This window comes from Oncorhynchus mykiss, chromosome 5 (genome assembly GCF_013265735.2).
Source record: "Oncorhynchus mykiss isolate Arlee chromosome 5, USDA_OmykA_1.1, whole genome shotgun sequence".
Classification (NCBI taxonomy): Eukaryota; Metazoa; Chordata; class Actinopteri; order Salmoniformes; family Salmonidae; genus Oncorhynchus; species Oncorhynchus mykiss.
Genome location: NC_048569.1, coordinates 42,180,619 through 42,324,797, shown reverse-complemented (window position 1 = coordinate 42,324,797; position 144,179 = coordinate 42,180,619). Strand labels below are relative to the sequence as shown.

General features: G+C 43.5%; 5 protein-coding genes and 1 pseudogene across 8 annotated transcripts in view; 3 read left to right on the top strand and 3 right to left on the bottom strand.

Annotated features, from left to right (window-relative positions):
* Positions 1 to 16,085, top strand: part of LOC110522948 (LIM/homeobox protein Lhx5) — a 17,858-nt gene extending 1,773 nt beyond the window's left edge. Inside the window, exons 2-5 of the mRNA XM_021601383.2 lie at positions 2,038 to 2,261; positions 3,991 to 4,268; positions 12,688 to 12,853; positions 14,506 to 16,085. Coding sequence (XP_021457058.2) covers positions 2,038 to 2,261; positions 3,991 to 4,268; positions 12,688 to 12,853; positions 14,506 to 14,852 — 1,015 coding nt within the window. The 3' untranslated portion in view covers positions 14,853 to 16,085. The remainder of the gene's footprint in view (positions 1 to 2,037; positions 2,262 to 3,990; positions 4,269 to 12,687; positions 12,854 to 14,505) is intronic.
* Positions 16,086 to 33,745: 17,660 nt separating this feature from the next.
* On the top strand, positions 33,746 to 48,779 carry LOC110523870 (E3 ubiquitin-protein ligase TRIM23). The gene is given in 12 exon segments (XM_021602970.2): positions 33,746 to 33,786; positions 33,788 to 33,854; positions 37,827 to 37,989; positions 42,195 to 42,316; positions 42,455 to 42,733; positions 44,627 to 44,809; positions 45,070 to 45,285; positions 45,857 to 45,991; positions 46,097 to 46,226; positions 46,336 to 46,446; positions 47,319 to 47,443; positions 47,589 to 48,779. Coding segments are annotated over 12 exon segments (1,737 nt in total). The 5' UTR covers positions 33,746 to 33,760; the 3' UTR covers positions 47,769 to 48,779.
* A 171-nt stretch (positions 48,780 to 48,950) lies between these two features.
* On the bottom strand, positions 48,951 to 52,464 carry LOC110522947 (annotated as a pseudogene).
* A 6,612-nt stretch (positions 52,465 to 59,076) lies between these two features.
* On the bottom strand, positions 59,077 to 67,035 carry srek1ip1 (SREK1-interacting protein 1). 2 transcript variants are annotated; one of them, XM_021602968.2, is made up of 5 exons: positions 66,692 to 67,035; positions 65,120 to 65,167; positions 64,764 to 64,922; positions 59,927 to 59,999; positions 59,077 to 59,829 (listed from the first exon to the last, which is right to left on the bottom strand). In XM_021602968.2, the coding sequence occupies exons 1-5, from the start codon at positions 66,702 to 66,704 to the stop codon at positions 59,655 to 59,657; spliced, it is 468 nt and encodes a 155-aa protein (XP_021458643.1). In that variant the 5' UTR covers positions 66,705 to 67,035; the 3' UTR covers positions 59,077 to 59,654. The 2 variants fall into 2 exon arrangements, with proteins under 2 accessions (XP_021458643.1, XP_036833478.1); XM_036977583.1 differs by lacking the exon at positions 66,692 to 67,035 and adding an exon at positions 65,511 to 65,843.
* On the top strand, positions 67,036 to 115,767 carry cwc27 (CWC27 spliceosome associated cyclophilin). 2 transcript variants are annotated; one of them, XM_021602965.2, is made up of 14 exons: positions 67,037 to 67,506; positions 67,653 to 67,749; positions 67,952 to 68,064; positions 68,256 to 68,399; positions 68,498 to 68,596; positions 68,728 to 68,831; positions 68,954 to 69,023; positions 69,134 to 69,213; positions 69,334 to 69,370; positions 69,510 to 69,685; positions 84,868 to 84,974; positions 100,341 to 100,450; positions 100,806 to 100,918; positions 114,247 to 115,767. In XM_021602965.2, exons 1-14 carry the CDS (start codon positions 67,465 to 67,467, stop codon positions 114,407 to 114,409), a joined length of 1,455 nt encoding a protein of 484 aa, XP_021458640.2. In that variant the 5' UTR covers positions 67,037 to 67,464; the 3' UTR covers positions 114,410 to 115,767. The 2 variants fall into 2 exon arrangements, with proteins under 2 accessions (XP_036833477.1, XP_021458640.2); XM_036977582.1 differs by lacking the exon at positions 100,806 to 100,918 and having other exon boundaries at positions 67,036 to 67,506.
* Positions 115,768 to 136,436: 20,669 nt separating this feature from the next.
* LOC110522946 (A disintegrin and metalloproteinase with thrombospondin motifs 6) overlaps positions 136,437 to 144,179 on the bottom strand; it is a 145,915-nt gene continuing 138,172 nt past the window's right edge. For both annotated transcript variants that reach the window (XM_036977579.1, XM_036977580.1), the window contains exons 24-25: positions 140,717 to 140,873; positions 136,437 to 139,449 (exon numbers count right to left, since the gene is read on the bottom strand). In XM_036977579.1, the coding sequence (XP_036833474.1) occupies positions 139,340 to 139,449; positions 140,717 to 140,873 (267 nt within the window). In that variant the 3' untranslated portion in view covers positions 136,437 to 139,339. The remainder of the gene's footprint in view (positions 139,450 to 140,716; positions 140,874 to 144,179) is intronic.

Here is a 144,179-nt window from a genome sequence, read left to right as displayed (position 1 = left end):
ATAATTCACCTATAGGCGAGATAGCCTATCAGTTATTTGAATTGTTTTAGAATGTCACTTCAAATTATAACATTTCAAGCCTTGCAGAAATAATATTGTAACCACATTGGTTTCGCAACCAAAATCCTATCATTATTAGGCCTATATAAATGTATATAATTTCAGAGTTATAAGTTCATTCTAGAGCTCTGAATATCACACATATATTTAGCATTTTGACAGAACTATTTAATCATAGCCTGAGATGTCCACGTTATCACTCTTTGCCCGCTTGAGTTTTACAAGAAGAGGGTGTTTTTTTAGAGACACCGGGTGTGTTTTCTGACAATATGAATCATAACCTCAATTCCTAATATTTATTATGACAAATAATATCACTTTTATTTATAAATCAATATTATTGGTGGGGTTGAATATTATGTCGGCTTGAATATTCACTTCTCTTATTAATCCTTTCATGCACATGGAGGGAGGCAATTGAAATCTATTTATAATATACATTTTCTTGTCACCTGTACTCTCTGTTTCCACTATTGTTTGGTCCAATAGATTTTAAAACTTAACCATTAGGCCTACGCCAGCCGCTCAGTTCTTCAAAGTGGTAATTCAGTGATAAGTGTAGGCCCTTGTTTGTGTACGCGCACTCTCATAGCATCATACCAATTAGTTATGTGTCAGCTTTTTTTCCCCCTCCTGTACAAATTGTTTAATGACATGTGAGGCCCAGTAGTTAAGCCTTTGTGAAGGCAATGTTGGCCTCAAACGGCCTTGACCATCATATTAGCCGGCTTCCATCCGTGGATTTAAATGGCCGAACAATTAGCCAGGCGAAACAGTAATCACCCTAATGTAGCCATTTGTTGTGTAAGTAGTGCTGTGTCCTCGCCGAACCGTGCATGTGAAAGGGTACAGTGGAGCGATACTATAGCAAATGGCTGGGGAGAGAGACAGAGAAAAATAAAGAAAGAGAGGGATTCTGATAAAAATAAAGGGGGCTTGCCTCGACCGCTCGCCCCCGTCCTCCACCCCCCCCCCCCCCCCCCCCCCACACACACACCCCCCTCAAACACACACTACCTCCAATAATCGTATTATAATTGAAATATTTTCAGTTCCTGTATTTTTTTTTTTCGTCCTGAGGCGACGCCATGTTGATGAGAGAGATTACCAAATCACCATGAGAGGCGCGTGATGAGGTTTCTGGCTCGTGATGAGGTGGATTAGGCCTATTTATTTCACATCGGAGAGGGAAACACTAAAGTACAATGCATGGTGGGAGAAACACATACTAAGGCTTCCCATTCACCCATCACTGTATGTGGCACACCTTTTCTTCCAGTGAAACACTTCATTTTCAACTGATTTACCTTGTCGATTTATCCCCGGAAACGATGAGACGTTGAGTTAGGCTGTTATATACTCGCCTGTCTATCCATATAATACGAGTATATCCACCATGCTTTTTTTGCACGTGAAGAGGGTGAATGTGGATTAACGGGAGATTTCACGCTAAAATGTTCCTAGTCCGTTTAATCCTCGGATATCTCTGTAGTCACAATGTGACGACTGTCACTAATACGTTCTGCGTGGGTTTATTGTTAAAAACAAGAATTATGGTATTTCTCAGTCTAGCGCAGGTGCTACATTTTAGGCTATATTATGTATCAAGAGTAGTCTGTTAGATTTTAACGAAAAGGATTTCGAAATAGCCTACCCTTTCTTCAAACATGGCAAATATGTAATACAATGAAACAAATGTATAAAATAAAAACAATAAATTATAACTACTATAAAATACCTTTAGTCATTGTTGTAAGTGTTTTGTCATTGCGATTTCGTAATTTCCTTGGAACAAACACTTCAAATCAGGTTACGCGCCAAACCTTCTGCATTGCCCACAGTTGCAAAATTCGCTATAGGTCTACGTGCATAATAGAACAGTTAAATGTCCATCTCAAATGCATATTTTTTTATATGTATTTCTGTGTCGTGGGGATTTCACATCAACCCCTCTCTCCTCTCTCCCTTTCTTTTCAGGAGGTTTGGGACGAAGTGCGCGGGCTGCCTCCAAGGCATCTCTCCCAGCGATCTTGTGCGCAAGGCGCGCAGCAAGGTGTTCCATCTCAACTGCTTCACGTGCATGGTGTGCAACAAGCAGCTGTCCACGGGCGAGGAGCTCTATGTCATCGACGAAAATAAGTTTGTGTGCAAAGAAGACTACCTAAGCTCAGGGGCTATCAAGGAAGTCAATTTGAATTCAGGTAGCCTAATTATAGCTAAGGGTTTCAAAAGTGCGTCCACAGTAGGCATTCTACTGTAGACATTCTAGACGGTCTACTAATGTTCGTCTTGTTCTTGGAAAAAAAATTCTCCACGGTTGGCTGAAAATAATGGACCTTTCTTTCTTAGTAGCCTATGCCTATTCCCCCCCCCCCCCCCCCCCCCCCCCAAAAAAAAAAACAAATATATATATATATATATATATATATATATATATATATAAGTGGTTTATTATTGTCTGCATTTTTATTTGAAAGCAACGAGCATCATTTAATGCGGGTTGTTTTTTTGGAAGACTGTTTTGGCCACCTACGTTAACTGATTAATTTGCCTGTATTTATTTACTGATCGTTTCAACGTGGGGTCCCATCCCATACACTGGGGAATGGTGGAGAATTAAGGCTATTTGTGCATGATGAGAAACGCCTTAAACTACAGCTGGGTTGTATTTGTTGGATTTCTAAAATAGGGTAGGCCTATACCACATATTCACATATGATTTTGCGAACTAAAATGCATGAATTCGAAAACCTATTGTGTTACTATGCCTTTTAATTTGGTTTTATCCAGAGCCATAACCTAGGCCTATATCACGTCCTGCAATAGGCCTCCGTCAGGTAATTCAAAACCATGGACATGGTGCTTGTCTGCGTGTTAGTTCTGGCTCTGCATGCGTTGGAGTATCGTCTGCGTCCAATCTGAAGTAGCCTAGTCTTATAGATGTAGATGCATTTGGGGATTCTATTCTATATTCTAGTTTACTTTCCCATTTTAGCTGCAGTATCGTAGGCCTACATGGTCCAACATTTGTAGCCTATGGATAATTCGGCTGCAAGTCACTTCCTCGCCTAATAAATAAATATCTCTAAAATGTCGTTATTCAACATTCAACTTGATATTGTTAAGATATTAGGCCTACACTTTGGGGTGTTTGGAACTAAAATGTGTACGTCAACAACTTTCAGAAAAGCTTGTGTTTATGGGGTTCTCGGGCTCCCATCACTGCCGTTCGATTTTGTCTTTAGATCAGCAAGGTGAGGAATAACATTTGTATCCTGGAAAGACGTGACATTGAATTTGACCCCTCGTTTGGTGTCTGTAGCTGCAAATGTGAACATACTGACATTCTCGCGGCCGCAATGGGCCGTGTATAGGGCATGTGTAGCCTAGCGTTTGATGATGTTCCCCAACAAAGCATCTCCGCCTCGCTGAATGCATCTGACCAGAGCTCAGTCTTATCAACGCTATAAATTCCTGTCAGATGAATGGCTCAAACAGCCCTCCCCTCGGACAATGACGTGCTGTTATCGTGCGACGCAGCGGGTCCTTGGGGATCAGCCTAGCTCCCTTTTTTTTGTTTCACATTACATGCATAATTTCTCTTTCATTATCTCGATCGCTTAGGTCACATGCGGGCAGTGTCGAGTTGGTTACACCTGTTTTATTTGTGAAGATTTAAACTGGTAAATCCATGTATTTGGTCTGTTTCATATTGGTTACATTGGCAAAGTGTAGACTATTTTATTTATATATATAAATATATATATATATATTTAAGAAACTGAAACGGCTTCCATATTTGTATTTTGTGAGGCGTCATTGTTCCACATATTCTAGTTTATTTGTGATTAGACAGGCTACAGCAATAATCTAGTAGTAGGCCCCATGACACCTTTGATTGAAACCTTTCCATTCTCTCCCGTCCCCCAGTGTCATCATGCACAGACAGAAGTTTATCGCCGGACCTCCAGGATCCGATACAGGACGATACAAAAGAGACGGACAATTCCATGTCCTCGGATAAGGACATGAACAATAACGAGAATGAGGAGCAGAATTCGGGCACGAAGCGGCGAGGCCCGCGGACCACCATCAAAGCCAAGCAACTGGAGACGCTGAAGGCTGCCTTCGTGGCCACGCCGAAACCCACACGACACATTCGGGAACAGTTGGCCCAGGAGACGGGACTCAACATGCGGGTTATACAGGTAGGAGAGCAGGCTAACTTGAGCATATTCATTGCTGGTTGATGCAGAGCCTGGTTTTTATTTGGACAAGTTAGAATTCCTATTATAAATAGAACATAACTTTATCAAATAGGATAGGATAGAATAGAATAGAAGCTGGGTTGATAATGTTGAGTTTTCAGGTCAAATTGAGAAATAACGTTCTGTGGTTTTTCTCTTTGCTTGTTTGATGAGCACTGTTGTGTTTTGGTAGGCTACATGGTGTGCCTGCTGTCTTCACCATTCGTGATAAATTAGTTAGAATATATCGAGATTTAATTAAAAACGTACTTGACAAAGTGAGAGTGAAAAGAATGTCGCAACACAATGTAGTTTATTAACAGTCCGGACCCTAAACGTTATTTGAATGAAGTAGACCTATCTTTGGAGGGAAAACGTCTTTGGTAAAAATAAATATGCGAAAAATAACAAGACACGTTCAAGTGAAATGCATAAATCTATCAAATCAGCTCGAGAGTTAATGGACCTCCCTCCCCGGGAAATGGAAATTAGTGTAGAAAGTACCTTGCGTATTTGTTTGTGATATTTTTTGTAATATTTTGCTGCACTATCAACTGATCAATTAATATAATTAAGGTTACTATTTCTTAAGATTGAGTTGTGGTTTTCTTTATCTCTTATCAATTTAAGATTTTGAATAATCAGACATTAAATTGGCAATTTGACCAGTCTATTTATCGTCTATTGTAGCCTATTTAGACTCCCGTTTGATAGGTTTAGTTTTTTAATTAAAGCAAAAGATAAATTATGATTTGAATCAATTTGAATTAAAGATGGAAGACATTCGTTTCTTAATATGACATATTGTATTTGCTGTTGATTTCTCATTTATTATTGAAGCAAGTATAGTACCCGGCTTGCCTGCACAGTATGTGCATGTTTAAATATGTAGCATATCTGTAGCCATAGGCCTTCACATTTTAGAAATATAATGCACTGTTAATGCTTTTAACAGCCAATAATTGATCAATAGTGTCATTACAAAAAAAAGCCCACAGCACTGCACAAAAATACTGTAAACAGGTATGTTAACAGGTGCACATGCCAACCAAGACAATTTAGAGGTTTAAATGAGCAGTTCTGGTCAGTCAAGGAAGTATGAGGATTTTTCACTTCTTGAATTGACAAATTAAAACTGAATTGACCTCAAACCCTGTTAGGGAGATCTGATGGGCCTGTGACAACATGTGAGATCATAGTCATTGCTAATGAGAGTGTAATAACATTACTGTTTGCCATCTTGAAGTGGAATATGCTGCCAACCACATTCAGATCTCTAGCCTTTATGTCATAACCACACACATGCACACACACAAACACACGGTGTCTGGGTTTAGACTGTGTTAGGGTGATTAGCACCATCACTGCCAGCTGAGATGTGGCTTTTTGTGTGCTTACAGTAATTACCACTGATTTCACTGATTTACATGCTGTATATTGTACACCCCCCTCGCTCCTCTGTCCTCACTCATTTACTGCCAGACAATCTCTCCTCTCCTCTCAGACCAGGCCTTGTAGCATCTTCTCAGTTTCATGTCTCCACAACACTGAATCGATCCCATTTGTCTCTGATTAGCAACAACATAATGCACTGTGGTATACTGTACAGTGCATTCGGAAAGTATTCCGACCCCTTGACTATTTCCACATTTTGTTACGTTTACAACCTTATTCTAAAATGTATTAAATTGTTTTCTCTCCCCTTATCAATCTACACACAATAATACCCCATAATGACAAAGCAAAAACAGGTTTGGATTTTTTTGCAGATGTATAAAAAATAAAAAATGGAAATATTACATATACATAAGTATTCAGATCATTTAGTAAGTACTTTGTTGAAGCACCTTTGGCAGCAATTACAGCCTAGAGTCTTCTTGGGTATGACAATACAAGCTTGGCATACCTGTATTTGGAGAGTTTCTCTCATTCCTCTCTGTAGATCCTCTCAAGCACTGTCAGTTTGGATGGGGAGCGTAGCTGCACAGCTATTTTCAGAGCTCTGGCTGGGTCACTCAAGCACATTCAGAGACTTGTCCCGAAGCCATTCCTATGTTGTCTTGGCTGTGTGCTTAGGGTCACTGTCCTGTTGGAAGGTGAACCTTCGCCCCAGTCTGAGGTCCTGAGAGCTCTGGAGCAGGTTTTCATCAAGGATATCTTTGTACTTTGCTCCATTCATCTTTGCCTCGATCCTGACTAGTCTCCCAGTCCCTGCCTCTGAAAAAAATCCCCACGGCATGATGCTGCCACCACTATGCTTCACCGTATGGATGGTACCAGGTTTCCTCCTCAGGCCAAAGAGTTCAATCTTGGTTTCCTCAGACCAGAGAATCTTGTTTCTCATGGTCTGAGAGTCTTTAGGTGCCTACTGGCAAACTCCAAGTGGGCTGTCATGTGCCTTTTACTGAGTCACTCTACCATAAAGGCCTGATTGGTGGAGTGCTGTAGAGCTGGTTGTCCTTCTGGAAGGTTCTCCCGTCTCCACAGAGGAACCCTTCCACAGAGGAACTTCTCCCTGACCAAGGCCCTTCTCCACCGATTACTCAGCTCTAGGAAGAGTCTTGGTGAATCCAAACTTTTTCCATTTAAGAATTTTTTATTTTTATTTTACCTTTATTTAACCAGGCAAGTCAGTTAAGAACAAATTCTTATTTTCAATGACGGCCTGGGAACAGTGGGTTAACTGCCTGTTCAGGGGCAGAACGACAGATTTGTACCTTGTCAGCTCGGGGGTTTGAACTCGCAACCTTCCGGTTACTAGTCCAACGCTCTAACCACTAGGCTACTTTGTTCTTGGGGACCTTCAATGCTGCAGAAATGTTTTGGTACCCTTCCCCAGATCTGTGCCTAGACACAATCCCGTCTCGGGGCTCTTTGAACAATTCCTTCGATCTTATGGCTTGGTATTTGCTCTGAAATGCATTGCCAACTGTGGGACCTTATACATTTTCGCTTTGTTATTATGGGGAATAGTGTGTAGATATCTGAGGAAATGTTTGTATTTCATCCATTTTAGAATAAGGCTGTAACGTAACAAAATGTGGAAAAAGTCAAGGGGTCTGAATACTTTCCGAAGGCACTGTATATAGAACCAAGATGGTGGACAGTTTCATCACCCCCCCCCCCCCCCCCCCCCACATTTAAAAAAAAAGCAAGGAGCAAAGTATACCGTACTTCAAACTTTCCAAAAAAGTGTTTGAAATTCTGCCAATTCTGGATATTGTTGTTAATTTAAATGTAGTGATAGCTGACACTTCTGTCTATAAAAATACACGTTTCACATTTTGCTAATATTAATAAGATAAATATTCTTTAAGGCTCAAGGCAAAATTAAAAAAAAAAAATTGTTATAAAACTGCGGGGGGTCCCTGTGATACTTCTCTACGCCACAGACAACCGCAAGTCAACCTTTGCTCTCAGAATCAAATTATTACATCAGTTCTCAATGCGGATGAAGACAAGCTTTGACACACTGCCTGTCACCAAGCTATCCATGCATGGAGTATGTCCTTTCTGATGCGATGGACATCCAGTTGAGCTTCAGTTAGTTTTCAGACATGATTCACTCGGTTTTATTTCGTTCAAATTTGATCAAATCATTTTTATTTCGCTTCAGTTGTACTTTTCGTGTTAGAGACAGAGACTAGCCTATGTGTGGGAGGTTAGGAGCCATTTTATGTCTTGAGGACTAAAGCTTGTGTTATTTTGGGATGTTGCTTCTTGCCACTGGGGAGCAGTAATACATACGGTGAGGGGTCAGGTCATAAATTTGCTTATGTTTTAAATGACAAATTAATCTTAATGTGACTTGGATTAAAAAATATAATTATTGGTTGTCTGACTCAGATTCAGACATTTCTGCCGCACCGTTCAATGCTATGGCCATCTCTGGTTGTTGTGGGTCAAGGGTATTCCCTTGCCTGTTCTGTAATAACTTGATAGTCTTGACTATGTTCGCCCCATTGACAGTTACGACGAGTAGGATCTTCTCCTCTGGTATGTCCCATGCTCCCAATGTCCTGTCCCACCTCCCTGGTGTGTGGATGCTAAATCCGACGGAGCTTGAGCAACGCATGCCGTGCCTTCTTGAAGGAGGGGTGATAGAAGCAGGTTGATATGTACAAAAGCAAAGCAGTCGATCCTCTCTTTATCGGTCCGTCCTACACACAGGGTTATTTTCTATGCCTCTTTCAGAATCTCCTTCACTTTCTGGGTTGCTGTGTCCATTTGCAAAGCAATCAAGACATTTACTCCAGCAGCGCCGGGAGTTCTAAATTTGGGATCAAGTGTTTGGTTGAACTTTCTGAAGGCTGGCTCATCGTACAGTCTCATGGACACGCCCGACGGGATCAATAAACTAACCAGTGCTTCTTTCTTCTTCTTTTTTGTTTTTTACTCATTTGAATTAGGTTGCCATGTTTCTGCTCTTTTCATTCCAACTACTAAAGTTGATTGTCCTAACGTTGCAATTTGCGTGCAGCTACTAAGAGCTGGTGGCTGTCTCGCGTTGTCTTCATCCTGAAATGGTTTGTATATGGTTGTACACCGCACAACAATATAAATGCAACATGCAACAATTTCAATGATTTTACTGAGCTACAGTTCATATAAGGCAATCAGTCAATTTAAATATGTTCATTGGGGCCTAATCTATGGATTTCACATGACTGGGAATACAAATACGCATCTGTTGGTCACCGATAGCTTAAAAAAAAGTAGGGGTGTGGATCAGAAAACCAGTCAGTATCTGGTGTGACCAAATTGGTTGTGTCCTGTGAAATGTTGTCCCACTCCTCTTCAATGGCTGTGCAAAGTTGCTGGACATTGGAGGGAACTGGAACACAGTGTCGTACACGTCGATCCAGAGCATCCCAAACATGCTCCATGGGTGACATGTCTGGTGAGTATGCAGGCCATGGAAGAACTGGGACATTTTCAGCTTCCAGGAATTGTGTACAGATCCTTGCGACATGGGACCGGCCATTATCATGCTGAAACGTGAGGTGATGGCGGTTGATGAATGGATCTCACCATGGTATCTCTGTAACTGTGCATTTTAGAGGGGCCTTTTATTGTCCCCAGCACAAGGTGCACCTGTGTAATGATCATCCTGTTTAATCAGCTTCTCGATATGCCACACTTGTCAGGTGGATGGATTATCTTGGCAAAGGAGAAATGCTTGCTAACAGGGATGTAAACAAATTTGTGCACAAAATTTGAGAGAAATAAGCTTTTTGTGTGTATGGAAAATTTCTGTGATCTTTTATTTATTTCAGCTCATGAAACATGGGAACAGCTACATGTTGCATTTATATTTTTGTTCAGTGTATCTCTGTTCCACACACGCTGCTGACACACAATACACTTACTTTTGTCCTTTCCAGCAATGTACTCAAGACAATCCCATACAGGGCTTTGCCTTCTGCTGTCGCCAATGTTCACTCACACACCTGCCCTCTTATTTCTTCCCTGTTAGCTATTGATAGCTAGTGATAGTGATGCACAAGCGAGTCTATTTGAAACTGGCATCTCCTGGCATCATTAACCCACCAGCTTCAGAAGCATGAAAACCCCATTAGAAAAAAAGCTTGAAAACCCCATTACATTTTTTAGCCCGAAGTTTAGAATTTAAAAAACTAAAACTTAACGTAATTTGACATTTTTTATTTTAGTTAGTTTTGCAATCAAAGATAATAGTTTCAGTGTAGTTGAAGTTTTTAAAATGTTTGTTTTAGTTTCAGTTTTAGTTTACTATAAATAACCTTGAGGAGTACCTCATCACCTCATATCTTCCACCATCCTCTGACATTCTGCAAGAAACGCAGTCACACACATCCAACACCGCACATAGTTGCTGCTGAGTACCTATATCCATGTCCCAGCATCCTCCGCAGCTGTGGAGCAGCTTTTCATCATTGCAGGGCATATCTTCAGACCAGATCGCTGCTCCATGTCTGACGAGCATTTTGAAACCCTGATGTTTTATTATTGAATGTAACATGGCATCTTGTCATCCTTCATGAGACACCAGTGTAAAGCTTAGAAAAGCTTGGATTAAAAAGTGAAATGATATGTTTGTTAATTCAAATCAAACTAGGAAGTACCTTCAAAACTTTTTTCAAATACGCCCAAACAATATATACATATTGTTTTGAAAATACTGTCTTTCAAATACTTCCAAGGATATGTATATGTAGTACTGGTGATTACATGCTAATGCTTAACAAATGGTATTTTTTTAAAATACATTCCAATATTCAACTACTTTTTTTCTTCTTCAAGTAAAGGTGTTCTAAATACTTGTTGTGAAATGTATTGAAATACCTGAAACAGTATTTGAACCCAGGTCTGGTGTGCGCGCGCGCGTGTGTGTAGTCATCCCTAAGCAACACTCTCTCGAGGGGGGAGCGAAAGCATTTCCATAAAAATGGAACCTTACAGTTAGACTATTGTTCTCAATAGGCAGGTGTCGTCTTTGCTAGGAAAAGCATGGAGAGGAATACCTAAGTGGTTTTAGGTGTTTTTCTCTGTGTTTTTTTCCTGTTGGTTAATCTCCGACACAGTGGGAATTGTGCCTCTGGTGTAGCCTAGCTGGTGTTAACATGTGTTATTATGCAGTGCCGACGCAGAGACAACGAGCAATGTGTTATGTTTTTAGAATGCAAAAGTAAGTCCTCCATATGTTGAAATACCTCCTCTTCGCCTTTGTTCCTGTACAAAGGCAGTTTATTTGACTCCGAGGAGGAGCGACGACTGTGTTTAACTTCTCTGCTCTCTCAGCTGTGTTGTTGTGTTGAGGCCTGCCGGGGCACATGGGAAATAGTGACCTATTGAAATGAATGTGTTGCTCTGTGCGTGTTCCTTTGTGTCGCTGACTGATTCATTGATTTTATTGGATCATTTCAAAACATGCCGACGACCATATCACTGGTTACAAAACAGCTCCAGTGTGATTTCTGTTTCTTGGACACCACTGGGTGTTTGTTGGTGGCTATGGTGTCTTTCTCTAACGCCCGAGTCCTGGTTGAAAGTGAACCTCCACTCTGCCTCTCACATACAGCCATAGTCCTCAAAGTGGAGAGGCTGAATATCTTATTTCAATGTGTCTGGGTTGGACGTTGAGGTAGAGACCGTGTCCATCCACGTTTGTTAGTTTACCCTCACTGCCTCCACCCCACATTATCCATATTCCTTATTATCTAAGCGGAGCCCTTTAATTCTATGAAGTTATTTCTACAGGCGATGTGCCTAAGAAGAGCTCTTTTCTATACCGGTCTCAAGACAGCAAAATAATAATAATTAAAATTTTAAAAAAAAAAATATATATATATATATATATATATATATATTTTTTTTTTTTTTGAGATTAGCAAATTTATCAGGGACCGACCCGTCAGAATATCAGAACACAACTCCTACTCCTACAGTGCGATACAAAAAGCTGACACGCAGTTTTACTATGACTTCTGCGGTGCATGGCCGAACTAATCAAGTTCGGTGCTCTGGAAAACATTTTAAAGGCCTCCTCGTCATCAAAGTGAACATTTTGCCGTTTTAAAGCCAATTTCCTGCTATTCTACACATTTTGCCTCCGGGCAGAGAGAAAATTCTGTAGTTTTAAATCTTAAATTACAGTGCATTATGTTCAAAATAAACATTTTGAGGAGTACAAGAAGAATTGAGTTGATTTAAAAAAAATAATTGATGTTGTGCAGTCCCTGTGAAATGCGTTTGGAACATCCAAGGGCTAAGAACACACATTGTGAATGATTAACATTACATTGTATTGCACTCTCTAAACTTTTCCCACAGATCCCTTGTCCAAAATTCATTTAATCTGTTGTTGCTAGCAGTACTCATTACACTACAGAATTCAAACTCCTATATGAGCATAACAAGCCTAGTTAAATAGCACTCCCAAGTCTGTGAAATGGACAAAGTAAAAATGGACAAAAACTATTAAGGTCTGAAATGAAGGTGGATTTAATTTGAGGGTGATTTGATTTAGATGATGATTAGGAGTGGGACCTTGTCATTTCAACTACCTTGTAGTTTTCCCATTTGCTTTTTGTGTTGTAACACCTAATGTGAAATGGATAATGAATACATCTGGCGATCGTTACTGTCCATTGTAGACAAGTAATGGACTAGAAATGAAGCTAGATTAGATATGACTTTGATTGCGACACTCGGTGTGCCTGTGTAAAAATGCAGTATAAACAACTGTTGTTGTTTTTTTTCTGTCCGTGAAAAGGAAATCTTAAACCTATTAAAATAGTTTCACTTACTTTGATCTGATAACAATATTAGATGCTTCTCTGGGTCATAGGTCCTTATAGATGGGATGTGGCCTGATAACTCACTATCTCTTTCTCTATAGGTGTGGTTCCAGAACCGTCGATCTAAGGAGAGAAGGATGAAGCAGTTGAGTGCTTTGGGGGCCCGGCGGCATGCCTTCTTCAGAGGGCCCCGGAGGATGAGGCCCCTGGGAGGACGACTGGAGGACCCAGACATACTGGGGCCTGGGGCCTATGGATACTACACAGGTAAGACACACTCACGGTTTGATTATATAGTGGTAAAATACACTCGCCGTCAATTCCCTTACGTCAGATAGCATGATGACTCGGTCATCATGCTGTCGCTAAAGCTCACCTGTCGCTAAAGCTCACAAGTGATCTCTGGTGAAGATTTTAGTGACATGGTTTTCGTCAGGTATGCCATTTGCTGGCCTTTTGTGCTGCCCAGCTCTGTCTAAACTGCAGGGGGACAAGGGTGTTGACTGCTCCTCAAGTGGCCTACTGGAACAACATAGACAATTCTGAAATATAGAAAAGTCAAATGTTGAAATCAAGACATAGATCATTCCGGAATGGGCTGAAAGTGAACAACCACAGAATTCTAAAAACAAAAGCCAGTTTGCCAGTTGATCATCCCAGCAGTACAAAGCTGAAGAGAGATGTTGCTGAGGAATCAGTCATATACTGGACCATAGCAGCCTCCATCCACAGTAATTAAAAGGGAGCCGTGAAGGATAGAACGAACGGGCAGGGAGGGAAGGAGGGGAGAGGAGGACAAAACCTTAATCTCTTGCTTCTAGCTCCCTCCGTTCTCAGCATGCCTCTTTTCACACCCTTTTGTGCCTCGGTGGAGCCGGGGAGCTCTACTGTATTAGCAGGACTACTCCTTCCATCCTTCTGTTCCTCTACTACTGCTGCTGCTTAGAGAGGAGGCTGTGTGTGTGTGTGTGTGTGTGTGTGTGTGTCTCTCTCTGCCCCTCCTTGTCCCTTCCCCCGGCCGCCCCAGGAGCAGGTTGATTCTCAAGGTCTGTCGTAGCTAGCAGGGTTCTGTTTGTGCGACTCAATAATTAGCTTGTTTATTGTTTTTTTTTTTTGTTTTTTTGAATTAGATTGGATTTCATTGCATTGAAAGTGGATTTCTCCTTCCCCTCATTAGCACAATTTGTAACATGAGGTTGGCGTGCTGCTGATTTAGTTATGTCGAGGGGAAACGTTTCTTTGTCAAGTTAGGAACAAAGCCTGATGAAATGCTGATTGTCTGACTACATTTAACTGATCTTGAAACAACGTGTGGGTTTTCCAGATTGTTGATTTAGGTTGGATTAGTAAGAATAGTTGTTTAACATCAAACTGTACACTAAACAAGACATTACTGAATTTGTGTTTGCTTAGTTATTTTTGCTCTTTCCCTCTGTGGTACTGAAACAAGAGCCCACTCACACTTAAAGCTAAAGTGTATGGTGTATAACTGAAATGCAGAGTAGAAAGTGTGATTTTCATCTCCTTTTTAATAGTTGAGGCGCTTTGAAAAATAAAAGAAGAAAAATCCTCAAACTAACTCACAAAAGGATGAGTGTCAGGACTAAAAAAAGGAGTTCCCGTGTGAATTTTAGAAGTTTAGCTGTGTTTTGCTCTTTCACTTTTCAGCTATAACAGGGAACTAAAACCATTCTCCTCCCCTCCAGGAAATGTTACTTAAGCTACTCAAGATCTTGAATCTTTATGCAGGTCCGCTTTTTAAAAGTGTGTGAAGTTCCATTTTTGAATGTATATTCATATGTATATTCATATGTATTTGAATAGATTGTTTTGTCTGTGTGCTGCACAATGAATTAGATTATTTGCTTTCTATTTGAATAATCGTATCTCCCCCCCCCCCCCCCCCCCCCCCCACACAGAGTACCAGGGCGACTACTACGGAGGAGGGGGAAACTATGACTTCTTCCCCCACGGCCCTCCCTCCTCTCAGGCTCAGTCTCCAGCAGAATCCCCCTATATCCATGGAGGTGCCATGGAGGGCTCTGTGTCAGCCCACCACCCCTCTGATGACCAGAGGTTCACGGACATGATCTCCCGCGCAGACACCCCCAGCCCCGAGCCCGGCCTGCCCAGCTCCCTGCAGCCCGTCCCTGGGGAGGTGTATGGAGGGGGGCCCAGCCCACCCTTCTCCCTGGCTAGTAACTCTAGCTACAGCGCCCCCATGTCCCACCCCGGACAGGAGATGGGAGAGACCACCGTCTGGTAGACTAGAGGGGGGGACGTCTAGATCTGGGATCAGGGTTTGGGGGGTGGGGTGGGTGTGAACTTCCCAGTCAATTCAGGAGATGAATTTGAAGACGTTATGAATGAGTTATTATGAATTGAAAAGTGCCGTTTATGTATTTGTTCATTGGGATTTTGAATTGGCTTGCTGAATTGATGGAATGCCCCCCCCCCCTCCCCCCTCGACTCTGATCCTTCACATACGTGAAGGACTGAGGATCCAGGATGGGGCGGCTTTGCTGGAAAAATATGAACTTTGTGGTACTATTCGCCGCCCCATTCAGCCCTGGATTGTAGTAGAAATACACCCCCACCCACCTCTGGGAACCATGAACTGGGATTGAAAAGAAGAAAAACATGCTTAGGCGGTTCCTCTCGCCCCCGTATCTTCCCCTCTCACTCCGAGAAGCAGTGGAGGTATCCATTGCTGGAGACTAAGGACACGTGATATTGAAGAGAGAGATCCAGAAAGAATACAAGCCAAAAGGGACGTTTGATGTATTTTATTTTTGGGTTTCAGAACTGTCTTGTTTTTTTCATTCTACTGTTTCTTAAAAAGGCACAATGTTGTAGGCCTAACTGGCCGGGTTCCTCTTTCTGCGTAATGTTTGACTCGTTCTCCTATTGTAATATTGCTTCCAATACAATGCTCAAACACAGACAAATACAATTTTCAGTGTTTTAACTGTTGCTACGCACAACCTCCTTTGCTTTTAGCTCCACTGCCACTAGAATAGAGCAAAGCCGATATCGTCTCGACTGCAGAGATGAGAACAGTCGAGCTCGGTGGGAAGTCAGGGGATTCGTTGGTGGCAGCCATGAAACATTCTGTTATTAGATAAAGAAATGCTCATTGACAACATTCATGGTGACCCTCCGATAGACTCTGAGCCACTGTACTTGCAGATCTAAAAGCCTCATAGTGATATACATTGCTCCTTCTGGAATTTCTACCCAACGCACACGGCACATTTTCACCCACACGTTGGTCATCATTTTGACCGTCAGTTCTAGTGATGTGTACTCGATAGATGGTCTTGCTGTTCTCGTACATGGTTATTCAGAACACACCCATACACAAGCCACTCATACATATACACACACAAACCTCTCTAAATCAAGGCCCCCTTTATATCTCTCACTCCCACCCAGGCACCCCTTGTCAGTCCCTCTCTCCTCCTCTACTTTTCCTGGCCTTCCCTTTGTTACTGTCCCTTTAAAAAAAAAGGGGGAAAAGCATGTTTTAATGGAAATTATTTTCAAAAGAACATTGATGCCATAATGGAGAATGTCCTTCAGCAGCTGAGGTCTCCTTCTTCAATAGGCAGAAAACAAAAGGAGGGGCCAGACAACATCTGTGACTTGCTACGGTGTCTGTCTGCTTGGCAGCCTGGCAACCATCGCCACCTAGTGGCCAGATAGGAACACTGTGTGTGTGTAAGAGATCCTTAGCACTTGGTTTCAGGCACACATGCAGCCAAAATGAAGGACAACAACTTTGCCAAAAATGACAAGTACACTATCTGGGCAAATGATGGAGCAAATACCACACACACACACACACACACACACACACACACACACACACACACACACACACACACACACACACACACACACACACACACACACACACACACACACACACAGAGAGAGAGTAGGGATATCAACAAATGAAGTTATTTTCTAGCTGTTTCTATACAGTAGGTGAGCCTAGTTGGCAATGCAAGGCTAAGTATGTGGAGGATAGATCCTAATACAATGCCGTTATATTTCAGGAATACCTTTCACAACCTGTGTTTTAAAGATGAAATGCTAAAGGTTTGTATGCAGGGCCATGATGTTTGCCACTTCAGTATCTACCTGAATACTGTGCTTCTGTCTAGGTCTCTCACTGAAGAACATGCCCTTGTAGGAGTAGGAGTTTTAACACTGTAAAGACTTCACGGTCATACCACGCTATTCCAACATGGCCTTTGGTACAAACAGAGAAACAAAGTCAAGGTCAGTTCATTCCATTCAGGCATGACAGTCGGATGTATTCGCCTATTATTATTTCCTGAATTCAGCTCTGTACCCATCCAGCTACCTACTTAGCTTTGCAGAGGCACCGTTAAGGACTTCCAACAACGTAGCGCATACCATATGTTCCCTACGATGTTATCACCCCAATCCTGCTATTGAAGTCATATTTTAGTCGCCCTCTCCCTTTGGACTTTGTGTGGGACGAAAAACAAGGAGGGAGCTATGGGGGTTTTGTTCCAATGTAAATACCACTGATAATAAAACACATCGTCTCTTGCGCCATGTTCTCTCTTGCTTTATCAAACCTCTGTTTGATACAAGGAATGGAGTCGCCCAAGTATTACTCACTGACCCGAGGGGATTTGATTCTGTTTGGCCCATGGATTCTACCAATCCCATTGAAGTAATAGTCGCCCCACCTTTGCCTTATTACTAACACCTATCCAATCCTTTCGGATCCACACAATTGCATAGGGGGTAGGGAGTAGTGTGTGGACGGGGGCCTGAGTCTTACCAGATTTATCAACAACCAAATTATCTTCCACCTGCTCACGGTACAATTTGTTCCTAAAGGTACAGGTCTTGTAGGATCGGTGCACCCTCCCCAAATCGTCATCTGATCTATTAGGGGGAAAACAACAAACCTGGCCTAAGTCAGCATCTAGAGGGTATTCCATCCCACTCTTAATGGGCTCCATCCTTATCCCCCCCCCCCCTTCCTCTCTTCCACATCTTTATCCCCTCCTCCGGCTTCATCCCTCTCTCCATGGGCCCAGGTGGACAGGGTGGCCCAGGTCTGCAGTAATTTTCCCCCTGACTGGTTTTAATGTAAGGGGTAATGTGAGAGGAGACAGGCTCCGCACACACACATATACACACACAACTCCCCCCTGTGGGAGTCTGGGGCAAGCCGCGATCCACACACACACACACACACACACACACACACACACACACACACACACACACACACACACACACACACACACACACACACACCACAGCAGTGAACGTGGTCCTCACCCTCTGCTGGTACATTACCAGCATCCCTCCATTCTCTTTATTTATTCCTCCTTCACTCCTCTGTTTTCTCCCCTGAGCCTCTCCTCTCCTCTGCCTAGAACACAGGCCTGTATCACTCCATCTCTCAGAAAGTGAGGGAGAGAGAGAGAGAGCAGAGGGGGGTGGGGTCATGTGAGAGAACTAGAGAGGAGAGAGGGGGGATGGAGAGAAAAGAGATGGATAGAGGGTGCATAGGAGCCAATAGGAAGCAGCTGATTATATAGGAGCACAAACACAAACATTGTTGTATATAAACACACACACACACACCGGGGGCATAGAGGCTGACCTGCTGCACAGAAACAAACACCTCAAATAACCTTCACCTTTTTTTCACCCAAACATCAATTGTTTACCATGAACACACACACACACACACACACACACACACACACACACACACACACACACACACACCAAAGCCCATTAACACAGTACTTCATTTGTAATAGATTTCCTTGCTCTGCTGTTTTGGGAGAGAGCAGAGGAGGTGGCCTGGTGGAACTGCTATAAATCACCTGCTTGTTCCCTTCCTCCACCCAACTTTCCCCCCCACCCCTCCCCCTTCAGCCCCCATCAGCACAGCTACACTGGGGTTCCGTGTCCCTAACCCCCCTCTCCCATCAGTATACACACACGCCGGCGGATGTACCCTTCTCTTACTCCCCTCTCTCATCTCTGCCGCCTGGAATGGGGAAATCCAATTACCCTATGAAGAGAGACACATCATTAATTACACACACAATTTATATATACACACACGCAATAAGAATGTGTCTCACTGAAACACAAATATGTGTAAACAAACAAACCAACACTACTTCCTCATACACAGACAACAAAATGTAGATTCAAAGCAACGGTAAGTGTCAAGTCTGACGGTGTATCTAGCACCATTGTTGACCTGTCCAGCACTTTCAGGAGACTGATCGTGAAGTCACAAAGATGCAGAATGTTCCGATAGAAATATATTGTGTGGAATGATTGTCATGTAAAAATAGGCAACCGTGTTGGCTACCGCATCTGCAATGTTCTGAACGTTTTATCTCATTGAATACGTCATAGATCTACATAATATGCTTAGAGGGGGGGGGGGGGGGCTAGCTAGCGGTCCATTTGAGATGGGGTGTAAGCAGGGACGGACATTAAGCTAGACCGCAGCTGGTACTTTTCAGAATGGGCTAGTAGAAAATGTGTTTAGCTAAAGTTTGGCTTTGACAATATCGCATGGCAAAGAATACCAGCCGGGCTAGTAGATATTGCGGTCTACTAGCCCTGCTAGCCACTGCCCAAAATCTTTCCATTCCATCCCTGGGTGTAGTGGGCTGTATGATTGGGCAGTGACTGTAGTGTGCCTTCAGTTCCCCCTGGAGGACACAGAAAAAATAACAACCTAGAGACATCTCAGTAAACGCTCGAGTCTCTCCCCGAGAGAGAGAAGATAACACACTGGCTTCAATTGTCACACCACGCCAGCCGTGAAGGACAATAAGGTCATAAGGTCACCGCATATCTTACAGTCTTAACTCAATAACAGGCTGTGTTCTGCGGCATTGAACAGACACATGAAACCGACAATGTTGAACTGGCCTTTCCACAGTCAAATAGTCGATGAACAGTTTGCATACTGCCCCATTGAAAGGCTGGTTATGGCAAACAACTCCATCACCTCAGACACCCATAACAATTTGTACACTGCCCTGACCCATTTAGATAAGAGGAATACCAGCTCAGTCGTTCAACACCATTGTCCCCTCTAAGCTCATCACCGAGCTAGGGACCCTGGGACTGAACTCTTCCCTCTGCAACTGGATCCTGGACTTCCTGACGGGCCGATCCCAGGTGGTGAGGGTAGGCAACATCCCCTCCGCCACGCAGACCTTGAACATGGTGGCCTCACAGAGGTGTGTGCTTAGTCCCCTCCTTTACTCCCTGTTCACCCACGACTGCGTGGCCATGCACGACTCCAACACCATCATCAAGTTTGCTGACGACACAACGGTGGTAGGCCTGGTCACCGGCGACGATGAGCGAGGGAGGTCAGTGACTTGGCAGTATGGTGCCAGGACAACAACCTCTCCCTCAATGTCAGTAAGACCATGGAGCTGATCGTGGACTACAGAAAATGGTGGGGAGGGGGGGGCGAGCACGCCCCCATTAACATCGGTGAGGCAGAAGTGGAGCAGGTAGATAGCTTCAAGTTCCTCTGTGTCCAAATCACCAAGGACTTAAAATTGTCCACACGCGCGACAGCGCCTCCTGGCCCTCCGGAGGTTGAAATGATTTGGCATGAGCCCTGAAATCATCAAAAAGTTTTACTGCTGCACCATTGAGAGCATCTTGACTGGCTGCATCACCGCTTGGTACGGCGACTGCACCGCCCTCGATCCCATGGCGCTAAAGAGGGGGGCGCAGACAGTCCAGTACATCACTGGGGCCGAGCTCCTTGCCATCCAGGGCCTCTATATCAGGCGGTGTGAAGGGAAAGCCTGGAAAATTGTAAAAGACTCCAGCCACCCAAGCCATAGACTGCGATCTCTGCAACCTCTGCTGTCCGCACTGTACCGGAGCTACAAGTCTGGCACCAACAAGCTCCTGAACAGCATCTATCCCCAAGCCATAAGAGCGCTAAATAGCTACACAAACTATCTGCATTATCACACACACACACACACACTCATACTGACTAAACACACATACCATATACGCTGCTGCTACTCTGTTTATCATATATCCTGATGCCTAGTCACCTGACCACTATACAGATCTACCTCCATCCCTCCAGTAAGCCTACACATTGTATATATGGTATTGGAACTGACCCTGTATATGGCTAGCTTACTTACTTTCTTTCTTTCCCTCCCATGTTCTTCTCATTTCTACTTCTCGTTTGTTTTTGTTTCGACTTGACTTTAAACAGAAGAAGAATAATGATAGTACTACTGATATTGATTACTGCATTGTTGGGAAAGAGCAAGCAAGAAAGGCACTTCACTGTACTTGTGCACGTGACTAAAACTGTAGGGTGCTGTATTCTGCCTCTTCACAGCTGAAGCATCACCGTAGACAGAACAGGAATGAACTCGCTCAAAGCCCCCCCCCCCTCCACACCAATGTACTTTACTCACGATCTCCGAGGAACACACATACTGTAATGAGACAGTATTTTGTTCACACCGCAGTGTGTTGATTTCAATATGGTGGACAGAGAAAATAACCCGCAACAGCTTGTCGAGCTCTCAAGTGTTTCTGTGACAATATTTTGGAACAAGAGTCTGCAGCCTAGGCTCCTTCACTCACTCTCTCCTCATGGGCATCAGGCAGAATAAACAGCCGACTACACTGAGTGTACAAAACATTTGGAACATCTTCCTAATATTGAGTTGCACCCCCTTTTGCCCTCAGAACAGCCTCAATTCTTCAGGGGGATGGGACTCTACAAGGTGTCGAAAGCGTTCCACAGGGATGCTGGCCCATGTTGACGCCAATGCTTCCCACAGTTTTGTCAAGTTGGCTGGGTGTCCTTTGGGTGGTGGACCATTCTTGATACACACGGAAAGCTGTTGAGTGTGAAAAACCCTGCAGCGTTGCAGTTCATCCCACACTCAAACCAGTGTGCCTGGCACCTACTACCAAACCCCGTTCAAAGACAGTTCGCTCAAAGGCACATCTTGTCTTACCCATTCACCCTCTGAATGGCACACATACACAATCCGTCTTAATTGTTACTTTTTAAAAAATCACTCTTTAACATGCCCCCCCCCCCCCCCCCCCTCATCTACACTGATTAAAGTGGATTTAACAGGTTACATCAATAAGGGATCATAGCTTTCACCTGGATTCACCTGGTCAGTCAGTCTATGTCATGGAAAGAGCAGGTGTTCCTAATGTTTTGTACACTCAGTGTATATTGTGTTGGATTTCAACATGATGGACCAGAGAGGCAACCGAATTGGCTGTACTCTAGTAACTCTCTCCAAGAACAAAACAATAGGAAACATACAAAGGACACAGTATTGTGTTGGATTTCAGCATGGTGGACATAAACGACCAAAACACACACACAGCTTTTATGGACGTCCCAAAAGAGAGTGCAAACATTTTTGGTTCCACAAGTGCTGTGATGGTGAGCACTTCAGACCACTCCTTGTTGCTGTGTTCATGGTATAAAAAAAACATTTCAAAACACATCAATACTATACATTAGTATTAGCAGATGACAGCCCTGGTTTATACCCTGTCTAAAGTACGAGCGCATGGTACTGTTCTAGGATCCGTTTCTGGTGACCCAAAACCTAAACTCAACCCTTATACTCAAACATATCCCAACTGACTCTGGACCAGTTCTAACAGGCAATTCTTCCAGCCTTTTGGCAGGTCGAAAATCAGCACCTCTTGGTGACCAAGAGGTAAGCATTAGTGGTCACACGGATTATGAATCAGAATCTCAATACTGTGGTTTAAACAAGGTACCTCCTCTCCTCATTTGCACTGATGTGGAAGCATAGTAGAGGTGAACAGGCAGTGGCTCGGGTGGTTGTTGTCCTTGATGATCTTTATGGCCTTCCTGTGACATCGGGGGGTGTAGGTGTCCTGGAGGGCAGGTAGTTTGCCCCCGCTATCATCCAGAAGGCGAGGTCAATACAGGTGCATCAAAGCTGGGACCGAGAGACTGAAGAACAGCTTCTATCTCAAGGCCATCAGACTGTTAAACAGCCACCACTAACATTGAGTGGCTGCTGCCAACACACTGACTCAGCTCCAGCCACTTTAAAAATGGGAATTGATGGGAAATTATGTAAAATATATCACTAGCCACTTTAAACAATGCTACTTAATATAATGTTTACATACCCTACATTATTCATCTCATATGTATATACTGTACTCTATATCATCTACTGCATCTTTATGTAATACATGTATCACTAGCCACTAAACTATGCCACTTTGTTTACATACCCTTCATTACTCATCTCATATGTATATACTGTACTCGATACCATCTACTGCATCTTGCCTATGCCGTTCTGTACCATCACTCATTCATATATCTTTATGTACATATTCTTTATCCCTTTACACTTGTGTGTACAAGGTAGTAGTTTTGGAATTGTTAGTTAGATTACTCGTTGGTTATTACTACATTGTCGGAACTAGAAGCACAATAATTTTGCTACACTCGCATTGACATCTGCTAACCATGTGTATGTGACAAATACATTTGATTTGATTTGATTTTGATTTGAGGTGAAAGCCACATGGCAGACTAGGTACATACTTTCCCTCTTATAGTCATTCACCTTTATTCAACTAAGGAGGAGAGGAGATGAATTAGCCACCAAGGAAAGAAGATGAGTTGAGGAAGCATCTTAAGACTTGTCAGGTGGCCCCTCAGTCCTTAGTCCCCTGTGGGTCTAGTTAGTGGTAGTTGGGGTGATCTGTGAGGAGGAACTGCTGCTTTCTGCCTCCTGGTGGCGCTGGGCTGGAATGACACCCTCTGGCTGGAACCCTCTCTGCTCTTCTCTGTGTCTGCTTTTCTACGCACTGCACATACAGAGAAGGGTGAGAGGGATGGCAGGCAGTGTGTGTGTGTGTGTGTGTGTTTTTTATTTCACCTTTATTTAACAGGTAGGCAAGTTGAGAACAAGTTCTCATTTACAATTGCGACCTGGCCAAGATAAAGCAAAGCAGTTCGGCACATACAACGACACAGAGTTACACATGGAATAAAACAAACATACAGTAAATCATACAGTATAAACAAGTCTATATACGATGTGAGCAAATGAGGTGAGATAAGGGAGGTAAAGGCAAAAAAAAGGCCATGGTGGCGAAGTAAATACATAATAGCAAGTAAAACACTGGAATGGTAGATTTGTAATGGAATAATGCGCAAAGTAGAAATACAAATAATGGGGTGCAAAGGAGCAAAATAAATAAATAAATTAAATACAGTTGGGAAAGAGGTAGTTGTTTGGGCTAAATTATAGGTGGGCTATGTACAGGTGCAGTAATCTGTGAGCTGCTCTGAAAGCTGGTGCTTAAAGCTAGTGAGGGAGATAAGTGTTTCCAGTTTCAGAGATTTTTGTAGTTCGTTCCAGTCATTTGCAGCAAAGAACTGGAAGGAGAGGCGGAGAGCAGAGAGACCAGAGAGATATACCTGATGGAGCGCGTGCTACAGGTGGGTGATGCTATGGTGACCAGCGAGCTGAGATAAGAGGGGACTTTACCTAGCAGGGTCTTGTAGATGACATGGAGCCAGTGGGTTTGGTGACGAGTATGAAGCGAGGGCCGGCCAACGAGAGCGTATAGGTCGCAATGGTGGGTAGTATATATGGGGCTTTGGTGACGAAAAAACTGATGGCACTGTGATCACCTGCATCCAATTTGTTGTGTAGGGTATTGGAGGCTATTTTGTAAATGACATCGCCGAAGTCAAGGATCGGTAGGGTGGTCAGTTTTACAAGGGTATGTTTGGCAGCATGAGTGAAGGATGCTTTGTTGCGAAATAGGAAGCCAATTCTAGATTTAACTTTGGATTGGAGATGTTTGATGTGGGTCTGGAAGGAGAGTTTACAGTCTAACCAGACACCTAGGTATTTGTAGTTGTCCACATATTCTAAGTCAGAGCCTCCAGAGTAGTGATGTTGGACAGGCGGGCAGGTGCAGGCAGCGATCGGTGTGTGTCATGCAAGCCAAAAAGTCAGTGTTTGGGGCAGGATAAGAACATGCAGATGAGCATGTTCCGATGAGGGACCAATGAGACACTTATGAGAGCATGACTGACAGCAAGGAAGATGGAACACAGTATTCAGTTCCCCTACAGGGTAAATCCCTTCCCCTCAACTAGGGCTGGGCCACATGACCTAAAACTCACATCTCAATTTTTTTTAACTTATGGGCGATTCACAATACACATCTCGATTATTTTGCAGTTTTCTCGAAATAAGCTTTATTGCGCAATTAAAAAGGTCAATACACAGCATTTCAAAAAGTCAGGAATAATCTAATGAATTCAGGGTTTATACAATTATACCTAAGCTAGATACAAGCCTTCCACAACCATAAGACCCACTAATAATTTACAAAAATATAAAAAAATACAGAGTTACAGTTCATATAAAGAAATTAGTCAATTTAAATAAATTCATTAGGCCCTAATCTATGGATTTCACATGACTGGGCAGGGGCGGATCCATGGGTGGGCCTAGGAGGGCATAGGCCCACCCACTGGGGAGCCAGGCCCAGCCAATTGGAATGAGTTTTTCCCCACAAAAGGGCTTCATTACAGACAGAAATACTCCTCAGCATCTTGTCTTGTTGAATCAACTAGTAGAAGTCTGTAGAACTTTAGGTTGGGATGTTGAGTTGCAATGAGGACGCTGGCATCCAACGTTTGCATTTGACTGGCTTTGAGTTGAAATTACATTCCCCTCAGTTGTCTGTCTCTCTCTTTTCCTACCTTATCAGACAATGTTTTAGTACATTTTTCTCTGTTCGGAGCTCCACCCATGCTAAATATTTCATATAGTGTCAATACAATCCCTACTCGGCCCTTTTTCATCGTCTTCCTGAGAGGAACTTCCACAAGGGATTGTGTTATCAGAGAAGAAGGAGAGGAGAGATGAAAGGAAGCTCCAACCTCTCTGTGTATGTCTGTGTGTGTGTCTCGGAGGGGTTTGGATAATGCAACAAAAAAAAAACGAATCACTGTCTCCATGGAGATTGACCTTCTAATTGCCAGTTCATCTTCTACTAAAAAAGGGACCGGCTGGAATATAACATCACAAACATATACTTCATAACAAAAAGAAGACCAGCATGCACTTTAAGAAGATATAATTATATCCTGAACAAAACATCAACACATAAGATGTAGTACAAACGCTGAGGCTTTCCGGAAGCGGTATTGCTTGCGATCCCCACCAACTGATATAGCATCCATTTCCTGTGAGCAGGCAGAACAATGGAGGAGATCGCTTCCACAAAACGTGTCTATTTCAAACTGCCCGTACGTCCACTCGAGGAATGCCTTCTGGAATGTGTCGCCACATATCCTTCCACTCTGATAATATGCAAGACATACAGGGGTATGGTGCAATGTTTATATTGGGGACAAATATTAACGACTAATTCATTCAAATTATCATTTGATTAGTATATACACACTTACCCTGCCAAAGTGCATTGTTCTTCCATGAAGCATTCCCACAAAGGCTTGACGGGAGCATCCCGGGGCCAACACCTTCATGTCTTCAAAGGACTTGAAGAGGTCCACTGTGAAGATGGTCTGGTGAGTCACGGTGGCTGGCCAGTAGCCACTCTTTACAAGTACGTCCAGCCCCACTATCCAATGTCTCAGACACCCGGAGCAGTTCAGAGCAGGTAGGGACAGGTTGTAGCAGCCTGAGGAGTAATTATTAGGAAGTAATTAATTACATTATTTAAAAACATGTGAATATTTATTCCAATCACGATGTCCTGCTTGCCACTCGTCACTGTCAGGGCGCGGGAGAGGGGCAACCACATAGCTGTGGCACTGCCATGGGCAAAAAACTACAAACCAAAATGTGACAAGAATCACAACTAAATTGTTAAATATATTGGACTGTAACTACTGATGCATTGAAAATTGTGCAGCATGACTAAAAAGTGGATATTGCAGGAGGGGCTATCAGATTTGATTTGAAACACCTAAACAATAAACACACACCTTTCTCCTGGAAGGTAAGGGACCCCTCATCATCCTGATGAATTACGGAGGTTGGGGACAAGGGGCGATAAAACCCTTCAAACAGAGACTCCCTGTTGTGCAAAACCTTGGTGCTATGGGTGGCTATGTCACATGTGGTACAGAGGAGATGCCTGGGCAGGCAATCTTAGCACCACACAACCGCATCCTCCCTGTTCCAATACTGACACTGGCCCATCACAGTACCTTCAGCAGAGAACATGCTGTCCACCATCACCATTGCCACGTTTGTGCACACAAGGCCTGCCTCTCTACCCAAGTCACTTTTGTAGCTCCTGTAGCTCCTGTAGGTCCTGTAGGTCCTGTAGCTCCTGTAGGTCCTCTAGCTCCTGTAGCTCCTGTAGGTCCTGTAGCTCCTGTAGGTCCTGTAGCTCCTGTAGGTCCTGTAGGTCCTGCATCAGGGAGTCTTAAAAAAAAATTAATGTCATACAAAATGTCATACAGCTATTTTTAAGTTTGGCATGGAATTTGTTTCGCATTCTGTACCTGTATCTTGTGGGGATAGGTGCAGGAGCATGGTTACTGCAGGAGGATGGGTACAGGTAATGGAAACTATTAAATCCAATTGTGTTTTCTGTATATAATGTAACCTAAAGGCATTAGTATAACTGTGTTTTTTGGGAGTAGAAACCAGAATCCAGATATACAGATATACGGTGCATTCGGAAACAATTCAGACCCATTCCCTTGTTCCACATTTTGTTATGTTACCGCCTAATTTTAAAATGGATTAAATGCACCTTTCCCCTCATCAACCTACACACAATATCCCGTAATGACAAAGCGAAAACAGGTTTTTCAACATTTTTGCAAATGTATTAAAAATAAAAAACAGAAATACCTTATTTACATAAGTATTCAGAACCTTTGCTATGAGACTCGAAATTGAGATCAGGTGCATCCTGCTTCCATTGATCATCTTGACATGTTTCTGCAACCTGATTGGAGTCCACCTGTGGTAAATTCAATTCATTGGAGCTATAAGTCTCTATAAGGCCCCACAGTTGACAGTGCATGTCAGACCAAAAACCAAGCCATGAGATCAAAGGAATTGTCCGTGGAGCTCCTGTGTCGAGGCACAGATCTGGGTAAGGGTACCAAATAATTTCTGCAGCATTGAAGGTCCCCAAGAACACAGTGGCCTCATACTTAAAATGAAGAAGTTTGGAACCACCAAGACTCATCCTAGAGCTGGCCATCCAGCCAAACTGAGCCATCGGGGGAGAAGGGCCTTGGTCAGGGAGGTGACCAAGAACCCGATGGTCATTCTGACAGAGCTCCAGAGTTCTTCCAGAATGACAACCATCTCTCCAGCACTCCCCCAATCAGGCCTTTATGGTAGAGTGGCCAGAAGGAAGCCACTCCTCAGCCCGCTTCGAGTTTGCTAAAAGACACCTAAATGACTTTCAGACCATGATAAATAAGATTCTCTGGTCTGATGAAACCAAGATTGAAGTCTTTGACCTGAATGCCGAACGTCACGGCTGGAAGAAACCTGGCACCATCTCTACGGTGAAGCATGGTGGTGGCAGCATCATACTGTGGGGATGTTTTTCAGCGGCAGGGACTGGGAGACTAGTCAGGATCGAGGGAAACATGAACGGAGAAAAGTACAGAGAGATCCCTGATGAAAACCTGCTCCAGAGCTCTCAGGACTTCAGACTGGGGTGAAGGTTCACCTTTCAACAGGACAATGACCATAAGCATACAGCCAAGACAACGCAGGAGTGGCTTTGAGACAAGGCTCTGAATGTCCTTGAGTGCCCCAGCCAGAGCCCAGACTTGAACCCAATCTAATATTTCTGGAGAGACCTAACAATAGCTGTGCAGCGACATTACCCATCCAACCTGACAGAGCTTCTCCAGCAGAGAAGAGCTGAGGAAACTCCCCAAATGCAGGTGTGCCAAGCTTGTAGCGTCATGCCCAAGAAGACTCATAACTGTAATTGCTGCCAATGGTGCTTCAACAAATTACTGAGTAAAGGGTCTGAATACTTATGTAAATGTGATATGTTTTTAATTTTCATAAATTTGCTAAAATTTCTACAAACCTGTTTTTGCTTTGTCATTATGGGGTATTATGTGTAGATTGATGAGGGGAAAAATTATTGAATCAATTTTAGAATAAGGCTGTAATGTAACGTGGAAAAAGTCAAGGGGTTTGGATACATTCCGAATGCCCTGTATGTCATAAAATGATGATATACTGTAGGTCATTATATTAGATATGTCATTAAATGACATGTACATAACTATGTGGTTTTAATGTACATTAGCAGTGGTTCTTCTTAATTTGGGAGTAATATAACACTTTGAATCTATTGTCAATACATACCTAAGAGTTCATGCCTGCAAGACAGAGGCTTAGGTTACATTCAATCGGTCTGAGGATTTGAACGTTTTATAGCACCACTTTGTACTTAATCCCACATTGAAATGAAAGCCAGTGAGACAGCTAAAAACTGCATTTAGTACTAGTTAGAAATGTCCTAACAAGGTAGTCATGCTGCCTGACAGTTGAACGATGCTAGCCTTGATGAGGCCCTTACTCTCTTGGGGTTGTTGTGTGTAGTGTGATTTCCTTTGGGTCAAACGACCTGGCTTCAAGCCTACCCCAGGTTAACACCCCCTCCTACCATTTGCTACTCTGATGCGCAGTAGTAGGAGAGTGCGTGAGGGTCAAAAGCACGTCCTGTTAAGGCGTGAGGGATTTGTGATAGAGAAGCACAGGTTGTGTTTTCTGAATCGAGGGAGTAGTGTAACGATCCTAGCATTGATAAATCTGTTAAGAAATCCCCCAAGGGAGATCTCACTCTGGACATCACCCTTGGGGTACATTGTGGATGACTGATTTTCATTACTGTGGGGACTGCGTTATGTTGTGCAAAAGCAAAGCCTCCACAGTTAACACTCAAACGTTTTTGTTATCGATCTGCTTTAATTCATTAAATCACAGGTGAGTAATGCTGGCATTACTTTTTATGGAGTGGATTTGAATATTCACATGTACACAATTGGTATACAGACAGCAAAAAGAGAATTACAGTTCCACATGTGCAGACACCAGCGTAGCTAGCTTATTTATGGCCTGTATCGTCCCATAGAAATATGATTCATATTTCTATGGGTCACATACAGACAATAAATGAACTAACTACACCATCGAAGATCTAATTAAAATGCTAAATAGTTTCTTCTGTTTATTATATGTTATGTATTATATGCAGAGTCATTTCTTATTTTAAGTTGGGTGAGGTATCAACACAACCACTGACCACTGTATACTTAGTATACCACTGTATACTAAGAACAAACACAACACGGTCAGTTACCGTACCCTGCAAATCATTATCTGAAGAAACTCAAAAAATACAATAGCATTAACTGTAGTTTTTGTGTTGAGCAAACAGAAACAGTTTTACATGTATTTTGGCATTGTCTACATGGAAAGCAAATGTGGCAAGATATTTATAGTTTTATAATTGTTAATATTCTTGATGACTTTTGTTTATTATGTGAGAATATGCTGCTAGGTTTCCTTAACTATAATAAGGACAACTGTAATAAGGACAAAGAAAACACATTTTACCTCTTAAATCTAATTGTGCTAATGGAAAAATGTAACATTCATAAATGTAAATTCACTAATAACAAAAACACTCTCCTTGTTTTCTATAAGGAGTTTGAGCTGTACATTAAGACCATACTACATTCTTCCAATAAGAAACCTGTTAAAACAAGGCCTTTGTATAATCTGTCATTTGTTGTACCCCCTAGCACATGTTATGATTGTCTGTTTATGTCAATTCCGGTACTACGGAATCATGGGAGATTAAGTTTCACAGTCCGTCACTCATGAAATGAATAGCTCAATAATTCATTAAAAAAATATGTTCATGTGCTTCCACGACTGATATTGTGTTTTTACATAATTAATAACAGCGAGTAGCTAGCTAAAAAGGCCCAATGTTCACTGGCTCATGGCGGGAACCAAAAAGCATACATCCTCCACATACAACACCCGTTCTGCCAGCCACAATCTGTTAAAGGTCCCCAAGCGCGCACATCCCTGGGTCGCTCTTCTTTTCACTTCTGGAACTGGAACTAGCTGCAAAAAAAACCCACTCAAATTGGACAGTTTTATCTCCAACTCTTCATTCAAAGACTCAATCATGGACATTCTTACTGACAGTTGTGGCTGCTTCACGTGATGTATTGTTGTCTCTACCTTGCCGTTGTGCTGTTGTCTGTGCCCAATACTGTTTGTACCATGTTTTGTGATGCTGCCATGTTGTGATGCTACCATGTTGTTGTCATGTGGTGTTGCTACCATGCTGTGTTGTCATGGTGTGTGTTTTGTCCTATATATACAGTATATACACAGTGGCAACTTCAGCATTTAATCCTGGTGGGGCAAAATTTAAAAAAAGGTGGGTGCAAGCCAGCAAAGCCACAACACAACACTAAACAATACATTAATTGCACTATACCACTGCTACACCTGGCTATCAGCAGAGCCTTGTCTGGCAGCAAAACAGTTCATTCAGCCTCTTTTACTGCCTTTTTTAAAAACATAGCTGATATGGCTGACTTGCTTAAACAAATGTGGTTTCTACTGACAAGTGAGACGTGCAAACTATGGCACAAAGGGACGACAAGAGGGTAAGAGTGAGCTAGAATGGACGTAGTCAATATCATTATTTGTTCAGCACTTTTGAAATGTACAGCGACAGAATTCAAATCATGGGCCGTTCTTACAGTGTACACCAAGTCAGAACCGCAGGATAAATAAAGGGGGCATATAAGCAGCCAATGAAAGAAAGCTCTTACAATATTCAAAGATTACGTTTCTCAAAAACAAGTTAGAGCCTACATGTGCACCAGCAAGTCAGAACAGTATGTGAAATTAAGAGGTGAATATAGGCTAAAGTATTAGGGTGAGGTACATGGGCTACTAACAGCTTACTACACAACATACACTTAGTATTACTTTCTTAGCTACAGTGTACATATCTCCCTGGCATATTACATCATTTATATAGCAGCATACAAGACATGTTTGGACTCAACTTGTTGCGCTGTACTCACTTGAACAGGAAGGTGGCGTGTTTTGTCATCAAATGTTGTCATCAAAGTCTGGCATTCTCTGGATTTATTGTGCTTTCAAGACAACTGGGAACTCGGAAAAAAATACGGTTGAATCATGATGACATCAGTGATCTTCAGGGCGTAGCTCTAGAAAGAGACCAGAGTTCCCGATTTACAATTCCGAATTAGATAAAAGTTCAAAACGTGTTTTCCCAGTCGTAGCTCGTTTTTCCCAGAGGACTCAGATGTCTTGAACTCACTAGTCAGATTCTGCAGTTACGAGTTAATAGTTGTTTTGAGCACGGCACAAATCACCCTTCATTGACCGCATAGCCAATGTTGAATGTTAATCATTTTAAAATAGGAAAAGAGACCCTTAATCTTAGACTTGGGACCACACAGCCACTCCACTGAATAGCAGGCTAAAAATGTACTTGCGATGCTTGCAGTTAGCCACTGATTCCTTACAAACCACTCATTGTTGAATTTGCGATTTCCAACTTGTTGTGTAATGTTTATGTCTAATGGCCGATGTGCACGATACGTTTTATCTATAATTTCTCTTTATTATTCATCTTCATATGACAAGGATTAAAAAGGATTTGCCAGTAGATTGTCGACTTGATTCATGATGATTGATGACTGCTAGCTAAGATTTTGAAAGTATGATATTGACATGATCAGTCCAATCAAAGCTACTGTAGACATAACGTGATTTGACGTCATTTTATCTGTGGCCAATGACCTTGAGCCTTCTTTGATAGGCACTTCTAATGTAACTCTATGGCAGCACCCAAGGGGCTAGAATTTTAGAGCTCTACCCTTAGACTTGGCAGTGACGTAGTGTCCCCATGAGTGACAGAACACTGAGCCAATCACTGCACAATGCTCCGTATTTTCTGCTGGCTTGCCCCACCACCACAGAAAGAGCTAGGTTGAAACACCTGCATTTTGGAGCTGCCTTACTCAAGAAAACAAAAAGGAGACCATGTTTGGCTTTATGATATGTTTACATTTTTAACATTGTTTGCAGACTGATATGTGACACGTATTATAATGGCAAAATAACATGGAAAGCAGGCAACCCCCCCCCCCCCCCCCCTCACAAAAAAAATAAATAAAACGTTTTTTATTTTTTTATCCCCGACCGCCTTTTGGTAGGCGGTCATTGTAAATAAGAAGTTGTTCTTAATTGACTTGCCTAGTTAAATGTAAAAAATAAAAAATACAAGATACTGTTGTCCAGAGCAAATAAATATCAGGTCCTGTCTACAAGATAAACCAATATACATAACTGACTGAAATAAAATAAGAGATTAGAGTTATGCGGGCCGAAATACAGAATTTTCCCCAGAAAATCCTAAAAATGACTTACCTCGCGTTCTCACCGTAAAATAGCTAATAGCTAAAATAAACAGTTATGTTTATTTGTACTAATAACGCAAACTCGGTGCGCATCAAGTTTAAAGATATTGAGAAGTGGCGTGGCATCAGAGGTCTCTGGTGTTATGGTTGTGAGCGCAATGCATCATGAGTTTGTGCTATTAGTACATAAAAACATTGTGCTTATTTGTACATATAGTACATAGTTAATGAGAGACTGGGTTACGACAGTACAGGCAAAGACAGTAACAGCATGAAATTGTTGTACAGGTTTAGAAACTGTGAATTTAGTGTTGCAGAAAGAACGCAAGAGGGCGCTACGTTCACAACCCGTGGAACTGACGGAAAAAGCTGACGGACTCTTCCATGTCCATATTAGGGGTGATAAATAATCGCCAGTTTCATTATTGATTTTAAAAATGTAAATAACCAAACCTATTAGTTTTTTCATATCGACACAAAACACCAAAGTTACATTTCATAAATACAACTTCTCAAATTTAGTTGGCGGTCTACAGATATTCCACACAGACATTTTCGGATTCACACTGACACCGTGGGAATGGTTTAGTCATCGGATGGCGGTTGCTATGGGTGTGAACAAACGGGACAGCAGCAACGATGGACGTCTGTGTTCGGCACGGCAGAGGGGCCACAGGCAACACGGTGAAGGTTGGTTGAATACTCACACGTCTGAAGAAGCATATGAACAATGTTTGTGGGCGATATTGCCGGTCGAATCCGGCGGTTTATTCAAACGGCCAGCAAGGGCGCTCAATTCTGCCTTCTTGGCTTCGTATGCTTCTGCGGCCGGGGCGTCACTGCAGTGTCAAACGATCGGCCTGCAGTTTTTGTGTCTGCGTAGACATGAAATCCACCAAACCCAGATTGTGATTCTGTCTGCAATTAAGTGCCCCGATCCCAGCTTTTTGTAAACCATGCAATTGCATCCGTTAACTTCACCTGTCACTTGGATGCATATATTAGCATAGCTGTATGTTAACATTAACTGTAACTGGCTTGATACTGCATAATTTATTCAGTTCTTGAACCCAAATCAAATCAAACTTTATTTGCAACATGCGCCGAGTAGAACAAGTGTAGACTTTACCGTGAATTGCTTACTTACAAGCCCTTAACAAACAGTGCAGTTCAAGAAGAAGAAGGTTAAATGTAGGGGTAAAATGTGTTTTATATTGGATATTCAGGTCACGCTCCTCAATAACTATCAAACCAAGCCTGCCATGACTATGAAGATGGTATTTTCTGAATCGGGTGGACGGAGAAAAATCCAAGCCTTTTTGTGTATTTCATAAGATTTCAATCTTCAATAGCTATTACCATTGATGTACAATGAACACAAATGCAACATGCAACAATTTCTATGATTTTACTGAGTTACTTCATATAAGGAAATCAGTCAATTGAAATAAATTAATTAGCGCCTAATCTATTGATTTCACATGACAGGGAAAACGGATGCAAACAAAAAAAATGTAGTAGGGGTGTGGATCAGAAAACCAGTCAGTATCTGGTGTGACCACCATTTGTCTCATGTAGCTTGAGACATCTCCTTTGCATAGATATTGTAAATAAGAATTAGTTCTTAACTGACTTGACTAGTTAAATAAATACAAATAAGTGTTGATCAGGCTGATTGTGGCCTGTGGAACATTGTCCCACTCCTCTTCAATAGCTGTGCAAAGTTGCTGGATATTGGTGCGAACTGGAACACACTGTTGTACACACAGATCCAGAGCATCCCAAACATGCTCAATGGGTGACATGTCTGAGAATGCAGGCCATCGAAGAACTGGGACATTTTCAGCTTCCAGGAATTGTTTACAGATCCTTGCGACATGGGCCATGCATTATCATGCTGAAACATGAGGGGATTACAGTGGATGAATGGCACAACAATGGGCTTCAGGATCTCATCACGGTATCTGTGCATTCAAATTGCCATTGATAAATGCATTTGTGTTCGTTGTCCCTAGCTTATGCCTGCCCATACCATAACAACCCCCCCCCCCAACGTTGACATCAGCAAACTGTTCGTCCGCACGACGCCATACACGCTGTCTGCCATCTGCCCAGTACAGGTGAAACCAGGATTCATCTGTGAAGAGCACACTTCTCCAGCGTGCCAGTGGCCATCGAAGGTGAGCATATGCCCACTGAAGATGGTTACAACGCCAAACTGCAGTCAGATCAATAGCCTGGTGCGGATACCGAGCACGCAGATGAGCTTCCGAGACAGTTTCTGACAGTTTGTGCAGAAATTATTCGGTTGTACAAACCCACAGTTTCATCTGTCTGGGTGGCAGGTCGCAGACCATCCCGTAGATGAAGAAGCTGAATGTGGAGGTCCTGGGCTGGCGTGGTTACACATGGTCTGCGGTTGTTAGGATGGTTGGGCATACTGCCAAATTCTCTAAAATGACATGGTAGGTGGCTTATGGTAGAGAAATTAACATTAAATTATCTGGCAACAGCTCTGGTGGACATTCCTGCAGTCGTCATGCCAATTGCACACTCCCTAAACTTGAGACATCTGTGGCGTTGTTCAACACAACACCACAGATGGCCTTTTATTGTCCCCAGCACAAGGTGCACCTGTCTAATGATCAAGCTGTTTAATCAGCTTCTTGATATGCCACACCTGTCAGGGGGATGGATTATCTTGTCAAAGGAGAAATGCTCACTAACAAATTTGTGCACAAAGTTTCAGAAAAATACACTTTCTGCGTATGACATTCTGGGATTATTTGGTGGAGGATGGACAAAATCCACTGGTTAAAAAACATAGGTTGTTTAATTTTATTGCTTTCAATCTTAAAAGTATGCCATGGCAATTATAGTGGCAGGAGGTGGACATTAATGTTGTAACTTTTAATGGGTTACAGAGTTAATGTTTACAGGTAAGTCATTGAGCTGTATCTAAATATATTTTCTTCAGTTATTTACATATGTAATTGTATTAGAGATTGAGAGAACTACATACAGTTGAAGTCAGAAGTATGCATACACCTTAGCCAAATACATTTAAACTCAGTTTTTCACAATTCCTGACATTTAATCCTAGTGTAAATTTCCAGTTTTAGGTCAGTTAGGATCACCACTTTATTTTAAGAATGTGAAATGGCCATTTGTGATGGCCACTCCAATACCTTGACTTTGTTGTACTTAAGACATTTTGCCACAACTTTGGAAGTATGCTTGGGGTCATTGTCCATTTGGAAGACCCATTTGCGACCAAGCTTTCTGACTGACAGATGTCTTGATGTTGCTTCAATATATCCACAATTTTCCGTCCTCATGATGCCATCTATTTTGTGAGGTGCACCAGTCCCTCCTGCACAAAGCACCCCCACAACATGATGCTGCCACCCCCATGCTTCACGGTTGGGATGGTGGTCTTCGGCTTGCAAGCCTCCCCCTTTTCCTCCAAACATAACGATGGTCATTATGGCCAAACAGTTCTCTTTTTGTTTCAACAGACCAGAGGACATTTCTCCAAAAAGTACGATCTTTGTCCCCATGTGCAGTTGCAAACTGTAGTCTGGCTTTTTTTTATGGCAGTTTTGGCATCTTCCTTGCTGAGCGGTCTTTCAGGTTATTGTCGATACAGGACTCGTTTTACTGTGGATATAGATACTTTTGTAACTGGTTTGCGCCAGCATTTTCACAATGCCCTTTGCTGTTGTTCTGGGATTGATTTGCACTTTTCGCACCAAAGTACATTCATCTTTAGGAGACGGAAAGCGTCATACCGCTTCCTGAGCGGCATTTTGAAATTTCTCTCAAGGATGAACCAGACTTGTGGAGGTCTACAATTTTTTTTCTGAGGCCTTGGCTGATTTCTTTTGAATTTCCCATGTTATCAAGTGAAGAGGCACTGAGTTTGAAGGTAGGCCTTGAAATACATCCACAGGTACACCTCCAATTGACTCAAATTATGTCAATTAGCTTAACAGAAGCTTCTAAATCCGTGACATAATTTTCTGGAATGTTCCATGCTGTTTAAGGGCACAGTCAACTTGGTGTATGTAAACTTCTGACCCACTGGAATTGTGATTAAAGTGAAATAATCTGTATGTAAACCATTTTTGGAATAATTACTTGTGTCATGCACAAAGCTCCTAACCGACTTTCCAAAACTATAGTTTGTTAACAAGAAATTTGTGGAGTGGTTGAAAAACAAGTTTTAATGACTCCAACCTAAGTGTATGTAAACTTCCGACTTCAACTGTACATATTTCTATTGTATTGGATTACGCTATTGACTGCAAAATCTAGAATGTCTTTACGACAGTAGGAAGAGGGGAGAACGCACCAGTTCTGTACAAGTGACAAGGGATTATCCTGACCTTTGTTAGCAACTTTCTTTTATTGTTTTGTAGAATCTAAAGTTGTTAAATGTAACGTGAACAAGTAGTATTACTATAATAATCTTTCATTTCAAACCCGACGTCCCGAGTCATTACTTTGAAGATAATTATAGAATAACTAAGGCATATTCCTAATCTCAGGCCATGGACAAATAAATACATTTTGAGATGATATGCAATGAAGAGTGATGCATCCAAGTGTGTGGGTGTCTGGCTAAACCTGTCTTTGTTTTGTTGTTGTTATGGTTCCCAGGTGTTGGAGTGTGGTGTGTGTGAGGATGTCTTCTCTCTCCAAGGGGACAAGGTCCCCCGGCTGCTGCTCTGCGGTCACACGGTCTGCCATGACTGTCTGACCCGGCTGCCCCTGCATGGTAGAGCCGTCCGCTGCCCCTTTGACAGACAGGTCACTGAACTGGGTGAGTTCTGTAGGGTTTGGTTTCTATACAGGCCTATTGTTTTCCTGTGTATGTGTTAGAGCAGTGGTTCCCAAACTTTTTATAGTCCCGTACCCCTTCAAACATTCCACCTCCAGCTGTGTAACCCCTCTAGCACCAGGGTCAGCGCACTCTCAAACATTGTTTTTTGCCATTGTAAGCCTGCCACATACACACTATACGATACATTTATTAAACATAAGAATGAGTGTGAATTTTTGTCACAACCTGGCTTGTGGGAAGTGACAAAGAGCTCTTATAGGACCAGAGCACAAATAATAATAAATCATTTTGCTCTTTATTTAACCATCTTACATATAAAACCTTATTTGTTCATCGAAAATTGTGAATAACTAACCACAGGTTATTGAGAAGTGTGTGCTTGAAGGGATGCACAACTCTGCAATGGTGGGTTGTATTGGAGAGAGTCTGTCTTAAATAATTTTTCACACACAGTCTGTGCCTGTATTTAGTTTTCATGCTAGTGAGGGCTGAGAATCCACTCTCACATAGGTACATGGTTGCAAAGGGCATCAGTGTCTTAACAGTGCGATTTGCCAAGGCAGGATACCCTGAGCGCAGCCCAATCCAGAAATCTGGCAGTAGCTTCTGATTTAAATAACATTTTCACAGAATCGCTTGTTGCTATTTTGATGAGGCTCTTGTTCAGATATCGGTAAGTGGACTGGAGGCAGGGCATGAAAGGGATAACGAATCCAGATGTTTATGTCATGTGTTTCGGGAAAGTACCAGCGTAATTGCTCACCCAACTCACTCAGGTGCTTCGCTATACCACATTTGACATTGTCCGTAAGCTTGAGTTCATTTGCGCACAAAAAAAAGTCATACAATGATGGAAAGACCTCTGTCTGCATTAACAAGGACAACACACAGAAGAGCTCCAACTTCTTAATCATAGCCTCAATTTTGTCCCCCATATTGAATATAGTTACGGAGTCCCTGTAATGTTAGATTCAAATCATTCAGGCGAGAAAAAACATCACCCATATAGGCCAGTCGTGTGAGAAACTTGGCATCATGCAAGCAGTCAGACAAGTGAAAGTTATGGTCAGTAAAGAACTTTAAGCTCGTCTCTCAATAAAAAAATGTGTCAATACTTTGCCTATTGATAACCAGCGCACTTCTGTATGTTGTAAAAGCGTTACGCTGCCCACATCATTGCATAGTGCAATGATACACACAAGCTCAGGGGCCTTGCTTTAACCTCTCTCTAGGGTATGTGGGACGCTAGCGTCCCACCTGGCCAACATCTAGTGAGATTGCAGAGCGCCAAATTCATATACAGAAATACTCATTATAAAAATTCAGAAAATATACAACTATTTTACATAGGTTTTAAGATGAACTTCTTGTTAATCCAACCACGGTGTCAGATTTAAAAAATGCTTTACGGCGAAAGCATACCTTACAATTATTTGAGAACATAGCCCAGCAGACAAATCATTACAAACAGTAACCAGCCAAGTAGAAGTTACACAAGTAATTGTATCTCTATTTCTGAATCACTTACCTTTGATGATCTTCATATGTTTGCACTCAGAAGACATTCATTTATTCAATAAATGTTTATTTTGTTCAATAAAGTCTCTCTTTATATGCGAAAACCTCAGTTTTGTTTGCGCGTTTTCTTCAGTAATCCACAGGCTCAAACGCAGTCACAACAGGCAGACAAAGAATCCAAATTGTATTCGTTAAGTTCATAGAAACATGTCAAACGATGTTTATATTCAATCCTCAGGTTGTTTTTAGCCTAAATAATCGATAATATTTAAACCGGACAATAACGTTGTCAATATAAATAGGAAAACAAGAAAGGCACTCTCTCGGTCGCGCGCATGGAAAAAGCTCTGTGACACGGCAGGGTCCACTCATTCAGACTGCTCTTACTCCCTAATTTTTCAGAATACAAGCCTGAAACTATTTCTGAAGGCTGACATCTAGTGGAAGGCATAGGAACTGCAATTTGAGTCCTAAGTCAATGGATACTATAATGGCATTGGATAGATAACTACAAAAAATATATATTCCTACTTCCTGAATGGATTTTTCTCTGGTTTTTGCCTGCCAAAGCAGTTCTGTTATACTCACAGACATTATTTTAACAGTTTTGGAAACTTGAGGGTTTTCTGTCCAAATCTACTAATTATATGCATATCCTATCTTCTGGGCCTGCGTAGAAGGCAGTTTAATTTGGGCATGCTTTTCATCCAAAATTTAAAATGCTGCCCCCTACCCTAGCGAAGTTAACAAAGTTAACCATTTTCACTGTAGTGTCCAAAACGTCTTTCAAGCTGTCAGGCATTCCCTTGGCAGCAAGAGCCTCTCGGTGGATGCTGCAGTGTACCCAAGTGGCGTCGGGAGAAACTGCTTGCACGCGCTTTACCAAAATCAAATGAAATCAGCCAAGACCTCAGGAAAAAAAAATTGTAGACCTCCACAAGTCTGGTTCGTCCTTGGGAGCAATTTCCAAACGCCTTAAGGTACCACATTCATCTGTACAAACAATAGTACGTAAGTATAAACACCATGGGACCACACAGTCGTCATACCGCTCAGGATGAAGAAACGTTCTGTCTCCTAGAGATACACGTACTTTGGTGCGAAAAGTGCAAATCATTCCCAGAACAGCAGTAAAGGACCTTGTGAAGATGCTGGAGGAAACTGGTACAAAAGTATCTATATCCACAGTAAAACGAGTCCTATATGGACATAACCTGAAAGGCTCAGCAAGGAAGAAGCCACTGCTCCAAAACAGCCATAAAAAAGCCAGACTACGGTTTGCAACTGCACATGGGGTAAAGATCGTACTTTTGGGAGAAATGCCCTCTGGTCTGAAGAAACAAAAATAGAACTGTTTGGCCATAATGACCATCGTTATGTTTGGAGGAAAAGGGGGAGGCTTGCAAGCCGAAGACCACCATCCCAACCGTGAAGCATGGGGGTGGCAGCATCATGTTGTGGGGGTGCTTTGCTGCAGGAGGGACTGGTGCCATCTATTTTGTGAAGTGCATCATGAGGACGGAAAATTGTGGATGTATTGAAGCAACATCTCAAGACGTCAGTCAGGAAGCTTGGTCGCAAATGGGTCTTTCAAATGGACAATGACCCCAAGCATACTTCCAAAAATGGCTTAAGTACAACAAAGTCAAGGTATTGGAGTAGCCATCACAAAGCCCTGACCTCAATCCTATAGAAAATTTGTGGGCAGAACTGAAAAAGCATGTGTGAGCAAGGAGGCCTACAAACCTGACTCAGTTACACCAGCTCTGTCAGGAGAAATGGGACAAAATGCACCCAAATCAATGGGAAGCTTGTGGAAGGCTACCCAAAACATTTGACCCAAGTTAAACAATTTAAAGGCAATGCTACCAAATACGAATTGAGTGTATGTAAACTTCTGACCCACTGGGAATGTGATGAAAGAATTAAAAGCTGAAATAAATCATTCACTCTACTACTATTCTGACATTTCACGTTCTTAAAATAAAGTGGTGATCCTAACTGACCTAAGACAGGGAATTTTTATTAGGATTAAATTAGTTAAAACTGAGTTGAAATGTATTTGGCTAAGGTGTATGTAAACTTCCGACTTCAACTGTATATATTTTTTTTAATGTGAATCACATTTTTAACCCCCCGACGGCGTTGTGCGTGCCCCAGTTTGGGAATACCTGTGTTAGAGGAAGTGGAGCGTGTGTAATTTGGCTGTAATGGATCGATTCGGCCTTCTCTCCTGCTCCAATTTCACTCCGGTACTGCTCAGCCACGAGCTCTGGGCGTTCTCTGCCCAGCATTTTTCATTTCACCACTATTCCCCTAATAAGGCCTATTCTGTTGTTTTTATTTAGCCTACCCCACCACTAATGCACAGAGATGTTATGAGTCAACAAAGAAATAGGTCACACAGCCTGTGTAATTGATAGCAAGACAACTAATCAGCTCATGTGGCACGTTTTGGTTTCTAAATAGGCTATTGTTAAACAAAAAGGGGAGTCTTAGTCTGAGCTACATTTTTTTTGCAGAGCAGGGGAATGGGCGTTGAACCACGGGGCGGTGCACAAAGACCGCTCCACGAGCGATGAGTGGGATTTCCAATGGCTCACGTACTCTGGTCTGTGTGACGGTGATGTGACATCCATCTCTCTCTCTCTCTCTCTCTCTCTCAGGTGACTCTGGTGTGTGGGGTCTGAAGAAGAACTTTGCTCTGCTGGAACTTCTGGAGAGGCTGCAGAATGGAGCGTCCAACCAGTTGGGCGTGGCAGAGGATTCCCTCAAAGGCATGGGAGAGGTAGGCAGTAGTTACCCCTGCCCTTGGTTCCCATCCTTCATCTGCAATTATCTGAAAACACATTTCATCATCCAGCCAAACATACATTTCATGTGTTGTCATTAAGTAAGTATCCTATGTTCTTCCCTTTCCTTCCAGAGTGTAATCCGCTGTGACGAGGATGAGAGCCACACGGCATCTATGTACTGCACGGTGTGTGCCACCCACTTGTGTGCCAACTGCTCCCAGCTCACCCACTCCACCCGCACCCTGGCCAAGCACCGGCGGGTACCCCTGGCAGACAAGCCCCACGAGAAGACTCTGTGCCCGCAGCATCAGGTCCACGCTATCGAGTTTGTCTGTCAGGAGGAGATCTGCCAGCCTGGGCCGCTCATGTGCTGCGTGTGCAAAGAGTACGGCAAGCACCAGGGACACAAGGTAGGAGGATGAGTCCGCTTGGAGAAGATCAGTATTGACTGACTTACTTTCCTAGCAACGAGACCCACTAGAGACAACAATATGTTTTTATTAGAACCCGACCGATATGGAATTTTTTGATCCAATACAATTCCGATTTTAGAGTGGCAATATTCACAGATGACCAATAAAACCTTTTTTTGTATTGATTGTGCTAAAAACAGCCCTACAAAGAACATTAATGTAAGCACCAAATACAATTTAAGAGCACCAGAAAGATTGTTTTTTTTATAGAAAAACTGTTACTCTAGCGAATGGGAGGATAAACTGCAAGGATTCCAGCAAACAAAATGCCTAGACTCTGAAGACTGAGCTGCCTCATGTTAGCCAGCTGGAACACCGCATTGGACACATTTTCAATGTATTGGTATTTTGTTGTCATTTGAAAAGAAAAACATCAATCACAAAATGTGGTGCTGGCACTCGCCCTGCGCGTTGCCTCAGTAAACGGTCCTTGCTAGCTGGGATCCTTGGGACGTCGCCATTCCATTGAAGTTGACATTTTAAAATGGCAAGGTTCAGGGTTATGGGAGGGGTTAAGGTCAGTGTTTAGCCTAGGGATGTCCCAAGGTTCCCAGGTAGCACTGATCCTCAGTGAATGACATCAAGTACTCTCACCCAGCTAGTTGGCTGGCTAGATGGGGGTGGCAAGTTGTTCGATCGGATTCAAGGATTCTAGGGCTCTGGCTGGGCCACTCAAGGACATTCAGAGACTTGTTCCGAAGCCACTCCTGCGTTGCCGTGGCTGTGTGCTTATGGTCGTTGTCCTGTTGGAAGGTGAACCTTCGCTCCAGTCTGTGGTCCTGAGCGTTCTGGAGCAGATTCTCGTCAAGGATCTCTCTGTACTTTGCTCCAGTCGTCTTTCCCTCGATCCTGACTAGTGTCCCTCCCTGCTACCACCATGCTTCACCGTAGTGATGGTGCAAGGTTTCCTTCAGACGTGACGCTTGGCATCCATCGGGTTCTTGGTCACCTCCCTGACCAAGGCCCGTCTCCACCGATTGCTCAGTTTGGCCGGACGGCCAGCTCTAGGAAGAGTCTTGGTGGTTCCAAACGTCTTCCATTTAAGAATGTTGGAGGCCATTGTGTTCTTGGGGACCTTCAATGCTGCAGAAATGTTTTGGTACCCTTACTCTACACTTAGATCTTGGGGCGGCAGGGTAGGCTAGTGGTTAGAGCGTTGGACTAGTAACCGGAAGTTTGCAAGTTCAAATCCCCGAGCTCCAAAGGTACAAATCTGTCGTTCTGCCCGTTAACCCACTGTTCCTAGGCCGTCATTGAAAGAATTTGTTCTTAACTGACTTGCCTAGTTAAATAAAGGTAAAATAAAAAAAATCTGTGCCTAGACACAATCATGTTTCGGAGCTCTTTGATAATTCCTTCGACCTCATTGCTTAGTTTTTGCTCTTACATGCACTGTCACCTGTGGAACCTTTATATAGACAGGTGTGTGTCTTTCCAAATCACATCAAATCAATTGAATTTACCACAGGTGGACTCCAAGTTGTTGAAATATCTCAAGGATGAAAAGGAAGAGCGAGACTCACAACTCTGTAGTGGAGTAGTGTTGTTTCTTCTCCAGGACAATTTGGCCGGCTACAGTTTTTTATTTATCGGCTTTTCATTTTTTTTTTGCCGTGTTGAGGATCAGGAGGTGCTATTGCCCACTTTCACCACATGGGGTCGGCCCGTCAGTAACTCTAGGACCCAGTTGCACAGGAAGGGGTTCAGACCCAGGGCCCTGAGCTTAGTGAAGAGCTTGGTGGGTACTATGGTGTTGAGGCAGGAAGGTTGAGGCTGTTCAACTGCTATGATTTGATTAATTTCTTCTTACTGATTGCTTCCTTCCTGTAGCATGTGGTTCTGGAGGCAGAAGCCAATCAGATCCGTGCATCCATCCTGGACATGGCCCACTGTATCCGGACGTTCACAGAGGAGGTGTCGGAGTATTCCAGGAAGCTGGTTGGGATCGTACAGCAGATTGAGGGAGGGGAACAGACCGTGGATGACGGCATCGGCATGGCACACACTGAACATGTAAGAACAGCTGGCAGTGGATGATTTTTTTGCATTCTACACAACAGAATAACTTAGTTGTCAAAGAGGATAGCTAGGCAATTGAGGTACAATCAATGTAAAGCTGTTACTGTGTTTACCAATTTACAATGGCTACATAAGTCCTCAAATGTTTGTTTTCTTCCAAAAAGTCATGAAATAGCTTACGTTTAATCCTAGTGTATCTTTCCTCATGCTGTGTGTATTCCTGATGGACTCAGTCGTCTGTGGGTGTTCCCCAGGTCCCAGGCACGGCAGAGAGCGCCCGGTCCTGCGTACGGGCCTACTTCGCCGACCTCCACGAGACACTGTGCAGACAGGAGGAGATGGCGCTCAGCGTAGTGGACGCCCACGTCAGAGAGAGACTCATCTGGCTCCGGCAGCAGCAGGAGGACATGGCCATCCTGCTTTCTCAGGTCTCCACTGCCTGCCTGCACTGTGAGAGAACTCTGCAGCAGGTAGGAGCCAAAATGGGGCCACCAATGGGGGATAGCATCTAGAGCACACCGTAGGAACGTAATCTCTGCTTGCACCGGAAGGTGCCGTCGTTTTCAATAAGCAGCTTTGCACCGCTATGTTCTTCCTGGGGTCTTCTGTGTGCGTGTTCAATTGGACAGTCCCTCCTGGATTCTACGTTAGCAAATGTTTGTTTTTTTTCAAAATCAACAATGCCCAAAATCAACAATATTATCAGAGGGCTTGCAAGTTTCACTAATCACTGCACTATTTCAGCATAAAACAGTCAATTCATCTCAATATTATTGGACAAACTGACTCATCCCCGCAGCATAAAAAGAGGGCTCGCATTCTCAACCAATCACTGCACATTTACCACATAATTTGGTTCAATCAAGCCACACGTCAAGCCACTTTCCCTCGTCAGCGCATTTGTGAAAAATTTAACAAAATCATTGCATATTGCCATATAAAATGTCAGAATTGTCACAGCAAGATCAAGCATTTTTGCCCGCAAGTATCACAAAACATCCCAGTAATCATGACTGATGTCTTTCCTGTCTCTCTCGGTAGGATGACTGCAGGGTGGTTCTGGCCAAGCAGGAGATCAACAGACTGTTGGAGACTCTGCAGAAACAGCAGCAGCAGTTCACTGAGCTGGCCGACCACATCCAGCTAGACGCTGGTATCCCCGTCACCTTCACCAAGGTACAGCACTCTGCTCTACTCTATAGGAATTCAAGACTTGGCACACTCTCCATTGAAAGATAATTAGTTTCCTCCTTTAGACGACATGGTTTTTCTCTGTTCCAGGACAACCGGGTCCACATTGGTCCAAAGATGGAGATCCGGGTGGTGACCCTGGGACTGGATAGTGCAGGGAAAACCACCATCCTCTTCAAGCTGAAACAGGACGAGTTTATGCAGCCCATCCCTACCATAGGTAAACCCACAACAGTCGTTGTCATGTAGGCACGTGTCAAATCATGCATTTTTACATGACATTTACCTGAATTGTATTGACACTAGCCATTCCTTCTTGTCATCTCTAGGTTTTAATGTGGAGACAGTGGAGTATAAGAATCTCAAGTTCACCATCTGGGATGTTGGTGGGAAACATAAGCTACGACCTCTCTGGAAGCACTATTACCTGAACACACAAGGTACACTACAATGTCAAAAGTATGTGGACAAGGAAAAGGGCCTTCCCTAAACTGTTACCACAAAGTTGGAAGCACAGAATCGTCTAGAATGTCATTGTATACTGTAGCGTTGAGATTTCCTGTCACTGGAAGTAAGGGGCCTAGCCCAAACCATGAGAAACAGCCCCAGACCATTATTCCTCCTCCTCCAAACTTTACAGTTGGCACTGTGCATTGGGACAGGTGGCGTTCTCCTGGCATTCGCCAAAACCAGATTAGTCTGTCGGACTGCCAGATCGTGAAGCGTGATTGATCACTCTAGAGAACGCATTTCCACTGCTCCAGAGTTCAATGGCGGCGAGCTTTACACCACTCCAGCCGCTTGGTATTGCGGATGGTGCTCTACGGCTTGTGGCTGCTCGGCCATGGAAACTCATTTCATGAAGCTACCGATGAACAGTTCTTGTCTGACGTTGACTGACTTGTTGGAAAGGTGGCATCCTATGACGGTGCCACGTTGAAAGTCACTGAGCTTATCAGTACGGGCCATTCTACTGCCATTGTTTGTCTATGGAGATTGCATGGCTGCGTGCTCGATTTTATACACTTATCAGCAACTGGTGTGGCTGAAATAGCCCAATCCACTAATTTGAAAGGGTGTCCACATACTTTTGTATAAATAGTGTATCTGTCTATCCTATTTATTTCATATTACCTGCTTCCCTTACTGTATCAATAAATATGACAAATGTACTGCTTTTGAAGAGAGAGAATTTGAAAATCCAGTATGTTATACAGAACTTTTTCAGTATATTCGTTTTTTACTCGTCCAGGAAACCTGGAAACAGGTTATGAATGAATAGGGCCCTGACTTTCTCAGTTTCTCTCTCCAGCGGTGGTGTTTGTGATTGACAGCTGTCACAGAGACAGGCTGATGGAGGCCCACAGTGAGCTGGCTAAACTGCTGACCGAGAAAGAGCTGAGAGACGCCCTACTGCTCATCTTCGCCAACAAACAGGTACACACGCAGCCCTCTGGTCCAAGAAACAAGTACACACACACACACACACACACACACACACACACACACACACACACACACACACACACACACACACACACAAAGATGATTAAGTCATTGATTCCTCTATCCTCATCTGCAGGATGTCCCCGGGGCTGAGTCAGTGGAGGAGATGACGGAGCTTCTGAGCCTTCACAAGCTGTGCTGTGGGAGGAGCTGGCACATCCAAGGCTGTGACGCCCGCAGCGGCACAGGGCTCTACGAGGGCCTGGACTGGCTGTCCCGACAGCTGGTGGCTGCAGGCGTACTAGACGTGGCCTAAACCTCCCCTGATGACTGACTTCTGTTACTCAGTCTCACCCCTTATCCTCTTCCCCTTAGAACTACCCCATAACCCATTGATACCCTAGAGAACAGTTTCACCAAATACCTACCTAAACTTCTTACCTGATGCTTACCCGATCTTCAGTACCAATGCACTTGACTGATGATTTTATGTAATGCAGCATACGGTCTGAAAATGACACAAGCAGTGAAGGTTTGGATTCAGCTATTATTTACTTTGGTTGAGAAGTGTCTGTTCCGTTAAATAATGCAGTTTACTGAAATCTGTATCAATCCATTTTGAGTTGATTGAAACAGACTTTGCCGAGATATTGTATCTCTGGTGAAACATCTGAGCGAAATATTTGCCTCTTGTTTTGTGGAGTGTTTTGTTGTTGTGAAGAATGCATTGGTGCATGTGGGTTGTGTTCAGGACGGTGCAACGTTGCACTCGTTGCAGATAAATGTTAAGCGCTGACATGATTCCTTCATTAATTGACAGGATGATTTTCACACAATATTTATCTGAATGTACCATAATGTTGTGCCCTACTGAATGGGACCCTGGCTTCGTTTGAAACCAAATGAAAAATAATATCTGCTGTCGACTATAGGACTCCAGGTTGAGTTCTGTAATAACATTTGTTTGATTTTCTGTTTTAGCAATCTGCATTTTTAGTAACATACTACATTACCCACCTGTAGTAACGCTCTTTCAACGCCTCTTGTTGTATCGCGGAACCATCCTTTGGTTAGAATTAACTTTCCTTATTGCTATAGTGTTTACTACTTCTTGTATGTGTAAAAAAAAAAAAAGGCACATGTGAAGAAGCCTTTCCCTCTACTCAACGGATCTCTTGATTTGCGAAATCTTCCATTTCTGATGTGATTTTGAAACGTTTAGAAGCACAGTGCACAGCCGCACATTTGTTACTCGGACTTTATGTTTTTTTGTAAATTATTCATAATGTGACGCTATTAAATAAAAACAAACTGATGAATGTCTGAATATGGTCTGACCCATCCAGAGAAGTTGTAGGTAGATATCTATCTATCTGGACATTCTGTAATGTTCCCCTGAATGGTCCCAAATAAGACCCTGCTTTATTCATTTCACAGAAAAGAAAAGATGACACATGGAATGAGAGACGGCAAGATGCATTCTTAAATAATCCAAGACTTTTACTTTTACTTTGTAAAAAATAGGACTGTGAGACGGAAACCTGATTACTTGATGAGGCTGTTAATGTCTTCGTATGGTTTGTCTGTTTTAGGGTTGACTTTGATGTTGTGAACGAGCCAGTAATGTGAGATATGGACTGAGTGAGTTAGTGGTCTGTCTGTAGACAAGTCTGCATAGGAGTAGTTGAGTTGTGAATATACAGTATATTGAATGACCTCCATTCCCTTGGCACCCTCGCCAAACCCTGCGCTTGTTGTCCAACCAGGGCGAGAAAGACAAGTAGGGAGAGCCATTAACTTAGGTCTAGATTTATTTGTACATAATGCCGAAATATATATTGGTAAAATGCTTGATTAAAACAGACAAAATACATTCCTTCAGAGTAAAATATCAGACTTCAGTAGCAAATTCATACCAACTCACAGACACACGCAGAGTGAGCCCTTAGTTACCGCGGGAACGACAGTGACCCTTTGGTTCCGGGGCCTCCATTGGCCATACTGAGGGTGTAGGGCCGGTCGTGTCTCAGTGTGGCATGGAACTCATCCTCAAACTCCCCTTCCCAGATACTTTCTCCTCCCATGCCTTGTCCCTGTAAGATCCCCTGTCTGGATCATGAAGCCCTGGGTCGAGAGGAAAGACAACACAGTCCATCACATCCTGTGATTAAGTTCCTACTATAAGTCCAAACAATGAGCAATGATTACATGTCTTACCTTGGCATGCGGTGGAATATGTGGCCATTGAAATAACTGTTCCTGCTGTGAACACAAAAGTTCTCCACCGTTTTAGGACACCTGAGATACATAAAATAGTCCATAAACATAAGTGAAGTTGTCCAATCAAATGCAAAACTGTAGGTTCTGAGGAAAGTTAACAGACAGAGCCTTTGGCATTGCAAATGGAAAGGAAGCACTGCGGGAAGTACTTTAAAACGAGAGGATGACCTGCACGACAGGGAAGAGTTTGACGTGGATGTCTCCCATTATGGTGTGGATGATGGCGCTGTCCGACACCCTCTTGGGCCCCTCGACCTGGGTAGCAGCCATCACCTCCTCAGACGGCTTTTCGTTGAACACGTCTCTGTCTGACTCGGCACACTTAGTGTCCTCTGGATCTCCTCTTGGAGAACTACCAAGAGAAATGAAGTTGTAGTAACAGAAATGATAGAATTCAGGTCAAAATATGTCAAAGAATGTAACTACAAGAGAGCAACAGTAATATACCGTTTCTCTTTTACAGGGGCTACAATTGCCCTTCCAGGACAAAAAAAAAGTTGACTGAATTTTCACCATGTAGAAGCGGTTCTTCTTGAAGGCAGTGCAGAAGATTGTGGGGTCTGGCATTGTGCTCTGCAGGGCCGGGTTGTCTGATGCTTTCATCTCAATGGTGGGAGCTGTGTTGCACGCAACCCCCTGGAACAGGCTGAGCTTCACCACACGGCTGTCCTCTAACTTCCCCAGGATACACACACACCTGACCACACACAGGTGACAAATACATTTAGATTCAGTCCAGCCTTAAAAACAACTGATTCAACTAATCAATTTATCATCAAGAGCTTGATAAATTGACTTAGGGTTTTTAGTGCAGGGCTGGTACAAAGGCCTGCTCACTCTGTAGCTCTCCAAGGCTGACAACCACTGTGTTTAGAGGGTATTACTGTGAAGCGCATTTTGACCATTCAAACGCTACCTGTTGGTCTCCACATTGATGACCTTGATGCCCAGCATGGTTCCGTAGAGGACGAAGTGACCCGTCTCGTCAAAGATGATGCTGGTGAGCCTAATCTCGTCCACCTTCTCCAGTTCCCTCTCTACCGACATCCGCTGACCAAACTCCATGTCTGGTAGCTGCTGCTTCATCTGCTGCAGCTCTGTGGGCATCTAAAAGGACCAGGTCGGAGAAATTACCACAGTTCAGATAAATGCACTGGGAAATGTGGGAAACAGTGAATTGGCTACCAATTTGTCAGTATCTTGTGACTTAAAATGACAAATCTCCTGATTATAAGATATAGCACAGTTTATTAATAGCAATGTGAAATAAAGTAAAGGCCCAATTGTGAAATTTAGGAACTTACCGATAACGACTCATCAAACACCCTCATCGGTTTCCCCGTCAGACCTTCCCCGGTGTAGACCTTACAGTGAAATGCTTACTTACAGGCTCTAACCAATAGTGTGAAAAAAAGGTGTGTGTGTGTGTAGGTAGGAAAATAAATAAAACAACAGTAAAAAGACATTTGAAAATAAGAGTAGCAAGGCTATATACAGACACCGGTTAGTCAGGCTTATAGAGGTAGTATGTACATGTAGGTATGGTTTAAGTGACAATGCAAATATCATGAACAGAGAGTAGCAGTAGCATAAAAAGAGCAGGTGGTGTGGGACACAATGCAGATAGCCCGGTTAGCCAATGTGCGGGAGCACTGGTTGGTCGGGCCAATTGAGGTAGTATGTACATGAATGTATAGTTAAAGTGACTATGCATATATGATAAACAGAGAGTAGCAGCAGCGTAAAAGAGGGGTTGGGGGGGCACACAATGCAAATAGTCCGGGTTAGACTTGGCACTCCGGTACCGCTTGCCATGTGGTAGTAGAGAGAACAGTCTATGGCTGGGGTGCTCCTTTCCCTGTAGTCCACAATCATTTCCTTAGTCTTGGTTACGTTGAGGGGCAGATGTGTTGCTACCTACCCTCACCACCTGGGGGCGGCCCGTCAGGAAGTCCAGGATCCAGTTGCAGAGGGAGGTGTTTAGTCCCAGGTTCCTTAGCTTAGTGATGAGCTTTGAGGGTACTATGTTGTTGAACGCTGAGCTATAGTCAATGAACCACATTCTCACATAGCTGTTCCTTTTGTCCAGGTGGGAAAGGGCAATGTGGAGTGTGATTGAGATTGTGTCATCTGTGGATCTGTTGGGACGGTATGCGAACTGGAGTGGGTCTATGGTATCCGGGAGCCTTTCAAAGCAATTCATGGCTACCGACGTGAGTGCTACGGGGCGGTAAATCATTTAGGCAGGTTACCTCCTCTTTCTTGGGCACAGGGACTATTGTGGTCTGCTTGAAACATGTAGATATTACAGACTCGGTCAGGGAGAAGTTGAAAATGTCTGTGAAGACACTTGCCAGGTGGTACGGTACGAGCATGCTTTGAGTACACGTCCTGGTAATCCATCTGGCCCCGCAGGAGGTCAGAGACCTGGCAGTGTGGTGCCAGGACAACAACCTCTCCCTCAATATCAGCAAGACAAAGGAGCTAATCGTGGTCTACAGAAAAAGGTGAGCCGAACAGGCCCCCATTAACATCGACGTGGCTGTACATCGACGTGTGGAGCGGGTCGATAGTTTCAAGTTCCTTGGTGTCCACATCACCAACAAACTATCATGGTCCAAACACACCAAGACAGTTGTGAAGAGGGCAGAACAACACATTTTCCCCCTCAGGAGACTGAAAATATTTGTCATGGGTACCCAGATCCTCAAATAGTTATACAGCTGCACCATCTAGAGCATCCTGACCAGTTGCATCACTGCCTTGTATGGTAACTGCTTGGCATCTGACCATAAGGCACTACAGAGGGTCGTGCGTACGGCTCAGTATATCACTGGGGCCAAGCTTCCTGCCATCCAGGACCTATATACTAGGCGGTGTCAGAAGAAAGACCAAAAAAAATTCAGACTCCAGTAACAGACTGTTTTCTATGCTACCGCACGGCAAGCGGTAGGACCAAAAGGCTCCTTAATAGCGTCTACCCCCAAGCCATAAGACTGTTAACCAAATGGCCACAGGATTATTTACATTTCATGGAAAAGTTGTATTCGGGCGCATTTGACAAATAAAATTTGATTTGATTTTGAAATCATGCCCCCTTTTGTCAAGTTCCGCATGCAAATCGCCCCTCCGCTTCCCTTCATTGAATGGGGCTCCGTTGTCTCATCGTCACCAACCAATGCGTTCAAAGGATCACGGCCGTTTGAGACTGAAAAACCCTATACGTTTTGACCATGCAATGCATGCTTCTAGAAGGATGCACAGCCAACAACTCTGGTTTGCATGCCCTGCCGAAGGACCCCATCACGTGGAATAGGTCGTTGGAGTTCATTGGTCCCCAGTGGTGGTGATCTTATCGGTAGTGAGATCATTATCGTCCCTAGCATAACTACAAACTCGCTAGGGAGATACCAACTGGCTAGGGAGATACCAACTAGCTAGGGAGATACCAATTTGCGAGTAACGGCGTCACCGGCCTCAATCTAATCCAATCTGGAGCCAGTCAGTCAATCTGTAAAGCATATAATAAGATTCCAAATTAAATTAGATACGTTATTTCTCAAACGATGTTTATAATTGAAAGATGACAATCGTTGACCCTGTTTTTCTGTTTAACAAAGTACACCGTTGGGTGCCAGACTGATCCCCTTGGTCATGAATGGATGCCGGGACCTACCAGAAGGAGCAAAGGTGGGTATCATAACATGTCCAGCAATGTGATTGCAAGGGTTTAGCGACCTCCAAAAATCATTTCATTCACTATTTACCTGCTATTTTCACAACTTGTCAGGCAAGACCTCAAGAAGAAAAGTGTCATGCGACACAAGTACCCTTGTGACACTCTGTTGTTGCCAGTCTCCCTCGACTCCTAAGAAATGGACACGTCATCATGAGGCCTCTGATAATGACCCGAGTTGTTGCCTTGATGACACAGACGGCTTCATCAACAACAGGTAATGCGCGTTATGTGAAAATCCCCCTTTCAAAGGCCCTTCCGGTCAACACCATCTCATCACCATCTCATGCTGCAGTTGTTCGAGAGATGTTCGGTCTGCAGCCTAGGGGCCCTCATCCGCATCAATGCTCACTGTGAGCATTCCTATGAATGGAACAGTCATCCACATGTTGGCAAGTATCCAGCCAGCAACCTTCATCCGTCAGCAGCAACAGCTTTCGCAGGCTCATCATTTTTTACAAATACAGAAAGTAACCCACGTCATTACTTTGACACATTTGATAACCCACTTGTGAAACATAATTTATGTAAACTGACCTTATTTGTTGATTAATTTCCACTTAGATGCAAATAACGTCATGGGTATAACCTAGCCTGGTGGAACCAGCCTGATCGCTGTGTTCACCATTTCTATTTCACTTCACATTTGATGATATCGGAAGTGAAATAGAAAGGCAATCAGGTTGGTTCCACCAGGCTATTCATAACCACAATTGATAATATGATCAGTGCTCTGTGTGTGTTTTTGTGTGTGACCGACTAGTATCTTTGACGAGGGGCCAGGAGCTGATCTATGCTGCTATACCCATCAATGGGGCTCTGGCAAAGACCTTACCTCCAGCCTCACCTCTTGCTTGCTCACCAACGGTCATCGATGGGGAGAACAGAATTATATAGGTTTAGTCTGACTTTTTCAAACCTCAACAAAGTACCTGTTTGTGTCAGATATTATCTAATCCAATTGCCAATGGTATTAGAACTGCGACTGTGTTCACAGAAACATGTATGGAGCCAGCACATGGAGACTTGCAAGATGATGTGATGAAGTCCAGACTGACAGATGGCTTGATACTGATGTCTCTAAATGGAGAGAGACCTGCCATTTGGCATTAAACGTTTATTGTATCGTCTTTTTGCATTATTGAATTGAATGGTATCAGTCAATATGGGGAGGGGAAAACCATGTGTATTCTGCACCAGCATCACGGAACTCCTCCCCCAAGCCAACTCAGGTTTGGCTTCTGTCATGGCCGCTAGCATTTCTTGAAGAGCAACCCAAAAAAACTGGGCCAAGTTATCGGGTGCAGTTCCTCTTTAAGGTTAGGGTTTAACTCTCAGAACCCCTTCTCCGTATGTAGGGTTTTCAGTGCTTACATTCGCCCACTGATGGCGCCATGCAAACTACAATTCCCACGCTGTGTTTTAACGTTTAGAAACGGCAACAATCATCGCTTTCAAACCGTTTTTTGAAAAATACGCTGATATATACTGAACAAAAATATGAGAGAGGACTGTAATTTTCATCATAGGTACACTTCAACTATGACAGACAAAATGAGAAAAAAAAATCCAGAAAATTACATTGTAGGATTTTTTATGAATTTATTTGCATATTATGGTGGAAAATAAGTATTTGGTCAATAACAAAAGTTTCTCAATACTTTGTTATATACCCTTTGTTGGCAATGACAGAGGTCAAACGTTTTCTGTAAGTCTTCACAACGTTTTCACAAACTTTTGCTAGTATTTTGGCCCATTCCTCCATGCAGATCTCCTCTAGAGCAGTGATGTTTTGGGGCTGTTGCTGGGCAACACTGACTTTCAACTCCCTCCAAAGAGTTGAGATCTGGAGACTGGCTAGGCCACTCCAGGACCTTGAAATGCTTCTTACGAAGCCACTCCTTCGTTGCCCGGGCGGTGTGTTTGGGATCATTGTCATGCTGAAAGACCCAGCCACGTTTCATCTTCAATGCCCTTGCTGATGAAAGGAGGTTTTCACTCAAAATCTCACGATACATGGCCCCATTCATTCTTTCCTTTCCACGGATCAGTCGTCCTGGTCCCTTTGCAGAAAAACAGCCCCAAAGCATGATGTTTCCACCCCCATGCTTCACAGTAGGTATGGTGTTCTTTGGATGCAACTCAGCATTCTTTGTCCTCCAAACATGACGAGTTGAGTTTTTACCAAAAAGTTATATTTTGGTTTCATCTGACCATATGACATTCTCCCAATCTTCTTCTGGATCATCCAAATGCTCTCTAGCAAACTTCAGACGGGCCTGGACATGTACTGGCTTAAGCAGGGGGACACGTCTGGCACTGCAGGATTTGAGTCCCTGGCAGCGTAGTGTGTTACTGGTGGTAGGCTTTGTTACTTTGGTCCCAGCTCTCTGCAGGTCATTCACTAGGTCCCCCCGTGTGGTTCTGGGTTTTTTGCTCACCGTTCTTGTGATCATTTTGACCCCACGGGGTGAGATCTTGCGTGGAGCCCAAGATCGAGGGAGATTATCAGTGGTCTTGTATGTCTTCCATTTCCTAATAATTGCTCCCGCAGTTGATTTCTTCAAACCAAGCTGCTTACCTATTGCAGATTCAGTCTTCCCAGCCTGGTGCAGGTCTACAATTTTGTTTCTGGTGTCCTTTGACAGCTCTTTGGTCTTGGCCATAGTGGAGTTTGGAGTGTGACTGTTTGAGGTTGTGGACAGGTGTCTTTTATACTGATAACTAGTTCAAACAGGTGCCATTAATACAGGTAACGAGTGGAGGACAGAGGAGCCTCTTAAAGAAGTTGTTACAGGTCTGTGAGAGCCAGAAATCTTGCTTGTTTGTAGGTGACCAAATACTTATTTTCCACCATAATTTGCAAATAAATTCATAAAAAATCCTACAATGTGATTTTCTGGATTTTTTTCCTAATTTTGTCTGTCATAGTTGAAGTGTACCTATGATGAAAATTACAGGCCTCTCTCATCTTTTTAAGTGGGAGAACTTGCACAATTGGTGGCTGACTAAATACTTTTTTGCCCCACTGTATATATACACACATACATACACACACACATATATATACACATATATACAGTGCCTTGCGAAAGTATTCGGCCCCCTTGAACTTTGCGACCTTTTGCCACATTTCAGGCTTCAAACATAAAGATATAAAACTGTATTTTTTTGTGAAGAATCAACAACAAGTGGGACATAATCAAGAAGTGGAACGACATTTATTGGATATTTCAAACTTTTTTAACAAATCAAAAACTTAAAAATTGAGCGTGCAAAATTATTCAGCCCCTTTACTTTCAGTGCAGCAAACTCTCTCCAGAAGTTCAGTGAGGATCTCTGAATGATCCAATGTTGACCTAAATGACTAATGATGATAAATACAATCCACCTGTGTGTAATCAAGTCTCCGTATAAATGCACCTGCACTGTGATAGTCTCAGAGGTCCGTTAAAAGCGCAGAGAGCATCATGAAGAACAAGGAACACACCAGGCAGGTCCGAGATACTGTTGTGAAGAAGTTTAAAGCCGGATTTGGATACAAAAAGATTTCCCAAGCTTTAAACATCCCAAGGAGCACTGTGCAAGCGATAATATTGAAATGGAAGGAGTATCAGACCACTGCAAATCTACCAAGACCTGGCTGTCCCTCTAAACTTTCAGCTCATACAAGGAGAAGACTGATCAGAGATGCAGCCAAGAGGCCCATGATCACTCTGGATGAACTGCAGAGATCTACAGCTGAGGTGGGAGACTCTGTCCATAGGACAACAATCAGTCATATATTGCACAAATCTGGCCTTTATGGAAGAGTGGCAAGAAGAAAGCCATTTCTTAAAGATATCCATAAAAAGTGTTATTTAAAGTTTGCCACAAGCCACCTGGGAGACACACCAAACATGTGGAAGAAGGTGCTCTGGTCAGATGAAACCAAAAGTGAACTTTTTGGCAACAATGCAAGATGTTATGTTTGGCGTAAATGCAACACAGCTCATCACCCTGAACACACCATCCCCACTGTCAAACATGGTGGTGGCAGCATCATGGTTTGGGCCTGCTTTTCTTCAGCAGGGACAGGGAAGATGGTTAAAATTGATGGGAAGATGGATGGAGCCAAATACAGGACCATTCTGGAAGAAAACCTGATGGAGTCTGCAAACGACCTGAGACTGGGACGGAGATTTGTCTTCCAACAAGACAATGATCCAAAACATAAAGCAAAATCTACAATGGAATGGTTCAAAAATAAACATATCCAGGTGTTAGAATGGCCAAGTCAAAGTCCAGACCTGAATCCAATCGAGAATCTGTGGAAAGAACTGAAAACTGCTGTTCACAAATGCTCTCTATCCAACCTCACTGAGCTCGAGCTGTTTTGCAAGGAGGAATGGGAAAAAATTTCAGTCTCTCGATGTGTAAAACTGATAGAGACATACCCCAAGCGACTTACAGCTGTAATCGCAGCAAAAGGTGGCGCTACAAAGTATTAACTTAAGGGGGCTGAATAATTTTGCACGCCCAATTTTTCAGTTTTTGATTTGTTAAAAAAAGTTTGAAATATCCAATAAATGTCGTTCCACTTCATGATTGTGTCCTACTTGTTGATTCTTCACAAAAAAAAACAGTTTTATATATTTATGTTTGAAGCCTGAAATGTGGCAAAAGGTCGCAAAGTTCAAGGGGGCCGAATACTTTCGCAAGGCACTGTATATAAATATGCACACTAATGTTCAAAAGTTTGGGGTCACTTAGAAATGTCCTTGTTTTTGAAAGAAAAGCAATATTTTTGTCCATTAAAATAACATCAAATTGATCAGAAATTGTGTAGACATTGTTAATGTGGTAAATGACTATTGCAGCTGGAAATGGCTGTTTTTTAATGGAATATCTACATAGGCGTACAGAGGCCCATTATCAGCAACCATCACTCCTGTGTTCCAATGGCACGTTGTGTTAGCTAATCCAAGTTTATCATTTTAAAAGGCTAATTGATCATCAGAAAACCCTTTTGCAATTGTTAGTACAGCTGAAAACTTATTCTGATTAAAGAAGCAATAAAACTGGCCTTCTTTAGACTAGTTGAGTATCTGAAGCATCAGCATTTGTGGGTTCAATTACAGGCACAAAATGGCCAGAAACAAAGACCTTTCTTCTGAAACGTGTCACTCTATTCTTGTTCTTAGAAATGAAGGATATTCCATGCAAGAAATTACTGAGAAATCGCCAAGAAACTGAAGACCTCGTACAAAGCTGTGTACTACTCCCTTCACAGAACAGCGCAAACTGGCTCTAACCAGAATAGAAAGAGTGGGAGGCCCCTGTGCACAACTGAGCAAGAGGACAAGTACATTAGTGTCTAGTTTGAGAAACAGATTCCTCACAAGTCCTCATCTGGCAGTTTCATTAAATAGTACCCGCAAAACACCAGGGGTACTGTGTGTAGGATGGGGGTACACTTCTGCACGTCTTGCCTCCAAAAGCCATTTCATGAATATCAGAAGATTGAAAACAAGTAAATTCCTCAATGTCTCTGCATTTCTCAAAGAGCAAAATATATTTTCCCATCATATAATAATCACTTTCACTTCAAAGAGCTCAGACACAGAAATGTAATATGATTGTTTTATTACAGTTTTCTACTAAATGAATGACATCAAATCTGGAAGCATTACCACCTTAATACCTTCCTAAAAATGGAAAATACAGAAATGACTTGCTTACTACATCTGCCTATCCCATTCTGGTAACTTGAAAGATCAACACTTGGAAAATAAAAAGTTCAGATGGTTCACTAATAAAATGGTCAAATCTAGACGCTATCAATCTACATAATACCTTTTAAAAACAAATTCCATCCAAACGTTTCAGTGTTCACCAAAGTCAAACCAGTGACACTAAATCTGGGTCCATTGTTTCATTTGTAGCAGAGGCTATATTGACCAGCCTTACAGATGGTCCTTGATTCTGTGACACACAAGGGCCAGATATACTCAGTGTCTGCACCTATTACTTTCCACAGGACATAAAACATCAAAGAAAAGAAAATAAAAGTTGAAGAAAAAGGAATAATATCTTAAAGTTTAAGTGGATCTAAATACAATCGTATGTCTTTAGCTCGATCGATTCCTCCGTAAAATGACGAGTAGCAAACACTTCAGTAAATCTGTCCCTAAACGTTCCATCTTTTCAATCAGTGTCAGAGGACCCGCTGGAGCTGTCAGACGAGGAAGGTTCACCTTTCTTCTTCTGCTTCTTCTTGTGACGTTCCTTCTTTTCTTTCTTTTCCTTTTTGCCTTTTTTCTTGTGGCTTTTGTGTTTCTTTCTCTTCTTGCTCTCCTCTTCGTCACTCGATGAATAAGACCTACGGGAGATTGTGCCATCCACAGTGATTAAACATAACACTACCACCATGCATAATTATTTCTCATACATACCGGAGAGAAACAAATGTGACATACCTCTTTCTTTCAGACTTTCTGTCTTTACTCTTCCTCCTCTTGTGTTTAACTTTCCTGGTGTCCTCCTGGGGACCTACAGCAATTAGGACAAATGCACAAAGCCATTCAGACAAAAACACTTGAATAAAAGTGAGAGCAACACAGTTGATGGAAGCCAAGGATTGATAGACAACTAAGCAGGGTCATGTAACTGTGTTATAACATAGTAACACAGCAGAGCCTGTTATAACAGTGACCAGAGCAGGGCTAAGTAGTCTGTTATAAAATAACTATTGTCGGTTGTACTGTATTGACCTTTTTCTTTGTGACCAAACCTTTATAAAAAAATGTTTTTTATAGGGGCGGGGGGGGGGGGCTAATGCACAATATACAAACTCATCTAATTTAAATGGTTAGCTCGCATCACAGAGCCAAAAAAGTAACAAATGTAGTAAGTAAAGAGAAAAAAAGGGGGGAAAAATATTGCCTCTAACCCCTTCCCCCAATCAACATGTCTCCCTCCAACCAACCAACCACCTCCCGCCCGCCCCCCCACCCAGAAACCATGTTTTCCACCCCTTCCCACCCCCACAGAAAAATCCTTACCATACCACCCCTTCCCCATGTGCCTAAAAGCAAAGAAAGATGAAAATAGGTACGTATACACTGAGTAGACAAAACATTAAGAACACCTGCTCTTTCTATGACAGACTGACCAGGTGAATCCAGGTGAAAGCTAGGATCCCTTATTGATGTCAATTGTTAAATCCACATCAAATCACTTCAGATGGAAGGAAGGAGACAGGTTCAAGACTGATTTTTAAACATTGAGATAATTGAGACATAGATTGTGTATGTGACAAGACAAAAGATTTAAGTGCGGTAGTAGGTGCCAGGCGCACCGGTTTGTCTCAAGAACTGACAGACTGCTGGGTTTTTCATCCTCAACAATTTCCCGTTAGTATCAAGAATGGTCCGCCACCCAAAGGACATCCGGCCAACATGACAACTGTGGGCAGCATTTGAGTCAACATTTCAAACTTTACAGTTGGCACTATGCATTCAGGCAGGTAGCGTTCTCCTGGCATCCACCAAACCTAGATTTGTCCGTCGGACTGCCAGATGGTGAAGCGTGATTCATCACTCCAGAGTCCAATGGTGGTGAGCTTTACACCACTCCAGCCGACGCTTGGCAGTGCACATGGAGATCTTAGGCTTTTGTGCGCAAATGCTCGGCCATGGAAACCCATTTCATGAAGCTCCCGACAAACAAATATTTTGGAACTCGGTAGTGAGTGTTGCAACCAAGGACAGACGATTTTTATGAGTACGCGCTTCAGCACTCGGCAGTCCCGTTCTGTGAGCTTGTGTGGCCTACCACTTCGCAGCTGAGCCGCTGTTGCTCCTAGACGTTTCCACTTCACAATGATAGCACTTACAGTTGACCAGGGCAGCTCTATGGACAGTGCCACATTGAAAGTCACTGAGCCATTCTACTGCCAATGTTTGTCTATGGAGATTGCATGGCGGTGTGCTTGAAAGTATACACCTGTCAGCAACAGGTGTGGCTGAAATACAGAATCCACTCATTTGAAGGGGTGCCCACATACTTTGTATATATAGTATATCAGTGAAGAGCACCTCTTCCAGGGCAATATGAAACACTGTATTTTTCTCCATACTCAGCCAGGGGCCGGAAGAATCACATCTAAACCAATTTACGATGGGATGAAATGCTAGTGCCTGGAAATACAATTTAAAGTTTGGTACGGATATTTCTTTCCAACTTCTTTCCCTCTTTGTAAGATTGATCATTTTATCCGGGATCACTTACCTTGCCATTTACATTTCGAAACCGCACTATGGATTTTTTCACAATAGCCAGTAGTGGGAGACAAGGGAAGCACTGAACTCCAGAAATTCTGGAGTTATATATTCATTTTGACAATAAGAGTAGGCAACAACACATCTACAACACTGATCCTCAACACGGGGGCCCCTCAGGGGTGCGTGCTTAGTCCCCTTCTGTACTCTCTGTTCACCCACGACTGCGTGGCCAAGCACGAATAAAACACCATCACTAAGTTTGCTGACGACACAACAGTAGTAGGCTTGATCACAACAACTATGAGACAGCCTATAGGGAGGAGGTCAGAGAGCTGGCAGTGTGGTGCCAGGACAACAACCTCTCCCTCAACGTGAGCAAGACAAAAGGAGCTGATCGTGGACTACAGGAAAGGAGGGCCGAACACGCCCCCATTCACATCGACGGGGCTGTAGTGGAGCGGGTCGAGAGCTAAATTCCTTGCTGTCCACGTCACCTACAAACTATCATGGTCCAAATACACCAAGATAGTCACGAAGAGGGCACGACAACACCTTTTCCCCCTCAGGAGACTGAAAAGATTTGGCATGGGTCCCCAGATCCTCAAAATGTTCTACAGCTGTACCATCGAGAGCATCCTGAACGGTTTCATCACTGTCCGGTGTGGCAACTGCTCGGCATCCAACCGTAAAGCGCAACAGAGGGTAGTGCGTACGGCCCAGTACATCACTGGGGCCAAGCTTCCTGCCATCCAGGACCTATATACTAGGCGGTGTCAGAGGAAGGCCCCAAAAATTGTCAGACTCCAGCCACCCAAGTCATAGACTGTTCTCTCTGCTACCACACGGCAAGCGGTACCGGCGCGCCAAGTCTAGGTCCAAAAGGTTCCTTAACAGCTTCTACCCCCAAGCCATAAAACTGATGAACCATTAATCAAATGGCCACCCGGACTATTTACATTGACACCCCTCCCCCCCGTTGCTTTGTACACTGCTGCTACTCACTGTTTATTATCATCATGCATAGTCACTTTACCCTTACCTACATATACAAATGAACTCGACTAACCTGTACCCCTGCACATTGACCCCCTGTATATAATAGCATGGTTATTGTTATTTTGTGTTACTTTTCATTAAATGTTTTACTTTAGTTTATTTCGTAAATACTTTTGAACTGCATTGTTGGATACGGGCTTGTAAGTAAGCATTTCACTGTAAGGTCTACTACACCTGTTGTATTCGACGCATGTGACAAATACAAATTTGATTTGAGATATTCTGCGGGTTAAAGAAACCGGGATGTTAGTCCATCTACTGAGGTCGGAATGAATTGATTTGAGCTTTCTGTTAAAGTTTCTGGCAATGGTTTAATCTAAGGAAGGAAATGTATCTAAAAACCAAATATTTAAAAAGGGAAACGATAGTGATGCCATAAGTAGAGAGAGGGCAGATTTGGTTAGATGTATTTTACTTTAGATGTAGCTGAATGTCTTTATGTTCTTCAAAGTGTTTGGGAGGGATTTGAAATACACTGTCGAGATAAAGTCGGCTCATAATGAGATGACGTGATCCGTGGAATTTAGAGATAGTGGTGTAATTTCTTTAGATTGTCAAATTGCCTGGGCCAGGGGCTCCATAGACAAAAATAGCAGAGGTGAGATGGGATCACGTTGCCTGCAACTTCTAGTTATACTGAATAGAACAAAGCACGTATTGCTTGTTATTACTATGGCTGGGGGATTGTCATTTAGTATTTTAGTCATATTAATGAAATTCGAGCCAAGTCACAAAGATATGACCATTCTAGTCTATCAAAATCTTAGAGATAGAACAGCCCAAGGAGCTTTGGTTTATGATGAAGCATATGAGATATGTAATACACAACAGATGTTATCTTCTGATAATATTTGGGTAAGTAGCAAGACAAGACGACAGAATTTTTGAAAAATTTAATATCTATGTTTAGCAAATGAAAATGGCGTCCTTACCTTATTTATATATATATAAAAAGGGAAATTAGTGCTGTTCTAACATCCCTTCCAAATTAATATTTGTAAACGACTGTGTTAATCATTTCAAGCAACAGTGGACCTAATTGGTTCCAACATTTTTAATAGAGTACCAGGAATACCAGCCCAACCAGGTGATGTGCCTTTATTGATGTTATATAATGCCCTTTTAAGTTCATGGAAAGAGATGTGGGCTCCCAGCAAGCCTGGCTTCCTCAACTGAGAGAAGAGGAGTTCTTAGATCCTTTAAATGGGAATCGATCTGGCTTGGTGTGGATTTACAAATCAGAGGTGTACAATTCTTTATAGCAACGGGAGATTCTTTAGTTGATGAATTTGGCTTCGGGTATAGTAATTCACCTGATTCAGATTCAATCGTTGCAATATCCAGTAATTGATCATTGTTAGCCAGTAGATGACTGGGTCAATTACCATGGATGAAATGGTTCTAACTATGAGTCTAACTCGATGGATGGCAAATTCAGATACAAATGTAGTTGTATTGTTTTTAATATGCCTTTGATGGTGAATTCAGATACAAATGTAGTTGTATTGTTTTTAACATGCCTTTGATGGCGAATTCAGATACAAATGTAGTTGTATTGTTTTTAATATGCCTTTGATGGCGAATTCAGATACAAATGTAGTTGTATTGTTTTTAATATGCCTTTGATGGCGAATTCAGATACAAATGTAGTTGTATTGTTTTTAATAACGCCTTTGATGGCGTCCCATAAAATGTGAGGATCCTCGACTGAATTTTTGTTAATAATTACAAATTCATTCAATTCAGTTTCAAATTGGTCACAGAAAATTTTGATTTTGTAGTTAGGAAATATTAAAGTGCCATCTTGTGGCTCTTGTAGGAGAATCTGGAATGTGTATCTGGCAGTAGTAAGCATGACGATCAGATATGCTCATATGTCGAATTTCTATTTTTTCTATTTTCTTGAACAGTTGGAATTCAGATCATTCTAACAACATGCTGAGCAGAGATTCCAAAATGTAAAAGAGGTTTAGACCTTTTGAGTCTTTTCCTTCCCGACCCAGCTTGTCATGAGGCAGATCCTCCTGCTCGTCCTCTGTACTCTCTTCGCTGCTTGTACTGCTTACATCTAGGACAATGTCTTTCCGGGGGTCCACACGCACAAAGTTACGGCACTCGAACGTCAGGTGGCCCGCTGATAAAATGACCAGAGTAAGTACAAAAGTGAGTGAAGAAGGGAAGTACTTTAGAATGAAAGTGTATCTAGCACAGAATGATTATGGCACACTCAGGGGTCAGGGGACAACAAGAAACATTCTGGAATTGTATTCACAAGGCTTGAATATGTAGAGTTAGACTAGAGACATAATATAAGCAATAAAGATGACTTACGGTAACCACATTTCTTGCACCCAGCTCTGATGTTGTCCTTATTGGGACCTGCAAATTAATTGACAAATGTAATCATTGTGAAATGGGACAATTTTTGGCTTTGTTGAAGTCTCGCAAAAACGTAGGCCGGTATATTCTGATTCCTTCTTATACTGAACATAAATACAAACGCATTATGCAAAAAAATGTATAAGACTTTACTGAGTTACAGTTCATATAAGGAAATCAGTCAATTGACAAAAAAATGTATTAGGCACTAATCTTAGGATTTCACATGACTGTTGGTCATAGATACCTTAAACAAAAACAAAAAAAGGTTAGGTGTGTGGATCAGAAAACCAGTCAGTATCTGGTCTGACCACCAGTGTCCTCATGCAGCGCAACACATCACCTTCGCATAGTGTTGATTGTGTCCTGTGGAATGATGTCCCACTCTTCATGGCTGTGCGACGTTTCTGGATATTGGCGGGAACTGAAACGCTCTGTCGTACACGTCAATCCAGAGCATCCCAAACATGCTCAATGGGCGACATGTCTGAGTATGCAGGCCATGGTAGAACTGGGACATTTTCAGCTTCCAGGAATTGTGTACATATCCGTGCATCATATGTTTTATGATATCCATGCATTATCATGCTGAAACATGAAGTGATGGCGGGGGATGAATGACACGACAATGGGCCTCAGGATCTCATCAAAGTATCTCTGTGCATTCAAATTGCCATCGATAAAATGCAAATTGTGTTGTTTTTCCATAGCTTATGCCTGCCCATACCATAACCTAACCTCACCACCACCATGGAGCACTCTGTTCACAACTATATTAGCAAACCGCTCGCCCACACAATGCCATTCACAGGGTCTGTGGTTGTGAGGCTGGTTGGACAGACTACAAAGTTCTCTAAAACGGTGTCTTATGGTAGAGAAATGAACAATTCTCCAGCAACAGCTTTAGTGGGCATTCCTGCAGTCAGCATGCCAACTGCGAGCTCCCTCTAAACTTGAGGCGTTGTGTGACAAAACTGCACATTTTAGAGTGCCCTTTTATTGTCCCCAAAGGTGCACCTGTGTAATGATCATACTGTTCAATCTGCTTATTTATTATACCACACCTGTCAGATTGATGGTTGACCTTGGCAAAGGTTAAATGCTCACTAGCAGGGACGTAAGCAGATTTGTGCACACAATTTGAGAGAAATAAGCTTTTTGTACGTACAAAACATTTCTGGGATATTTTATATCAGCTCATGGAACACAGGACCAACACTTTACATGTTGCGTTTATATTTGTGTTCAGTGTATATGATTCACATTGAGATAACATAACACAGCTGTTATCAGACGAATGGAGAGACTAAAATGCCATACACAGATTATTATCAAAATAACACTAGCTAGCTATTTAAAACATTGAACACAATCATACTAGCCAATCGGATCATAGTTGCTAGGCTAGCTAACTAGCAGTCCAAAAGTTCTGCCAAAAGACAACTAAAAGATAGTTACAGCTAGCTACCTCCAATTTCCATTAAAATATTAATACCGAGGAGTCTTATGTTAGAGCAAACATACCTGGTGCAGCCATTATCACACTTTATTGCAAAAAAACAACAACCTTGTTGTGTTGATAAATTTCGAACCACTTCCCTGTGGGTCCTCTACAAAACAGGTCCGATAAGAAACATAAAATGGTTAGTGGTTACTACCATCTTTGGTTAAAACATTATTTAAAAAAAATATATGTTTAAACACATTTGGAGCTGATTTGACTGACTACTTGAGAAATAATTCGCACATACTAATATTTCTGACTCTTATTTTTTCAGAAAACTCAAATTATTAAAGTTTTCTCGAGATAAATTCGTCAGCCTCCCTTTAGCTAGCTAGCTACTGTTCTGTATAACGTTTTAGGGGGGCGGGGAGGGGGTTGATCGCATTGTAACACACGGACCAAACCACACATTTTAGGGGTGAATATGAAAATGATAATCATCAATGTTTTAACAGATGTTTATTTACGATATATTTCCATACACATATTTAAAAAGTTCATTGATATTTGACATATCACCCTTCAAATAAATATTAGGGAAGCTGCTTCCACGCATCGACTTGGTAAATGCCGCTCACTCCCCATTGCCTCGAGGTAAACAACGCATTCATGGTTTAACAACATGGCGGTTCAGTGAGCTGTGCTGGAGACACGTTTAGACATTAATCTCTAATTTGCAGTTTTTGCCAAATACTTAGTGCTGCATTTTCGGAAAAAATATATATTTTCATACTGCTGAAAAAATAGATAACAGATTTTCGGTTTCGAGTTGTCCGTTAACGTCAACAACAAAATGAGCAACATTTACATTCAAGAGCCTCCAACAAACGGAAAGGTGAGCGCCAGCTTGTTTGCCAGGGCTCCTGTAATTAGTTCCTCTGAAGATCACAGTCTGCACGAAGTACAGTAAGCTGGCTAGCTAACGTTCTGCCAAGCAGACGTGGGGCCTTGGTATAAAGTGCTATGCTTCTACCTTCTCAGGTTCTGATCAAGACCTCAGCTGGTGACATCGATATTGAGCTGTGGTCCAAAGAGGCACCCAAGGCCGCCAGAAACTTTGTCCAGTTATGCATGGAAGGTACGGACTGGGTGCCTGATTTATATCTACTAGCAGGTTAAAATGCAAGGTCACTCAACAGTACTGATGTACTTATAATGTATACTCAATCTTGGTTAACCCGGAATTCTGTCCGATTTTGTTTAGTCTGTCCTCATTAGTATACTCACCATTTCACATTGCACACCAGCTTATTGTAAATGTGTACTGTTCTCTTCCACAGGCTACTATGATGGAACACCATTCCATAGAGTGGTGCCAGAGTTCATTGTCCAAGGAGGAGATCCCACAGGATCCGGGACGGGGGGAGAGTCCATCTATGGACGCCCATTCAAGGTTAACTTTCACTGTCTCCATCACCTTATTAACTCGCATCATGGTCACCCCCAAATAATTATAGGCTAGACATAAACTCAACTTTTCTACATGGAACCTTTGTCAACTCACCCATTACTATGGTTTCAGACTTCCACTAACAATGTGACAGTGGGGCTGATTCTGGTTTTGCTGTTGGCTCTGTCCCCCAGGATGAGTTCCACTCCAGACTGCGTTTCAACAGACGTGGTCTGGTTGCCATGGCCAACGCAGGGCCCCATGACAACGGCAGCCAGTTCTTCTTCACCCTGGGTCGGGCAGATGAGCTCAACAACAAACACACCATCTTTGGAAAGGTAAAATGCCAAAAGAAGATCAATACATCTTTTATGTTTGGAAAGCTTTTAGTATGCAGCATTTGTCCTGTAAGTTCATCTTCCTTTCCCCAATGCAGGTGACGGGTGATACAGTGTACAACATGCTCAGGTTATCCGAAGTGGAATGTGATCAGGAGGAAAGACCTTTAAATCCACACAAGATACGAACCACTGAGGTATGTATGTCTTGTTATAGGTTTACAACACACCCTAATATTTTATCACTTTGACCATTCATTTGTTTTACATGTGTACCAATTCTGTCAGACTCTTGTTACTTTACGTTTTTTCAAATGTCTCTCTGCAGGTGTTACATTCTCCCTTTGATGACATCATTCCACGTGAAAGAAAAAAATCCAAAAAGGATGAAGACAAAAAAGAGGGAAAGAAATCTCAGTCCAAAGCAACAAAGTAAGTGTTTAATTGACTATTATACACACTTTCTCTGCTCCTCACTCTCAATCTGTTGCTGACTCGGAAGCGTGGTACTGCAGTTATGAACAGTCGAACTCTGGACCTATTTATTTTGTCAGGAACTTCAGTCTGTTGTCATTTGGAGAGGAAGCTGAGGAGGAAGAGGAAATGGTAACTCAAGTCAGCCAGGTAATTAGAACATGAGCGGTCTTGTTATTCTGCGCCTCAAATCAAACTCGCCATCTTTGTGCCATCCGTGTCAATCAGATACATTACACACATTGTTTCTTTTCATCCAGACACTGAAGGGGAAAAGCAAAAGCAGTCATGACCTGCTGAAGGATGATCCTCTGCTGAGCTCTGTCCCAGCGGTCAACAAGTAAACACTAAGATACCGTAGAGACACCATGCTCTGCTGCCTCAGCTTATCTTGTTTGGAGAGTGAATGAATGAATATATTGTTCATGTTTTTCTGAATCTATTTGTCTTGTGTTTGAAGGAAAAAAGCCAGAGGTGGGGCTGGAGAAGCAGCAGAGGTATGCTCTTATACCTTCATGGGGTCTGTTCAATCAACACACCATGCACCACGTGTATAATGCACTCCGTTCTGCTTGTTGGGGAACACCTTTTCTCTTGAGCGTTCTTCACGCCTTCTCTCCTCTCTCTCGTATTCAGGGTGAGGATGATGAGGCTGCGGAGGGGGATGCGAATGGTGACGAAGAGGAGTATGACTCTGACGAGAGGCAGGAAATGAGGGAGAGGATCTCTCAGAAGCTGAAAAAGATGAAGGAGGATGAGAAGAAGAGTACCGATCCCAGCGAGGAGGACAGAGGAAAGAGGGCCAACCGCAGGTAGATTACACTAAAATGACATGCCATCCATTCCATGCGGCCATTTATGCACCTTTTTAATTGGGGATTGTTGTTTAATCTAATAGCGGTGTTATCGTTTACGTTAATCGTTCATCAGTGTTCTGAGTTTAGGCCCCTTTTTGTCTTTACCACAACATCTTTGATTAGAAACCTGACTTGGTGCCCAGCAGGTGGCGGTAGCGTACAAGAGAAAGTGATGTCGAATCAGTGATACAGTAGTTGTAATTCTTTAGACTGGCCATGGGGAGGCGTTGTAGCACTGCATGGACAAGGGAGCTCAGTCTGTCTATGCACTGGATATACTACTGCTTTAAAAGCCCCAACTCAATGTCCAGCTAGGTGACATGTTGGTTCAGTTCACAAGGAAATCCGTGATAAAAGAGACAGAGCTTTTCGTTCAATCGGTAGGTTTTCGAAGGTATCTTGTAATAACTAAGATGATGCAGTATGACTGAACATACCAAAGGACCTCGTCGTAGAGATAGAGCAGTGTGATTCAGCTGCTTTGATGTAATGGCCATCATTAATCCTATGGACTGGCTATATCATAGGCTACATACCAACACTGATAACTCAACAATGACTCCTTACTCCTCGCTCACTACTGTAACTAAGTACAGTCTTGACAAGATAATTACAATGGCAAACGCCATCTCTGATTAAACACTGATTGTTGTAAAAATACATTTTAATGGCAATTACTTTTGGTGACCATGAAAGAAATGAATGAATCAGAGGGTCGGAGGTACTTATGCTGGGTGATTCCTCATGACAATATAACAAAAAATATCATGATTCTTAAAGATTTTCAAGAAATGTAATCCATAGAAGAGTCCTTTGGAGGAAGGATTGTTGACATATATTTGACATTTGTATCTTTATAGCATAATTGTGGAAAAATGTATTAAAGTTGGTACATTTGGCCTGACCTAGGCCGCCTTTTAAAGCTGCAATATGTAACATAGAAATGTGTGTTATAGATCTGCCATTCTCATTGAAAGCAAGTCTAAGAAGCGGTGAATCTGTTCTATGTGTGCTATTTCTATGCTTCCCGTTCTTAAGTTAAGTTTTTGCCTCTTTTGGTTTTGAACACCAGCTGAAAGTACAATATTTTTGGTTATGGAAATGATATTTCACAGCTTTTTAGATGGTACAGTGACTGATTATCTACATTATACTTGCTTGTTTTGTCACAACTAAAATTAAGCGAACTGTTAGAATTTTTGCAACCAGGAAATGGCATAGTGATTTTTTGCAAAATGCATCTCTTAAGATTCCATAATGTTTTCGTCTGCAGGTGCTACAAAGCAAACATTGGTGTCATATGAAGCTTTGCCTCTTGCTCTGTAATATGCGTAGTATTTTCATTTCAATAACAATTTTCTTCCATTAATTAACATTGAGAGATATTCACATGAATATTTAACATGAGCAATTTAGACGTATGCCATTAGATTTAGAGAGAAAAAAGCTACACATTGTTGAACATAAAATACTCTATTGGCATATCGATGTTCCAGTGAGGATCTCTGCTAGTTTTAAAGATGTGGCCCATTTTTATACAGAGAAATTGGCATAGTAGACAATGTAACCAATCACAGCCCTCCTTCTTACTTGTATCATAGCACATCCTGTATCACCAGTAGAGGATGATAATTTTGACATTCACGCTGTTGTTAATGCTTAACATATTGGATCGTAACTCTAAAAGTAGAAGAGATCCCACTGTGGAATATTGATCTGCCCGTAGAGTATATTATGTTCAACAATGTATATCATTTAGTTTTTTCCCAAATCTAAGATTTGGTGTTTGCGATTCATGTTTGTTTTTCCAATATTCATAAATGCATGTAGGAAAATTGTTATTGAAGTCTAAATGCTACTCCTATTATGGTAAAGCTTCATATGACACCAATGTTTGCTTTGTAGCACCTACAGATGAAACATCATGGAATGTTTAAAGGAGGCCTGGGTAAGGCCAACATGTCACAAATGTTCCAAATGTGGTCACAAAACTTAAATTCATTCTTTCTCAATTAGGCTTTAAGATACACATGCCAAATATGTCAACATTCCTTCCCCTAAAGGACCATTCTACGAATTACATTTTGTGAAAATCCCCCAAATCATGGTCTTTCTTTGTTGTTGTTCTAGTCTCATGAGGAATCACCGTGCTAGGGTGTTGATGAGGACTAGTGACACCCTCTCAGCCAAGCAGAACCCCCTCGCTGCTAACACACACTCACCTCGGGCCACTGGCCCCACATCAATGAACTCAGCCTGTCCACTGCAGCCAGGACCCGCTAGGTGGAAGAGAAATGCTGTCACCCGCACCACATGCCTTACTCCGCTGTAGTAGAGGCAAACATCAGTCTGCCAACACTGTGTGAGAGCGAGCAAGCAAACAGGACTGAAAGAGAGTCAGACGGACAGATCGAGCCGGGCAGAGAAAACGGCTGTGACAGTTTTTGTAACCTCAAGGTTGTCGTCCAAAATCAGTTACCGGTGGAGGGAACATAGTGTTTTTAAAAGCATGTGACATGTTTGTCTCAATGCCACTGCTGATTACCACACAGCACCAGCCTTATCATAAACTGTTATCTAGCAGTGTGTTGTGTTACCTCTCAATTACCCAATGGGATAAGGACTCGGCACCGGCCCAGCCAGTCAGCTGTGTGTGTGCGCTCGTGCATGTGACTGACAGGTAGGCCGATGCAGACCGACTGTAGTATATTAAACACAAGCGTAGATTGTTTGGCTGTAGGCCTGTACCCCAGCACCGTGGTTTGTGTTGGCACAGAGTCAAAGAGAAGGCTGGTAGGTAGAGCACAGTGTTGGGCCGGGACAAAGGGGGCATTGTTGAAGAATCTCTCCTCTCTGTCTCTCTCTCTCTTTCTTTCCCCCTTTCTCTCTGAGATATTGTTTCAGACCACAAGAGTGTATTTTTATTGTTTGGCCCGCTGAGTAATTCCTTTATGCTCAACTGCAGGGGATAAAACTGAAGGATGGTCGTGGGTGCTATCCAGCAGGGCTCAGGTGGAGACGTTAAAAGTCAAGTCTGAGACGACCGCGAAAATTAGGAATCTCGCGGAAAAATATTTTTCAGATCTACACAAAACTTCTTTACCATATTGCCAGGCAATTGTTTCCCGCAGGTGCCAAGCGACCAGACAACATTCCATTTTCCTCCGCATCAAGTGACGTAATCAGTCTGAGGTGTTTTCACGAGAGATCTCAAATCATTATGTGTATTTACTATGACAGGATGGGAATTGAAGAGGGAACTGTAATTTGGTCCCGTCCATTAAAGGAGAGGGTAATAAACCTGGAAATCTCTCTAGAAATACTCGGACTGTTAGGTTGGGTGCGGACAGTTTTTACAACACCGGTATATACTTACCACATCATTATCCGTTATTGTATATCACCCCATGATACAGCTATATATAGCTATATATCAATCCCTCTCACCTCCACAGCATTCACCAGAGAGGGATCTGAGCTCAACACCTCGTCACCATTCCTATTGATTAAATCCGGTCTCTATATGAAGTGCCTGGGGCCGCTTTGCGGGAGTTTATTTAAAATATATATATATATATTGAAGTGAGTCCCAAAAGCAGTGCATGTGGTAGCCGACTAGCCGCCACTTTTGTTAAACCCGACGGGGCATGACTGGGGAAGCAAAACGCTTCCATATGGCTCTGGGACACAGCCTTAGTTGACTGGCTCTGCCAACAAGACCCTGGCTCTCTTGCGCTCTCTCTTTCTCTTCTCTTTCTCTCAGGCGTGCATTCTCTCTGCCTTTCTCTCTCTCTCCATTTACACCGAGTCTACCAAAAATTAGGAACACCTTCCTAATATTGAATTGCACCCCCCCCCTTCCATTTTGTCCTCAGAATAGCCTCATTTCGTCAGGGTATGGACTCTACAAGGTGTCGATAGCATTCCACAGGAACTGTTGGGCGGGAAAAACCCAGCAGCGTTGTTGCAGTTCTTGACACGAACCGGAGTGCCTGGCACCTACTCAAAGGCACTTAAATCTTTTGTCTTGCCCATACACCCTCTGAATGGCACATATACACAGTCTATGTTTTAAAAAAGGCTTAAAAATCCTCCTTTAACAAGCCTCGTCCCCTTCATCTGTACTGATTTGAATTGGATTTAACAAGTGACATCTATAAGGAATCATAGCTTTCACCTGGATTCAGCTTTTCAGTCTGTCATGGAGTGAGCAGATGCTCTTAATCTTTTGTATACTCGGGTGTATATCTCTCTTATCTGTCTCTCCCTGTCTTTCCCCTCTTCTCATTGCCTGGTCGTTCTTGAGAGTTTAGCCCTGAATTCAACCCCAAATCAGGAAGAAACAACTCCTGTCAGGCCCAACGTTTAACCATGACCAGTGTTTTTCCAATCTTAATCATGTTTTTCCTGACTGACTAGGTGACTGACGACCTGGTCACCAAGACGACCCAGTACCTCTCCCGAAGGAGGGTTGGCCAGACCGTTGTTGTTTCACTAGACGGTCCTTCAGCAGACAATGGAACTCGCAATTAACTGGGACAACAGACACCAATTATCTAAGCCCAAGTGGCCTTACCTTGGACACCAAACGCACACACACACACACACACACACACACACACACACACACACACACACACACATACACACACACACACACAAAAGTTACACGGTGTGGCTGCACCTGTTTGTTGTGATTGGTCATAACCCAGGGGGTCTCTCAGAGAAAGGTAATGGGAATCAGGAAGCACTGGACTCTCTAGTGGAGAACCGCTGTAGACAATCCAGTTCCTGGCAGCAGGGTCCTATGTGTTTTGGAACTGACAGGTCTACACATCTCTGCTGGCCCGACCTTGCATGTCTATCCAGCACGGAGCACTCTCTGTCTTCGTCTTTCTCTCGCTCTCTTTCTCTTGCTTTCTCTGTCTTTCTCTCTCTGTCTCTCTCTTCCCTCTTTCTCCATCTGTCTGTCTCTCTCTCGGGAAACAGATCTGTGTGTTTAGGACTCTTTATGTGTTTGATGGGCTGGATGGAATGAAGAACCTGTGGGGAATTTAGCCTACTTGGTAGGAGAGGGATAGACACATTGCTTCTCTCCTTCTCTGCACAGTCATGCAGATTCTTGTCTGTGCTGCTGCTGGTGCTGTGGTCAGATTCCTCCTCACCGTCCTGCTTGGCTTTGAACCAAGCCGAAGCTCGAATCCACTATGTGGTGCTTGCCTACGGAGCAGCAAGGGGAACTGCCCCTCCCTACCTTCAGTCTATGCTCAAACCCTACACCCCATCCCGAGCACTCCGTTCTGCCACCTCTTGCCTCTTGGCCGTCCAACCCCTACAGGGGGGTCAGCTCCCGCTCAGGCCAATCAAAGCTTTTCTCTGTCCTGGCACCCCAGTGGCGGAAAGGGCTTTCCCCTGACACCAGGACAGCAGAGTCCCTGCCCGTGTCCGAAGCCTTATATATAAATATATATAAATAATATATGTATTTTAAATAAGACATCATATGTACTTTATCATGATATGTGGTTGTCCCACCTAGCTATCTGAAGATGAATGCACTAAATGTAAGTCGCCCTGGACAAGAGTGTCTGCTAGACAAGCGTGTCTGCTGGACAAGAGTGTCTGCTGGACAAGCGTGTCTGCTGGACAAGCGTGTCTGCTGGACAAGCGTGTCTGCTGGACAAGAGTGTCTGCTGGACAAGAGTGTCTGCTGGATGACTCAAATGTAAAGGTTTAGATGTTGTTGTCATCCCACTGTCTGTCATCCCAATCTCTCTGGTATACCAGAGGCCTGGTTTAGACTGCTGCTCTGAGGGATTGGGATCCCTCCCTTTCTCTGTCTGTCTGAGCTGAGGGTTCCTCTCGGGCGCTGGCGGGGTTCGAGAGAGAGAGAGCGGCTGACTGGGCCGTAGCCAGTCACTTTGTGTGCTTTCTTTATGAAAAGTAAATCATCCACAGCACCCTGGGTTTCGCTTATTTGAATTGTCTGAATGAGCGACAATCGCTGGCAGCCCCTGAGAGGCCTAAAGCCGCCTGGCCCAGCAGAGAGGAATGACGAAGACCTGTTCCTACTTCAATCTGCTCAGAAAAGAGGAGAGGGAGGACATTTAATGTAGATAGGCTGGTCCTAGACATGCGTCTCTCGCTCTCTCTCTTCTCTGTCTCTCTCTCTTTCCCCTCCTTCTCCTCCTTACAGTGTTGTGGGATGACAGTCCCACTGGGGAGGTGCTGCTGAATGGCTGGCATTGTGCTCTGGTTGGGAAGGAGGGATGAAGGAGGTGGAGTGGAGGAGGGGATGGATGGATGTCCCCCCCACCCCCCCCCCCCCCCCCCCCCCCCCGGCTGATAGATCTGAAGGAGGGAGGGAGTCAGAGAGGGCACACTCTGGCATCTCGTCAAAGCCTGGTCTCATTAACACGCTCTGCCCGCCTGCCTGCCTGCACTGCACTGCACTGCACTGCCTGCCTGCGATAGAGAGGCTGGGATGGTCCTGCTAACAGAAGGCCACTGTATTCACTACTGTGTTATTTTTCATCTGGCTAAATGAATACCCATGGAGACCTCCCCTTGGGCTGGTTGAAACTAGTGCTCACCTTGTGGTGTTTCTGCTATTTTTAACTGTACCGCTCTGCTCGGGCTCATTCTCATTTGTTAGCAGTTCTGTTTTGGAGGCCGTTTGTGACCGCTTGTCACTTCTTGAAATCTGATTTTGCGTATTTACTCTGGCTATATGCGCTTTTATACACTGCTCCAAAAAATAAAGGGAACACTAAAATAACACTTCCTAGATCTGACTGAATTATATATTCTTATTAAATACTTTTTTCTTTACATAGTTGAATGTGCTGACAACAAAATCACACAAAAATTATCAATGGAAATCAAATTTATCAACCCATGGAGGTCTGGATTTGGAGTCACACTCAAAATTAAAGTGGAAACCACACTACAGGCTGATCCAACTTTGATGTAATGTCCTTGAAACAAGTCAAAATGAGGCTCAGCAGTGTGTGTGGCCTCCACGTGCCTGTATGACCTCCCTACAATGCCTGGGCATGCTCCTGATGAGGTGGCGGATGGTCTCCTGAGGGATCTCCTCCCAGACCTGGACTAAAGCATCCGCCAACTCCTGGACAGTCTGTGGTGCAACGTGGCGTTTGTGGATGGAGCGAGACATGATGTCCCAGATGTGCTCAATTGGATTCAGGTCTGGGGAACGGGCGGGCCAGTCCATAGCATCAAAATGCCTTCCTCTTGCAGGAACTGCTGACACACTCCAGCCACATGAGGTCTAGCATTGTCTTGCATTAGGAGGAACCCAGGACCAACCGCACCAGCATATGGTCTCACACGGGGTCTGAGGATCTCATCTCGGTACCTAATGGCAGTCAGGCTACCTCTGGCGAGCACATGGAGGGCTGTGCGGCCCCCCAAAGAAATGCCACCCCACACCATGACTGACCCACCGCCAAACCGGTCATGCTGGAGGATGTTGCAGGCAGCAGAACGTTCTCCACGGCGTCTCCAGACTCTGTCACGTCTGTCACATGTGCTCAGTGTGAACCTGCTTTCATCTGTGAAGAGCACAGGGTGCCAGTGGCGAATTTGCCAATCTTGGTGTTCTCTGGCAAATGCCAAACGTCCTGCACGGTGTTGGGCTGTAAGCACAACCCCCACCTGTGGACGTCGGGCCCTCATACCACCATCATGGAGTCTGTTTCTGACCGTTTGAGCAGACACATGCACATTTGTGGCCTGCTGGAGGTCATTTTGCAGGGCTCTGGCAGTGCTCCTCCTGCTCCTCCTTGCACAAAGGTGGAGGTAGCGGTCCTGCTGCTGGGGTGTTGCCCTCCTACGGCCTCCTCCACGTCTTCTGATGTACTGGCCTGTCTCCTGGTAGCGCCTCCATGCTCTGGACACTACGCTGACAGACACAGCAAACCTTCTTGCCACAGCTCGCATTGATGTGCCATCCTGGATGAGCTGCACTACCTGAGCCACTTGTGTGGGTTGTAGACTCCGTCTCATGCTACCACTAGAGTGAAAGCACCGCCAGCATTCAAAAGTGACCAAAACATCAGCCAGGAAGCATAGGAACTGAGAAGTGGTCTGTGGTCACCACCTGCAGAACCACTCCTTTATTGGGGGTGTCTTGCTAATTGCCTATAATTTCCACCTGTTGTCTATTCCATTTGCACAACAGCATGTGAAATTTATTGTCAATCAGTGTTGCTTCCTAAGTGGACAGTTTGATTTCACAGAAGTGTGATTGACTTGGAGTTACATTGTGTTGTTTAAGTGTTCCCTTTATTTTTTTGAGCAGTGTATATAGCCTATATGCAGGCAACAGGGCCGTAGCCAGGGTCTGAGTTTCAGTGAGGTCCGATGGGAGCCTCACATTGGTAACGTTATCACGTTGGTTGCTGTATCTTCAGCCACCTCAGTCCATCTACAAACACACAGCCTATTAGCTATACGATTAGCCGCTTCACATTAACTCAGCACTTTGATTAAAAACAATCATTTTAATGCGTACAGAGAGATCTGTCGGCAGGAAAAGTATTTTATTGACCCCCTAAGGTCGATGTCCGCGCCCCAGTGGAAATCTAATTAGCATAATAAAAGACATCCCCATAAAAATATTTGTTTTGCTTTGCATGCGTCTCAGTCCACCGCATCCGCCTATGTCTCACTTCCGCATCTGCGGTGGAAGGTGACAGAGCGAGAGCGGCGTTTCTTCCCGAAAATCGGTTCTTACAAAATCGTCTGTAGTGTCCGAACGGTTTGACCTGCACACTATTATGACTCTATGGAAAGATGAGATTCTCACGAAGACTATGGTTTTCTCCGTTCTGCTCTACGACCCCCACAAGCATCTTGGGACTTCTCTGAAGTCTGTACAGGCAATCTGCCAACTTCTGTCTGTTAGCGTCCCAACAGTTTGGGCTACACACTAATATGACCCCTCTGTGGAAAGGCGAGACACTCACGTGCACGCGCATCTCTAGGCCTCACAAGACTCCTCTGAAGGTCTCCCGGTACCAATGGGAAAAAATTAATGGAAGTATAATGTATACAGTATGGAAACTGTTTAGTGTCAAAAATAAGGGGTTAAAAACATGTAAAATCGCTCAGATATAGGACAGACACTTTACGGTAAACTTCTTTTTGGATCGGGGGGGGGGGCTATCTGTTGTTCCATGTAGTGAATCTGTTCTTCAATGCATTTGAATGGGCTAATAGCAGTAAAGCCAAAAATAAATGTTCATCGAGCCAAAAATAAATGTTCATCAAATCATTTTTTCAATACAAAAAGGTATACTTCAAGGGGTGTGAATTCAAAATCAAGGAGCAAAATGTAAACAATTCCATATGGTTTAGTAGAACCCTCCCCTGCTTAAGACAGAGCTTAGACTCTTATTTAACAAAAGGTAAACAAATACGTTTGCTTTGCATAACTTTGTTGTTGTTGTTGCAGTTTAACTAAGTTCCTGCATTTCTAAAAGTTTTGTCGTTTGGATTGGGGAGTAATTTTTGCTATTTTAAAAGCTGATTTACTGCACATTCTCCCATGACTTAGGGCATGTTAATATGATATCTGAGTGAGCGTGACAAACAAAATTAATGGGGGCCCCTTGGAGGCTAGGGCATCTGGGCACGTGCCTTGACTGCCCGGTTGGTAATTCGGCCATGATTACAAGTTTAGATAGCTGGCTAGACTAATTTAACAATCTAAACATCTTAACTGACATGGGCTAATTGAGTGACTGTCAGTGAATGACAAATAGCAGACTGCTGATGCACAACCAAGTTTCAAAATTGCACCCTGTGTATTCTACTTTTCTAACTTTTTATGTAGCCACGGCCCTGATAAAAGTTACCGCCAAAATAAAGCAAGCAGCGACATAGTGTCTCGATCTCTATTGGAGGGATGTGACACCATTCTTCCGCGAGAAATTCCATAATTTGGTGGTTTGTTGATGGTGGTGAAAAACGCTGTCTCAGGCACCACCCTATAAGTGTCAACTAGGTTGAGATCTGGTGACTGAGACACACAGGCAGCTCATTTCTGATTTCCCCCCCCCCCCCCCCCCCCCCCCCCATAATTTGGTCACATCAGATGTTTTTCATGTCAAATCTTTTTCAGAGCTGATCTGATTGGTCAAAAGACCATTAGTGATAAAAAGATCAGAATTGGACTGCCTGTGTAAACACACACACACACACACACACACACCAGTTAGCCTGGCGGGTAGGAGCATTGGGCCAGTAACCCAAAGGTTGCTGACATCGAATCCCAGAGCTGACAAGGTAAAAATCTTTTGTTCTGCCCCTGAGCAAGGCAGTTAACTTGGGGTTAACTGCTCTCCCGGGGCGCCGATGAGGTGGATGTCGATGAAGTCAGAGGGGTTGAGTTAAATATGGAAGACACATTCAGTTTAACGCGTTCAGTTGTACAAACTGACTTGGTGTCCCCCTTTACCTTACCCTTTAAACAACCTATGCTCCTTTGAGACCTCTGAGATCTCTTCTTCTAGCTGCGTGGAAGCACCTGCTTTCAATGTACTTTGTGTTTACTCAAGTGTCTCCTTTATTTTGGCAGTTGCGTTTATGAGGCTATAGTATAGGCTCAGAAGTTTTACATTTTATTTCTACTTCTCATAAAAGAATATAGAATTAATTTCATGTTTTATTACACTCGCATAGCAGTCAATAGAAACTGAATTCCATGAGCGTTTGAAGAAAAGAAGTCTCCAGCAATCTTAACTCAAAGTGACTCATTCATTAAATGACAGCAGTACGGGTGACCTCTTTCACCGATCCGTTCTTGACTTAGGTACTACTGTCAGTTGGTTTTGTCACCTCGTTTCAGTCAGGGGAACGTTAAGGAGGCTGACAGCGAATTCGGGGGCCTAGCTGTGTCCTTCTTCCATGAAGCCGTGGTCGGGACAGGGTCAGTAGTGCCTCTGTAACTGGAGTATCCTCCGGGCACTTTTGTCTTAGGACTCTCAATGCCGGCGGCTGTCAAGTCAACCAGTCTTGTCAAAAAATAGTGACTTCATCAATACTGTAAGGCCTGATTCCATTTAGTCGTTTGGCCGTTTGTTTGGTTGATAGGCTGCTGGTCGACCAATATTTCTTTAGTCGAGCAGTAGCCAAGAAAATATGTATTTTCATGGTGTACAAGACACCTGTCTGATTCGCGCCTGTCTGAGTGAACTAAATCATTGTGGAGGTCATGGGGATGACACAGTCCATCACTGTAAGTGATGTAAGTGACATGTGCACATTACATTGTATATGGTCATTGAAGGTCGACCCATTATGATTTTTCACGCCGATACCAATTTACTGGAGGATCAAAAAAAGCCGATACTGATTAATCGGACTCTAATATACATACATACATACATACATACATACATACAGTGGGGCAAAAAAGTATTTAGTCAGCCACCAATTGTGCAAGTTCTCCCACTTAAAAAGATGAGAGAGGCCTGTAAAATTAGGGGAAAAATCCAGAAAATCACATTATAGGATTTTAAATGAATTTATTTGCAAATTATATAAAATACACATTTTAAAATTGTGACCAATCGATTGGTTGAAAGAACAGACGACTGTTGGTCAAACAAAAACAATTTTTGTCGGGAACACGCCCTACAATACTGTCATCCCTACAGACAGGCGGATGGGGGCAGAGAAGTTAGTTTACCTGTGTGCTGCTGACAGAAACAATATAATCTCCAGTGTCAGTCTATCAGTGTGTTGCAGTGTTGGAGGGCTCTGTGTGGAATGTGCTGAGCCCCCAGGAGTGAATGAACAGGTGTTGCTGGCTGGCTCTGGTTCCCTCCTCGTTCCCGTCCTCTCTGGCCCCTCTCCTTTATTGGCACGGGGGTCTGCCCGCGGCACCATTGTTTGGCAGTTGCCTTGGAGATGTCTCTCTTGTTTTGCAAATTGCAGCGTGTCAAGGCAAGCCGAAAATGATCACTCAGTCAGAAGTGTGTCCTCCCCTCCCTCCCAGTAAAATATATAGCCTATGGTCTGTCTTCATTTCAAACTCCATAGATCTCTGTGCTGATAAATCTGAGCTTGTGTAGTTACCGTATCAACAGCTAGCAGGCCCAGAGCTGTTTTGCCCAGTTAAGCTGATTTATTATCGAGGTGTACAAAACAAAGCAAATTCGAAAGGTTAACATGGTCAGCAAACATTATACTGTTCGTTCGTCTCCTCCATCTTGAGCTCATGTGATCTGACCTTACCCACTGCCTTAGCTACACATGTTTACAAACAGTACTTTACCTTACCTAACTCCTCAGCTTTGACCTTCCCTTACCTAACTCCTCAGCTTTGACCTTCCCTTACCTAACTCCTCCTCAGCTTTGACCTTCCCTTACCTAACTCCTCCTCAGCTTTGACCTTCCCTTACCTAACTCCTCCTCAGCTTTGACCTTCCCTTACCTAACTCCTCCTCAGCTTTGACCTTCCCTTACCTAACTCCTCCTCAGCTTTGACCTTCCCTTCCCTAACTCCTCCACAGCTTTGACCTTCCCTTACCTAACTCCTCCTCAGCTTTGACCTTCCCTTACCTAACTCCTCCTCAGCTTTGACCTTCCCTTACCTAACTCCTCCTCAGCTTTGACCGTCCCTTACCTAACTCCTCCTCAGCTTTGACCTTCCCTTACCTAACTCCTCCTCAGCTTTGACCGTCCCTTACCTAACTCCTCCTCAGCTTTGACCTTCCCTTACCTAACTCCTCAGCTTTGACCTTCCCTTACCTAACTCCTCAGCTTTGAACTTCCCTTACCTAACTCCTCAGCTTTGAACTTCCCTTACCTAACTCCTCAGCTTTGACCTCCCCTTACCTAACTCCTCAGCTTTGACCTTCCCTTACCTAACTCCTCATGTCGTAGTCCACTCAGCCCGGCTCCCCAAAACGAGCTCTTAGACGAGCTCTGAGACACCGGGAGACACAGAGAGGTGGATGTGAGACTGAGACGGGACACTGGGCAGGCGACAGTCTTCAAAGGCCTCCAGCAGAGTTCCAAGATGTCTCCTGTCTACCACCTCAGCTCTGACAGTGTCTCTGCTGGATAGAGAGGGGAAACATCCCAACAACCCCATGCCTAGCTGTGTCTGAGGCTCACAGAGCTCAAGTACCTCCTATACCTGTGCCCCAAGAAAGGGAAAACATACCAGCACCATGTCTGGCTGGCTGTGTGTCTGAGACTCACATACCTAAGCCCCTAAAGAGGAGAAATAACTTTGAACGAACCAACACCATGTCTAGCTGTGTCTGGGTCACGCATACAGTACCTTATAGGCCTCCAATACCTGAGCCCCTACTTAGAGAAAGCAGGGAGCCCAACATGGAAGAGACACAGCGGGATCTAGTCGACCACAATAATACATTTTACAAGGTCAATATATCAGACGTCGCTAAGTTTGATGACCCCCCCCCGAGAGCTTCTAAGGAGCAATGTAGGGGTGAAGGAGAGCTGGGGAAGTACAGAATGAGGAACAGAAGGTGGAGAGCGAGAGAGAGGAGAGAGAGTAAAAAAAGGTGTTCAGAGAAACAAAGGCAGCCATTGTTTGAAGAGGCTTCCTGGACGTGTTTCTGAGCTGGGGCCCAGCCAGGCTGAAGTTCACCTGTGTTGCCTACCCGTGTTACCTGTGCTCTGCAAAAGGACCCAAACAGAGCTGTCAGGCTTTGTATAAATATTATCTCCCAACATCAGATAGCTGGTCTGTACTTAGCAGCCTCTGTCTGTCAGTCATGTTAAAGGGAACAGTATGAGGAGGATTGTTGGCACGGGGAGCAGACTTCCTCTATAGCCTCTCCTTTCCTCTCCCTCTCCTAGCTGGGCTTTGGGCAGCCAGCCAGCAGAGACCTCCGCTCACACCCAGGATTTCTGGACCTGGGTCTGGACATGCCTTGGCCTCAATGGCCTGACTTTAATCACTGTTCCAGGTCTCCACATTCAGGGTCAGAAAGGCCGACAATCACACTTGAACATTTGCAGTGTATGAATGTGCATTCGGGCTCAGCACAGTAATTGAGGCATACACTTTATTTATAGATCCACTACTTCCCGCTGCTTATGTCTTCTTGAAGTCTGTTCCCCTCTGTCTGAGGTCTGAGTATTTTGGGCTACTGTATCATTGGTAAGTGTCATTTCAGGTTTATAGCCTCCCATGAAATTGAAACACATTTGAGTCCATCTGAAGGTAACACCCCTCGGTGTTGTATTACTGTAATTGCAGTCTGTATAAATACATGTAGGAAACAAGTTATGATAAAGGAAGCGACTCAAATAAATGATTGTTTTGCGAAGGGTATGACTATAGCCAGCCAGCCACAGTTTTTAAAAACCAACCGAGGACATGCCTTTTTAAACTGGGAACAAATTGGAGGCAATTTGGTGCCAGTTTCCCCAGTCTCAAGCACTTCATCGAGTTCATTTGGTCCACGGCCGCAGTAGGATCAGTGACTTGTTACTCAGAGAGAGATGGACTTTTCTCTGCAGGGGTTTTATGGGGCTGTGTTGTACCCACTCAACCACAACATCCCTTCTAGTGGTGCCAGAACCCTGGCCTGCCTGGAAGGCCGCGTGAACACTCCTCATAATAAGGCGCCACTCGATTTATTGGAGCTCGTTTTTTAGTGTACATATTTCAACCCTCAAACTGTATAGAAGCGCTGCCTATGATCATTGTGTGTTTTTTTTGTTTTGTTTTTAAAAAAAACATTTAAATGTTCATTTTACGACGGCTCAGTGCTCTCACACTCCACATGCTAATTGCGTTGTGAGAAGCTTGAAGTAGGTAACTTGGAACAATACGTGTTTGTTTGTCAAGACCCAGAACAGTGGACTGCTGTAGAAAGTTCTGGATAAATAAATTGGAATTTAAGCTATGACTTTTGACCACGTCACTGAAAAGTCAAATACACCTGGGTTCCCCGATCGCAGTAGCATTTGCCCTCTTCAGTCAGTCTGATTTGCTGTAGAGCCATCTGTAGTAATTCAGATGACTTTCGTTTTTTTTCCCGGTACATTTTGAGGCTGTCACCTGCGGTATACCTTGTTTTGATCTGTGGTTTACCTGAATGTTAACTCCTCTGTTCCCTTTACAGCGACGAGCTGCGTCAAGAGGCTCGCCAGTTGAAGAAGGACCTTCTGGCCATCAAAAAGAGGAGGGAAGACATCGCCAATCCTCCAAAGAAGGAGGAGGAAGGCGAGGGTATGTCACTACATCACCTACTGTTTTAAATACCTTGCAGGTACCACTTTATAAATGGTTTGTTAAATGGTTTATGAAAGGATTTTCTACAAACTTTATAGACTGTTAAAAAAAAAAAAACGACTTACCTACTCACCCTTTATACTCTTTATATGTGAAGTGTTACCCAAAGTCATTTTCTCTCTGTGATTTAACACAGAGGATATCCTCCATCTCCATGAGGTACAGTATTTCTTCTCTGGGCCACATTCTCCTCTAATGGCTACGTATGTAGCCAGACAGTCCTCTCGTCTCTGACAATTAAGGCGGACGTCAACGTCTAGTTTATTCTACCCAAGGCTCTGCTTTTTTTTTATTTTTAAATTGCGTAAATTGCTTGAGCAACAAATTACTGAGTTGCCTACCCCCGTTGGTTAAAAACCAAAGTCCTTGCCGTAGGTTGGTCTTCAGCTTTGCTTAAAGTGACAAGGCGACTAAGTGGGTGTTTTTTTTCCCCCTTCGTTACCACACAGTCCTGCAGCCTCCCGTAATACCGCCTGTCTCCCGAGTGTTTTGTCGGTACACCCACCGATAAAGAAACACATATTTTTGGACAATCATGAAAACCACGTTGGCTCAGAGTTAAGTACGACTGAGAAGCTCAAAACTTTGTTTTGCAACAAAACCAATGGTCCATGTGGTCTTGTGGTGGCATAAATGCCAAACGAACAGGGGGGGTCACCGCAAGGCGCGTTTAAGTTCATGAGATATTGAGATGCTCTCATCATCTCCTAGACACTGTTTGTCTTTTTTCCCCCCGACACCGCCTCTTACTCAGTGCTTACCACATGGTGGGTACTCGACTCAGAACCCACTATTAGGTCTCAACTGAGACTGGATCCCAGCTAGAGACGTTTCTGTTTAGGCCTACTTGGCAGGTCACAGGGAAACACAAAAGCTCCAGTTCAGGTAAGTCACAACAGGTAGGTCAGTGTAGATGTGGTTATCCAGCCGGATGCTGTAACCGGGGTTAACGAGGAGGCCTTTATGTGTGTCTCTGGCTGGGCAGCAGCCTCTTTGGGCAGCAGCCTCTTTGAACGCTCCTCTCATTACGTGAATGTGTTGGACGTGAGGCTTCATTCAGTAGGATGGAATGTGTAGAAGAGAAGTCACGGGCCAGCGGACTCTGCAGGGGGGGCAGATGTCTGCTTAAACACTGAATCCTGAGACTCGGCTGAGGGAGAGGAATGCACTGTTGCGTGGTGTGGTGGGTTAGATACTGAAGGAGGTGGTTTTATCTCATTCTCATCATTCTGGATGGATGGTGACTTTGGGTTTAAAGCGGTGAAACAGCTACTGCTTCACATTTTGGCTGCGCCCTACAGAGGTTGGAACCTAAATGAATCTCCAATAGTTTAGTTCTGAACCGAACCATATATATATATATATATATATACATATACATACTGTTCCGACCAGCAAAATAATGCTCTGAACCGGTTCGAACCCCCCCCCATTAGAGGCTTGCTATGAAGAAGGCAAGCCATAGCTTAGTGAGTTGTTTACATACGCGATGGAAAGAGAAGTGTAGGACATGATAAACAACTTCCATTTTGCGGGTGGGGAGAGGGTGGAGGAGGAGGCTTGGCTTGAAGTGCTGGGAATCTTGTTATGACATGCATTATCTGAATTAGGCCCACAGAGCTATACCTACGGAGGAGCGGCTTCTATGGAGGAACTTTGAATGTCTTTGAACTTCAGAGTCGGCTAACGTTGGACCAGAGCTAGCTAGCAAGCTAGCTAACAAGCTTGTGTGTGCACAGCGGCACCAGAATCAATAACACGTGAAATGTGATAACTATAGTATCCCTAACTAGCGTTGAAAAAGTTAAACCCTTTCTTCTCTAATTAAAAATCTCTCCCTATATTCTGAATCAAACTTGTAACATTAGTAGGCTACAGCTGTGCTTCAGAGTGGGAGGGGCAGGTAGACTACACACATACTGGCAAAGATGTTCAGCTGGCAGGCAGACACTGGATGAAGTTTCTGATTGACAGAGGCATGACTTTGCATAGGCGCTTTGTTGTGTTTTTCTTTGTGAAACTAGAAAAAAATACTATTAACCGGATCCCATGCTTTCAAAAATAAGTTATTTTCTGGAACGGTATAGATCACTTTCGTTCCCTGTTCTGGTTCTGTTCCTTGAAAAATAATTATTTTCAGTTTTTTGTTTTAACCAGTTCCGACCCCTATATGGTTTACTGACCTCTTTTGAACACCAGAGCCCTATTTGGTCTGATCAAAACTAGTGCACTATATAGGGCGTAGGTTGCCATTTCAGATACAGATTTTGTTTTCACTTTTAACTTTGCTGTTACTAAAAAAACTAAATCACTGTGACCTAGTAAAGGTCAGTAAGTCTTGTTTTATTAATAAAATCTGCTCACTCTAAAGCTTCCTGGTCAGGCAGGTTTCTGCCCTACTTTCTCTAAGGATTAGTGTGGGCTCAGGAAAACCTTTTGACCTTCAAACAGCTTTGAATAGGGAGGCTGTTGTACGTCACTGTCCTCACATTGAATGCCTCGATGGGGCCAAAAATCTCACCCCCCACAGCCTGACCTCTGAGCAGCGGTCAATTCCAAAGAAGCTCAGATGCAGCTGTGGTAGGTTTGACTGTAGTCTCTAGGGAAAGGGAATTTAGAGGGTAAACTTGCTGACTTTGTGTTTCTGTATCATCATTACCTCACCGGTCTGCTATTAAGACAGAGACATCACTTCCAAAACATACGTACACGGACGTGCACTTCAATACACTCAACATTCCTCACATTCATGTGGCAAATAAAATGGGTATTGTTCTTTTACGCTTTCAATAGAGAGAGGACATTTGGACAGGACCATTAGACCCATAGACGTTTTGAATTTCTGTTAGCAGAAGACTGGTGTGTTTGCAAAGCCGCTTGCCCTCAAATGTTTTCTAAGCGCTTTTGATTAATTAAAGTGTGACCGAACGGTTTGCGAAAAAAAAAAAAAAATCTAATCTAGATTGTTTTCTTAGCTTGCCAAACACACTAGTGATAAATACACACAAGAAGACTGAAGTGCTCTAGATTCCTCTTTGTCCTATTTTTTATGAGAATGAAATTGCAGAGGATGGAATTCTGATCCTGCTTGTGCACATGTTGTGCTTGGACGGAGTCCTCCACAGTGGCGTCCCAAATGGCACCCTATATAGTGCACTACTTTTGCAGCTCTGGCCAAAAGTAGTGCACTATGTAGGGTATAGGGTGCCATTGGGACGCACACCCCTCTGTTACTTGGCCAAGACAGGTCATGGACCGTTTGGAGGAGGCATGTTCACCATGTACTCAGCAATCGCCAACGAAATACCAGGAAAAAACAAGAAAAGGGAGCTCCATCATATCTATCTGGGACGGTTAGGCTAATGTTAGTAGCAGACGAGAGCCTGAAGTATAATCACTGAGTTTGTAATTGTCAGAATATAATAAATAAATAAAAATGTAATCTGAAATGCCTTGCCTATATCTAGCAGTAAGATTCCCATTTGAACCGTTTGAACTTATCGCTTTCATTTATCATGGAAAATATTGTATGTTAAGTTAATGTTTATTTGAGATGAGCTAAAAACCTATTGCCACGTATGGCATTGTCCTAAATGAGTTATTGTCCTAAATTAGTTATTGTCCTAAATGAGGTATTGTTCTAAGTATGAGTGGAAGCTATTTTGACAGGCAACTGATCTGATCCCAGCCGCTAACCCTGAGTCGTTAGGACATCAAGAAATTGTCAACTAAAGTCGTCAGGACGTTGTGTCATGGTCCGCTAAAGATTTTGCATAGTTCCCAGTTGGTCCCGGGAACTAACACACCAAAGGTGCTTTTAACAGTCTTTTCAACTTACATATTTGACTCTCTTTGACATTCATGATTACATTGTATATGTTTATTCATGCAGTAATTATTATTTAACATTTCTTCACATGGGATTTGAACTCGCGTCTTGGTTCACGGAATTCTGATCTTCCTGCTATGCCACCACGTCTGTATCAATGACTGATTTCACCTGTAGGGGTTTTCCTACACTTTTTGTACTTCAAAGTCAATCTCAGCTCTGTTCAAAATGCACTGAAGAAAAAAACGATTATATTTATAGTGATTCAGGAGAAACATTAAAACAGAATAGTATTTCCCCCACCAACATTAGACAATTATACAGAAAACCTTCAAATTGCTGAAATAAGTTAATTAAATCAATGAGAGAATAGTCGGAAATAACAAAAGAGTGTCATCTGCACTGCTATTGTAATTAAGTGCTGTGATGGATTATAATTAATGAATGTGGGGGACTGCTGAATTATTGTAATTTTGTTGAATCTATATATTTTATTTATTTTTAAGCCGTTTTTCTCCACAATTTTGTGGTATCCAATTGGTAGTTGCAGTCCTGTCCCATTGCTGCGACTCCCGTACGGACTCAGGAAAGGAGAAGGTCGAGAGTCGTGCGTCCTCGGAAACACAACCCAGCCAAGCCACACTGCTTCTTGGCACAACGCCCGCTTAACCCGGAAGCCAGCCTCACCAATGTGTCGGAGGAAACACCGTACACCTGGCGACCGTGTCAGCTTGCATTGCGCCTGGCCCGCCACAGGAGTCCAAGTGCACGATGGGACAGGAACATCCCTGCCGGCCAAACCCTCCCCTAACCCAGACGACGCTGGGCCAATTGTGCGCCGCCCCATGGGTCTCCCGGTCGCGGCCAGCCTGGACCCGAACCAGGATCTCTAGTGGCACAGCTATCACTGCTATGCAGTGCCTTAGACCACTGCGCCACTCGGGAGGCAGGGAAATTATACTGAATTTGTGGCAGGACAGAAATATCAGTATTCCCCAAATCAAGAAGTTGTGAGTTCAAATCCAAGTTGAACTTTTTCATATTGAAAAGACAGTACTAAGTGTTCAGGTCAAATGTAATCCCATTGTCATTGATTAAATATCTTTAAACCGTTTTAGCTGAACAGCATATCACTTACCTTAAAAGCCCCATACCATTTCATTACTTTACTTATAATGGTTTGGGACACCTGGGATCATCATGTGACAAAAACCTCCAGGGACCATGACACAACGTACCAAGAATGTCCTAAAAGCATCCTTGGGCATGTCCCCGGGACAAACGGGGAACTAGACTAAACAATCAGGGGACCATGACACAACTTCCCAAGAACATTCAGGGGACCTTCACGGGACCATGATACAACGTCCCAAAAATTTCCTAAAAACATCCCCGTGGCAAACCGGGAACTAAACAAAACCTCCAGGGGACCATGACACAATGTCCCAAGAACATTCGCGGGACCTCCAGGGGACCATGACACAATGTCCCAAGAACGTTTGCGGGACCTCCAGGGGACCATGACACAATGTCCCAAGAACTTTTGCGGGACCTTCAGGGGACCATGACACAAATTCCCAAGAATGTTTGGGGGACCTTCAGGGGACCATGACACAATGTCCTAAAAACGCCCCATGGACAAACTGGGAATTATGAAAAGGTTCCCCAGAGAATGTGGGACCCTTGGGACCGTCACGTGACGTCCTAAGGACTATTAAAAGGAAAGTCTTGAACGTCCTAAAAAGTTCCTGACATGGTCCTCAGTGATGTCCTGGTTTCTTACAGGGGACTAGACAAAGGTCCACCAGAGAACGTTCCCTTTGGGACCATCATGCAATGTTCTTAGACGTTCTTAGAACATCAATAAGATAACGTCGCACCGAAACCCTTAAGGGGCCTAATGGGAACATCGCCGGATGTCCTCAGGATGTCCCCTGTTTGCTGGGAACTGATTTCATAATTTGGTTTCTTGCAGCAGGCCTTGAATCTGAACTTCCAATGTCCACACAGGCTATACACATCTTTGTGCTCAGTCCCAGAAGTAAACATATTCCAACAACAGCAGCAGCCACTACCCACTAACTTGGCATGCGGCAACTTAATCAGAGAAAAAAAATCAATTGTCACCTCAGAACTCACCCAGCAGAGAGCTAAAAGAGACATTTGAGTTACCTTTTGAGTTATTATTTTCGACAGACATCGCTTCCATTTTCAAGACATAAATTATAGCATGTTCTTCTAGTCTGGTTTTCTCTTTCTTGGCATAAGTGTTGGTTCTGAGAGCCAAAAATAAGAAAGACAGGCTGAAAACACTGTCCATTTTATACCCACCCTCAATGATGTGGCAACATTCTTTCTACCACTCCAAGTTATTTATACAGGTTATGCCTGTGTGCACAGCGTGTTTTATTTCAATGGCGCCTTGTCAGTCAAATTGTTGATGTGGAAGAAACAAAGACTGATCTTTGAAACGTCAATTGACTTATGATTATATGTTGCAGTTAGGTTTATTTTTTTCCTCCAAAATATCAGTTCACGTTTCTGACAAAGGCAGTTCAGTTTGACATTTTATGAATCGTGTGGCTTCATTCGAGAATTTCTAATATTTTGGAATGGGATTCAATTTGGCTGTTGAGTCAAGGATTGTGTTGTAATTTATTTTGGCCTTTCGAAGAATACATTCAAATGGAGATTTACACATTTATTCGTCAAAGTTATTAAGCCAAATTATGTCAGAGGACATAGCCTATTGAGCAAAAAGAAACTGGCAGAAACCTTCATTTCAAAATTTCTGTTTGGAAGGAAATTAAGGTTCAATGACGATATAGTGGTGGTGTTGGGTTTCCCTGTTGTGACCTCTTTTGGGAGGCAATCTGTAGGAAACTCAGAACCACATCACACACACAGCTGGAATCTGCATTATTTTATTGTTGTGACGGCAATGACAATGATGGATAGAAAGAGGGAGGAGTAGCCGGCTTCACAACACACATTTTCGGAACTATTTCTGATGAGTGTGCTGATCGATGAGAAACTGGGTTTCTTTTGACACTGCTTTGACTGCTCCAGGCCTTTGAAAGCGATGCTCCTCTGATTCGTCTTGAACAAGCGTTGATTGGTTAAAGAGGAAAAGAGAGATGGAGGAGCTTCCTCCCCTAACGAAGAGGAGTCTGTCATTCACAACAACCCCCCCCCTACCACATCAGGCCTGTGATTTGTAGCTCTCTCTGGCCCAGGTGATAGCTAGGGGGAAGAATGTGGTTAGAATGGCCATCAAACTCAAAGTTAGTAGTTAGTGACAACAGCTGGAGAGGGTGACGTGTGTTCCTTGTGTTAGTGCCCAAGGGAATCATCATTCAGCATCCTGCAAGTCCCGGGCTGCTGCGAGGGGGCAGAGTGCAAGGGGTGAACGGGAAAGATGGAAAGGGATCACTTCTTGCTATCGTAAATCAAAGGGAAAGATTTGTACCTCGAGCAGCAGAGCAGACTTCCATGTTGACTCTGGGGAAGAGGCCTGGACTGTAGAGAGTGAGAGTGAGTGTGGCCCCAGTCTTTGCTAGGGAATTCCGACGATTGCTCCAAATTTGGTGTATTTGTGGCCTAAATACCTTGTGAAATGAGTAACTGCATGGTTTTCTGGACTTATAATGATAGCCATCCAAACCCAAATACCCTGTGGGGCTTAAGCTTTTTGTTACTCAATTAGGTTCCTCATAAAGTGAACTGACAACATTTTTAAAATAGCCTTTTCACTCTAAACAGACAACATTATTACAGAATAATACTAAAGGCTAGTAGAGAACTATAGGTACCAGTGGACAGGATTCAGCTGCCACAGGGCTGTCTGGCAAGAACAAATCAGAAGTCTTCAGAACAGGTTTATTGCAGATATTGGGTTTACCACACGAGGTTGAGCACTGACTTCTCACAGAGTAGTGAGAGCGTACAAAAGTGGTTCTACGCAGGATTAGAAAGAAATGACAAATACAGGGCATCTCCGGAATAGCAGTATAGGCAGGCTATAATGTAGGTGACCTTGGGCGAATCGATGTAGCCGGAGATGAATTCCACAAAGCCTGTCCTCTGCTCAACTCCTTTGGTGGAGTTCATCAAACTTCCTTCGCCGAGGAGTTGAGCTTAGTCAGCTAGACATAATGCACATGCACATACTGCATAACGTTGTATGAGTGCTCGGGAATAGCTTATACCAGGTAGGATACAGTGATACCTTAATGCCTGTGCATTGCTATAAACACTATAATGACCAGACAGTAATACCACAATTATAGGACGAGAGACAATTCAGCATACAGGTCGAATGAATATACAGAACAGAGAATGACTGCTGATAAGCAACAATGTAATGAGAAAGAAAGTAGCTGGACTAACAACTGAAATGTGATTGCAATTTTAACTAGGGTCTGCGCATGCGCACAAGACCACGACCAGCATGGAATAGTAACTGGCCACAAGGAAAGCTACAGGCTAAATTAGGCTACACGTCCATAAACATGACTATGAGCATATACAGACCAGAGGAGGCTGGTGGGAGGAGCTATAGGGGGAAGGGCTCATTGTAATCAATGGAACGTAGTCAAACGTTTCTGATGGGTTTGGCACTATTCCATTGATGCCATTACAATGAGCCCATCCTCCTATAGCTCCTCCCACCAGCCTCTACTAATACAGACAATATGAAAATAATAATATGTGTTGCGAGCTACACCAGGCCTAACGAGCTAGCATTCCTAACTAACATCTTGGCTGAACTAACTAGCAGTAGCATGGCTCACATTAAAATGTATGGCTCTATAAATGTTACAAACATGGTAAATACTTGAACTGCCTTAGCAACACCCAATTAAAAATGACATATCAAATTGTATCAGTCACATGAGGCGAAATCCTCCCAGATTGCAGTTCCTAGGGCTTACACTAGATGTCAAAAGTCTTTAGAAAGAGTTTCAGGCTTGTTTTTGGAAAAATGAGCTAGAATTTGTAGTTTTTCTAAGTGGCTCCCATGTTGGCTGTAGTGTTTTCATGCGCGTGGATGAGTGTGTGTTCTTTGTTGTTTATCTCCGGTGAAGACAATAACGATTCTCCGTCTTAAATTTTATCATTTATTTACGTATTAGGGTACCTGAGGTTTGATTATAAACGCTGTTTGAATTGTTTGGAGAAGTTTATTGGTAACGTTTGGGATTAATTTTGTATGCGTTTTGAAGGAGGGAAACCGGTGGATTATTGAATGAATCGCACCAGCTAAACTGAGTTTTTGGGGACAAAAGGACCATTTGTGATGTAGCTGGGACCTTTTGGAGTGCCAACAGAAGAAGATCTTCAAAGGTAAGGCATTTATTATATCGCTATTTCTGACTTTTGTGGCGCACCTGCCTGGTTGAAAAATGTTTTCATGCGTTTGTATGCGGGGCGCTGTCCTCAGATAAATGCATGGTGTGCTTTCGTCATAAAGCCTTTTTGAAATCTGACAGGGGCAGATTTACAAGAAGTTCAGCTTTATTTTGAGGTATGACATGTATTTTCATGAACGTTAAACATTTATATTTCTGTAATTTGAATTTCGCGCTCTGCAATTTCACCGGATGTAGTCGAGGTGGGTCGCTAGCAGAACACCTGCACCAGAAAGGATAACCAGCCAGCTGTATGTTGAGTGTCGTCGTTCAGCCACGACTCCATGAAGCTTAAGATATTACAGTTTTAAATGTCCCGTTGGTAATTTAATCTTGCATGTAGGTCATCGATTTTATTTTCCAAAGATTGCGCGTTTAAGAGCAGAATGGAAGGAAGTGGGGGCTTATTTGATCGCCTACGAATTCTCAGAAGGCAGCCTGCCCTCTGGCCCTTTTTTCTCTGCTTCCTCTTCACTCAAATCACGGGGATCTGGGCATGTTCCCGAGAAAGCAGTATATTGTTCGCGTCGGGATCATCAGCCTCGTTAAAGGAAAAAAAGGATTCAGTCCGTGGTGAGTAGTCGCAGTCCTGATGTCCAGCAGTTATTTTCGGACGGTAGCGGCAACATTATGTACCAAATAAGTTACATAAATGCAAATGAACGGGGGGGGGGGGGGGGCTTGCCTGTTTTGCATGTTATTTTGACATTAATACATGTCAGTTTGCGAACAATGCCTCTCATGGGGACACGACGGTGAAGTAAAGTCTAAGGCCAGCGCTCTAAAATTCTAGCCCCTTGGGTGCTGCCATAGAGTTACATTAGAAGTGCCCATCCAAGAAGGCTGAAGGTCATTGGCGACAGATAAAATGACGTCATATCACGTTATATGTACAGTAGCTTTGATTTGACTGAGCATGTCAACATCATACTTTCAAAATCTTAGCTAGCAGTCATCATGAATCAAATCCTTTTTAATCCTTGTCATATGAAGAGAAATAATGAAGATAAATAATAGATAAAACATATCGGTGCTCATCAGCCATTGGACATTAACATTACACAACAAGTTGGGAATCGCAAATTCAACAATGAGTGGTTTGGAAGGAATCAGTGACAGTGGCTGTGTGGTCCCAAATCTGGGAATAAGGGGCTCCTTTCCTAGTTTAAAATGATAAACATTCAACACTGGCCTTGCGGTCAATGAAGCATGATTTCTGCAAACAAACCACTGTTAACTCGGATCTGTAAAGTCTTGAACTCAATGAAGTCAAGTCAACTGGGAATTCCGGAAAAAACAAGCTCCGACAGGGAAATACGTTTCGAACAGTCATCCAACTCGGAATTGTAGATCGAGATCTCTAGCCTCTTTCTAGAGCTACGACCTGAAAATCACTGACATCATGATTCAACCTCGTTTTTTTCCAGAGTTCCCAGTTGTCTTGAAAGCACCATAAATCCAGATAATGCCAGACTTTCATTACACAATTTGCCCACGAAGGACTGCTGTGCCACCTTCCTGTTCAAGTGAGCACAGCACAACAAGGTCCAAAAATGTCTTGTATGCTGAGGCATAAATGATGTAATATGCCAGGGAGGTATGTATACTGTAGCTAAGAAAGTAAATTAAGTGTATGTTGTGTAATAATTTGGTCTGTATACCCCTCTTAATTTCGCCTACTGTTCTGACTTGGTTGTGCACATATAGCCCATAACCTGTTTTAGAGAAATTCTGAATTCTGTTGCTGTACATTTCAAAAGTGCTAAACAAATAGTTATATTGACTATGTCCATCCTAGCTCGCTCATTAATGTTTTATTCAAAATTACCTATTTCCTTCTTATCTGCTTGTCGTCCCCTTATGCCATAGTTTGTGGTTTCTACTGACAATTGAGATGTACATTTGTTTAAGCAAATCAGCCATATCAGCTATGTTTTTTTTTAAAGGCAGTAAATGAGGCTGAATGAATTGTTTCGCTGCCAGACAAGACTCCGCTGATAGGCAGGTGTAGCAGTGGTAAGGTGTTGGAACTGCTGTTGGGACAGCTTTATGTAGGTCCTAACAGTTTGTGGCCACTGTTTGTCACCGTTTATATAGTGCAATTAATTTATTGTTTAATGTTGTGTAGTGGCTTTGCTGGCATGCATCCCACATGTTGTTTGTTTTACCCCACCAAGATTTACATGCTAAAATCCCACTGGTCATACACACTAAGTAGTGAAAGGTAAAGTACAGTTACAGTATCATGATCTCAAGATGAGCTAGTTAAAAAAAAAATGCTCTGAAGAATAGGCCTCATACTTGTGTAACACGTGCTGAATACCATTTCTCCCCTCTGGATGATCAAGTCGCAAACATACCAGCCTCTCAGACAATGGCCCAGTGTTCCAGCCAGCAGCATTCGTACAGTACTATGGCAGCTCTTAATAGATGACAGGCCCAGACGCAGGAGGTATGTCCGTGACGCGTTACGTTGTTTGTTTTGTCCCCTCTGTGTGTCCTGTCTTGTTGGGGCCTGGGGACATTACCCGCGAGTCAGAGTTACCATAACTCCAGAAGCCAGGTGACTGAGGCTGCCTGCCTGCCATCTCAATCTGTGACATCAGAGGGCTGTTGTGGAAATAAGTGTGCAGATGAACTAGGTAGGGATGTTTTTCCCTGCTCACCCATCTACAGTGGGGCAAAAAAGTATTTAGTCAGCCACCAATTGTGAAAGTTCTCCCACTTAAAAAGATGAGAGGCCTGTAATTTTCATCATCGGTACACTTCAACTATGACAGACAAAATGAGAAAAAGAAATCCAGAAAATCACATTGTAGGATTTTTTATTAATTTATTTGCAAATGATGGTGGAAAATAAGTATTTGGTCACCTACAAACAAGCAAGATTTCTGGCTCTCACAGACCTGTAACTTCTTCTTTAAGAGGCTCCTCTGTCCTCCACTCGTTACCTGTATTAATGGCACCTGTTTGAACTTGTTATCAGTATAAAAGACACCTGACAACATCATGACAAGGTGAAAACATGTGAAAATGAAATGAAACGGAAATATCTCATTATTCACACCCCTGAGTCAATACTTTGTGGAGGCACCTTTGGCAGAGCCCTGCTTATGCTTGCCTTGCACTTCACCTCCCCAGTCAGTCACATAAGTCAGTAAAGCTTTCAAAGGATTTCATGTCGGGAACGGTTCATTTCCACAAGTATGTCAAAGCAAAGACATGAACCATTGGAAGAACAAGTTAATGATATGTACCCATTTGATTATTGAAGAATATAACTTATAGTACCCAATTGTCATACTCAATGACAGCAATATAAAAAAATCACTCAAAAAAGGGAAAGTCACCCAGTAAAATACTACTTGAGTAAAAGTATTTGGTTTTAAATATACTTAAGCATCAAAAGGAAAATAATCGCTAAAATGTACTGAAGTATAAATCAAATTCAAATTCCTTATATTCCGCAAACCAGCCGGCACAATTGTATTTTTTATTTTATTTACAATGAAGCATTTGTGTTTAGTTAGTCTGCCAAATCAGATGCAGGAGTGATAGCTTGAATTGGGTGTCAGGGAAAATGTATGGAGAAAAAGTAGATATTTTTATTTCACTACGTTCCTAAAGAAAATTTAAAGTTGTCAAATATATAAATAGTAAAGTACACATACAACCAAAAGCTACTTAAGTACTTTACACCACTGCTAATAAATTCCTCATGAGCTTAGTTCTACTGTCGTACCCCATCAGAACCCCACATAGAAGCTTGTTTTATTCCAATGTTTGTCAATAAAGTAAATGTAAGCATACTATATAGCCTTAAAACATTGTTAAAACTATCATTTTGATATCATGGATGATCAGTCCTTGCATTCATAGCTTTGTATATGCATTTGTGAGTGGTTACATTTCTTCAGTCCCATCCCTCAGCTTATTGTTTCAACTGCGTATTGCCCACTTTAGCTTATAGAATTGCTTGGAGGTTCTCCTTCACTCTCAAGGCCTGCATGTGGAATTTGACCTAGTATGGAAACAGTGTTGGAACGCTTTGATCCATGATCTACAGTCAGGTCCAAAATTATTGGCCCCCTTGATAAAGATGAGCAAAAAAGATTGTATACAATAAATAATGCAAATACTAAGCTATATTGTATGCTTAAAAAGAAAACTATAATATTTTAGACTAACACAATTGCTCAGAGAAATAGATTTATTTTTAATAGGGGGGGATTATTGACACCCCTGTTTTCAATACCTTTCCTTGCGACGATAACGGCACTGAGCATTTTTTAAATGTTTCATGAGATTGAAAACACATCGGGAGGGATCTTAGACCATTCCTCTATACAGAATCTTTCCATATCCTTGAGATCCTTTGTCTGCGCTTATGGACTGGCCTCTTCAATTCAAACCACAGGTTTTCAATAGTGTTCAAATCCGCAGACTGAGATTATCGCGACTCGGGAGATGACCCATATGTAGACATGGGAGGCGGAGAGTACAGTTCTCAGATGATTTATTAGAAACACAGGGCAGGCAGAGGTTCGTGATCAGGTCAAGGTCAGGCTGGTAGAAAGGTCAGAACCGGAAAAAACTAGGAAATAGAACTAGAGAAACAGGAAGGTGGGAAAGAACGCTGGCAAGACTTGACAAACAAGACGAACTGGCAACAGACAAACCGAGAACACAGGTATAAATACACAGGGGATAATGGGGAAGATGGGCAACACCTGTAGGGGGGTGGAGACGAGCACAAAGACATGTGAAACAGATCAAGGTGTGATTTTGGGATCAATTAACCATTTCTTTAGGAATTGTGATATGTGCTTGGGGTTATTGCTGGAAGATCCACTTGCGGCCAAGTTTCAGCCTCCAGGCAGAGGCAACCATGTTTTGGGCAAAAATGTCCTGTTACTGGTTGAAGCTCATGATGCTTTTGGCCTTAACAAGGGCCCCAGGACATTAAAGATCTACCACCATATTGTACAGTATGTATGGGGTTCTTTTCTGCTTATGCATGCTTATTTTAACCCCAAACCCACCACTGGTGTGCGTGGCCAAAGAGCTCACTTTTCATGTCATCCAGCAAATGTAAATGCCTGGAGTTTGCTAAAAAGGCATTGGCACTTGGACTGGAAACAGTGCTATGGTCATATGACATGAAATTAGTGCTCTTTGGTCACCACACCAGTGGTGGGTTTGGTGTCAAAATAAGGATGCATTAGCATAAAATAACCCCATACCTAATGTAAAATATGGTGCTGGATTAAGGGCACTACATTCTACAGTGTTTTGATGTTGTATTCTGTATTGTCACTTGGGGAATTACTAAGGTTAATTTCAGTGTACAGATAATGAATTAAAGTATTAAGTAGACCTACTACTATGCTTTTGTAAGTATTGTTGTGCTTGAATAATACAAGGTATATCCACTTATTTGAGGCAAAAATGTAGAGCCACTTGGTTTTCTCATTTAAACTCTCCTTGCCCAGAGGTATACTTTCCCTGAGCAGTCTCCATCCAGTCTCAAGGCTGAAGTTGAAGAATTCAGACGTTTTTTTTTTTTCATTGGGAACATTTACAATATGTTGGATGTGGCTGGCTCTGACGCAGAGCAGAAAGAGAGGGGTCTCATGGCAGAAGGAAAGGGGTTTCCTTGTTAAACTTGGAGCCCATCAGTCATCCTGCTGGATCTGTTAGCCATGCAGTAGTGGATCTTTCCCCCAAATCAGATCAATTCAGTTTGTGTTTGTCACTGTGACCCGGTGACGGGTCCCTCTCTCTGAGCTGATCTCTTACTAATGACGAGGCAGAGCTTCAGATGGTTTTTACATGTTGGATGTTTTTTCCTCTGCATTGTGTCTGATAGTGTTTTTTGCTATTGTCACTGCTTAATGTGATACATTAACTAGGCTAACTGTAAATGAACTGCTAAATAACTAACTGTATCAACTTCAATGTAGAAGACAGACAGCGGGGCAATGCCTTAATATATCCAAGTTTGACTATTAACTAACAATTAACGGACTGTTAACTAACTAGTACCTTACTGCGTCCCTATAGAAGAGAAGAAGCCAGGCAGCGAGGCGGTGGCGGAGTACCTGGAGGGCAAGAAGAAATATGAAGACATGAGGAAACAGAAACTGAAGAAGGGATCCAGCAGAGAAGCGCAGGTAACAGAGGAGTCATTACTCAAAACTGTGTCAGCTGTCATTTACTCTCTACACACATTACATTTGAGTCATTTAGCAGAAACTCTTGTCCAGAGCGACTTTCAGTAGTTAGTGTGTACATTTTCCTACTGGTCCTCATTGTGGTCAATTGGAGCTCTGGGATTATAGAGTGTTGATGACATTAATGATGACGTCATTCAGTCAAACGCATATAAATTACCAGCAGTGCATTTTTTTCTTGATGCAACAGGGGGTTGAGGTGAAAGTCTGAGACTTAGATGAGCGTTAGATCTTAAGATTTTGTTTTGTTAGTGACCCAGATCTCCCAGTGACCGTTAAGCTGATTGTCTTGTAGACAATGGCGCTGCTGGACCGATTCAAGTCCAAGCTGTCTTCAGCCATCACTGAGACCTCCGAGGCCCCTGAGGAGGCCCCTGAGGAGCTGGCAGAGGACGACGACAAAGGATGGTACGTTATGGTTAGCGTTCTGGCGGACATGATATTTTGTCAGCCGGTGATTGTCATGCAAATGACAATGCCGGTCTCAAGGTAATTGACCATTATTTAACATAAAATATCCCAGACATTTAGCATCTCCGGGCTTCCACACACAGCCTACAAGCCAATGATGTGGACCTTTTGGAACATCTACATTTGAAAAAGTTTAATAAATCCATTTAATACACATCACAATAAAACCATTATTTATTTTAGGCAGGTCTAAAGAAACATGATTTGAAGAAAATGTACCCTATTTCAGAAGAACAGAATAGCATATTCTGAGTCGTCCTTATGTTAGACCCTGCTCTGGCTATGCCAAATGGCTGTGGGCTACACTAGTTAATTTAGCAGGCAATATTTGCTTATAATTCCTGTGGTATTATTTTATGGTAATAAGAATACAATTGAACATAGCTGAATAAACAAAGGCTATTTTTTCCAAACGATTTACGAGGAAGTTTGCACAAGCGACTATTCTCTGTTGAGCGTTTAACAAAGAAACAGTTCCTCCTATATGCTTCTTCATTTAGAGTTATTTATGCAACTTTATTTGCGATACAAACTCTCTTTAACCTCTCTGGGATATGTGGGACGTTAGCGTCCCACCTGGCCAAAAGCCAGAGAAAATGCAGAGCGCCAAATTCAAATAAATTACTATAAAAATCAAACTTTCATGACAACACACATGTAAGATACCAAATTAAAGCTACACGTGTTGTGAAGCCAGCCAACATGTCAGATTTAAAAAAGGCTTTCGGCAAAAGCAAACGATGCTATTATCTGAGGATAGCACTTCCGTAAACAAAAGAGAGCAAAACATATTTCAACCCTGCAGGCGCGACACAAAACACAGAAATAAAAATATAAATCATGCCTTACCTTTGACGAGCTTCTTCTGTTGGCACTCCAATATGTCCCATAAACATCACAAATGGTCCTTTTGTTCGATTAATTCCGTCGCTATACATCCAAAATGTCCATTTATTTGGCGCGGTTGATCCAGAAAAACACTGGTTCCAACTTGTGCAACGTGACTACAACATATCTCAAAAGTTACCTGTAAACTTTGCCAAAACATTTCAAACTACTTTTGTAATGCAACTTTAGGTATTTTTAAAGTAAATAATTGATAAAATTGAAGACTGATTGATTGTGTTCAATACAGGAAGAAAACAAACTGACGCTACCTTTCTGGTCACGCTCCTCTAACAAACAGTACACTTGAAGTGACCCTCGTTTTGAACAGGGCTACTTCTTCATTACACAAAGGAAAAACCTCAACCAATTTCTAAAGACTGGTGACATCCAGTGGAAGCGGTAGGAACTGCAAGAAGGTCCCTTAGAAATCTGGATTCCCAATGAAAAGAGAAATTACCTCAAAAATCTGAATGGTTTTTCCTCAGGGTTTCGCCTTCTACATAAGTTGTGTTATACTCACAGACATGATTCAAACAGTTTTAGAAGATTCAAATCTACTAATAATATGCATATCTTATCTTCTGGGGATGAGTAGCCGGCAGTTGAATTTGGGCATGCATTTCATCCGGACGTGAAAATACTGCTCCCTGTCACCAAGAAGTTAAGGGTTGATCTGAGCGTTCGGTCCTAACAACATCAGTCAAGCACCCGATCTGACTGGCTAATGTTAGTGTACTTCCAGACACAAACGAGAGAACAGCTCACTGACCATTTTACTTGCCCTAGCAGAGCTGGTTAGGCTGTTTTCATGTTATCCAGAGCTTGCAACAATTGAAGTTTTTTTTGTTGTCAACGTTTACTGACATATTACCGGCCATATTTAACAGGTGTTGAGCGTTCGTAAATTTTGTCAGTTATTCTGCGCTCTAGCACACTCGGACGAGAGTTTTATGAAATCTGAGTAGATAGCCAGAGCGAATTTACCAGCTACGTCTATCAACAGTTGTCACAGTGACATTCTGTTGAAATGGTTACTTGCAAAGTGGAATCTTCTGTTAAAACATGTCGCTAGCAAGCTAGGTAAACAATGAACCATAATTCTAACTCATGACGTTACTACCTTGCATTAATCTGCAGGTAGCTAACCAACCAGGTTCAATGTTAGCTAGTTAACGTTTGGCTATAACTAGCAAAGCAAATGGCTCTGAGATACGAATAATAAGATCATACACGTAACGTTAGCTAGCGAGCCAGCCAGCTAATGTTAGCTGGCTAGCTAACAGTACACTTTACACTTTAACTTGACATGAATATTACTTTCTGCCAAATCAGAAAACGTGTAATATCTGAAAATGTAGCTAACAGTGACATTCTATTGAAATTAATACTTGCATAGTGGAGTCTTTTGATAAGACATGTAGCTAGCTAAACAATGAACCATAATCCCAAATCATGATTATGAAGAGCAACAGTTATGCAGTTCTACTACAGAATATATGTTTTTTTTTTTTTTTAAGGATTTTTTAAAAACAGGATTACCTACCAGCTCAAATAGACAGAAGAGGGCCATATGGCAGACCAATTCGAACTCATGTCTCTGCATTTCCAGCCATTCATTATCTCAGCCAATCATAGTTAGCGGGAAGGTTGCTGGCTTTTTCTGTGGCTAAACCAACTAGGCTCATAATTTAACAATTGTATTCGTATTTACATATGGCGTACAAGTTTGTTATTAAGGCACATGAAAGTTCCCATGTTCCCAGAATGAATTTCTGCCCCAAAAAACACAAAGTTTTAGTTCAAATGTGTTCCTGTGAAGTAGTGACCTGTGACATATGCCTAGTTTCCTGAAATTAGTCACAAATATCTACATAAATATGACAGATCTTGCTTCTGTTGCCTGTTTTGTTTGTTTAATATACAACAGCAAATGTTGGATAAAGCAATTGTACAGATTCGGCTATTTTTTTTATTTTGTTATGCTGTAATAAAGGCTTTACAAACGTTTTTCATTAGAACAGACTTGTATTACTTACAATTTATTTAGTGTTGTTTACACTGTTCCCAACAGGCAGAAAAATAATACTGTATTCTAACAGCACCTGTTTGTCACACATAATATGCACGCAGGTCTCGCTACTATTTTTTAACACAGTGTGACCATCGGGCTCTTTCTTGAGTCATTTTTGTGTCTCCATTATTTAATCAAACCGTGTGCTTAAAGCATCAAACAAGCTCAGTGCATATGTAGTTGATTTTATTCAAACACACATGGTCTGTCAGGACGACTCTCGGTCAACCAAGATTTTTTTTTAGTCGGGAACAGCCTTACTTGCAATAAGTCCTAAGCAAAGTTTCCCACTGGGCACAGAAGTCAGTTCAACATCTAGTTTTGATTTACATTTGGATGAGTTGTCAACTAACGTGAATTCAACTTGAAATCAACAAAAAATGTCACCATATCATTGGATTTCGGTTAAAAGTTGGGGATGAAAAGACGGAAATGCCCTTACGTCGAGGACTTTTTGCAGCTCCAACCAGTTTTCCACGTTGATTCAACGTCATGATATTGATGGAATTGGGTGCCATTCAGGACGAGCCAGTTCTAGTAGGCCAGCCAGAGCAGCCCATCCACCCCACCCCCCTATTCTGTAACAGATATGTTATGTCTGTTAATGCCCAGTCATAACACAGGCCTGAGGAGCTGCTCCTTAACGACTTGACACACTGTTGAACTTTATACAGTGGATCAACACACTCTGACTGCTCTAGATTACATACAGTGCATTCAGAAAGTATTCAGACCCCTTGACTTTTTCCACATTTTGATGCTTTACAGCATTATTCTAAACTTGATTGAGTAGATTTTTTCCCTCATCAATCTACACACAATACCCCATAATGACAAAGCAAAAACTGGGTTTTTAGAAATGTTTGCAAATCGAATCAATTCAAATGTTTATTTGTCATGTGCGCCGAATACAACAGGTGTAGACCTTACAGTGAAATGCTTACTTACAGGTTCTAACCAATAGTGCAAAAAAAGGTATTAGGTAAAGAAATAAAACAACAGTAAAAAGACAGGCTATATACAGTAGCGAGGCTATAAAAGTAGTGAGGCTACATACAGACACCGATTCGTCAGGCTGATTGAGGTAGTATGTACATGTAGATATGGTTAAAGTGACTATGCATATATGATGAACAGAGAGTAGCAATAGCGTAAAAGAGGGGGTGGTGGGGGGTGGGACACAATGCAGATAGCCCGGGTTAGCCAATGTGCGGGAGCACTTGTTGATCGGCCCAGTTGAGGTCGTATGTACATTAATGTATAGTTAAAGTGATTATGCATATATGATAAAGAGAGAGTAGCAGCAGCGTGAAAAATAGGGGTTGGGGGGGGACACACACACAATGCAAATAGTCCAGGTAGACATTTGATTACCTGTTCAGGAGTCTTATGGCTTGGGGGTAAAAACTGTTGAGAAGCCTTTTTGTCCTAGACTTGGCACTCCGGTACCACTTGCCATGCAGGAGTAGAGAGAACAGTCTATGGCTGGGGTCTTTGACAATTTTTAGGGCCTTCCTCTGACATCGCCTGGTGTAGAGGTCCTGGATGGCAGGAAGGTTAGCCCCAGTAATGTACTGGGCTGTATGCACTACGTACACACTATAAAATAAAAACTATCACATTTACATAAGTATTCAGACCCTTTACTCAGTACTTTGTTGAAGCACCTTTGGCAGCGATTACAACCTCAAGTCTTCTTGGGTATGACGCTTACAAGGTTGGCTCACCTGTATTTGATGAGTTTCTCCCATTCTTCTCTGCAGATCCTCTCAAGCTCTGTCAGGTTGGATGGGGAGCGTTGGTGTACAGCTATTTTCAGGTCTCTCCAAAGATGTTCGATTGGGTTCAAGGTCAGGCTCTGGGTGGGCCACTCAAGGATTCAGAGACGTGTCGCGCTGCCACAACCATGCTTCACTGTAGATTGAGATGGTGCCAGGTTTCCTCCAGACGTGACATTCAGGCCAAATAGTTCAATCTTGGTTTCATTAAACCAGAGAATCTTGTTTCTCTTGGTCTGAGAGTCTTTAGGTGCCTTTTGGCAAACTCCAAGCGGGCTGTCATGTGCCTTTTACCCAGGAGTGGCCTCCGTCATGTCACTCTACCATAAAGGCCTGATTGGTGGAGTGCTGCAGAGATGGTTGTCCTTCTGGAAGGTTCTCCCATCTCCACAGAGGTACTCTAGAGCTCTGTCAGACTGAGCATCGGTTTCTTGGTCACCCCCCTGACAAAGGCCCTTCTCCCCTGATTGCTCAGTTTGGTCCGGCGACTAGCTCTAGGAACAGTCTTGGTGGTTCCAAACTTCTTTCATTTAGAATGATGGAGGCCACTGTGTTCTTGGGGACCTTCAGAGCTGCTGAAATGTTTTGGTACCCTTCCCCATATCTGTGCCTTGTCACAATCCTGTCTCGGGGCTCTTTGACAATTCCTTTGAAATGGCTTGGTGTTTGCTCTGACATGCACTGTCAGCTGTGGGACCTTATATAGACGGCTGTGTGCCTTTCCAAATCATGTCCAATCAATGGAATTTACCACCGGTGAACTACAATCGAGTTGTAGAAACATCTCAAGGATGATCAATGGAAACAGGATGCACCTGATCTCAATTTTGAGTCTCATAGCAAAGAGTCTGAATACTTATGTAAATAAGACATTTTTTTCTACATTTTCGCTTTGTCATTATGGGGTATTGTGTGTAGATTGATGAGGGAAAAAATGTATTTAATCAATTGAACAAAGTCAAGGGGTTTGAATAGTTTCCCCAACGCACTGTAGATGTAATTATGGGTGCCATCCTTAGGTTTTAGTTTCCGTACTCTCAGAGAAACACAGACTGCCAGCCAGGTGAAAAGATTGCTCTAACATGGGCATGTTTATTTCTCTCTTACTTTGACATTTTTTGTTTTGTCTTAGTAGGCTTGGCTCATGGTGTGTGTGTGTGTGCGCGACTACCTGTGTGTGGGTCTTTACGGATGCGTGTGTTGGAAAGGCCGTTCCCGACCCTCGGCACAGCTCTACAGTAATAGTGGATGCCACTTTCTCTACCATCTAGGCCTAGACCAGGACTGAAGGTTTTGTCATCCCTAATGTGTGTTTTACACAAGACAACATTGAGTTGCCTCTGTGTAAGAAACTAGCACATTAGGAAGTATAGGGATGTTTCTCTAAGGTTTTAGTGCGCGCAGGCTGAAGCTATAGAATGGGATGTACACTGCAGTTAGGAGGACACTGTTCAGTACTGTAGTCTGCTGGCTCGCACCGCTCCTTCTGTCAGACAAATCAGATGCATATGGAATTCCATTTTTTTCCTCCCCCGGTCGGTCACATTTATGGTCTATTTCGGTTCTATTTTTCAATTTGATTACCTCCTCAGATGGATTGTGTTTTGACGTTTCTCCTCTCTGCTGCTGATGTGTTTTCAACGTCCTGCCGTGTCCTGACCAGAACAGAGACCCTCACCGCAGTACTGACGACTCACTGAGAGCGAGACGCAGAGACACGGAGGGTGAGGGAGGGAGGGAGGGCGAGCTCCAGCCTACAGGAAACAAGCTAGCTAACACATTGCCCTGTGGAGCAGCTCCTGCTGGGAGTTAAAACACGGCCCGTGTGTCTGTGTATTGGCACCTGACGCCGTGCCAATAATTCAGATATACCAGTTTATTGAAGGCCATGAAGACAGCGGTGTGTATGTGTGCATGTTTGCAGAGCCTGGTCTCTCTGCCGTTTCCCTCAGTGGGCAGACAGAGCCACAGTCAGGAAATCAGCTTTTACATCGTGTTTTCCTCTCCCATTCTGATTTTCACCAACAGACCTCTGAGTCTCTCTCTCAGACCTCAATATATAGAGAGCGAGAGAGAGTCAGAGGGCTGAAATTAATCCCATGTGTTTGAACTTCGAGGAAAGTGGCTGTGTGAGAGATTTAGAATAACAAAACCTGTAGTTGCTATTAGTCTCAGCCAGCCAGGCCCCCAGCTCGGTCTCACTGTTTGGCCCCCGCCAGCCAGCTAGGTATGAGACAGGAGGAGGAGGAGGGAAGATGGGCACAGTAGCCTAGCAGTCCCAGGCTGTGTCCCAAAAGGCACCCCGGGTCCCAAATGGTGCCCAGGGCTCTGGTAAGAAGTAGTGCACTATATAGGGAATAGGGTGTCATTTGGGCCGCAGACCTAATCTAGAACAACACCCGCCAGCCACGCACTAGCGTAGGATGTCTGTGCCACTCTGCGAGCTCTGGTACAGGAACTATTGGGTTACTACAGGTCAGACTCCCCAAGTCAAGTCTGGGCCAGGGGACTGTAAACTATTCCGTCTGGGTCTACAAACGTTATACTTTCTAGATCGCTCTGCTAACACACACACACACACACACACACACTCACTCCAAGAAGCCAGCCATAGAGCCCGTCGCCCCACCCCCATCCCCCCCTCTTTCCTCCCTCTTTTCAGAAAGCGAAAGAAAAACAAATAGAGGAAAGGCTTCTGAGTTCTGAGGCTTCTGGGTAGAGAGTGGGTTTGATAAGCAGACTGGAGCGCTGAATGGTGGGAGCCCAGAGCCTGGCACACATACACATATACAGTGCCTTCAGAAAGTATTCACACCACTTGACCTTTTCCACATTTTGTGGTTACAAAGTGGAATAAACATGTATTTAATTGTCACTTCTATTCACTCTGTCATTTAGGTTAGTACTGTGGAGTAACTACAGTGTTGTTAATCCATCCTCAGTTTTTTCCTATAACTGCCATTAAACTGTAACTGTTTAAAAGTCGCCGTTGGCTTCATGGTGAAATCCCGAAGTGGTTTCCTTCTCTCCGGCAACTGAGTTAGGAAAAACACCTGTATCTTTGTAGTGACCGGGTGTATTGATTCACCATCCAAAGTGTAATTAATAGCTTCACCAATATACCAAAGGGATATTTAATGTCTGCGTTTAAAGGTTTTTTAATAGGTACCCGTTGTGAGGCATTGGAAAACCTCCATGGCCTTTGGTGTTGCATCTGTGTTTGAAATTCACTGCTCAACTGAAGGACCTTGCAGATACTTGTATATGTGGGGTACAGAGATGGGGTAGTCTTTCAAAAATCTTGTTAAACACTTGTTAAACACAATTTATTATGTGACTTGTTAAGCATATGTTTACTCCTGAACTTATTTTGGCTTGCCATAACAAAGGTGTTGAATACTTATTGACTGAAGACATTTCAGCTTTTTATTTTTTATTAATTTGCAAACATTTAGAAAAACATCATTCCACTTTGACATTATGGGGTGTTGTGTGTAGATTATTGACACAAAATCTCAATTGAATCCGTTTTAAATTCAGGCTGTAACACAAAATGTGGAAAAGGTTGAGGGGTGTGAATACTTTCTGAAGGCACTGTGTGTATACATATACACACACACACGCACATACACACACTGTTCTGTAGTCTGGGCAATGAGGCTGTGTTCCTGTCATCACTGAGGCTGCTAGACAAATTATGGTAGCGGTCCGCCTCGCGCTGCAGGACTCCTCAGTCTGCCAGAGTAGAGCCACCATGACGTCCTGGATGAGCTGTCACTACTACTGCCCAGTTCACATGAACACAGGAGGGGGGACTGCAGAGGACACACACATGCTTCACCTATGTACCCAGGCAGACTAAAAGGCAGACAAACACATAAGGTTGCACGATTCTCTCTCCCTCTCTCTTCTTAAGGCTGCTTCCCAATCCCATGCACTTCAAGCCCCGCCCTTCATGTCACTCTCCTTGTGCTCGGGTATTCACTCTGCCTCCATTGACCAAACCACAGCGTGCAGTCTACAGATTTTTCCCCAAACAAGAACTGCAGTGGGCAGCGTTCCACTTTGCTCCTTAACATAAATCAACATTTGTATATTTGACTGTTCGCTTGTGTAACTTGCTCTCTGCAACACGCTACTTAGTTGGTCTTAGCAAGCTTGCAAATGTGTCCATATCTCACTGGAGTTAGCTAGCTAGCTAACAATTAGCATTAGGAGCCAAGACACATTTTTGCTAGCTAAGTCCGGTGAGATACGGCAAATCTTGCTAGCAAACTTTTACTCTAATACAGGCCGGAACCCGCGGTGCAACAACTTGTTTCTTAATCAGAGAGGACAAGGCGAAGAATGTTCTAAAATCTTTGTCTGAACATACATATCTATTTAAATCTAATTAGGGTCGCCTGGGAAACACTGACCAACACTTTGGTTCCTACTCTGTCACAACCATCTCCTCCCATATTTTTCTTAATTTGTTTTCATGCCAACCTAAACTGCATTCCAAGTGTCCACAGTATTCCAACCATGAAATTAGAATGGTCATTCTATTTCTGTGATTCCAACAGTTTTCCCAAGTGTTTGGATCTATATACGCAAGTAAAATTGCAGTATTTCGTTCAAAAATTGCAATTCGATATGTTCCTGTATTGTGCAGCCTTACACATACACTGAGTGTATAAAACATTATGAACACCTGCTCTTTCCATGACATAGACTGACCAGGTGAAAGCTATGATGTCACTTGTTAAATCCACTTCAATCTGTGTAGATGAAAGGGAGGAGACAGGCCAAAGAAGGATATTTAAGCCTTGAGACAATTGAGACACGGATTGTGTGGGTGTGCCATTCAGAGGGTGAATGTGCAAGACAAAAGATTGAAAGTGCCTTTGAACGGGGTATGGTAGTAGGTGCCAGGCACACCGGTTTGTGTCAAGCACTGCAACGCTGCTGGGTTTTTAACGCTCAACAGTTCCCTGTGTGTATTAGGAATGCTCCACCACCCAAAGGACATCCAGCCTACTTGACACAACTGTGGGAAGCATTGGAGTCAACATGGGCCAGCATCCCTTTGGAACGCTTTCAACACCTTGTACAGTTCACACCCCGAGGAACTGAGGCTGTCTTGAGGGCAAAGGGGGCTGCAACTCAATATTAGGAAGGTGTTCTTAATGTTTTGTACACTCAGTGTATATATAATATGCCATTTAGCAGATGTTTTTATGCTCTACCAACTGAGCCACCAAGGACCACTATATACACACGCTTCACAGAAGCACATGGGCAGACACACACACACACACATAGACACACAGACAAGCCATCTGACAAAAATACACTCATACTGTATGCTTTCGACACCTTGTACAGTTCACACCCCGAGGAACACAGACTCAAGTGCACACTCAGACACACGCCATCCAACACACACATACAAGGAGGACACATATTTCAATGTGATCTTAGTGGCTGATTGAAGGGGATCTCTCCCTAGGACCATACAGCAGAACTTGTATAGCAATAGGTTGGCTTATATTCTATTACTGTAGAACGTTCATTATGTAAGTAATACCCCAGGCTTGTCTGTTTTTTCCATTGTCCGATTCGGACGGGATTAGTTTTTATGAAATTGCCCCCTGTAAATCTTTTTTTTCTTCTTCTTTTTATGTACTGTTATGATGGAAGACTGGAGGCTGTTCTAGGCATGAACGGTGCAAAACGGCTGCCAGCTAAACTGGTTGAAATATGCAGGAATCGCTCCGCCATTTCCTGGTTGCTAAAATTCTATGACAAAACAAGCAATGTGTAGAGATTCATTGCACCATCTAAACCGCTATGAAATGCACTATATATACAAAAGTATGTCCACATCCCTTCAAATTAGTGGATTTGGCCATTTCAGCCACACTCGTTGCTGACAGGTGTATAAAATTGAGCACACAGCCATGCAATCTCCATAGACAAACAAGGACAGTAGAATGGCCTTGCTGAAGAGCTCAGGGACTTTTAACCTGGCATCGTCATAGGATGCCACCTTTCCAACAAGTCAGTTCGTCAAATTTTTGCCCTGCTAGAGTTGTGACAGTCAACTGTAAGTGCTGTTATTTTGAGGTGGAAACGTCTAGGAGCAACAACAGCTCAGCGGTAGGCCACACAAACAGAATGGGACCGCCGAGTGCTGAAACACGTAAAATTCATCTGTCCTCTGTTGCAACACTCACTACCGAGTTCTAAACTGCCACTAGAAGCATTGTCAGCACAATAAGTGTTCGTCGGGAGCTTCATGAAATGGGTTTCCAAGGCCGAGCAGCCGCATGCAAGCCTAAGATCACCATGTGCAATGCCAAGCGTTGGCTGGAGTGGTGTAAAGCTTGCCGCCATTAGAGTCTGGAGCAGTGGAAACGTGTTCTCTGGAGTGATGAATCACGCTTCACCATCTGGCAGTCCAGCAAACAAATCTGGGTTTGGCGGATGCCAGGAGAACGTTACCTACCCCAATGCATAGTTCCAACTGTAAAGTTTGGAGGAGGAATAATGGTCTGGGGCTGTGTTTCATGGTTTGGGTTAGGCCCAAACCAGTGAATGAAAGTTCCAGTGAATGAAAGTCTTAACGCTACAGCATACAATGACATTCTAGATGATTCTGTGCTTTCAACTTTGTGGCAACAGTTTGGGGAAAGCCCTTTCCTGTTTCAGCATAACAATGCCTCTGTGCACAAAGCAAGGCCCATACAGAAATATTTTTTTGAGATTGGTGTGAAAGAACTTGACTGGCCTGCACAGAGCCCTGACCTCAGGCCCCCTGTTCAATGGAGTTATCGCCGAACATCAGTGCCCTACCTCACTAATGCTCTCGTGGCTGAATGGAAGCAAGTCCCTGCAGCAAGGTTCAAACATCTAGTGAACAGCCTTCCCAGAAGAGTGGAGGCTGTTATAGCAGCAAAGGGAGGACCAACTCCATATTAATGCCCTTGATTTTGGAATGAGATGTTCAACAAGCAGGTGTCCACATACTTTTGACCATGTAGTGTATTTCAACTTGTCTAGGAATAGCCTAATATTGGCTTTCAGTAAGGCGAAAGTATAAATAGTATCAATAAGAACCATGAACTGCATGCAGACATTTTAATTAACTGATGTATTTGGCAATTTATCAATTCATTGGCGCACTATCATTTACTTAATCTTTTAAAAAAGACAAATAGTCACTGGGAACGTTGATATATGACAAAACGGATAGGACTTTGTTTGCATAACACTTTGTAGCACTTTGTACATAGCTCTTTGTATCAATTTGTTCTCATGTTCTTGCCCAAACTGGGTGCAGCACCGTAAAACTCTGTAATATCCCTCAAAACACAGTGATGACGAGTCACACTAGATAAATATTATCAAAGGACCTGGGAGTTTGTATTAAAAAAAATATATTAAAAAACGGTAGGTTTTTGGGACTGGAATAATAACCTTCCCGCCAAGTAAAAATGATAGATATGGCAGATTCGGACAAGATAGGGCTTTAACTAACTACCTGTAATAGTAGTACATCACTGTAATAGCGCAAACAGTCAAAGAGATTTGGGCCTGAAGCTCTTCGTCTGGCTTGGCTTTGTCTCCGTCTCTCGGCTTCTGTGAATTGGTGATAGCATCTTCCCTTTTATCTTGTTTTTAATTCCCCGGTGGTTGCAGCCCCGTGGCCCCTGGTGACGCATGGCCTTCATCAGAACCCTCCAAACAGGTGGGGCGTGTCAAGACACTGTCAGAGCGTTATGCATGTTGCGCAAATCCCTCTGCGCCGGGCAGATGTGTCTGCGTGATGGACACCGGAGACCTGCCTCACCCCTCTTGAAGTCCTCTCTCTCCACTCTCTGCTGTCTCCCCGGGGATTCCTGCTCTCACTGTATCTATATACTGGGAGTTTGATCGATAACTGTTACACTGACACGCTTAGCCTACTAAGTAACATGTCAAGGGTTTTTCGTCAGTGTTGATAGAGGTTGAATCATGAAGTCAGTTGCCTTTTTAAACCGAACAATCTCTTCAGATTCTGCCGTTCTCCCTTTTTCTCTGTTTTGCGGAGGTGCTGCTTGCTGCTAGTCCATAAAGGACAAGAGAACAGCAAAGGATGCTTCCACATGCATATCAGTCATCTTCCTTCTCTTATTCCTATTCCTCCTCATCTTCCTCTCCATCCTCTTCCTGCTCCTCCCTAAGAGAACAGAACATTTCAACCCTGTATTTTGTACCATGTTTTTATTCTTACACTAATGTGATGGCGCACGTTGCTGTGTTGTAGCTGTAGCCTATTCCTTTATCATCAATACAGTGCCATCACTCACCACCATGGCATCTTGATACCATAAATGCCTGTTGTGACAGAACACCGGCTTCAAAGGGAATGTGATTCTATTTGAATTGATGGAGAGGAACAGATGGAGAGATGGAGAGTTCCATATCACCAGATGTGATTTACTGAGTTCACATCACAGTGCTCTATTTGCTGTTCTTTGAACCTCCTCTTTCTCTGATTTTAGGATGGCCCATGTTCTCCAGTTTGACGAACAAACCAGGAAAGTCAAGGATGCCAACATGCAGGACGAAGACACGTTTGAGATCTCCGATCCACGAAACCCCGTCAACAAACGGCGGAGAGAGGAGAGCAAGAAGATCATGAAGGAGAAGAAGGCCAAGAGGTGAGGGGTTAGGGATTAGGCATGGAGATTAACCCCAACCATGTGACTGACCAGGCCTCTCCTCTCTTCCTCTCTAACCTACCACTTCAAAACAACTGTCTCTCCTGAGAGAACTTTGAACCTTGGAATGCCATGAACATCCAAAACAAAGTTATTTCTGAGAAGCTGTCGGAATCCATTCACATCTGAACGAAGGGAACGGCTAACACAGGGCCAATGTGACTTCAGCCCATCAGGGTTATCCCTCAAATAACAAGGAAACGCACATGACCTGACAGCTATAGCTAATCTAAAACTATCCGTCATCAGGACATAGTGTCATTTTGAACTGGAATGTGAACCCACATTTCCAAGAATAGGTAAATTTTCTGTCGTACAGTACTGTATGTTGTGATTGCGGGAGTATTGGAAAGTAAAGGTGAAAAGGGGTTGAGAAATGCCCAGGGATCCAGGTAAAGTAGTAGTGGATGATGGATGATGGATCCCAAATCATTGACGACAACATGTCTGATGACCAATGTTGTGAACATGTACGGATAATAAATGTACCTTTTTTGTCATAAGGCACACATTCCTTTTGATGTTTGCAGCTGTGTTTGTATTCCTCTCTGAGCTTGCTGCGTTTTAAGAACTCCTCAACCATTGGCTTGGGCAGGTGAGCGCAACATGGAGGATGCGCACTGGGATTTTCACGTGTCCCAGTTGTTTACTGTCCGTGGAGGCGAGGAGAGGAACCCAACTCCAACTATTTACATTGGACTATTTTTACTCGTTTAGCAGATGTTCTAATCCAGAGCGATTTACAGTTAGCGGATTCATCTTAAAGGTAGCTAGTTCTAGTAAGCGACAGGAATGTCCTTAGTAAAGCAGCGGTCAGCAAAGTCGGCTCTGGTAAGCAAAGGCAAGTGTGACTGTTCATGCAAGAAGGGCAACTACCGAGATGGAGAGGAAACCAGCACGCCACCGTATGCTTTTGAGATTTAAGGAGAGAAGATTATGAGAGGAAGTTACTTTAAACGACTGAGAGAGATCCACCCAGAATGTGTTATGAAAACCTTGACTATGGTGAGGAATGAGCAGTAAGCCGAAAAGGGAGGAGAGACAATGGAACACAGTAGCTGCTGCAGTAGTTTCCCCTTTACATTGATCTAAGGTCAGTTTAGCGTTGTTCCCCTATAGTTAATATCAGTATCTGGAGAGGGTAAGCTGATCCTGTATCTGTGCCCAAAGCCAACTTTTCCTCATATCTGATATAACAGCAGCTGAATAGACAGAGCCAGCCAGTGTGACTTCACATGACTGGAATCATAAAAACAGCTCTCCAGCAGAAGTTGTGAAAACTGGTATTAAAGCTCGATTAAGTCCCTGACTCTGTCTTTATTTAAGCACCATAGTTGTATTCCAAATGGCATCCTTTTCCCCATATAGTGCACTACTTGTGACCAGGGCCCATATGAGCCTGGTCAAAAGTAGTGCACTGTATAGGGTGAAATTTGGGATGCACATTGAGTCAGTCTGTAGGGCTTCCTCTCCTCTCCGTTCCAACCCTGTCAGTTAAAACAGTCAGGCAGGATATGATCTGCCTTCACCCAGCCATTTCACAGTCATTTCACCAGATTGACGCAAGGAACACATAGCTGTGGTGAAATCGAACTAGTGACAATCGAACCTCCTTGCCTCTCTTTTTTTTAATGTATCGCTCCTTTCATATTCCATCAACTGAGAGCCATGGGCTCTGGTAAAAGAGGGTGGTTCTGGTCTTATGTCATAGTGTACTATATGGGGATGCAATGTGGTGGTTCTGGTCAAAAGTAGTGCACTACACAAAGATTAGGGTGGCATTTAAGACCAGACTAGCCTCTCTGCTTTAATGTAGTGGTTTTGTTAGGGTAAATGATGTAGATTTGCCATGTGTGTGACCAGGAGCAGAGTTTGGCCTGCAAGCCACCTTTTACTGCTCTTCTGGGTTCATGCTTAACTTCTCATATGGAACAGGAAGGAGAGTTAATGTTCCACTATGAGCCTGGTCGCCCAGCCACGGCCTGGCCCGAGTCTGAGCTGCTGCTGCTGCTAATGTAAAACAGGTGAGAGGCACCATGCTTCAGTTAGACTACCTACTGTAGCCATGCCAGTGGCTGGCCAATGGTGGGTCACAACCAGTGGTGTAAAAATACTTTAAAACTATGTAAGTCGTTTTTTGGGGTTTCTGTACTTTTTATATTTTTGACTACTTTTACTTCTCTACATTCCTAAAGAAAATGATGTACTTTTTACTCCATACGTTTTCCTTGACACCTAAAAGTACTTGTTACGTTTTGAATGCTTAGCGGGACAGGAAAATTGTCCAATTCACACACTAATCAGGAGAACATCCCTGGTCATGGTCATCTCTACTGCCTCTTATTTGGTGGACTCAAATGCTTCGTTTGTAAATTGTTGTAGCATGCCCCTGGCTATCCGTAAATTTAAAAAATATATTTATAATTGTGACATCTGGTTTGCCTAATCTAAAGAATTTGAAATTATTTATACTTTTACTTTTGATACTTTTAAGTATATTTTAGCAATTACATTTGCTTTTGATACTTCGGTATATGAAAAACCAAATACTTTTAGACTTTCACTGAAGTAGTATTTTACTGAGTCATTTTCTATGAAGGTATCTTTACTTTTACTTAATTATGACAACTCGGTACTTTTTCCACCACTAGTTGGTCACAACCGATTCCTTTTTGGCTTGTGCGTGGCTGATATCAATATTGTCTCTTGGCTAGAAATCATTTCTGTTTACAAAAGCTCTCACAATATTGTGCAGAACAACAAAAAACAAATAGACATGAAACAGTCAAGAAATTGAAATATAAGGAGCTAGCTACTGTATTAGCTTGATCGAATTATCAGCTGAGAATACAAAAATAGCTTAAGCATAAAGTCATAGTCCCCAGATGATGAGACGCGATTTGTCCGCCGTCCCATTGTGACATATACAATAGCTACTGGCTCCGAGACCCCCCTCCGCAGGGGACACAAAGCCCGAACGCACACCTCACCACAATTCCAACCAACGCGGCTCCAGTACGTACACGTCCTCTATTCATTTAAATGGGTCGACGGTTGAAGAAATTGCTTGAATATTCTAGAACATTGCCATGCATACGTGTACAGGTTTTGGACTATGATTAAACCCTTTAGCCTTAACATGGAGACATCCTAGCGGTGGTTGGAGAGGGTACAAAGGACAAGACGATGCCACTCCAGCCCAGCAACACCAGCAGAATACTTAACATTCCCTGGCTTGACCTTGCTGTGGCTAGCTCTGGGCAGGAAATACCACACTCATGGTTGCTGCTGTCTGTCTGAACGTCCATCCATCGGTCACGTGACTGCTGGGGATGAGATTTGAGGTAATTACGTTATCATGCTCCACCACCACCATGTTCTCTGCCCTTGTGGACGGCGGTTACAACTAGCAGACTAATCCTTCTGCTCTCCTAAAAAACACAGTATGTGTGTGTCTGAGCTACATCAGGTTGGCTGGGAAGGATGGCTACTTTTACTATATTATTTTTCTTTTTTGGGGGGGAGGGTCGGATAACATTACAGTTTACCTTGGGCTCTACAGGGCTTTGATGCTGCTTCCCTCAACCCTTCAGATGAGTTTTCCTGCCCATTTCCTGTTGCATATAATGTAAATAACTTGTAACACACACACTCCTGCTCCATGGTTTTACTGCACATTTAGCATTCCAATGACCTGTGACCCCCTCCTCCTCCTCCCAATACACACACACCCTTTCCAGTGACTTTGTAAAGGTATTTTAGTTTGACCTTGCTTCTGATCTACCCTCACCCCCACCAATTTGACATGTTAGGAAATACAGCCTTCCTCCTTGTGTGCTCTTACCCCTGTGTGGCCGGGGAGGTGTGGAGCGGCATAGGAGGACCAGGATGTGGAGTGGGACACATGTCTGACCTCTAACCCCTAGCCATGAGTCCTCACAACCTGGCCAAGTCCCCTGTGTGAGAGGGAACAACCTGGCAGTACGGGGCAGGAGCTGTGTGTGTGTGTGCCTGTGTCCATGCGCAATTAGAAGGGATGGATAGCGCACCTAACCTAATCGCCCCTTGGTGACTGTGTCTTTCTCTTTTGCCCTATAGCAGGGGCTTCCCAAAAGTCGGTCCTGGGGCTCCCCCTGGGTGCACGTTTAGTTTTTTGCCAAAGCACTACCCGGCTGATTCAAACTTTGATGATGAGTTGGCTCTTTGAATCAGCTGTGTAGTGCTAGGGCAAAAACTAAGAGGTGTGTGGGGGGTGGGGGGGGGGCTGCTATAGGCCATGGGAATAGGGTCACCAGAGCATGTCCATAAGAAGGGAGCCCATTTGTGTTGATATTAGGGTTATTCATGAGTTGGAGAGAGCGAGGTCTGAGGGGAAATGCCACTCTCGGTCTCTGTAGCCTATCATAAAGCAGTATGACCTTGGTGCAACATCCAGCACTATTATTTCAATAGCCTGAATTAAACGGTGAGTGCATTCGCTGAATCTGAGCCATGTGTACTGTGCTTTTACTACCTCTGTCTGTCTTTCTAGGTCTCTGTGACCCTCTCTGTCACAGTGCCCTGTTCCTTACTACCAGAGCTGTGTTGCTGACAGTCTATCTGCTCATCTGAGTCTTCGTATTCTAATGGCCTCATGGTGAAAAAAAGAGGGGGTAGTTAAAGTCAAACAGAGGTAGACAGGGCCCCTGTTCTTTTAATAGGGTTAACCTGTATAAATGTCCTCGTGTCACAGACGATATTTCACTGCCACTTTCTGAGATGTATTTTTCACCAGCAGGTTTTTCCTCTCTTCCCCTCCTTCGTCTTCTCCTCTCTGTAATGAAAATGTGATTCTCCAAATCATATTGGATTTGTCACATGCGCTGAATGCAACTGGTGTCGACTTTACCGTGAGATGCTTGCTTACCAGCCCTTCCCGACGATGCAGAGTTTAGAAATTAAATAGTAACACAAGGAATAGAATAAAATACACAATGGAGCTAGAGTATATACAGGGAATACCAGAGGTCAGAGGTCTTTGAGGTAGATACACCATGTGGCCAAAAGTATGTGGACACCTGCTCGTCGAACGTCTCATTCCAAAATCATGGGCATTAATTTGGAGTTGGTCCCCCCCCCCTTTGCTGCTATAACAGCCTACACGTTTCTGGAAAGGCTTTCCACTAGAGGTTGGGACGTTGCTGCGGGGACTTGCCTCCATTCAGCCACGAGCATTAGTGATGTTGGGCAATTAGGCCTGGTTTGCAGTCGCCGTTCCAATTAATCCCAAAGGTGTTTGATCGTGTTGAGGTCAGGGCTCTGTGCAGGCCAGTCAAGTTCTTCCACACCTGTCGCGACAAACCATTTCTGTATGGACCTCGCTTTGTGCATGGGGGCATGGTCATGATGAAACAGGAAAGGGTCTTCCCCAAACTGTTGCCACAAAGTTGAAAGCACAGAATCGTCTGGAATGCCATTGTATGCTGTAGAATTAAGATTTCCCTTCACTGGAACTAAGGGGCCTAGTCCAAACCATTATTCCTCCTCCACCAAACTTTACAGTTGATACTATGCATTCGGGCAGGTAGCGTTCTCCTGACATCTGCCAAACCCAGATTTATCCATCAGATTGCCAGATGGTGAAGCGTGATTCATCACTCCAGAGAAAACATTTCCACTGCTTCAGAGTCCAATGGCTGCGAGCTTTACTCCACTCCAGCTGACGTTTGGCATTGCACATGGTAATCTTAGGTTTATGTGCAGTTGCTCGGCCATGGAAACCCATTTCATGAAGCTCCCAACAAACACTTCTTGTGAGGCAGTTTGACAGTTGGTAGTAGTGTGTCAACCGAGGACAGACTATTTTTAAGTGCTACATTCGTGCTTCAGCACTCTGCGGTCCCGTTCTGTGAGCTTGTGTGGCCTACCAGTTTGCAGCTGAGCCGTTGTTTCCACTTCACAATAACAGCACTTACAGTTGACCAGGGCAGCTCTCGCATTGCATATTTTTGACAAACTGACTTGTTGGAAAGGTGGCACTGACTTGTTGAATGGTGCCACATTGAAAGTCACTGAGCTCTTCAGTAAGGCCATTCCACTGCCAATGTTTGTCTATGGAGATTGCATGGTTGTGTGCTCAATTTTATACACCTGTCAGCAACGGGTGTAGCTGAATTAGCTGAACCCACTCATTTGAAAGGGTGTCCACATACCTTTGTATATATAGTGTCGGCGGGGCATTTTGGCGGTGCATTTACCATACTAAGCGGTGATGCAGCCAGTCAAGATGCTCTCAATGGTGCAGCTGTAGAACGTTTTGAGGATCCGAGGGCCCATGCCAAATCTTTTCAGCCTCCTCAGGGGGAAGAGGCTGTGATGTGCCATCTTCACAACTGTGCGGGTGTGTGTGGACCATGTTAAGTCCTTAGAGATGTGGGCGCCAAGGAACTTGAAGCTCTCAACCCGCTCCACAACAGCCCCGTTGATGTGGATGGCGTTCTCTCCCCTTTTTCTCCTGTAGTCCACGATCAGTTCCTTGGTCTTACTGACGTTGAGGGAGAGGTTGTTGTCCTGGCACAACACTGCTATGTCTCTGACCTCTTCCCTGTAGACTAATTCATCGTCATCGGTGATCTGGCTTACCACTGTTGTGTAGTCAGCAAACTTGATAATGGTGTTGTAGTCGTGCGTGGCCACACAGTCGTGGGTGAACAGGGAGTACAGGAGAGGACTAAGCACACACCCCTGTGGGTCTCCCCCATGTTGAATGTTGGCATGAAGGAGGTGTAGTTGCCTACCCTCACCACTTGGGGCCGTACTGTCAGGAAGTTCAGGATCCAGTTGCAAAGGGGAAGGGGTTCAGTCCCAGGTTCCCCAGCTTGGTGATGAGCTTGGAGGGGACTATGGTGTTGAACGCTGAGCTGTAGTCTATGAACAACATTCTCACATAGTTACTTCCCCTCTTGTCCAGGTGGGAGTGGGCAGTGTGAAATACAATTGAGACCCATTGCTGGGTTTCCAATTGTAATCGGTTATCATCTGCAAACCCTGCCACATACAACGATCATCGGAGCCGGTGTAATAGGATTCCACCTTTTTGATCCTATATTGTCCTTTTTCATGTTTGATCGTAGTGGGCTTTCTTATATGTGCCCATGTCCCTTTCCTTGTAAGTGGTTGCTCTAGCCTTTAGCCCATATATTGCCTGTAATCCATGGTTTTTGGTTTGGATACGTTCATATAGCCACTGTGGGGACTACATCGTGTATGCACGTTTTTGATCAAACCCGTGACTGTTAACTCCTCAATGCTATCAGAGGAATCCCAGAAAAAAAAAAGATCCCAGGCTGTACTAGCAAAACAGTCTTGTAGCCTCGTGTCTGTGTCATCCGACCACTTCTGTATTGAGTGCATCATTTGTACTTCCTTTTTGAGCTTTTGTTTGTAAACAGGAAACAAGGCAATGAAGTCATGGTCAGATTTGCCGAAGGGAGGACGAAGGGAGGGCCATGTATGCATTTCTGTGGGTAGAATTAAAGTGGTGTAGAGTTTTAGCGCCCCTAGTGGCGCAAAGGCGTGTTGGTAGAAGTGAGGTGGAACGGTTTTAAGTCTTCCCGCGTTAAGGTCTCCGCCCACCAGAAACACTGCCTCTGGGTGAACGGTTTGTTGTTTGTTTATGGCTCCATAAACGGCTTGTGGAGGGATGTAGACCGTGGTGATATTTACGGATGAGAACTCTCTTGGTAGATTAAAGGGTCTGCAGCGTACCATGAGGTACTCTATATCAGGTGATCAAAAGCTCGAGATGTTCTTCACTTGAAGCAGCACAGGAGTTGTTATTTATTAAAAAACACACTCCACCTCCTTTCGACTTCCCCGAAGCCACCGTCCGATCCTGCCGCTGCATGGAGAATCCACAAGAGTACTACGTGCACAGCGCCATCATCCAACCACGTTTCAGTAGGACATATAATATGGCAGCTTTTCAAGTCTCTGATAGGAGAATGTTGAACGAATCTCATCCGTCTTGTTCTCAAGTGACTGGACATTTGCCAATCGAAGGGAGGGGAGTGTCGTTTGTTCTTCTCTTCGCCTCAATTTCACCAGGACTCCACCTCATCTCCCATGTCTACGCTTGCAGCTTTTTGGTAGCCCATGGAACAAGGAATAGGGTCCGGTATGAACAGTGGAACAGCTAAGTCGGAGTTGAAGTCGTATTTGAAGTTGAAATCAAGATTAGTTACTGTCGATCTGAGGTCCAGAAGTGCTTGGCGGTCATGTGAAAATAGTATGAACTTTCTTTTACTAAAGACCAACACAATCAAAGTCTCTATATAGCAGAGTTGAGTTCTTGCATTTACAGTGGAGCCAAGGGAGCGTGTGCCGCTGGTAAAACTCTCTGGATGATGAAGTATTAGAGAGCATTCACTGGCTTCTTCCACACGCCTGACGGGTCTACTGAGACCTGGGGTTTGTCGCTCCTGTGCAGCTTGTCCTTCCTCATCTTCTCGGGCAAAAACGACCGCCTATTCTTTTTTTTTATAGGGCACTACTTTTGACCAGAGCCCACTATTTCTTGTAGTGCACATCATTTGGACCACATCCCCTATTGTAAATGTACTACTATTGAGCAGAGACCTTTTTAAAGGGGCAATCTGTAGTTGAAACAATAACAAAGCAGTCCCACTGCCTCTTTTCTGGTTAAAACCTGAGGGACGAGTCTGGAGAAATATAACCCCTGACCATCTAAGGACTGACCATCCAAGATATCAACATCATTTGTAAGCATGTTTCGAGGCTATAGTGTTTGTTTACGTGTACAATGTTTACAGACATTGGAGTAGAACAATCTTCTATTTGGGGTTCCGATGGGGTACGACAGTTGAACTGAGCTCGTGAGGCATTTATATGCTATATTCGTCAAGAATCAATGGGTATATACTGTGTAATTCATTTGTTAAGTCCAAGAATGTATTGTATCAACTTCAGATTGTCCCTATAAGGCTTAGTTGACTACATGCACTAGGAGGGGGATAGGGCTCAGAGGGTGTCATTTGACCCAGAGACTCAGACACCTTGTTAAAGAAGTGCCACTGGAGGGGCATATGTCAGGAGAGATGCCAACCTGGGGAATGTGATATAGCGGGGGGGGGGGGGTACTGGAGCATTAACAAAAAACACAGAGCTTCATTCCCCCTGCAAGGCCTTTCCAGACGCTGGATCCAAGAGAGGCCAGGCTGCCTGCACACGAAAACCCCCACAACCAGAGGTATTGGACGAGACTGATCAGGAATGAAGACTATTTCCCCAAAATCTTAAAGCATAGAAAGGAACCAGTCAAAACAATAAATTAAGCCCAAGACTACAACCAAAGACCAAGGTTAAACTCTAAAAAGGAAACCTCAGAAATATTCTACCTCGGACTGAATGAGCATTTTGCATTAAATTACACGCTGGACGGTTGTTATCTAACCCACCCATTGGAGACTGTAAAAATATTTCCATTTAAGGTAATGCATGAATTTATTCCATAAATCCGAGAGACGATTCTTGGAAAGGGGAATTTATATTTGACATGACTATATTGGTGCTGTTTTGTGAGGATGGTGTTGAACTCTGAAGGAAGTCTGTAGAAATTAGACCTGGCTGTTGGAATCTGAGTATGACTCTGGTCCCCAATGGAGAAGGCCAAGTCAGGAACCCACAAAGGAATCCTGCTCATTGAAAAGGATGACTCCTTCTTGTTCTGAGCCCCTAACAACGGCTGAACAGGTGATACAATTCATGTATCATTGCATCGGTTCACACTATTGTGACCTTTAACAACAGCAATCACCATTGAGGACATTGTGTAACATAGGCCTAAATACTGCATTGAACATTTGATTGAATGAGATCTCTCTCCACCCATGACTACTGACTCAGAGAAAACCGTTCACCTGTAAAACTGTCTGTCCCCGTCATGATTTAAATGTATTTTTAATGACATTGGCCTTCTCTTTAACCTTTCAGTCCACCAACCACGCTAGTAATCAAGCATCTCTAAACACAGTATTGTGTTTCTCAACTTTCTCCTCTACTGTATCAGTGACTGTCCTGTTTATTGATGCTGGAACAGACCCTTTCATTGGAACAAATATAGATGACATGCCGGTACTGTAGGCCAACCCTCCCATCTTCACCTGTCCCTTAGTTGGCAGAACAACAACACCTTGTGACCCAACACGATGGCTCTTCTCTCTAAAATGCTAATAGTTTGGGATTTCCATGAATGCAGGAAATGTCTGAAATGGAGATGTGTCATTGGCCCGTCGCTTTGAGGGCCTATCACTCTCCACTTAGCCAGCCAGGTGTCGTTGACCTTTCCGGTCCAAACATTGCTACAGCAGTCAGTGTGCTGTTATTTCTTTTTCTCTCTATAATGCAAATTGTTTTTGTTTTCGGTAGGAAAAGCCGGGGGCTGGAATGGAGATGTCCATTCCACGTTAGTGTTGTGTCATGGGCCTATCACTCTGAAGTCCTTTCACTCTCACAAGAGCCAGCTGAAACGATCCAGTCGGAAACATTGCTACAGTATACAGCGGTATTTATCTTCTTTCTATGCACACTGGCCAGGTGTCTCTCTATCTCTCTCACAGTCTCCCAGTGACTGGTCCCCGTCCAGATTAGAATCTAAGGTATGTAACCTGGGCAGTCCTGTGCGGTGGACCAAGCCAGGATATAAAAGACATTGATGGTCAAGAAGCGAGTGGATGCCTACATGATATTGACTGTGACTGAATGCGCACCTTCATAAAGTGTGTGGCAGTGGTATTTTGGTCATGTTCATTCAGGTAGCTACTTCAAAGGAAAGGCTCTCTCTTCTCCCTCTTTCTTTTTCTGCCGCTCTATCTATTTTTTAATTTTTTTTAAAAATCTTATGCATATTTATTGGTATTTTGCATAGTACCAAATGGGGTCAAAGTCTAGTCCTGCTGTGATATGAATACATTTGTGAACCTCAAGACCTAATGTCCTTTCAAGACACCACCAAACATCCTGCCACGGTCTTTGTCTCCACATCTAACGGAAGCAACAATCAGAAGGAGTCCAACAAGAGCAGACAATATCAACAAAGATGAGTTTGCCAGGTAGAGAAAGTACCTGCCAATGTACAATGCATTCCAGCTCCTGTGTATTTCATTTCCTTATTTACACCCACATGACAGCAGCAGGTCCATTCCTATATCCACCCCTGGAATAGTTAGGAGATAGTGTCATACATCCTCAGAGAGATGGTGAGAGACATTGATACTTCACCTCAGAAGACACATCTTTGAGGAATTATTTTAGGAACTTACCTTTTTGTTCAGCATGACTGAAATGTACATAAGACTATTAGGGCTTAGTGAAGAGAAAATAAACAGCAGCAGGTGGTAGTACTTGGTTGTAATTTTTTTTGCATAAAAAAAACGGGCAAAAAGTGGCAATATTTCGGGAATAAATTCGAAGTGTAATTTCGAGAATAAGTGTCAAAATGTTAAAAATAAAGTCTTAGTTATATCTCAAGATTAATGTAGGGGATTTGGTTAAGTGCATGTCTTCCTGGCTCCCTGTTGCTGGCGCACGCCACCGTTGAAATGCCTGAGTTAAATGACCTGATGAAACTAAACTTTAGAATTGGCTTTAGTAAGAAGGAAATCCTTGCTCTTTTAACACATAATAACCATGTTATTATAAGTATTGGGACCTGGAATAGGTTGTGCCGCAGATTATTTCCAGAAAGAGAAAGTGGTTGCATACATAGGTCGAGATTGGCTGGTTAGGTTTGTTGTTAGGTGTGTTTGCAGGTGTGTGTGTAAAAAGTAGGGGGAAAACAAACAAATGGAGATCAATCCAATGATCTAATACGTTCGTTCAAACAGGCGTCACTGCACGCTCACTCTTATCAATCTAATGATCTAATACGTTAGCTCAAACAAGCGTCTCTGCGCACTCACTCTTATCAATCTAATGATCTAATACGTTCGTTCAAACAGGCGTGACTGCACACTCACTCTAATCAATCTAATCTAATAACTCGCACACACACACACCAAGTTTCCCCTTGGCAATTTCAGACTACAGGCATATACTCTTCTAATTGCCATGGTGTGTTATGAAAAGAATCAGCAAGCCTTCTTGGCACTGCCACTGAATGTGAATAAAACTAGAGTCCCCTTTCGCTGCAACCTGGTCTCAGAGCATTTCGTAGGCTGGTCAGTCTGCCCCCTGAATTCGCTACAACGGTATGCTGTAGCCTAGGCAAACACCTTGCAAAAAAATGTGTTTATAATGGCAACTATTAACAATCTTATCCATAATGCTTTACTAACAGTAGTGTTTCCCCCTTATGACAACTATCCTTCTAACGACTATAGCCTAGTAGGCTACATGAACAAATTATCTTGGGATCCTGGAGACCGGGGGCTACGTGTGTGTGTGTCCCATGTCAAGCTGCTCTCCACATTTTAGAATGGGCTACAACAGCCTACTAAAACTATAGCTATAAAACTATAGCGGTTTACTAGATTGAGCACTCTAACATGTAGGCTACCTACCACCTGCCTCTCCAGCCACCCAGCCTTAGCCTGTACAAATATGGGTGCTCAGTGATTGATGAAGTTGGCTTTATACACTCACCAGTGCAGTATGGCAACAAGACCCGCACTCGGTTCCCCTTCCACATCCCACAGCAGGGCACTAATATCTTAGGTCTAGACCTGTTCACCAGCCTGGGGTTCTCTCTGTTGGACAACAGTGGCTCAACAATCCTGCACGTCACCTCCCCATAGCAAGAGCAATGGCCCACCCTCTTCAACGTTGTAGGTGCCCTGACAGCGTTCCCACATAATCCCCTCCTCGACCCTACAGTGACTCCAGTCGTTCAACCTCTACGCCGTATTCCACTGACTTTACGTGAGGAGGTTACTAAGGATCTACAGAAGCAGCTGGAGGATGGATTCATGGAGCCGGTGGATGCCTTCCCAATGGGTGTCCAACTTGGTCATCGCTAAAAAGAAGTCTGGAGAGCTGCGGGTCTGCTTGGATCTGAAAGCAGCCAACAAGGCCGTCATACCTGATCAGTACCCACTGCTGACTATGGAGGAACTGACCACTCACTTCTACGGGTCGACTGTCTTCACAAAGCTGGACTTTCGCAAGTTCCCCTACACCCAGAGAGGGAGTTTCCATACACCTCAGTTCAGCCCCCAGCTGTTTCCAGAATATAATGTCCACCATCCTTGCCGGGGTCTCTGGAGTGGCTGTCTACTTGGGCGACATCGTCATCCATGGCCCCAACTCTGCCGTCCATGATGAACATCTGCAAGCAGCCTTCGCAGCGCTCAGCCAATACAACCTCGCACTCAACACTGAGAAGTGCCTGTTCTCAGTGCCAGAGATTGACTTTGTCAGGTTCTGCGTGTCAGCCCTAGGGCTCTCACCGCTGCAGTCAAGCGTGGAAGCCATCCATCATGTCCCAGAACCGACATCTGCTACACAACTTGCCTCATTTCTGCGAATGACGGGTTATTACATGCGTTTCCTGTCCCAGTACTCGGCCATCACGTCCCCTCTGCTTCAGCTGTTGAAGCAGGTGTACTGAGTCTTTACACCCGACTGTGCACAGGCTGTCCCCTCTCTCAAATAACTGCTGACCACTTCACCTGTCCTGGCCAACTTTAAACTCACCTGGTCACCTGTGACACGTCAGCCACAGCAGTGGGAGCGGTCCTCTGTCAGCTTCAGGACGGTGTTGCATCTTGCGCTTTGAGCCCCACTGAACAGAAGTACTCAGTTGGAGAGAGGGAGGCACTAACACGCGTCTGGGCCTGCGAGCGGTGGCACATTTACCTCTACGCACCGACCACCAGGCCCTCACAGCCTTGATGTCGTACTCCGAGTCGGATCACAAGCCCCTCCGCATGTACCGCCTCCAGCAATATAACTTTAAGCTGCAGTTTACGCTGGGCAGGGACAATGTGGTAGCCAACCTCCTTTCGCGCTCAGTTCCCCCAGACTCCACCTGTGCTCAGGTCGACTCCGAGGAGGACCTCATCCAGCTCCCACACTCACCTCTCGCAGACACCGTGTCGCTCAAGATCTGACCCAAGAATCAGCCAACGACCCCATCTTCACGACCTTGCGGGAATACGTAGCCAATCATTGGCCAGCACAGCTCCCGTCGGAACTCCAACCATATGCCAGGTTTCAAACATGAGCTGTCATGCTGGAATGAAACATGTCAGGCTCGTGGAAACTGCACCGTCATACCAAGCAGCCTCAGCGGACGAGTGTTGGCCATGGCTCATGAGGACAACCTTGGCATTATGAAGCAGAAGCAGCGAGGCTAGTACATGACTGTGCTCCATGCCTTGTCAGTGAAAAGACCTCCGCCAACACCACTGCAGCCACTGGCCTGGCCCTGCCATCCATGGGAACATATCCAACTGGACATTTGCGGTGAACTCTACAATGTGCCACATCACAAACGCTTCTTGGTGGTTCTGTATGACCTACATTCAAAATGACCAGAGGTCACACCCATGGGCTCTGTCACATCAGGGGCCACCATACACTCCCTGGATATGCTCTTTTCTCGCTGGGGACTGCCTGCAACTCTGACCACGAAAAATGGCCCTGGGGGGGAAGAGGTTCAATCAAACCCTGAAACGTCAAGGTGGCTCCGAAACTGAGTACATGTCACAAACTCTGCTGCACGACAGAGCTGCCCACCACTCCACCACTGGAGTCTCTCCTGTCAAGCTGATGTTAGGATGTGAACTAGAGCTGCCCCTACACAGACTCCGTCCCTTAAGGGTTCAACAACCACACCGCGCAGACAAGCTCCGCACATTCTTGTCAACACCTTGTCAAGTTCAATGTCAGCTGGGCCCAGCAAAATGTGTCTGGCATGCCAGCCGACTGATGAAGGTGCCACCTCCTGCATGTCCTCACTCTGCCATTGATGCCACCTTGAGTGGTTCCCTACCGGTGGCACACGCTCCCTTGGCCCCAACGGAAGTACAAGTGCCAGCCCCACAGTCACCTGTTGCTGTCGCTGCAGCACCCATTCTGCGGCCTCTAAGAGTGCGCTCACCTTCAAGACTTTATCACCTCCTTTCATGCCTCGTTTAAAAGAGGGGAAATGTTCTGTTTATATGTTCTTTATCGGAAATTACTAGGGGATTTGGTGGTTCTATTTCCGTCGTATTTTGAGATCCTACTCGTTGAGATAAACGTCAGCATCAACTGAGAACATGTGCTTGTTTGTTTTTTTTAAAACATAAATTATAGGCCTATCCAACAGCGGTGGGTGGAATGAACAATGAAGCAGGGGTTTCATGCAAGTGTCTGTTGTGGGAGGAGAGGCAACTCAAGGACCACTACTGCATGCGCAAATGGGGCGGCAGGGTAGCCTAGTGGTTAGAGCGTTGGACTAGTAACCGAAAGGTTGCAAGTTCGAATCCCCGAGCTGACAAGGTACAAATCTGTCGTTCTGCCCCTGAACAGGCAGTTAACCCACTGTTCCTAGGCCGTCATTGAAAATAAGAATTTGTTCTTAACTGACTTGCCTAGTTAAGTAAAGGTAAAAAATAAAATAAAAACCCAGCTAATCTGAGGCCCTGTTTTGAATATATTGATGGATGTATTCTCCCTTTCTTTAAATAATCATTGATCATAATATAGTCATGTTAGAGAATTGATGATAGGCTGTAAAGAAACAATGACTGATCTGACATGTCTTGGTTGACTACCTAGCATAATATCTCCTTTCACTATTCATCTATTGGTCTTCAAGGATGGGAGGAATGAAGGATGCATGGATTTACCAAAAACAGGGTCATTGTCCCCTATATAGGCAATTATTTTCCATGCAATCTGTAAGGCCTATGAGGCTACTTCAACGGAAGCGTAGTCTACATAAAACACCATGCCATGACGCATAAATGTCTAAGTTAACCATTCGTTTCGACATATAGGCTGCTGGTCTAGCGGTAACTATCTAAAATATACTACGCATGGTGTTGGCATACGCAGGAGATTGAGGATGACATTGTAGCAACTCCATGTCTCTTCACAATCTGGCAACGCACCATGGCCGTTAGAATGGTTATCGCTTTGGGGATACCGTGTTTGTGTGACGCCTGTTTGAACAAGTGTATTAGACCCCCCCCCCCCCCCCCCCCCCCCCCCCCCCACCCAAATACTTATTTTCTACCATAATTTGCAAATAAATTCATTAAAAATCCTACAATGTGATTTTCTGTTTGTTTTTTTTCTCATTTTGTCTGTCATAGTTGAAGTGTACCTATGATGAAAATTACAGGCCTCTCTCATCTTTTTAAGTGGGAGAACTTGCACAATTGGTGGCTGACTAAATACTTTTTTGCCCCACTGTATATATCGTAATTACAATGAAACAGAATTAACCAGAGAGACCTGGAGGACAGGTGTTATCTCTAACACACAGTACCGAGGGTAACAGTCCACATGTACCCCATAAAATGTAGTGTTACTCCTCCACTGTTATGTTTGAATCACTTAATCAGTTGATTACAATTATATGGCCTGCTATATGGCGTCATTCAGTTTGTCTAAGTGACAGTATTAGCCAGAGTTATATATGGAGGCTATATTTGGCTCTGTTATTAGCCAATAGAATCAGCCTCATTCAAAAGACACCGATAAAGGAGATGGAAGTAGTAAAAGGAGCCTCCAAAGGACGAAAACGTGCCTAGGACTCACTCCCCATGTATGGTGTCACTGCAGTGCTTATTCTATGGTGTCATTTTGTTTTATCTATGCAATCTCATCAAATCCATTTGAGACTCCCAGGATGGAAGAAAATACTACATTTTTCACTAAGCTGCAGCTTGGACTAGACACAGATCAAGTGCAGCATTACAGTGAAGCAGAACTGCAATCGAGAGCACTAAACGCAGGGAGAGCCTACCGTACAGTACACCAAGTCCCATCATCATCATTCATCCCCATTAGGCTGCTGTCTGTTATTAGCTGTGTAGAGGAGGAGGACGGCCTGTATAACTAATTTCTGATGGGGATAAAGATGTGATGGCCAGGAAAAAAAATGTCCCTTTACTACTGTGGGAACTCAGTCCTTACTGCTGGCTATAGCACACACGCGCACACACTCACACGCACACAGACACACACACACATACTCTCTCACACACACAGACACACACACACCTCATCTACCCCCGGGGCTGCTCAAACACTCTCTTGGCACAACTCCATGGGGCTAAGTGATTGGCTATCGAATCGCTGTGGGCCTAATCTACTTACCTGGCTGCCTCTGCATGGCGACAGGACAGGGGACATGATAGGACAGGGGACATGATGGAACTGGACGCCTCTGAAGGTGAACTGCTGTACGGACAGCTAGGGCAAAGGAACCAGGGCAGTCACTGAGAGACGAGGACTCCGTTTGGGGTCAAAACGTTGTCCTTATTGAACACTTTGGGAACATTATACTAGCGTGCGGATTCACTTTCGGGTTCTACAGCGGAGACACACAAAGACGTTTCTGTTCAGCAGTATTCTGCATCACTTTAATACTATACTGTAGTATCATTATATAATAGAGTGAGAAAGCACTTATCCGATGTTTTCCATCCTTTGTTATTGCTGTGCTTTTAGATTTACCCACGGGTGTTGACCCTAACAGGTATACACTTTGAGTGCACAAAACAACAAGAACATAAGACAATTGAGACAATCCATGTCTCAATTGTCTCCAGGCTTAAAAATCCTTCTTCTCCCCTTCATCTACACGGATTGAAGTGGATTTAACAGGTGACATCAATACGGGATCATAGCCTTCACCTGGATTCACCTGGTCAGTCTATGTGATGGAAAGAGCAGATGTTCCTAATGTTTTGTCCACTCAGTGTGGTACGCTCACTTGCTTTCTCGTGTTCTTCTTTTATTTGTATTTTTTTAGAGTACTTGTGCATCTGACAATAAAACTTGAAACTTGACATTGCCTGCAGTACACCTCATGGCTGAGAATATAGAATATAACTTACAGGACTGTCCTTGCATCTGGGGTGAGAGGGACGAGGTGGACAGATGCCTCCCCCCCCCCCAACAGCCCCACATCCCATCCTTTGCTGTTCTGTACAATAACTCAGTCTGGCTGGCTGTCTGCTGTGGGAGAGAGCAGCGAACAGGGCCTAACCCCAGGAGAGACCAGGCCAGGCTTGGGCAACAGCAGATGACCTACCCGAACCAAATACATCCCTGCTGGACTTAATACACAGACACACTCAGAAACAAACATATACACACACACGCACTGCCTCTGGTCTCCAACACCTTTTGGAGCTGTTTAGCTTAAGTAGAATCATGTCCAAAGCCCTTCAGACTCTCATCGGCGACACCAGGAGTATCACAGCTACAGTTGATGTCGGAAGTTTACATACACTTAGGTTGGAGTCATTAAAACTCGTTTTTCAACCACTCCATACATTTCTTGTTAACAAACTATAGTTTAGGCAAGTCGGTTAGGACATCTACTTTGTGCACGACACAAGTAATTTTTCCAACAATTGTTTACAGACAGATTATTTTACTTATTATTATTATTTATTTATTTATTATTATTACTTATTATTATTTCACAATTCCAGTGGGTCAGAAGTTTACATGCACTAAATTGACTGTGCCTTTAAACAGCTTGGAAAATTCCAGAAAATGATGCCATGGCTTTAGAAGCTTCTGATAGGCTAATTTACAGCATTTGAGTCAATTGGAGGTGTATCTGTGGTTTTATTTCAAGGCCTACCTTCAAACACACTGCCTCTTTGCTTGAAATCATGGGAAAATCAAAAGAAATCAGCCAAGAACTCAGAAAAAATATTGTAGACCTCCACAAGTCTAGTTCATTAGACTCCACAAGTCTAGGTCAAACAATAGTACGCAAGTTTAAACACCATGGGACCACGTAGCTTGTGGAAGGCTACCCAAAACGGGGGCTTCAGGGTACCCTAGTGGTTAGAGCGTTGGACTAGTAACCGAAAGGTTGCAAGTTTGAATCCCCGAGCTGACAAGGTACAAATCTGTTGTTCTGCCTGAACCAGACAGTTAAATCCACTGTTCCTAGGCAGTCATTGAAAATAACAAGTCTTAACTGACTTGCCAAGTTAAATAAAGGTAAAATAAAAAAATACAGCTCAGGAAGGAGACGTGTTCTGTCTCCTAGAGATGATCGTGTGAAAAGTGCAATTCAATCCCAGAACAACAGCAAAGGTCCTTGTGAAGATGCTGGAGGAAACTGGTACTAAAGTCTATATTCACAGTAAAACGAGTCCTGTATCGACTTAACCTGAAAGCTTGTGGAAGGCTACCTGAAACGTTTGCCCCAAGTTAAACAATTTAAAGGCAATGCTACCAAATACGAATTGAGTGTATGTAAACTTCTGACCCGCTGGGAATGTGATGAAAGAAATAAAAGCTTAAATAAATCATTCTCACTACTATTATTCTGACATTTCACATTCTTAAAATAAAGTGGTGATCCTAACTGACCTACAGAGGGATTTTTTACTAGGATTAAATGTCAGGCATTGTGAAAAATGTATTTGGCTAAGGTGTATGTAAATGTCCGACTTCAACTGTAGCTTTGATTGCAGGCAGCCAGACGGGGGGGGGGGGGGGGGGGGTTCCTGCTGTCCTCTCTTCTCTGAGAAGAGATGCTGTTTGTCGTCACGTTAATCCTCACACCGTCTAGTAGAGAAGAAAACCACTAACACACAGCAGCGACAACGACGGCTGTCTAGATCCAGCTTTGGAATCCAGGTCCCTGTTCTTAGCCGTAATTGGCTCCCTGCCAGGCTAGGATCTATGTTTCTGTCAGGGAAGGATCTGGCACTAGGATGTTTCCCAGGTACAGAGGTGAGGAGGCTTAGAACCAGCCACGGGTCTTGATCCAAACACTGCCAGGAGAGGCAGCTTAAAGTCACAAATACCTTCTTGGAGGCTTTGATGGAGATGCACTTGTAGGCGTGCTAGCAATGTGTGTGAGGGGGGGGGGTGTGAGTGTGTGTGTGTGTGTCTAAATGCCCCGAGAGTGTTTTTAACTAACGAGGGGGAATGGCTTTTCTCACTGTCTGTAACTGTGTGTTCATGCACAGACAGAGTAGAGCGTGGATGAGGATGGGGACTAATATTATAGCCTTGACAACAGGCGTGGACAGATAGAGCGAGAGAGAGACAGAACGTTCTGAAGCATTTACGTAGGCATCCTACAGGGTTTGTGAGGGAGTATGTGAGTGTCATAACATATGCTTGTGTTTCTGTTGTACCAGGTAAGACTACCGCTGTACACAGGCTACTGAGTCCAGGAGAGGAACTTGGCAGGGGTGAGATAGGCATCTGGTGAGGTGTGTGTGAGAGACGAACCAGGCGCCATCTTGTCCGGCAGACGAATGAAAACGGTCCTTGTTGATTTATGTCACATCGCCCACGTGCCGCTGGATAACCAGTTAAACGATACTATGCCTGGAGCAGCACCCCCACCAGCACCCTCAACTTCTGTTCCACACTGCTTCAACGTAATTGAATTGAAGTGACGTGGAAACGACGTTGACTCAACCCGTGAGTGCCCAATGGGACATAACGTTTTAAGGATCACCAACAAGCCAATCGTGTCATGGATCTGTGTCGAGAATGTCTGTTCCCCTGACGACACATGCTATGCAGTTGACTGCTCCTGGAAAACACACATATTTGTTTCAACGGTGGATCCCTTTCATACAAGCACAGTCCTTTAGTAAACAAACCCAAAATGGAGCTGGGCTTGCCCCTAGCCCTCTAACATATTGCACCACCAGAACTGCACTGTACATACAATAGTATTTCAGCTTCGTTGGCGCCGTATATGGTGTTTGTAGTGATATGGTGATATGAGGAATGTCATTGTTTCTGTCTGTAGACCTCGGCGCTCCTCTCTGTTGTGGCTGCTGACAACCCAGGCATGTAAACAGCCGAACCGGGGTCGCTGGCGTGCATAACGTGTCAGTTGGAGAGCAGCTGTTGAATCCCTCAGCCTGAACCGTCTCACCTTTTTTCCCTCTTTCTGCGAATTGTCTTCTCCTCCTTCTTGTCCTCCTCATCCCTCGCTCGCCTCTGCTCCTCTTCCTCTTGTCCCTTTCCCCCTCTCTCTCCTCCTCGAGGGTAATGTAATCACAGACCCCTGCAGTCGGCCAGCAGGACAGAAGCCTAGCCAGACACACACACAGGCATTTTAAACTTGGGACGCGCACGCTAGACATAACAGCCCGTCTTTCTTTCTGCCTGTGTAACAGGAGGCTGTGGATTATCATGAGGAGCAGGTGTTAATGAGCCAATTGGGGTAGATGGGGTTTATTTAGACTTCATTACTAAGGAGGCCTAGAGAAAGCCTCAGCAGGTCCCAGTCGGGGGGGTGAAGGTACTAGTAGCCAGATCATACAGACTGGAGTTCCACCCCGATTGTAACCAAAGGTGACCTGTATGGGAAATCACACGTGTATCACTACGAAGTAAGGGTGTCTAGGATTGGTTAGCGCAGATCTGTATGCTGTAGCCTTATACTGCAGTGAATAGATGCACTTGTTAGTCGCTATTAACCGGGGGTTCAGTATTCTGGTGTGCTGCCATCAGGTGTTAAGAGCCTCAGGTTCCCAGTACTTGGTGAATGGACTGATCAGTATCAAATTGCATCTGGTGGCCAAAGCTTTTAACAGCCGGAGTTGAAATAGCATACTGCTTGAATCAGGGGTGTTACTACTGGGCCAGAGCAAGAAATGTCAAACTCAGTCCACTAAGCACCTTCAGAATGAAGATCTGTCCACACAATCTTTTAGAGCCTCGGGAAGAGTCGTAGAACGTCCTTAGGAGATTTTCAGACCTTGAAACACAGACACCACACAGGCGGTTTGTTCACACACTTCAGGGAAAAACAGAAGCCATCTTTAACGCAGAGTCTCTTCGGAAGCTGCTCTTTTTATTGTCGTAATGTATCTACGCTAAATCAGTTCGGTGAAGGGGCCCTATTTCACTGCATTTATTTTCCACGAGACTGACGTTATGTTCGCATGCAGTGAAGCAAATGTATGACAAGTGACACATGGCAATAAATTAGCATTTCATTTACAATGTAAAAAAAAAAAATATTAGTAACAGTGTACCAACATTAATACTGAATATAAAATATACGCAACTAATCAAATAATGCTTCTTCTTTTTCATGTCTCTCTTGCCCTTGAAGGTGGTAAAGCAACGCGACATTCATAACGTCCAAGTTCACAGCTATGAGTCCCAGTTGGAATGAGCATCTTCTAGAGTGTCTCTGTCAAGTCAGTCTGTCTCTCTGTCCGTCTGTCGGCTCTGTGTCCCAATGCCAATAAACTGCCTCCGGATTTGACATTGAGACCGCTCTGGAAGAAGCCCCAGCATGTGGAGTTCAATACGTGTCAAATGCTTTCGTTTTCATCGTATCCACTAATGTCCAAACGTCCTGGTTCAATGTGGAGGTGGCTACCAAACATGTAGCAGCAGCAAAACAAAAGTAGCGTAGTCGTCGTATGATTGTGGCAGTCCCCACGTGGTCCGTTGATCGTTTATGACTCCTACATTGTCTTTCCCGATGGTATGGAGGGGTTCCCGTTAAGTCCTACTGGTTTATCCTCCGCAGCATGGCTCCATGTGGGTCTGAGGCCGTCTGGAACCGTGGGTCAGTTCCACACACAGGTGGCAGTAGTCCCTTTTCACAAACCCCCGAACCAACGCCAGCAGCAATGTCACTTGGGTGAGGTTTACATTGGAAGAATGTTTGACACCGCTAGGAATAATACAGGATACAACTGGCTGGAATTCCATGTATAGGGGTCAGGGGTCAGGGGTGAGGGGTGGCGGTGTTGTGTTTGGGTGTGCGAGGTTACTACACGGATACCTCACCATCAATGAAAGTTCCCAGTGTGAGGTAAGAAGAGATCATTTGAAACAAACAACAACATTGCCGGCATTAACAAACATAGATACGGTCTTAGTGTTCATATTGCTCTGAACAGATCCAGCCTATAGTCACTGTATGGTAGTGGGGAGTGAATGCACCCGTTTCTATAGCACCACGGGCCAGGTAGAGGCCAGGTAGAGGCCAGGGAGAATAGCCTGGGGGAGCCCGGGTGAAGCCAGGAAAGGCCTCCCACTTGAAGAGGAAGAGGAAACGAGGAGGCGGCAACGGAAACAAACAGTATTCCACCGGAATAAAAAAGAAAGAAAAGCACCATTGAGTTGCATAATATTCTGTTATTTGCTTTTTGTACTTTCTTCGAAGAGTGGGGGGGGGGTGACAGTATCTGGAGGTAGTCTGTCCGTGGCAGACCGGATCTGCGTGGTCTGGCAACACGTCGTGGTCTGCTGGGAGGGACGTGTGTGCGCGAGTGTGTGTGTGTGCGAGTACTGGCCCTTCACTTAACTCCAGCCACAGTGCTGAAGAGGCTGTGCGTTCTTCCCACGCTGATGAAACCTCGGCCCTACACATACACTGTTATGGAGCTGATACAGAGGTCCTCCGGCTTTGATTACAGTATCGTTCACGAACAGCAACTGTCTCCAATGCCTTTTGATGAGGCTATTTGGAGGTGGAGTACAACCACTACATGATAATAACTACACGATAACAACTACATGATAATAACTACATGATAATAACGATAATGGTAACAACAATAAGGTCCTTCAAAGCCAGTTCACTACTTCATTGACAAACGGTGCAGTTTGCAATATTAGGGACTTTTTCACAAATCCATTATTTTGCCCCAGCAATGGGCCTCCTCCTTAAGGGTTCTGGCACAACGTGAGTGTTGTTTAAGACGAAGGCACCCCTCCTTTTTGGAAGACAGAAAAGAAGAGACGCCAACATATAACAAAAGAATGATCTGACCGTAGCACCCCCCCACCCCCGCCCCCCCACCCCCCCCCCCCCCCCCCCCCCCCGCCCGCGCCCTTGTGTTCAGCTCCTCTGATAACACGGAAGTGGCAATAACTCCAGACACAGCACCTCGTTTTCTGGTTCCAGCACGTAACATTTTTTTTTAGAAACATGCCCTCTGTCATCTCCATCGCCCTCCAGGACTCCACTGACAACACGTGGCATAGTCGCAGACAGATTTAATACAAAACGCTTGAAGGACACTACGGGCGATGACGTCTTGACCAGGAGTTCATTACAGTACTGGTGGGTTTGGTGATGTGGGAGTGTTTAGGTGTAATTTATGGGATATTCACGCACGCCTGTGCACTGGAGCCGACGTCTGTCTGTCTGTCCGTAGAGTACCATTACGACCCCCACCTCCATTTTTAAACTACACTCCTTCCCCCTCTCCCCCCTTCCAGTGGCTACTCCCTACATCCCTGCGGTGCTTCCGCTCGGTGTGACGTGTCCAGCACTTTGGATTCAAAAAACAACAACGGCGACGAACAACGACAACAATCAGACGACAATAAAATAATACAAATAATATTCATTATTATTATTATAATAAAAAATAACATCAGTAACAGTAATCCTCTAAGGTTCCCACTTCACAGAAGTGACGGCAATAAACGTCTGTGTCAGCGTGTCTGCTGAGCAGTGGTTAGGTTTCCACGGTGATGATGGGGTGGGGGGGGGGGTTTGAGGGCGTAGCAGGTGTAACAAACGGGTAAATCCCTCTTTTCTTCTCTTGTCCCAGTGTCTCCTAATCCTCGTTCCTCCTCCTCTTCTACTGGTCTTGCATTTCTTTCACTCTTCCCGTTGTCTGTCTCGCGCTTTCCCCTCCAGCTCCTTCCTTCTCTCTCTCTCTCTCTCTCTCTCTCTCTCAGTGGGTCAGCGTCCTTGGCACGTCTTGCAGCACATCTGTCTGAAGTACGCACGGCCACAGAACTTGAACTTCAGCACCAGTGGGCAATATGCCACTTTGTTTACGTCTTTGCATTCTGGAGAGAAAAATACAAAAGTTAGATAGGAGATAAAGGAAAGAAGAGGATCAAGAGGAGAGGAATGACAACGTCTATGAACCACATGTGTGTGTCTGTCTGTGCGTGTCTGTGTTTATGTGTGTGTGTGTCCATGTTGTAATATTGCTGTTGGATTCAAATTAATTGAATGCATTCCAGACCAGTGGTTCTGCACCGGTCCCAGAGATAATTGTCTGACACCTATTTAGTCAGGTCTTAGCTGTTAGATTTAATATAAGCGGTCCTCCGAGCCTGTCCCTGGTACAATAAGGTCGAGAAACACTGTGGACTATTCCAAGTTTCTCTTGTCTCTTACAACAACCGGCCCTAATAAATCTCCCCTCCGTGTTGCTGTGTAGTGGTACGTTCCAGCTGACGGATGGCCTGCTGTAAGGCTCCCGCCGTTCTCTCCTCCCTGGGAGAGATAGTATGTGTGCTATATGAATAAGTATGGAGGACAAACCACGTCTAGAACTATCTCACTTCACATGAGCACTTTTCTGTTAATCCCGTTGGCCCCGTTTTGTAAAAAGGACTATTATTCGGGCTTTCTAAGCTCTTCCTCTTACCACTATGTGCAAGATCAGCTTCTTTCTCTTCTTTCTTACATCGTATGTATCAATCCAGGTCGGTCTCATTGAGGTAAAACGTATTTTGTAAAAGAGACCTGGTTCTTATGCTCCTTCACAGATGAATAATCATAAGCAACCATTACTGTCTGTCTTGAGTGTGGGCTTGTAGTAGTAGTCCGAGGCTAGGCTAGATGACTCTCTCTCTCTCTCAACCCTTCACAATGTAATAACAACCCCCCCCCCCACCACCACCACCACAGACACAGTTTGGTGGACGAACAGGGCAGAACCTCTAGATGCCTTATCGGGCTGTGGCCTGGGAGGGAGACATGCTCTCACTGCTATCCGTCTCTCTGTCTGTCTGTACGGGGACAATTAGCCTGAAGCTAATCCCATTAGCCGCTAGCGTCTCCACACACCTGCTCAGCGTTTCCATTCATCGGCGTGTTGCCTGGTCCTGTCCCTAGGCATCCTAACACACATCCATCATAGCAGGCAGAGGATAGAGGGTCCAGGCTGCTCTGACCCGCAGCCAGCTCAACCTCAATGGGGAGATGAATGTGGTGTGTTCCGTGTCACCCCACCGTGTTTAGGTCATGCGGCTTGATCGGTGGGTGAGGGCTCCGTGTGTATGTGTGAGTGTGTGTGTGTGGGTGCGTGTGTTCTGTACTCACCGTCACCGTTGGCGATGGGCATGGCGTCACACTTGCTCTCACACTGCTGCATGGCAGTGGGCCTGAGGCCCTCGGGACAGTCACTGGAGGGCTGGCCCGTGTAAGAGAGACACTGCACCGTCCGCATCTGCTGGCCCAGTCCACACTGCGCTGAGCACTGTGGTGAAACACACACACACACATTATCAATCACACTGCGCCAAACACTGGACCACATTATTAACCACATACCGCAGTCAAAAGACACAGAGTTATTCACCCTCAACAAGGCCACACTGTTAAAACTCACACCCATGTGTTATAACCTATAGTGACTGAGTCCTATGCACAGTCAAACAGCCCTTTACTGCTGTCTGGCAGTGTAATGTGGATGGCGTTTATTGAAAATGGGGCACCAGGTAGCCTAGCGGTTAGAGCGTTGGGCCAGTAACCAAAAGGTTACCTCTATGGGCCAAGCTTAGCTTAGCGTAGTCTGAGTGTGCAGATTCCCACTGCCCCTCTCCCCCCCCCCCCCCTGTTGCCTTCTCGGCAGACACTCAGCGAGTCTGACTAATCACTACGGACACAGTAGCTCATCCTATTAAGTCACCGTTAAGAGAAAAGTGAGAGAGAGAGAGAGAGAGAGAGAGAGAGAGAGAGAGAGAGAGAGAAAGAGAGTGTGAGTGAGTGAGTGAGTGAGTGAGTGAGTGAGTGAGTGAGTGAGTGAGTGACAGACAGACAGACAGAGTTGAAAAGCCAAGATAAGTAGAATGGCCTTCCTGAACACACAGAAACATACAGCGCATGCACATGCATAGAAATAGAATGAAATGCATAGAAATAGAGTGAACGTGCAGGGAAATAGAATGAACGTGCAGAGAAATAGAGTGAACGTGCAGAGAAATAGAGTGAACGTGCAGAGAAATAGAGTGAACGTGCAGAGAAATAGAGTGAACGTGCAGAGAAATAGAGTGAACGTGCAGAGAAATAGAATGAACGTGCATAGAAATAGAATGAACGTGCATAGAAATAGAATGAACGTGCATATAAATAGAATGAACGTGTAGAGAAATAGAATGAACGTGCATAGAAATAGAATGAACGTGTAGAGAAATAGAATGAACGTGCATAGAAATAGAATGAACGTGTAGAGAAATAGAATGAACGTGCAGAGAAATAGAATGAACGTGCATAGAAATAGAATGAACGTGCATAGAAATAGAATGAACGTGTAGAGAAATAGAATGAACTTGCATAGAAATAGAATGAACGTGCATAGAAATAGAATGAACGTGTAGAGAAATAGAATGAACGTGCATAGAAATAGAATGAACATGCATAGAAATAGAATGAACGTGCAGAGAAATAGAATGAACGTGCATATAAATAGAATGAACGTGTAGAGAAATAGAATGAACGTGCATAGAAATAGAATGAACATGCATAGAAATAGAATGAACGTGCAGAGAAATAGAATGAACGTGCATATAAATAGAATGAACGTGCATAGAAATAGAATGAACGTGTAGAGAAATAGAATGAACGTGTAGAGAAATAGAATGAACGTGCATAGAAATAGAATGAACGTGCAGAGAAATAGAATGAACGTGCATAGACATAGAATGAACATGTAGAGAAATAGAATGAACGTGCATAGAAATAGAATGAACGTGCATAGAAATAGAATGAATGTGCATAGAAATAGAATGAACGTGCATAGAAATAGAATGAACGTGCAGAGAAATAGAATGAACGTGCATAGACATAGAATGAACATGTAGAGAAATAGAATGAACGTGCATAGAAATAGAATGAACGTGCATAGAAATAGAATGAACGTGCATAGAAATAGAATGAACGTGCATAGAAATAGAATGAACGTGCAGAGAAATAGAATGAACGTGCAGAGAAATAGAATGAACGTGCATAGAAATAGAATGAACGTGCAGAGAAATAGAATGAACGTGCAGAGAAATAGAATGAACGTGCATAGAAATAGAATGAACGTGCAGAGAAATAGAATGAACGTGCATAGACATAGAATGAACATGTAAATAAATAGAGTGAACGTGCATAGACATAGAATGAACGTGCATATAAATAGAGTGAACGTGCATAGAAATAGAATGAACGTGCATAGAAATAGAATGAACGTGTAGAGAAATAGAATGAACATGTAAAGAAATAGAATGAACATGTAAATAAATAGAGTGAACGTGCATAGACATAGAATGAACGTGCATATAAATAGAATGAATGTGCAGAGAAATAGAATGAACGTGCATAGAAATAGAATGAACATGTAAAGAAATAGAATGAACATGTAAAGAAATAGAATGAACATGTAAAGAAATAGAATGAACATGTAAATAAATAGAATGAACATGTAAAGAAATAGAATGAACATGTAAATAAATAGAATGAACATGTAAATAAATAGAATGAATATGTAAAGAAATAGAATGAACATGCAGAGAAATAGAATGAATGTGCAGAGAAATAGAATGAACATGCATAGAAATAGAATGAACATGTAAAGAAATAGAATGAACATGTAAAGAAATAGAATGAACATGTAAATAAATAGAATGAACATGTAAAGAAATAGAATGAACATGCAGAGAAATAGAATGAATGTGCAGAGAAATAGAATGAACGTGTAAATAAATAGAGTGAACGTGTAAATAAATAGAGTGAACGTGCATAGAAATAGAATGAACGTGCAGAGAAATAGAATGAACGTGTAAATAAATAGAGTGAACGTGCATAGAAATAGAATGAACGTGCAGAGAAATAGAATGAACGTGCATAGAAATAGAATGAACATGTAAATAAATAGAATGAACGTGTAAATAAATAGAGTGAACGTGCAGAGAAATAGAATGAACGTGTAAATAAATAGAGTGAACGTGCAGAGAAATAGAATGAACGTGTAAATAAATAGAGTGAACGTGCAGAGAAATAGAATGAACGTGTAAATAAATAGAGTGAACGTGCAGAGAAATAGAATGAACATGTAAAGAAATAGAATGAACATTCGACATGCACAGACGATTATGGGAGGAATGTGACACAGTAGTAATTATTTAATGGGCATCAGTCAGACTGCAGTCAGCTGGTTTACATTAGAACAGAGAGATGGTAGCGACCAGCTATAGACACAAGAGACATGCAGTTAGTTGCATCAGCTGGAAACATCTAGTTAACTACTGTACATCAGCCAGGGTTATCAGTCCAACATAACAATTCTCCTGTCAATGTTATTATCTGTACCGTAGTAGTTCTCTGGGGCAGCAGGTAGCCTAGTGGTTAGAGCGTTGGGCCAGTAACCGTAAAGGTTGCTGGATCGAATCCCCGAGCTGACAAGGTAAACATCTGCCGTTCTACCCCTGAGCAAGGCAGTTAAACCACTGTTCCCTTGGCGCCAAAGACGTAGATGTCAATTATGGTAGCTCCCCGCACCTCTCTGATTCAGAGGGGTTGA

Excerpts from the sequence above, each read along its gene's own strand:
- srek1ip1 (XM_036977583.1), bottom strand. The coding sequence starts at position 65,559 with ATGAAGAGTGGGACATCATTCCACAGGACACAATCAACACTATGCGAA. Across the intron at positions 64,923-65,119 it reads GTGCAAGAAATGTGGTTACC|CGGGCCACCTGACGTTCGAG; the intron begins GTAAGTCATCTT and ends TCATTTTATCAG. Across the intron at positions 59,830-59,926 it reads AGAAAGTCTGAAAGAAAGAG|GTCTTATTCATCGAGTGACG; the intron begins GTATGTCACATT and ends AATCTCCCGTAG.
- cwc27 (XM_021602965.2), top strand. The coding sequence starts at position 67,465 with ATGAGCAACATTTACATTCAAGAGCCTCCAACAAACGGAAAG. Across the intron at positions 68,400-68,497 it reads AACACACCATCTTTGGAAAG|GTGACGGGTGATACAGTGTA; the intron begins GTAAAATGCCAA and ends TCCCCAATGCAG. Across the intron at positions 100,919-114,246 it reads GAGGACGACGACAAAGGATG|GATGGCCCATGTTCTCCAGT; the intron begins GTACGTTATGGT and ends CTCTGATTTTAG.